The following is a 144179-nucleotide window of genomic DNA, read 5'->3' on the forward strand; positions in this document are numbered from 1 at the left end:
TGTGGGACTTAGTTTAACATAGGACCCTATGGGAAATACATACACATGTCTTCTTTTAGAGAACCACTGAATGGAATGAAGCCAAACATGGCATAAATGTTCCTTATGAGGTGCTGACCAAGTGTTGTTACTTTAAAGCCGATTCGTAATCCAAGATGGCTCCCAGCGTGGGACTTAGTTTAACATAGGACCCCATGGGAAATACATACAAATGTCTTCTTTTAGAGAACCACTGAATGGAATGAAACCAAACATGGCATGAATGTTCCTTATGAGGTGCGGACCAAGTGTTGTTACTTTGAAGCCGATCCATCATCCAAGATGGCCGCCAGCGGGGGACTTGGTTTAGCATAGGACCCTACTGACAATACATACAAATGTCTTCTTGTAGAGAACTACTGAATGGATTGAAACCAAACATGGCATGAATGTTCCTTATGAGGTGCTGACTAAGTGTTGTTACTTTGAAGCTTATCCATCATCCATGATGGCCGCAAGCGGGGGTGATTTCCTTTAACATAAGACCCTATGAGAAATATATACATATGCTTCTTCTAGAGGTGCACTGAATGGAATGGAACCAAACATGTCATAAATGTTTCTTATGAGGTGCTGATGAAGTGTTGCTACTTTGTTGCCGATTTACTGTTCAAGATGGCCACCAGGATTTTTTATTAAATTACAGGGCCAATATTAAACCAAATTTGGTCCACTCATTATTAGGTATCTGTTATGATTTTAATCTATTTTTACATGATTTCTAAAACCAAAGTAGAATCACGTGAGCGACACAGGCTCTTGAGAGCCTCTAGTTTATATAACTTGCAAGTCTTAGAGCTTTAATTGTAAGTAGTTTACTGGTAGCAATCGGTAAACTAGCAAACTAGTATTAGTTTAAAAAATAAATCCTGCAAGATAAGAAGCTATGGAAGGGGTTTACAGAATACGGAATAATGGGTCAATACAATAAAAATTAAATAAAAATAGCCTAAAATAATGAATACAGAAATGAGGACCCCCACACCCAGACCCTCATAGAAAATGCTTGGTTAAGCGATACCAATAAAACCTCTTTTGTCAAATAACTCGACATAACAACACATCTATTTACTGAAATATCTATCATGATACTTCAAAGAAACTGACCCTTTTATAGTTCGTTACGCGAGGAACTCACGAAATAAATGAATACATAAACGACATTTTTATCAGTTAAAGTAAGCGTTTAAATGTACCCTTTGTCTGTCACCATGTGCTGCAGGATTTTATGCTCCAATTCCAGATAATTTCGGATCAAAAAGACAGTTGGTGACTTACAGGCCGTTTTACTTGCCAGCCAAAATTTGATATTTAATGTGCTATTGATCTAATATGTATCTTTATTCATCATACAATTTGTCCAAGTTTGATATGTTTCACCAAATATATGTATGAACAGGATAACACTTTTACCTAAAGTATCTACATGAAGGTTGCAGTAAATAAAAAATGGTTCAGAAACATTTTGTACAGTAACTTTTTTAAGCAGTTTATACAGTAACTTCCTGTCAGTTTGTACAGTTCCTCTTCAGACAGTTTGTACAGTAACTTTTCAGACAAATTGTACAGTAACTTTTCAGACAGTTACTACAGAAACTTTTCAGACAAATTGTATAGTAAATTTTCAGACAGTTTTTTCATTAACTTTTCAGATAGTTTGTTCATTAACATTTCAGACAGTTTGTACAGTAACTTTTCACGCAGTTTCTACAGTAACTTTTCTGACAATTTGTACAATAACTTTTCGGACAGTTTGTACAGTAACTTGTCAGACAGTTTCTACAGTAACTTTTCGGATAGTTTTTACAATACCTTTTGGGACAGTCTGTACAGTAACTTGTCAGACAGTTTGTACAGTAACTTTTCTGACAATTTGTAAAGTAACTTTTCGGACAGTTTGTATAGTAACATGCCAGACAGTTTGCACAGTAACTTATCAGACAGTTTGTACAGTAACTTTTCAGACATTTTTTACAATATTTTTTCTGACAGTGTGTACAGTAACTTTTCAGACAGTTTGTAAGGTAACTTTTCAGACAGTTTGCACAGTAACTATTCAGACAGTTTGTACAATAGCTTTTCTGCCATCTTGTACAGTAACTTTTCAGACACGTTGTACAGTAACTTTTCAGTCAGTTTGTACAGTAACTTTTCAGACAGTTTTCACAGTAACTTTTCAGACAATGTGTAGAATAACTTTTTTTAATCTGTATCTTTTCTGATAGTTCCGTATTTATAATTGTTCCGCACAATAACTAACAACCTCTAAACCTTAATAGACTGAACAAGATTTTTAATTCACTTTGCCGGTCTTAGAATTGCCCTTACGGTTATGCATTAGTTAAGAACTTTCAATTCGGTTATCTTTAAGTTAACATGGTGGCATAAACAACACGTGACAGATTTATTTTCAACTTTAAAATTTATAATTATCATGGTATTTCCAAAAAAATATAAAAATAGCAGGTCAACGAGCTGAATTTTGAAATAAAATATGAGAGGATAGCTTTATCATATTTATGAGATTTGAACACCGTTACAGCGCTATTGCCTTAATTGATTTGCTTTCTTTGTGGTTAACGTTATCCGTGCACATTGTTGTTTATATTCTGTATGATCTAGTCGGTCGATTGACTAAATTGAGTGAATTCACCGAAGTTAGAATTTACCAAAGCTCTTTTTGGAGACAAGTTCATTGCGCCTCGATTTCCTAACATTTTTTGCCTTCGGAACAACCTATTTCAATTTTTTGTTCATGGGGAAACAAAACATTCGTATTCTGAAAGGAGACACCATTTGTTAAGAACTTGTTAATTACATGTCATAAAATTGAGAATGGAAATGGGGAATGTGTCAAAGAGACATACCTAGCTGACAGTCTTTTGAAATTATATACATAACATTATCATTCTCATTATGTTTTACATTGTATTATATCCTTTTATTGATTCAATACCATAGTCGCTGAAACAAGATAGTATATCAATTAGCACATCGTAGTGAACACGAATTGTAATTGTCTGGATTTCATTACGGTTTTTCTTATCATTTACACTTTTATGACGTTTATATTTTGTTATCACGATTAATATCTATGCAATTATGGGAAATACTTATAAGCACAAAGCTGCACTAATGTTTGTTTATTTGACATTATTACTTTACTTATTATGATACCACATTTATACGTTTTATAGCCATATATAAACCTCCGTTCGCTTCAGGAAAGTGTAAACTGATCCTATTGATAACTTTCAAACTGAATAAAATTTCGTAGGGCTTTTATGTAAAGTTTTTGAGTCAACGGTTCAGCTTTCACATCAATATTCTCTAGAAAATGTTTGTTTTTTCCCATTCAACTTCAACGCTTATAGAACCCAAGTATTCTTCTGCGCATGAATATATTAATGTGAAATCGACAAAGTGTTTACACGTAGTTTGGCAAGATGGTTTATCGAAGTACATACATGTAAAAGAAGGGAAATCTAACGGACTAATCAAATTCAACAGATTCAAAGTTTTGTAAATGATTAATTTATAAATATGGCCATATCAACGATGTTTCATGTCTACACGGAAGTGCTGACTACTGGGCTGGTTATACCCTCAGGGAGAAAACCTCCACCAGCAGTTGTTTGTAGTATTTCTGTTGTTTACCAGAGGAACTAATGACAGCATTTGTTTGATTCCTGTGTCGGTGATAGACATCTTTGTTCTTCAATAATCATTAAATCTATTGTGCTGTATTGAGGCCGTAGAAAGCTAGAATGTTTGATGTTAATTTAATGTTATATATGATATATATATTTTTAGATGACATTTCTTTTTCGCGGTATGACTGACCATTTTGAATTTGTAGTAAGGTGTGAGTTTTTGTTCCTTGTAAAAACTTCAAGTCATAAATATAATTTCAGAAGCACAGCAATAACAGTGCTTTGATGCATTTGAACAAGGATAAAACTGTTCTAGAGTAGAACTGTTCTACAGTAATTTAGAACAGTTTTATGACATATGACTTTGCCCGCTCGGATAAGTGGTTAATCATATCTAAACGTATTAATATCTAACTGCACCTTTAATCACATTTTTTTGTTAAATATATTTTGAATATAAAAAAAAACTATTTAATACATTTTAGCATTTTTTGTATTGATTTAATACAAATGATTCAATATGATATACCAACTAACACTTAAAAACAACTGTATTTTTTTTTTGTTTTATAGTTGTAATGATCATTTATTCTGGTAATAATTGCTGCGGTTATAAAAGCCAGACCATGTTAATTTCTCGTTTGTCTATGCAATTACAGGAACAACAGTCCATGAAGCAGCAGCTTATTGCGTTTAATGTTAAAACAAATCTCTAATGACTGCGAATATTTTTATTTTATTTTGTGCAATAACCCATGATATTGTTTAAAACCATGTGTGATTTTCTAGTATTAATTCCGTCTGATAGAAACCATTGAAGTAAGAACAGTTATATTAACTTATTTCTATTTAAATCAAAAGCCGAACAAGAGATTTGGTGCATTAAACAATGCAATAAACGGAATGAACAAAAATTTAAAACAAAGACTTCAAAGCACTGTAAATTTTGCCTTTTTTGAAGCAAAAAAATAAATATCATTGTAATTGTATTCCTTATTTGATTTATACCAATAACACTGAAAAAGACGGTATCATTAAATATTGATAACGTCCTGCAATCATTTGCTCTTATTAGTAATACAGGTTACATACACCGATCATTGCATCACTAGTCTGTGATCCTTTGTAAAGTCTGAAATACAGGTTCTACACTGAAAGCACATCCTGACTGATTGATTGATTGTTGATGTTCAACGTCACATTCAGCACAATTATCTATATCGTGGCGGTCCGTTATATTTGGTGATGGAAGCCGGAATACCCGAAGAGAACCATGCATCGCTCTTCGGTAGGAAAACTGGTAATCCTAGTCAATTAAGATAAGAGTCGAACGCACCTGACACGTAGGTTCGAACTCGAAACAGAAACCCAACGCCACGAACACCAAACTATAACTAGAGATAAACATACTGCCAACAAGAAATTTAGTTTCAATTAAAGATGTCAAGTACAAGATCTTGCAGAGTCTAGAAGAACTGTGAATTAATTTAACTAAGACATGCATCTTCAATTAACACCGAACCAAAAGGACAAAGAATGTTAGGACATAACTAACGACATCCACTGACGAAGTTTCTGATTCGGGACCGGCACACGAACAGGTTAAAAACTAAATAATCTACAGAAATGGTCAGTGTTCCGACTAATGGCATGTCTAGACTGTGTCGAAAGATATTAATTATTAGTTCTAGTCTTAAGATAAATGAAAATGATGATCAAATTGATTTTTGTTGATCTCAGGTTCAATAAAATGCAAAGTGTCATAAATGCAATAAAACGTCATTTATCAATACGTATCTTGCGAGCATTTGCATGAAGATGTTGACAGGGTAATAGAATTTTTTATCACCCTTAATTTATCGGCATCGGTAGATGTCATCCAAGATCTCTGTGTATTCAGATTAACTTATTAGATTGTAAAGTTGTTGACAGGAATCAATGTAAATTGTTCTATATTGAAAAATTTCATTGATCGATTACTTAATCAAGCATTGAATAATAATTGATCATGGTCTTCGAAAGGGCGGGTCTGTGAAAGTATTATACTTAAAAGAAAACACACGCAAGAGGGTATTTTCTATAATTAGAAAATGTATTACTTGTTATTCGTGACAGCTCACGCAAAACGGTATTTTTTAGTTTTAAATTTCTAGTTCCAACCGCCTCAGGAAAAATTAACATTACAGCAGAATGCATTGAGTGTGTAGGTAAAGGTAATATCTTTGGCTAGCTTGCTTGCTAGCTGAACCGTGAAGTCATTATTAGGTTAGGTAAACTACCCTCCTTTAAGAGTAGACTAGTCCGACAAATAACCAATCTATCTGTCTGTAGGACTAGACTATACCGGAAGGAGGTAGTATACATAACCTAATAATGACTTCACGGTTCAGCTAACAAGCAAACTAACCAAAGATTCTACCTTTACCTACACACTCAATGCATTCTGCTTTAAATGGATTTGGCTATTCTTTTTAGATCAATTATGGTTATATAGCTCCCCGCGTAACCAAGAACTTATACAATATTCAATTTTGGATTTCAAATGTAATTACGGTTTCCTAATAACGGTTATGGTTTTAAGTAATAAAAAAACACACAGTTCTGACGCATCGAATTTTTAAAGTGGTATTTTCATTATTGAGAGTTTTCACAAACCGTATTTGGCCTTATATGCTACTGTTTGTGTTAAACCATGTTTACTAGTCCCTTTATGGCTAACTGAGTTGCCATGAACAAGTGAAGGTAGTGTCATCTTTTACCAACAGTTTTCCTGTAAACTAGGACTGTTTATAATTATTTAGGTAAAGTCTGTAAGTTTTTTTTGTTATTAACAAATAAGGAAGAACAGTAAAAGAAATAGATATTCTCATGCTTCAATATTTACTTTGTGGTCTTATTACACGTGCTAAGCTAGTCAGACAAAGACCAGTTCACGAATCACAGTTTTTTAAGATCTCAGACTGTCGATTATAAAAACTATCGAAGGGTCAAATTACATATAGGAGAATCAGAACACGCTTCATCATCGATTCACATACAAAGTGAATTCATTGATGTCAAGAATATCGTTTTGTCTTACAATGAACCTTGGTTTCTGTTTTTCATATTTGTTTTTGATTTATTGTTTTTCATAGAAATCAGGCCTTTGATTTTCTCGTCGGATTTGTTTTTACATTTTGTAACGTCAAGGCCTTTTATAGCTTACTATACGATAGGCGATTTTCTCATAGTTGAATGCCATACGACAGTTGGTCTCTGGTGGATAGCTGTCTTATTGGCAATAACACCACATCTATTTATTCTAATAGTCAGGTTCTCTCCTTAAAGTTCAAGAAACTTGGTAACATGATTCTTAATATAATTTCATCAAATCATAATACATTCTAAGCATGCATGTGTTTGTCATGAAAACATATGAATTATCAAGTATAATATGACAATTTATAAAAATGTAAAATGGTAAAACGTCATTATCTCACATAAAGTTGACTACATTTGTATATCAAGGACATTGACACTGTTAAATATATACCGACCAATGACTTTATATTAGACAAAAAAGTGATGTGTACCAGGTCTTGAATTTCCACTTCACGTTTTACGATATGAGAAATTGAAATCAGATTTTATTTCATTTCTAAGTATTCCCTTTGTATTGGTTAATAAAATTTATGTCTTAAATCTAAATCACGGAATCTTTAAGACTTTTCGTAAATAGAATTGTGTTTTTGTATAAGAATTCTAAATGTTATTAAACGTATTAATCAACTGTTTTGGATCTTTTTTTTCTATTTTGTTTTAAATGATTGGAGACTAAGAGAACTTTTACTTTTGATTAAGCTTGAAGAGTCTCTTAGACTAGACTGTCTCAAATACAATAATTATACAGAAAAAAATTATAAAAGCCTTTTATCTTTTGATAATATGTATGCTCATTTGATTATCTGTGCAAATTAAATTTTTTGCCAAAACGTTATTAAGATAAAACGAAACCCCACTTTCAGTTGTACAGGTATTTCATTGTCAGTTTGGTTTTCTATGATTTTCTAAGTTATATGATATGGTGTATTTTTAACTTCTCATGGGTCTACTTCAACGCTTAAGTTGTCAGTGGAAATTCCGAATGTAAAGTTTACAGATACTGAACATATCTTTCAAATTTATTTTGAGCTAGTAAGACTTTGCCTCTTTTATTGTTTCTGTTTGATAATTCCCCCTAGAATTGTCTGTAATATATTAAAGGCTTTTAATGAATATTGATTAACAGAGTCAATTATGTTAATGTTCTTCTCTTTTGTACGTACAACAGTTCCACATTTTCTTAGCTTTCAAACATTTTGCTATTACGCTTTTGGTCTTACTTCTATAGACTATTTTCATATTACCGACTTTTGACTCCGGATTATATAATTTGTCGACTGGTTACCTTGGACATCATGGTACTCAGTCAAGTAAGAGCAACCAAAAAAAGTAAAATCAAACATATAATCGGTGTAATTTGAGGGGAAAGTTTATTGTTTTACGATGATTTTGTAGTGAAAAAAAAAATGTTAAGCAGGTAATTTTCCCCAAAAATTGTACCGATAACGCTTGGTTTTACTTCTTTAGCTTGCTCTTACCTGACTTGGTACCATGATGTCCAAGGTAACCAGTCGACAAATTATATAATCCGGAGTCAAAAGTAGGTAATATGAAAATAGTCTATTAGGAGACATGTAAGTCGTGATATATTGTTTTGATTCCTATTTGTTTTAAAGTTACTGTCAAATATAAGCACAATAATGAAATGGATGAATGTTTGAAAACCCATAGAATGTGGAATACAACAACTACACAAAAATATAATTTACAATGACTACAAAAAAGAAATGGTTAAGTTTACTTTTTAACAAATCTTTTAAGCGCAAAACATCTCTATCATACAAATAAATAGTAACTGTTACAAATTACAATTTTTTTCTACGAAAATAATTAACGAGTAGCTATCTAGACACCTAAGAGTATATCACAAATTAATTTGTCTAATCTTATTTAAGCACTAATTGTATACTTTTTATCGTGCACTTTAAAGTCTACAGTATTATTATTTATGCACAAATCTTGATATGTAACGCTGTAAAAATCTGAAAAGACTTTTGGTCGCACAGCAAATATTTGGAATAATATTTTACAATTTTCTTTCTGTTTTTCGTTTTGTCAGTGCTGGAAATAGCAAATGAGGATGAATGATAAGGTTCACTCGTTGGTCACTTGAATTTAAAAATCTAAAAGTATTATTAATCAACCTAATACATTATTCAAATGTTTCTAAAACTTTAGAATGGTCAAATAGAGTTGTAGGTCCTCAATTCTCCCCAACACATCGTTCTTTATTTGGCCTTTTAACTTTTTGGACTCAAGCGTCAATGATGAGTCTTTTGTTGACGAAACGCGCGTCTGGCGTACAACATTATACATAATAAAAATAAAATTGAGAATGGAAATGGGGAATATGTCAAAGATACAACAACCCGACCAAAGAGCAGACAACAGCCGAAGGCCACCAATGGGTCTTCAACGCAGCGAGAAAATCCCGCACCCTGAGGTAGTCCTCAGCTGGCCCCTAAATAAAATTGTGTACTAGTTCAGTGAAAATGGACGCCACACTAAACTCCAAAACATGTAAATGAACTAAAATTAAAAAAAACATACAAGACTATAACAAAGGCCAGAGGCTCCTGACTTGGAACAGGTGCAAAAATGCGGCGGGGTTAAATATGTTTTGTGAGATCTCAACCCTCCCCCTATACCTCTAGCCAATGTAGAAAAAAGAAACACATAGCAATACGCACAGTAAAACTCAGTTTAAAAGAAGTCCGAGTCCGATGTTAGAATAGGTAACAAAAGAAAATAAGCAAAATGACAATGATACATAAATTAACAAAGGACTACTAGCAGTTACGGACATGCCTGCTCCAGACCTCAATTAAACTGATTAAAAGATTATGTCTTCATCGTATGAAAATCTAGTACAATCCTTCCCGTTAGTGGTTTATGAGTATCATACCATCATAAGATATATTAGAAGAACATAACTCGTATCATGCCAACAACTGGTTTTAGAACAAAAATGTTTATTTCCGATGCAAAGACCCTATGAGTGAATCAATATTAATACCAAAATATTCAATCTTTAATGACCGGACAACAGTATCGTAACTATATCCCTTCCGAATAAGTCTGTTTAAAGGTTTGGTTAGCTTTTGAGGCGAATGCCGACATTTTTGTGCTTTGGATAGAATATTACCATAAAATATTGGACGTGAAATACCTGAACGTATAAGATGTCTGCATGTTGATTTATATTTACGAATGATGTCCTTGTACCGATGATAAAATTTATTAAATGTTTTGACTAGTTTGTAATATCGAAAACCCTGGTGTAATAATTTTCCAGTAATAAGCCTGGTATCATTGATGAATATTTTTGTTAGTACATGTACATGTATCAGTATTTATATTTTAGAATTTTGTCTTACAAAATTATATTACGGTTTCCAAATTCTTGTATTTGGTTCAAAACTGCAAAAAAAAAAAAATGTGCACGTTATATCAATCGGTTCGTTTATCAACAAGATAAACACAAATACGAAAAGCTGAAATCATTTAACAGGGGCCTATTACACAATAAAATACATTTAGCTCTTTCCATGTCTCCTTCTTTCTGTTGTAAATACCCATCAAACATCACAAATTATTATACATAATGAAGATCATATTCCTCGCGTATTGCAGATGCTTATTAAGAAATGGAAATATAATGCCCAGCTTACTAGATCAATATCCACTGATAAACTATACAATAATATAATAATGTTTGTCTCGGATAGTTATGGACACGTTTTTTTGTACGGGTTTAATATATTTAATATATATTAGTTCTTTCCTTGATTTTATACTTTGTTTTTTAAAAATAAAATACGTGTACCTATGTAGTTGTATAAAAATAAGGAGATGTGGTATGATTGTACCTGTTAACTGTGCTCTATGTACAAATAAAGAAGGCATGAAAATAATAATAATAGTGTTTTGTCGAAAGTTGATGGGGTAAACATAACGAAGCACAATACTAATTTCACTATTTCACCAAATGAACCAGGTGGGTAAATTCAAAAAGGCCCTATAACTTAGGTCCAATGTTGGGGTCTAGCATGGCTACCCCTTCCTAACTTTAATTCGTAAAAACATCTCTACGGCAAAACTGTTTTCTGCAATGACAAAAAGATCCATGTGGGTAAATTCACGAAAGGCCAACAACATAGGGCCAAAGTTGGGGTCTGGCATGATTATCCTCCTACAAGATTTAATTTAAAATTAAACTGTCCAGAAGTGACGTATATTTGTGAGCGCAGGTGGTGTATGCGACGTTTCCTAATGCATCAGGCTTACTTTACCAATGACACAGCACTGATAAGAGTAAAGAGGATTTTGTCTAAAAGTAGATCATTTGACTTAACATCTCAAGAACATTCCCAAATAAATTCAATTAACGACAATGATTTACAGAATATATAAAACGAAAAGCTTTCAGCAGTGAAGACTCAAATTACAAAATTATAGAAATTTACGTCTGTTTAGTGTATCGTGTTACGTTCCCTTAAATCCTCGTAATCGAGTTTGTTTTACTTCATTGTGTTTGTTGACACGTCAATATTGAACTCAAAGTGCAGTTACGTTTATAAGTATTTTACATCCCAGATTTTTAAATGTAAAGGTTTGAGCTTTCCGGATGAAGATACATTGTTAATGCAGAGAAGCCCTTTGTTAGCACCAAATGTATAAAGTGTTATGTTCAGAACTTGCAGCAGAGATGTACATTTATGTACGTATAAGGAGTTCGGATCCCGCACGTGACAGGCGCTTTTGACTCCAATCTTAATTGAATAACATTGCCAGTTGTCCTGTCGAATGTCGGTGGTTCTCTCCGGAAATTCCAGCCTCCTCCACCTATGAAACCCGGCTAACATGTTACAGCCCGGATGTACTGAAAGTGGCGTTAAACACTAACAAATTGTTCTCAACTGTCGCTAGGGGGAAGTACCGGTAATGGGCGAAAATACTCATACCTAGATTCCTAATACTAATCTGATTACCGTTACATGTAGGTCGCATACATGGATATTGACAAACAAAGAGGCGTTTAGGAATGAAATATTAGCACTGGAACATAAAAAGTTACATTTTTGTAGTTAGTTACATATTATATGAAAAATCAGGAGATGTGGTATGATTGCCAATGAGACAACTATCCACCAAAGTTCAAATGAAGTGGATGTTAGCAATTATAGGCAACCTTACGGCTTTCAACAATTAGAAAAACCCATACCGTATAGTCAGCTATAAAAGGCCCCAACATGAAAAATATGAATGTTTCTTTAAGACTACTGCTACTGTGGCTATAATACATTTAATAGAAGTATTTAGGCATATATAAGCCATCATCAAAATTTCAAAATTAACTGAATTATTTGCGCAATAGATTACATTTAAGGGTAAGACAAATATAAATCTTTTCATGCAGATGGTTGAATGAGACAGCAGTTATAAAATAAATGCTTGATAGTCATTTGGAACAACATTAATATATCGTAATTCCCTTTGCATAAGTAACCTTATCGCATTCATTTGACGATGCATATACATGTACATTGTACCAATTCCATAAATCATTCAATTTTATTTGAACTTAGACTGCTGCTCGTTATCAAATCAGAATCATTATAACATGTGTTTGGTAGATCATCCGAATATGCCAATAGGCAAATTTTCATTGGTTATTATAAAAACTAATATTTCAATATCCATGCTTACAGTCTAGAGTTTTCTGTTTGTAGTCACATATGAGAAATTGATATTTTACCAGTTGGATTACTCATCAGTTAAATAAATGTTTCTTTCTGGGTATTTAAACACAAACAACCTTTACAGTTATCATCGTCTAATCGTTCCAAAACCAACTTTATTTTATAAAAAAAATGGAGTTTTAGTATCAAAATAAGCAAAATATATACATAATTCATATTTGTGTCACGGATGTAAACGGATTTTTTTTTATCTTTTTTTTGGTTTTGTTTCTTCATTTTCAAAATGGACGTATAATGTTTAGATCAGTTTTCCAGCTTCACAATATTTGTAAACTCATCAACATCACACTGAAGATGTTGCTTAAATCAGTAAGGTTGTAAGTAGACAAATCAGATTTTCCTTTCTTCAGACAGAAATGTCTGACACCATTTGCCTGCGGTATGATGGTATATTACAAGTTATTGATAACATACAGCAATTTCCTACAGGGAAAGTGCAATTCAAAGCTTTGTGATTTATTAAATGAACAATATGTCGACATTTAATTCTTTATATCTTCATCGGCTTAGAAAATTAGTTTTCTGTCCACAGTATATCACGATTTTCTTCAAATAATGCTTTTCTATATTACTTGCCTAAAGTACAATAAAAATACAACAGAAACGATTAATGCACGTTTTATTTTATAATAGAAAAACAAAGGATATGGGGTATCCATCCATGACACAAAATCAGTAAATGCACAACAAAAAAAAACATACAAAATAGCTAGGTAACAAATTTAATACCTGACACGTTTAACAAATTTAATACCTGACACGTTTAAATGTTTTATAGCGGTACCGTGTTTCGTGTCTTTTCTGTATTTTGAGTTGAATTAGCAAATACAGCTACAATGTAAAAGTTCAGTGGATGTATTTCGTTGCTCTCTGTCATATTTGTTTTTCATTAATTTTATTGTTTTGAGCATCAAATAGACCGTTAGTTTTCTCTTTTACTTTATATTTTTTCATGCCAGGGCCTTTCAAAGCTGTATATATGGTATTGGTTTTGCTCATTGTTGAACACCGTGCTGTGACCTGTAGTTGTTTACATCTCGTCCTTTGGTCTCTGGTGAATAGTTGTCTCATTAAAAGTAATTGGCAATCATAACGCCAACACATCTCCTTATTTATATACATGCATATATATTAATGAAGTTTATCGATTTGTAAAATACTTTAGTGGATCATTTGTAAATGCAGATTAAAGATAAATTTCTCGTTTGAATTGTTTTACATTTTTTCATGTTGGGGCCCTCTATAGCTTGTGAGGGTTTTTCCTTGTTGATGGCCGTTCGGTTACCATAGTTGCTAACATCTACGTCATTTGGTCTCGTGTTGATAGCTGTCTCATTGGCGATCATACCACTCCCTTTATTTTATACTATATCTTTTGTTATTTGTAACTTCTGTTATATCCACACTAACATAGGCAATATTATTTGGTTATGTTGTACTTGTACTGTTACACCACTGTCCCATGTTAGAGGAAGGTTGGCGCCTTCAAACTAGTTTAACCCCGCCACATTCTGTATGTTCCTGTCCCAAGTCAGGAGCCTGTAATTCAGTGGTTGTCGTTTGTTGCTGTGTTACATATTTGTTATTCGTTCATTATTTTGTACATAAATCAGGCCGTTAGCTTTCTCGTTTGAATTGTTTTACATTTGTCATTTCGGGCCCTTTATAGCTTGTTTTGCAATGAGGGTTTTGTTCATTGTTGAAGTACGTACGGTGACCTACAGTTGCTAACATCTACGTCATTTGGACTCGGGTTGATAGCAGTCTCATTGGCAATCATATCACTCCCTTTATTTCATATTGTATTTTTTGTTATTTGTAACCTCTTTTATATCAACACTGACATAGGCAATATTATTTGCATGGTTCAATCTGATTGAAAACCAGATAGAAGCTAAGCGTAGGAATATAATCTGTATTACAATCAAATTGTATTTCAATTGGTTCAACCACATTTTCCGAATGGGATATTAATTAATTAAATATCAAACGTTATACGTGTATCAGTGCATAGCACTGTAGGCCTGTATTGAATAATTAAAATTAAAAAAAAAAAAACAAACAAACACAAACAAATACAAACAAACACAAACACACAAACAAAAAAAGTAATCTAGATAAATCACTTCGTAAAGATTATAGTTTGGTTTATGTTGATAGTTGTCTTATTGCCATTCATACCGCATTTTCATATTTTACTTTGGAATCATGGATCTCCCTAAAAACAAAAACAAAAACTAACATACAAAAAACACGGAATTCAATGACTGAATAATGTCTTTGGAAGTAGTCACATGACAAAAACTTCATACATGTATATTTTATGACCGTACAACTTTCAGCATTGCGAAAACAGTGTTTCTTTTTCCCTTTTACTCTCCTTTGCCATGCTTTTGTATATTTTTCTAAAAAAATAGACCAATTGATATGAGCAAGATATAACAGTCACACTCTGTAGTTAAATAGAAACTAAGTTATTTTTACGTACATAAACAGTGTTGTGGGCTATACATTAGCCACGATACAGCAACCGAACGACAATTGAAGAAGATCAACATAGACAAGTGTCTAAACAATATAAAGTATTAATTTTAATCAACAAGAGTATAGAAGAGGGTTTGGATCGGGGTCTTCATTTCTGTATTCTATAACTTGTTAGGTAATTTATCTTTAATTTTATCCATTATTCTCTATTCTGTATATTTTAAAACCTCAGGTTTATCTATTCTGTATCTGTTCTACCTATTGTCCTCTATTCTTTATCGTTTGGCCTAAGTCTATATCCTCTTATTTTACCAATCATTACATATTATGTAAATTCAATCCAGAAACCCATAGACAAGATGTGAACAAAGTAAACAGATGCATGTACAAACGCTTTTCCGAAAAAAATTTTTTTCCGTCAACTGCTTGTTATTCCAGTTTTGCAATGAGAATGTTTTTCTTATCATTTATCGGTGTAAAATAAGCAAAACGAATACATTATCACTTATGCATTGAAGAATCTGAACCGTATTTTAAATTAACCCAATTGGAAACTACCTGACTGAGTTTCAACTATATATCTAACCAAGTCTAAACCGTGTTATATCAAGTTGGAACCCTATTTGAAAGTCTCTTAGATGAGATTTGTCAGGAAATATTCAACTCGGTCTTATATGTTTCAAGTATTATACGGATAAGATTAAATTAAAGTGAAAAACTGTAAGGTATTTTTCATTACAATAACGACATACGTTAACATAGAAATCAAGTAATATGTAGACTTTTTGTGACAGATTGAAATTCAGTACTGTCACGTATAAAAACTTTACCCCTGTGTTACATATCATGACTGAAATTTTATTCGTCTACATAGCCAATTGGCAATCCAAATTGAATGACATACATGTACACATAAATAAAAACACGAACATTAATTTACTGGTTGTTTCTCTTGCTTAACGTCCAGAGGCACATATATTCCCTTCATATTCAGGACGAGAACATACTGAATTTAATACAAAAAGTAGGTCCAGGAAGGTTGATCGACTGGGAAGAAGGGAGAAAAATATGGATGGTGTTGGATAAGGGGCATTTTTTTTTACGCAAAAGGCCACATACCCATGCTTCGGAGAGTTGTTGCAGGGGTTTTGTTACGTTGAAGCAGAAAGCATGACTAAGTTCCGGAGTTAACACGTCTAGAGGAAGTTAAAAATTGCGTTGGTACAATTTTCTGTTAAAGCAAACATACGGTCTATCAAATTTAATTAAACTTAAATTTATCACATTGTCACAACATGTAACCTACCGATTTTCAACAAATCTTCAGATTGAAATGAATTTACCGTGTACGCCCATTTCTTAATGTATTTTGTAATTAAAAGTCTATTTAGACTATGTTGTATTACAATTTATGCACTAAACCAGTAACGTCGATATAAAATAAGGAGATGCAGTATGATTGCAATGAGAAAACTATTCAACATCGTCCAAATTACGATTCAAGCAATTATAGGTTACCGTACGGCCTTCAACAATGAACAAAACTCATACCTTACAGTCAGCTTCTGACATGACAAAATGTGAAACAATTAAAACGAGTAATAAAACCAACGACCTAATTTATGACAAAATAATAACCGAAAAAACACATATAACAGAGAGGAACCACTGATAACCACTAAATTACAGGTACTGGATAACGGGATAAGCACATACAAAATGCGACAGGATTGAATATGTTTGTGAGCGTACAACCCTCCCTTATCCTAGGACTATGGGATAACAGCAAACCATAAGAACAAACTGTAAAAATCAGTTGGAAATGGCTTAACTCGTCAAATCGGCACAAAGCAGAAAAAAAAAAACAACTAACATAACGACAAAAGACACAAAGTCCATGCAGTATCAAATTCAGAGTACTCGCAGTTATCTTAAGCTATTTCAAAGCCAATAACAACTACATGTCATGAATAAATCGTGTTCTCCCAGACTAAAGTATCAATGTTAACAGTAACTGTAACGGAAGAAGGATATTTCGTTCACGAAAGTATACACTGACAGATAGCACATTAGCCAAATTTCTTTAAAACACAAACTGCTTCATCTAAAATACTTTGAGTTTATCTACAGTTAGGACCACAATACAACAGAAGGTTGAATTTTGGTGCGGTTGACTGGATATTAATGTAATAAAGTTGTTTTGACCAGAAAAAAAACAATGATAAATACTCTTGAATTGTCTTAAAACCTCTTGTGCATTAGAACTGGAAATAAGGTTTAGTGCTTTCTTTCATAATTACAAGTAAATAATGTTGTTTTTACAGAGTTCATCGATGTTTTACCTCAGCCTTTCTAAACATAAAGGTATAGAACCACTAATTCAGGCCCAGTCGGAAAGAACATACAGAAAGTAGTACATATTTCTAAACATAATAGTTCCTACGCATAGCTGTATCTTTGTCAATAGGTGAAATATTGGTATTAAATGAAAGCTTGGGGACTTGGGATCACCCTTGTTGAAAATTTCTTTTGAATAATAAAGTAGTATATAAAATTTTAATAGGAGGGCACATTTGCCCTGTTGTTCAGGTCAGAAGTTTTTGTACTATCAAACTTCCGGGAACCAGTACGCTCTAATATGCAATTAAAGGTACATGTTGATTTTTTCAACACAAGTCAGCATAAGGTACAGTTTTGACATGAAATAACTGCCACTTTATTTGAACTTAAGACAAAGTAGCCATTAATGCTTGAAATTGCAGAATTAAACATAGAAAGCAATGGGGCTATGAATTAGTGGTTTTATACCTAAAGTCATCCACTTCTTCAAAGTAACTTATATCATTTGTTACTTAACATTAAATCTCATATGTTTAATATAATTTTAAATAATCCTGCATAAGAGGTTTTCAACACTTACATGTGAAGCAGGATCTGCTTACCATTCCGGAGCACCTGGGAACACGTTTTTGGTTGGATTCGTGTTGGTTAGTCCTTAATTTTCTACGTAGTGTTTTTTTATACTGTCGTTTGTCTTTTGGTCTTTTTCTTTTTTTGCCACGACGTTATCGGTTTATTTTCGACTTATGAGTTTGAATGTCCCTTTGGTATCTTTCGCCTCTCTTTTACACAATTATTTGCAATTGTAGGAATTCATTCAATAGGTTTGTGGTTGCCATGACGCAAACTAATGAAATAAGACTTAACATATATCATTGGAATAAGTACTCTTTAACGGTTAAAGGAAGAAACCCTTATGTGAAAACATGATAAATTACAAGTTAAATCTACATCATTCTTTATATTAATACTTAAATGCTTAACCATGTTAACTAATGTGTTACTTGGGACATCTCCTCTATGTTTCATTGTGTTTCGTGTCTTCTGTTTTCTATTAACTTAAGATTAGGGAAAACGGATCCATCAGAATTAAGCATTGGCTATGACGGCCTAATAGTTTCGGTAAAAGGCATTCAATATATCATTCATATAAATAAATATCCCGGTTCTGACCACTGCGTTTTCAGATATAGAGTCAGTTTCAAGACAAAAAACTTCAGACTGATGGAAAATGAATAGCATGCATTACTTTACCTTCAGTGACAAATTTGATGTATACAATGTTGTATCTAATTTTTAACTCTTATTTCATTTTTAATAATAAATATTTTCATTTCAAAACGTTTTTGAAAGGGTGAAAAAAGGAGGGGGGGGGGGGGGGGGGGGGTAGTAAGAAAAAACCAACGCAAAGGACAAGGTTGCCTGTGTTACAAAATCATTAACATATTTAGCATATTTATACATGATTTTTCTTTAACATTATGTTTGAAAAATAAGAAAGCATAACATTCTATTCATTTTCTTTGAAAAACGTAACGCTATTACATGAATTGGTTGAACATGTTCTAAAGTACAAACTTCAAATTGCTTTAAAAAAAAAAGTTAACAACACATTAGATTAATCACATTATCAGCTCATTAAACATCCCGAATGGATTTCCTTCGGAACATCATTACATCAAAGAGTCATCAATCTCAATCGGCATTGCATATGGTCATGATCATGTTTATCGTTTTTGATCATTGTTGATGTCAACGTGAGCCCATTCAAAGACTTTTTTCAGTTGATTTATTAGTTCAAAACGACCAAGGAGACTATTTTCAGAGAGTACTTTTGAGTTCGTTATCACGTTACTTTTAATTTGTCTCATTTGGTTTTTATTATTATAGATTACTCACGGTTCCCTTCGCTACGTCTTCATTAGTATTTGTTATCAATGGTAACTGATTTTAATCAGAGACCACCGTAAAAGTCTTCGCTAGTGTATGTCGTTATTATGCTAAAAGTTATATGCACTACAGTCTATTGTGATTGCTGCTGCTTTAATACAACATTCAAAATTCATATATATGCCCCAATAAAAGCCCTTTACCAGTACAATGCATGGTTATTCTAGGCATTTCAGGCAACTGCTGTCTATTGGTCGTGAATTAAAATAATAATCAAAAATGAATAAAAAACTTTTTCCAACTTTTCATTAGAGGAGTCAGAAGTTATTGGCTGGTGTGATCTGTTGAACTATTCAATATTTTAAGGGATTCATGTCATCTTTTGATTTTTAAACGTATAAACATAAGATATAAACGATTATTGATACATGAACGTTAAAATACATTTTTTTTATCAAATTGTTTTACCATTATCCCTATAATCGGATTTCTTGAAATCGTATATAATCAGATAGAAAGAATTTAAAACAAATCATTATTGATTTCTAAACTTGTCCTTGGGATTATATGATTTTACATGTTTAAACAATATGTATCTAATTTCAGTACAGTAATTTTGACATTTAGATTTCTCTGCTGCAAATCGTAGCTCATCAAGTCACTGACTGTAACGGTCATTAGCACATAAGAACCTATAGGGTAGCAGGGTAATATCAATATATCAATTATTAAGCGCAGAGATACATTTACTTTCGTCTTGCGATAACGTGACCCTTGTTTGAAGGAATATAGATATTAATTACACAAAAATGTGTGTGAAACCATATTCATCGTAGTTTTCCCTAATGTATTTATCAGACGAGAAATGTGATTTTACAATTCTTGATATTCCAGTCAATTTAATTAATATTCCAATATCAATATACAATGTATATATACATATATATAATTACTTTAGTCTGTGATTTGTAGAACTTTTTCATTTGTGTTTCAATTTTTGTTAAAAAAATACATAATTCTTCAGTTCATTGCCATGATTTGCTGTTATTCATAGAAAGACATTCAAAATATTGTGCATCAAGAAACAACACGCGTTCGCTTACCAAAAAACAAACAAAACAACGTTCAAGATTGCTTATTTACATTTTTATATCTATTTGTAGCTGTAAACTGCCTATTTAGAATCCATTACTTGTTCGAATTCTGTTCAAAAGTACAATATTTGGCTCATTTAACAAGAGAACAGAGAAAGAAACTACTTCATTATCACATTTAAGTTTGCTTGACTTTCCCTTACTGACTTATTTCGTATTTTCATCACTTTAAAAAGCCATTAATCATGATGCCAATTAAGTATGACAACATCCGCAAGTATTCTAATTTAATTTACCATTTACTGAATTGAGAATTCCTAAAAGACGATTTCTGTTGGAAATAATAACTCTCCTTGATATTTTATGTTTTCGTGCAAAACAACTAGTTCAGAAATATTCTTTTATTAAATCAGAATAAAACATTGTCGCTCATTCATTCAGACTTCTTTGGTGAAAAAGCCAATAAATCCGATGGTTTAAACAATCATGTAAATGTACATTGTGTTTAAATGTCTTTTTGATCGAGTTAAGCAATTCAAATTGATATTTTATAGTGTGTCTTTTTATGTTGTAATGTTACACTACTGTCTCAGGTTAGGGTGAAGGTTGGCGCCTGTTAAAACGTTTAAACCCACTGCATTTTTATGCACCTGTCCTAAGTCAGGAGCCTGTTATTCAGTGGTTGTCGTTTGTTGGTATGGTTCATAGGTGTTTCTCGTTTCTCGTTTTTTATATAGATTAAACCGTTGGTTTTCCTACACTAGTCATTTTGGGGCCCTTTATAGCTTGTTGTTCGGTGTGAGCCAAGTCTCCGTGTAGAAGTCCGTACTTTGACCTAGACCTATAATTGTTAACTTTTTATACATTGTGACTTGGATGCAGAGTTGTCTCATTTGCACTCATACCACATCTTCTTATGTATACATAACCCTTGTCACCTATGTTTTATATTATGTACATGTATAACTTGTATTTTGAGGATTTGTTGTGGACTGCAGATCTTTTATATACATTAATAGTTTCTGTTCATTTTTTTTTATTGAGAACTTATTGTCTATTGATTGATTGATTGATTGATTTATTGATTGACGGTTGGTGTTTAACCCCACTTTCAGCACACTTGGCTAGTAAAATAACCATTTTGCGTTATAAGGTGACTTATCGATTATTGCTTGCTTAACGTCCAATGGCAAATGTCTTATACAAATACATGACGAGACCAAAGTTATCAATCAATAAATAATAAAGTAAGCTAACTTTCATATATTTGGGATGAGGTGCTATCCCTCCCGTCGAGTTAAATAAAAGCAACAGTAGTATACCGCTGTTCGAAACTCATAAATCGATAGAGATAAAAACAAATCCGGGTTACAAACTAAAACTGAGGGAAACGCATCAAATATAAGAGGAGAACAACGACACAACAAAAACACAACATTAAAATGTAACACACACAGAAACGAACTATAATATAACAATGGCCATTTTCCTGACTTGGTACAGAACATTTTAAGAAAAAAAAATGGTGGGTTAAAGCCAGAATTGGTACCTTCGACGAAACGAAACAGATGCAGATACAGATTAACAGCTTGAAATATTGTTTAGACACCTGTCTATTGGTGAAGACTGTATGGTGCCCTCTAAACGTCTTTACGATACTGTAGTCAGGTCATTAAAGATGGTATATTTTTGTTTTAATATTGATTCGCTCATAGGGTCTTTGCATCGAAAATAAACACATTTATTCTAAAACCAGTTGTTGGCATGATACGGGTTATGTTCGTCTCATATATTTTATGATGGTATTATACTAAATCCCTATTGGGAGTGATTGTGCTTGATTTTCATATGATGAAGACATAATCAATCAATCAGTTTAATTGAGATCTGGAGCTAGTATGTCAGTAACTGCTAGTAGTCCTTTGTTAATTTATGTATAATTGTCATTTTGCTTAGCTTCTTTTGTTACCTATTCTGAAATCGGACTCGGACTTCTATTAAACTGAGTTTTACTGTGCGTATTGCTGTGTGTTTGTTTTTTCTACATAGACTAGATATATAAGGGGGGGGGGGTTGAGATCTCACAAAACATGTTTAACCCCGCCGCATTTTTGCGCCTGTCCTAAGTCAGGAGCCTCTGGCCTTTGTTAGTCTTGTGTGATTTTTAATTTTAGTTCATTTATATGTTTTGGAGTTTAGTATAACGTCCATTATCACTGAACTAGTACACATTTTTGTTTAGGGGCCAGCTGAAGCACGCCTCCGGGTGCGGGATTTCCTCGCTGTGTTGAAGACCAATTGGTGGCCTTCAGCTGTTTTCTGCTCTTTGGTCGGGTTGTTGTCTCTTTGACACATTCTCCATTTCCATTCTCAATTTTATTTGGTTACTTTTGTTGTTGGCTTACAGTCGCGTTGACATATCCGACTAATTTCCTTTTATTCGTCTTCGTAAAGTACATGTAGATCGACCTGACGGACGAGTTTGGACTGCCACTGGAAAATGACATGCCGTTAAATAGGACAATAAAATTTCCTAGCATGAGGAAAAGACCAACGACGGATACCTGTAAAGTTGCAAAGAACATGGCATCCTCTATACAAAAGAGTCAGAATTACGTCTCTTTTTTTCAAAACTGACGTGTCTGCGTCTTTACACACTCGCATGGCAGAGCAGAAATCCTTTTTTTAAGAAAGGACTTTACTGCCGAATTGAAGAAAGTTCAGATCACAGTGTTTCTTTGTCCCAAGTGAACCGTATTGCCTTATGGAGTGAGTTAACTCAAGTCTTACACAACAATGTGCTACAAGGTTATCGAGTTGTTTAGTTACAAAGATATGTAAACCGGTAGTACTACATAGATCTTACTTTAAATTTTTCATTTTCTGAAACTACTTCATAAAACTATGTAAACTACACCTTTTTATACTCATATATTCTTTTTACAATGTACAGTTGAACTTTTATGACTTGTACCATCATATGTTCTAAAATGACGTATTTTATTCTTAGTTTAATATTATATATTTTGTATATGTCTGCAATACACAAAAATAGTTTGAACAATTGTTACTGAATGTCATGTAGTTTGACAAATTGATTTCCATTAGTATAATAACCTTCCCTGTAGCTACATTTAGTAAAGTTTCTTTGCTTGGTATGCCACAGCAATTATAGTCAAACATTTCACTACATTTTTATGTTAAAGCACAAGAAACCTTATGACTCTGACAGCGCACTTTATGGAAATATACTTTACAGAATTTTCATAATTCGTTCCATATAATTGATATTTCCTATGAACTTGGATATGACCTTGCATTCGAAACAAACTTTAGAAAATAACTACATGTGTGTAGAAATAAGACAGTGTGGTATGAGTGCCAATGAGACAACTTTCTATCCATGTGTGTAGGTATTCCTCCCATGAAGCACCGTTTGCATGATTTTAAGTGGAGTGGTACTTAAAACATGCAAGACACAGTTACATGTACATATGATACACGACTAAATGTTATCATTGTTTTTCTAAATCAGACAAATAAAAGGCCCTTATCTACCCTACCTAGAACACGTCATCCGAAAGTTTGAAAAGTACAAAAAAATATGAGAATGCATTTGAGTATTACAGAAATATAAAGATGACTCGCACTATATGATTTATACGTCAATGTAACAGCATCTCTAACGACAAGAAAAACACAAACCATTGTATTGTGCATTCTCTTAGACAAAGGTCTTCAATATCATATACCTTTATAAAGCTCTATGTTTGAACATGGAAGTACAAAATAATAATAAATACCTCCATGACTTCAATCATATATAGTATTGAACATTAGAAAATGCTATAAAAAGGAAAGACAAAAAAATATGTATTAATTACTATTATAAGAATATTTACAAGGAACAAGTTATAAAAACAACAATAAACAAAAGCCCGCGTAGTATACAGTTCTCTTTTGTGTTCATTTGTCAAATTAAAGTGACTTATATCTGTTTAGTTTGAGTGTATTAAGGTGGTACCTAATACTACAGGGAGATAACTCTGTAAAAATCAGCTAAACGTTTTAATTACGTTGTATTGTTAAGGAAATATTAAGCTTCTCAATGATCAAAATTAGTGTTTGTCAAACTGCTATATAACCAATGAAATTTTTCTGATAAAGTGGTTGGTTCAAATTTTTTGAAATTTTTATATTTTTGTCAAAGGGTCAAAGTAAACATTTTGTCAAATTTTTATGAAAATTAAACGAGCCAAATTAATATTAGTCAAGGTGTTGGGTACCACCTTAAACAAATAAATCATTTGTTATTACTTTAATCTTTTTTGAACACGCAGAGCCAATCATTGTATCACGGTAGGAATAACTCGATGTCGATAATGAAATGAAGACTTGAAGTCATCTTGCGGTTATTGGACATCAACAAAAAGCCATATCATAAACGCTTTATGATATACATGTACTTAGAAAACTGATGTTTTTGGTTGGGTTTGATAAAGCCGAAACTTTATAGCGATATCATCACAGATGGCTGATAAATAGAACGATTAGTTGCCATTGATTGTATTACACATACATTGAGTCGATTTTCAACTCAAAGTAAACATTGCAATTAATTAAATTGAATGTGATAATAAACGAACCATTTGCATTTTTGTTTTCTCTCTCTTTTGAAAAATTAATTTCGAACCTATTTCTTTATGTTCAAGATTTCTGTATGCATCTTATTTTGTTGTTACGCGTCATCAGCTAAGTAGCTCTTTTCTGAATGTCCTGGTACATGGTTGATCGAGTAAATGGCCAAGGGATTTAATAATGAACAATTAACAAATGTACCAGTACATGTACTTGTACATAAAAAAAAAACCTTTTAAATAGATATAAGAAGATGTGGTATGAGTGCGAATGAGACAACTCTCCATCCAAGTCACAATTTGTAAAAGTAAACCATTATAGGTCAAAGTACGGCCTTCAACACGGAGCCTTTGCTCACACCGAAAAGAAAGCTACAAAGGGCCCCAAAATGACTAGACTTAGTGTAAAACCATTCAAACAGGAAAACTAACGTCTAATCTATATAAAAAACGAGAAACACTTATGAACCACATCAACAAACGACAACCACTGAACATCAGGTTCCTGACTTAGGACAGGTGCAAACAAATGCAACGGGTTTAAAGCCTCGATGCCGGGATAGTCTACGTACATTTGTAGTTCGTTCGTCTATAGCTATATATAGTGAGTGACCAATAGCCTGTCAACACTGAGGTTGTGATGAAGAACCCCGCTCGTGGTATGATGTGTTCGACTACGTTCTTAATTGGATAGGATTGCTAGTTTGTCGCTTGTTTTCTCCTGTTACTCTGGCTTCCTCCACCAATGATAAAATGGCCCGCAATCCATGATCACTAAGACAGCAACTAATACATAGGATATCTATAACAGATAGGAGTACAGTCTTCAAAATATGCATATATTAAAACATGTCTAACTTAACCTGGACGGGTTAACTTTTAACTTAGTTATTTACTTTTTAATCATAAATAAACTCATCATAGATACCAGGCCACGGAATTTTTTTTACACTTTACTTTGAATTTGCGATATGATTTTGCCATTTGAAGATTGGAACAGATCCACCTACTACTTTATATGAACTGTCAGAAGTGTCTTATATATTTCGTGTTTGTGCACCGCTTAATCACAAATTTCATATAATAGAGAATTTGAATTTTCTTCAGTCACTGAAAAATGAATGGTCACGTCATGGAATAATGGGAACTTCTTGTAAATAAAGAAAATAATTGCTTGATTTGAAAGAAGTTATTTGCATCTTAAAACAAAACTGAATTTCTAGTGTATTGACTAAAAAGACAACGTTAATCGACCATTCTGTCAAAACATTCAAGTTGTTTTGTAGACACGCGTCACAGGAAAAGATTGTATTGACTCAGCATATTTCATTTTTCTATTTGATGTCTTTGATTTAAGAGCGATTCTTTCTGGTAAGGACTTTTTTTTATCTTTAGCTTGCTTGACGTTTGAAAATGCAATTGATATTTCATCGTATGCTGCTCTAGTTTCGTCACTTGTTTTGAGAGTACATAAGCGGTTAAAAGAGTTTCGATCTGAATTGTCTATGTTCAAATCTGCTTTTAAGTGGCAAATTTTTGCGAGGGGTTTGTTTTTGCTTATATCTCGATTCAGAAAAAAATCGTGCAGAAGGACACCTTGCTTAAATAAGATCTGTATGGAAGACCAAAACCAGGGACCTCGTGTACAGATTAAATATTAGAAAAATGAAAACAACACTTTATAAATTTAAAGGTTAGGGCTTTTCTTGATTTACCATTATCAGAAAGGCTCAATGCCGAATGCTTTAAAGCCAAGGATGTATAAGAACCGAAATAGTTGAAGAGCTATATGGGGAAAAAAAGGACCTAAAAATAATAGCCAAATCCATCTAAGGTCAGCTTTGCCTGAGGGAGCTGAAACCTTAGTTTCTTATCGCATTCTAAATTCATAAAGATTAACAGTCAATTTTTAAAAGGTTTGTTATTCATCATATCAGTAGAAATTGCGAAATTTAAAATCCACAAAAATAAACCGCTTTTAGGTACAAATGTATCGATTTCATTTTCAACTGGCTTGTATATTAAATCACGGAAAACTTGTTTATTCTCACAAAACACAAATAAATTGTTATGCATATAACTAACGATTAAAAAGGAGGGAAAACATGAAATGTGGGTAGCATTTCAAAGCCTGAATATGGAGGACAATCAGGGTCATATCGGAAAGTCTATTTTCTCTAAATTTATAATGGGAATGACATTTTCAAATAAATAAATTCTCTTATAAATTTTGTGATTGTATTATGATTTTGTATACTTTTGTATCCTGTGTAGACTTTCTATCAATATTATCTCATTCACGCCTCAGACTAGTTAGTCTAGAGCATGTCTTTAATTCTGTAGTCAATTTAGAATGGCTGTTAACTTCACCATTTGAAACAAACTGCAATTTGATAGATAAGTAAATTGCTGACCTGAATTGAACAATTTTATCTATAAATGAAACAAGATTGACTTTTTATTATAGTGTCTGAGAAAATGGTGATCTATCAGTTGAGCAAATGCTTTCGGTTCGTAGACATGCTTATCCAGTAAAAGTAATTATCTAAAACGTTTTTATGACAAACATATGAGAAAAAACTGCATCCTATTGCAACTATTTGTAATTCCATTTTTTTAAAGATTGAAGATAAAATTTGGTAATCGACAGTATTTAATCAATTGAGGTCTCAGATGAGTCTATAAGAAACATATATATTGTGTCCGGGTATCGTTACCTATCTTCCTGCTGATATATTGCGAGCAGCTAGCAATTGTCTGCCTCAGTGTGTATGTTGTGTAGTACAAACCAGGCCACGTGATTATTTCACATTGAAGTTTTAACATTCTGAATATTCTTCAAACGTTTGCACCTGTTCTTTTTACCCGAACAATCATAATAGCTTAAAAGGACAAACCAGGCCACGTGATCATTTAACATTGACGTTTTAAAGCTCTGAATACGCATAAAACGTTTGAACCTGCTTTATTTACCCGACCAATCATAATAGCTTAAAAGGACAAACCAGGCCACGTGATCTTTTCACATTGACGTTTTAACGCTCTGAATATGTTTAAAACGTTTGAACCTGCTCTATTTTACCCGATCAATCATAATAGCTTAAAAGGACAAACCAGGCCACGTGATCATTTCACATTGACGTTTTAACGCTCTGAATATGCATAAAACGTTTGAACCTGCTCTATTTACCCGACCAATCATAATAGCTTAAAAGGACAAACCAGGCCACGTGATCATTCCACATTGACGTTTTAACGCTCTGAATATGCATAAAACGTTTGAACCTGCTCTATTTTACCCGACCAATCATAATAGCTTAAAAGGACAAACCAGGTCACGTAATCATTTCACATTTCACATTAACGCTCTGAATATGCATAAAACGTTTGAACCTGCTCTATTTTACCCGTCCAATCATAATAGCTTAAAAGGAAGGAGAAGAAACTAAGGACGACAATCAAAAACAGAAGACTATACCATGACTAAATAAAAAGCAAAAAAAAAAAAAAAGAACACACAACAGTCCTCAAAACAACCCTAACAGGAAATAAAAATAAACATGGTAACTTAGATTTTTTCTGTCTTGCACTGTAAGCTTATTTGCTTTAACAGCGGTTGTATTATACTGAAAGAACGATGGTGGATGTAGTAGCATGTCTATCGTCAATACCCGCCTCGGTGATCTTATGGTTTCATGCTCGTCCCGATTGCTGGATGTCGAATGGCCAGGTCAAACCATTATTCTTTCATTTTCCATTCCTATATCTCTGATTGTCATGTTGGATAAAGTTAAATGATACGCATGTAATACTCAAACAACTACCTTTCCGGAGAAACTCAGTTCAGTCCCATTGGTGGTTGGGTTTGTGTTGCTCGATTTTTGTGTTTCCGTTATTTTGTTATTGTTGTTTGCCTTTCGGTCGTTTGTCTGTTTTACCATGGTGTTGGCTGATTTTATTTAACTTAAATGTTATTTATTGTCCCCTTGGTTTCTTCTCTATCTCTTGTTTCATCTTCCAGGTGTTTCTATCCTTGAAATCTACATAATCTACATCGAACTCCTTCCGTGTTTCTTGGACTTTCGTTACAAAATGTTTCCAAAACAAAGAAGTAAGTTCGGTAGGGGCCATATTTGGCCCGATTATAAAGTTCAATGTTACAAGATAAAAACTGTTTTAAGTTGACTTAAAAACATGTGCGAAAGTTAAACAGAACAATTTGTGTCAAAGTGTTACTCTAAAGCATTGATTTTTACATCCCAAATAGGTCAAGATAAGAGATTTTGGCGAAATTTGACAAAAATCGGCCGGGTTTCAACCAAATTAAGGACCAGGAAACATAGAGCGCAGGCGTCGACAAACTAAATATCTAAGTTAGACATGTAAAATGTCTTTACAAACATTGTTTTAAAAGATCTTTTTTGTCGACGTATGCGCTCTATGTTTTCATTGATTTTTTTCGTGGAAAATCAAAACGAGTACTATATGTGACGTCATGAATAAAACGCAGGTACGTAAATTTTCAATAAAAAGGCTTATGTCCTATCTAGTCACTGTATTAGCTATGTTTCATTGTGATATTGGTCAATAAATCCTAATTTGAAATTTAAGCTAAGAAAAGGGTCATTTTAGGGCCTTATGGAACCTGCTCCTTTTCCTTGTTTACGAACAATTTTTCAAATGTGTGTTGCTATTTTCATAAGTTTTAAATTTCAGACATCGATCTAATGTGGAGGACTATTAAAATCATTATTCTAAAAGGCACTTCATTGTAATTTAAAACTATTAAGAACGTTTGATGCAAACTGAGAGAATACCAATAATGTCCTTGATTGAATGAATATTTCGAGCGAATCGTTTCGCTAAATCCCAAACTACTTTGTACTTTTTCATCTGAAGAAATTCGATTTAGGAATTATCATTTGCTTCGGAGATAAATTCATCGTGTGAACAGTTTATAACAAGAACAAAATTGAAAATGATCATTTTGAAATTGGATTTTGGGATTTAATGCAGAGATAATTGATGTTTCCATCAAATTGGTAATACGATATTGTTCAATGTATGCATAGATCACAGTTTCAAGATCTGTTTATCTACTTTTTTTAATCGATTCTATCATAACTAAATTTGACATTGGAAAAATTACAAAATTATACTGAAGGGTAGTTTTATGATTAAGATTAACAGGGAGAGGGTTTGGATACGAAAACATAACCCTGTATTTGTTATTCCTAGTATACATGGTTCCGTTATCTTATCCAAAAGTGAAGCACTCCTTAGCTGTTCCACTGTGAGTAATGACTGGATTTCAACCCTATACTGACAGAGAGATGGACACATGGTTACGTTATCGTATCTAGATTGGTTCGTGGCTGTTACGTGTCAAGTAGACAATCAAATGAGTATTCAGGACGACAACATGTTAGTGCAATATGATAAAGAATTCTGCTTTGACGGTCTAGACCGACACGCTGAGCCAGATTTTTAACGTGCTTGTTTATTAAGACATGTTGATCTACCTGGACATTCTATTTCCGGTCTGACTAGTTCTAATTTTGCTCAAATCCTTAATGCCGCGTGCCTAACGGAGAAGCAGCTTTTTTTTACGTTTTTGACTGAACCAGGCGTGGGATTGAATCCAATATCTCGAGGCGAGTACATTACCACGGAGATGGTTAAATACGAAACGCGTTTAGAAGATTTAGCCGTCACAAACTACCCCACCGCATTTTTAATGTGGTTGTACCTTGCTAGAAACGTGATCCTACCTCTTTGGAATCATGACAGAACTCAGTCAAGCAAAAATATCGATGCATTTATCAATTATTATAACGTTTTACATGAATAAATGAATATTCGAGGTAAACGATAAACCAACGAAACCAAAAACCCGAAAATTATTTTGAGGTCAACATAGCAATATGGATCCAAACAATAGACAGATGTCTATGCAATATGTCGATCTCTCAGCGACTTGAATCAATAAAAAGGAAATTATTGACATTAAACACATTTTTCTCGTTGCTATTGATATGTAAACTGGGCCGATGCAGTCACAAAATTTACATACAAGTCCTTTGTATTTAGGTTGTGAGAGAGTGTGAGCGCATCGGCCTAGTTCACGCCTCAATAACTATTTCAGTTTTGGTATTAATATTAGTAGTTATTTATTCAGTCTACATTGTAACAATATATCATATAATGCAAGCAGGAAATATATTTACATAATACAATATTTTGGAAACAATGCATTATCGTTGTAAATAATGAATTGCATTGTCATGCTATGGATGTGTTCTAGATTTTATTTTTTACAAATTCAAGACAATTTACCGATATGTATTCTTAATGCATAGCTCCTTCTGGGTTTTTTAAATTACACAATTCATTTTCATCCCGAGAAATTCAATTTAGAAATTGATATTGAATTCGGATAAAGCATTTAACATGTGAATCTGTATATTAATAGGAACAAAATTGGTTTCTGTGGTTTCGGAAGAAACCAAAATCAATATACATGCTTTAATTTAACCCATTTAAAGTCCAATGTAAAATTAGACTAGTAACTTGCGGAAAATATATCAGCATAGGAATGAATGCCGAATAACTGTTTTAGTGTTGAGTTTATACGAGGCTTAATGTCAATTTTCATTGTTCCTATTTAGCATAAGTTTAATTGCCGGATGGGAAAGGTCCTGTTTACCATTGATATTTTAGTGCCCCAGTCTACATGTTAGGCCAACAACCTGCTTGCGCGAAACTCCTTAGTAGTTATTCCATATAACGTGCACTATGAGATAAACATGCTATATTTCGTTAATACAACTTTGTTGTAGGTGTATAGCGAGAATGGTCGAGTAGTTACGATTGACATTTTTTATGAATGCAATAATAATGGAGAGCTTCATTTGTGTTAATCCTGCTCTTATAGACATAATTCCCATCGTATTAGTAATGCCTACGCAACTGTGTAAAGTAAACATAAGTAATTATAAATGTACAAATACAGACATTTTATATGGTAATTTAATTTTCTCGATTTCGGCCAGTTTGTTTATTGAATTTGTTCTGCAGTACATCCGAATTGTTTGTCCTATGTAACTTTATTTCCTGCTAAGTTATCTAACGTATATTCTGAAGTGTTGTCTAAATGTTTGTACTTTTGCTGTATTTTACAGTTACATTGTATGAATATTTTTAAAGTATTCATTTACTGTTACATTTCTCTGGCAGATATTATAATAATTATATATAATTTGGTGATATTACGTACATCCGGCAACTGTGCTTTTTTCAATGCACAGATGTTGCGCGATCTTCATCGAGCACACGTTTATTAATTTGCTCAACCCAGTTATAGAGGCCCTTTAAACCTACATTTTGCCCCATGTTGAAGTCCATATTTTAACTTTAAGACGGTGAACTGTATAAATAAAGGCAACCGTAGTATACCGCTGTTCAAAAGTCACAAATCGATTGAAAGAAAACAAATCCGGGTTACAAACTAAAACCTAGGGAAACACATCAATTATAAGTGGAAAACAACGGAACAACAGAAACACTGAAGTGCAACAAAAAACAAACGCCAACATATATAGAAACGAACTATTAAAAGCGCTGTTCCTTTTGTTTTTTTTTTTCTTCTTGTGCGTGTAATTTTTTTTTTATAAGGACTTGATATACCATATCCTTTCTATTCAATTCCAAAAAGGACACTTGTATGAAAATGCTTTTCTATTTATTGACCGTTTCCCGCTTAAAAATATTGCATTAAAATACTATGCTACTTACCATTAGTAAAGTTTTTTTCTCCAGAAACGGTCAACAATACTTCGAAATGGGTCTAAATACGTATTTAAATAAAAAAAACAAATTCACATTGTGAAGGCTGTACGCTGACGTATAGTTGCTCACTTCTACGGCATTTTATTTCTGATGGAGAGTTGTCTCATTGACAATCATACCACAACTTTATTTTTATACAAGTTCTTTATTGTAAAAAGAATGACCATAATCTTGTACAGTATGTATTATTTAGTTTATGCTGAATCCTTACTGATTTCAGCGCAGCAATTTACATAGCAATTTGTTTATTGGACAATCATAATATATCAGATCTTATCTGTGTCCCTTTTTGTCACAGCTAGACGGATGAGCATTTTAATCGTTACTGAATAGAAGATAGGTTCTCGACAATCAATACTTAATGACCTGAAGTAGAAGAAATTGCTAGATAAGACAGATCCTGCTTTTAACGTGATTCAAAAAGTAATCATTAAATGGAATAATGTTTGATATTGAATTGTATTGTCTGCACCATGTTTAATTGTCCGTATACTTTCATATAGGTTTGTATTTAAACACAATTGCTGGTCTATAAACGCACACTAAAAGGAGAAAGATGAATCAGTTGATAACTGAAGGTATTATACTTAGAAGAACAATTCCTTCTTAACTGTTAAAATAAACTCATCATAGATACCAGGATTAACATTTTGCACGCCAGACGCGCGTTTCGTCTACAAAAGATTTATCAGTAATGTTCGAATGAAGAAAAATTAAAAGGCCAAATAAAGTACGAAGTTGGTATCATTGATGATCTAAATATCCGAGAGATTTTGCTAAACACAGCAAAAGCAATCTATGTCTGGTTATAAAATCAGAGTTTTACGAAAAATTCAAAGCTTTGTTTACATTTAATTTATAATTATGACCATATCAATGATAATTCATGTCAACACAATATTGCTGTCCTCTGGGCTGGTGATACTCTCTGGGTGGAAACCTCTACAGGAAGTGCCATCGACCCAGTGGTTGTAAATAAACTCATCATAGATAACAGAGGCAGGTTCATTTGTTTAATAAGGTTTGTTTGTTGCTGATAAATGCCACTTTTAGTGCTCTTAGCTATCATTTCAAAAGAGAAAGTAAACCAACTCCTGATTAAGGTTTACAACATTACACAATAACAATTATGACTTAAACGGATACGAATGACATCTTTAGGAGCATATGAAAATGAGAGATAAACAAGTGATTGTTTATGATAAAAAAAAAAGAACAATTCTTGTTTAAAGTTTCCGGATCGGATTACTATATTAAGATTGCATGTTAAAGTAAATAGTTTACGATCAAAATAATACATTTCTTTTATCACAATACACACAATACACTTGGATTAAGTACTACAGCTGTACGTCTCCGGAAATTTTGGTTATTATAACCAAAGAAGTATTATATTGATTATATTGACGTCAATACAACACTTCCATGTTATAACCTATTATATAAAAGTTTGTCAGCCGTAAATCATTTACACTTATGGTCTAGTAAATTATACGGAACTTATCCAATGCCAAAACAGACCCGTTTTTTTTTCCTATCATTAGTTTTGTCTGATAAATATAAAGCCATATATATTTAAATGAAGTTTGGGCTCGTATTACATATGATTTTAGTTTGAATAAATAAGGAAGGTACATAGACAACGGTCCGGAAAGTACAATAGAAGTATCGGATTTGTCGTTGCCATAAAAAAAATGTAATCATATTTTACATTTTTGAATACAAGAAATTAGATAAACGTCCTCACAGAGAAATAATCAGATCAATAAACATTATACATAAACAAAAAGAAATATAGAGGCATCAATACACATGTATCTTTTTATAATTTACCAAGCTTTAAATCGTCATACTACGCCATACACTTGAATGATATCTTAGAGTTATAGACTGTCATCGGAAACTTTGGTCATGATTTCAACAGATGCACATCAAGGATTTTGAAAAAGGAGGGCTCCCTGGCAAGACAACGTTTTGGTGTGAGTCTTTGCATTTTTCATATATAAAGCTCCATCAGTGGGCCCTGCCTCCTCCTTAAATCCGTTTCTGATTTTTGTTTTTAGATATATATATTGTTGGCTAATGTCTCACTGATGTATACCCCACATCACCTTTTTGCCACCAAGTAGCAAAAACTCTTTTGTTTATTCGAAATGTACATATGTGTCTGCGCATTGTTGTTGTTATTTTGTTACCCTGACTACGTCGATTTCACTGTGGATTTTGTGCTTGTTCCTTGACGTTGATCCAATTTTGTAAACAACGATTTCAAACTAAGATGATGCTCCACTGATATAATCAATTGTAAAACTAAACTGATGAACAGATTTAATATCTGCTTAATTGTAAGGTTAAGAATATCCTTCAAATACCCGGATGTTCTTTTTCTTGTTTTATCTTCCTCGTGGTAATCATTTTGGATTTTTGATCTCAAATGTAGTATGCTGATCGTTTTCCAATATTCTATGTCGAGCTTTATGTACTCATTGAATAAAACTTGCTCTAGTCACATTAAAATGACAGATAGCGCGAGTTTGATAAAGTTGTTATTGACGTTTTTCAAGTCCACAATTCAGACATCATAAAACCTAAATGCATTTTTTTCTGTAGCCTAAAAGAGTTGAAATCCTGTCAACTTCCGTGTATGTATTTGACAGGTTTGAATCCCTTTTTTTAAACTGCCAAAAGTAGTATCTCAAAATTGTAAATTACATAACATTTCTGTCAGTTCAAAGATGTCATTGTAAAATTGATGTTAATGTGTCTTTCATAGTCTAATGATTTTATAAAAAGATGCTAGGAATTTCTTCAAATTCTCATAATGTTTAAGCTATAAAAGAAAGAGAGGAACTTTTATGCAATAAATCGTTTGGAAAAGAATTGACAATTATTGGAGTCGAACACTGCCACGTGCGGAGTTCGAAATTTCAACGTCAGTGCTAACAGGCTAGGTATACAGTAGATTAACTACATACACCCTTCTTACCGACTTGTTCCGTTATTCATATGAGCCTGACATCATACATGAACTTCTTAGAAAGAACGGAAACAAGATAGCAACTCCACTTTCCGCTTTACAGATGATGTACTCTCACTAGATAATTACAAATTTTGTGACTATGTTGAACGCATCTATCCAATTGAACTTGAGATAATCAAACTCATCAGAGATACTAGGATTACAATTTTATACGCGAGACGCGCGTTTTGTCTACAAAAGACCCATCAAGGGTACAACAGACACATTTAAGCCTACCTCATATCTTGACTTACATCTAGAAATTAACAATGAGGGTCCGACGAAACTAAACTAAACGACAAGAGATATGATTTGCTTCCAAATTGCGAATTTTCCATTTCTATGTAGTAACATTCAAGCAGCGCCAGTATTCGGAGTATATATATATCCCGGTTGATACAATATTTCCTTTTAGGATTTCCTTGATAGAGGGTTGCTGCTCACAGGAAAGCTATTAAACCAAGAGTTGAAAACATCCATTCGTAAATTTTACGGACGCCATCAGGAGTTGGTTGACCGTTACGGAATATATATTTCAAAGATGACGACGGATATGTTCCAATTGTCGTAACTACATTCCCGTCCCCTTTACCCCAAATGTGACCTACCGAATAAGACTTATCACCGGGTTTGTTCTCAGATGAGCAACACGACGGGTGCCAAATGTGGATCAGGATCTTCTTACCCTTCAGGAGCACATGAGGTCACCCCCATTTTTTAGTGGAGTTCGTGGTGCGCAGTAGTTAGTTTTCGATGTTGTTTTTTATGTACTGTTACTTATCTGTTGGTCTTTTTCTTTTTTAGACATGGCGTTGTCAGTTTATTTTCGACTTATGAGTTTGAATTTCCTTTTGGTATCTTTTGTCTCTCTTTTACACCACTCAACCACAGAAGCCCCATATTCTTATTCATAACAATAGTACAGCAGTTGTTTTATTATTAGGCTATTTTTCGTTATGTAATATATGCTGTTCAATACTCAAATATCCCTTTCCTATATCCGTTACAGTATTGTGTTTAACAATTTAGATACATGACAATGGTATATTGTAGTAATCGATAAATTACATATACAGATTTGTAACTTTCCCGGAACTGATTTCACTCCATACAGACAAGTTTACCAATTAAAAGGGACTCCATCATTATGTCTGTTAGATGTATTTCCGTTTACTTGAATAAAGTGTTCGGAAGCCTAACTGACATTGTTCCGGCTATTACCATATTAGTTTTGTATTGAATAGTCTCATCGGCATTGGAAATAGCGTTAGAATAAAGTCCAGGATGTTTCTCAGTTAGATGTCGCTTATTTCTTTTTATTAATAATGCATTATAATAACTTGAGTGCATTGGCTTGTAATATTAAAGATATGCATATAAACACACATTAGTGAGTCTGATTTTGATTATATCAAGATGCAACTGAAAGAATCAAATTATGATATTTGACAATGAAATTGGCGGCCGAAAATGTTTATCGTTTGAGAAAAAAAATGGATGAAAAAAATTTCACATTCATCTTTTCTCTGTCTTCTTACATTTAAATTAGACTACGTTTTATATTCCATTCAGGTTTTTTTAAAACCAGTATTATATTAGCCTGCATTTATTGTATATGGGATTTTTCATACACACGTCCGTACAATATTGTCGGACAATAATGACAATGCATTAGAAGACTTAACCAATTGTTTATACAGTTCATTACCTGCTCTCCCGTGTGTTCATGTATCAATATGTTATATGAAGTGGTTATCGATGGATATTAAAAAATAAGTTGTATATAGCATGTATAGGCATCAGTAGTTTAACGGTGTTCAAGAGGGCATCTCGACCTTATCGGTACGTTTGCAAAATTAATGAATATTTAATGCGACTACTTAAATGAATAGTGAATGAACTAAAACATATTAAAATTGAATAGTGAATGAACTAAAACATATTAAAAATAGTGTTTGATTCGTTAGTATTTTGTTTGTTCCCCCTCTCGTATACAACTACTCCAAACCAAATTAAACCTACATTTGAAGAGACATTTATTGTGAAATTGAGCATCTGGTGCAGTAAAATTGGTACCGTTAATGTTATTAGACTTGGAGCATATATGTGTAATGCTATCTATGTCTAAGACTTATAATTGTAGATTTGTCTAGACATTAAGTGTGCAATTGCTGGTGTCTCATGTTAATTTGGTAATTTCGTTCATTCCTTCTACATTTTGTTTGATATATACATGTACATATATACTAAATAAAGCTGTCATAGGCCGAATATTACATGAGATGTATATTAAGATTCAATAGCAATGTAAATGCATACAAAATGTAACGGGTCGTAACTTATTTATGGCTCTTTATCTGACACGAAAATTGACATTCACTCAAAATGGGTACACATGATCTAATACACCAGTCCCGACAGGAAATAAATATGAATTTATACTATGTATTCCATGCCGGGCCAAGCAAAAATTCACACAGCAAAGTTAATCATGGTTTATCTATTTGTTATTTCGGCTTTGAACTAGCTCTTATTTAATGTGATTACTCTTAGATCGGTTATTTGTGTATTTTTGGTCAGTTGTTTCTTCTGCGTTCAGCCGTTTTACTGTGTGGCGAGTCAAGGCCATCATTGGTTTTAATTGTGTTCTTTTATTTTGTCAGTTACCTGCACACCACTGTTACATGTTATGAGAAGGGTATAGAGCGCTCACAAACATACTTAACCCAACCACTTTCGCCATATGTGACAGTCCCAAGTCAGGAATATGTGATTCAGTGGTTGTTGTTGGTTGCTGTCTGTCATATTAGTATATTGTTTTATCATACACTAGACCATTGGTCTTCTCCTTTTAATTACTTCAACATTTCCAATGCCAGGACGTATTATATAGCGTACACTATGGTATTGGTTTTACTCATTTTTGAAGGTATTACGGTAATCTTTAGTTGTTTACTTCCTCGTCCTTCTGTCATTGGTGAATAATTGTATCATTTTCAATCATTCCAAAGCTTTTAATTTTATTGGTATTGTGAATAAGCGTCGCCTCTGATTTCATTTTTTTTTTTAAATTATACAAAGGTTGAACACATCGGAGTAAATATATGTCAACGAAAATATAAAAGTAAGGAAAACGCAAGATTAATGTACATGTAAAACCATCGACTGTATTTTTTAAGTCGCTGCTCAATTCCAATTAATCCACACGACTGAAATTAATCACGTGATCTTTATTTCAAAGTATGTCATTAAGTCGACTTGAAGTGTTTCTGAAGCTTTCATCAGGTACACATGTTCTTTGATAAACATGAATTAGAGAAGCCAAATAAAAAAATCTCATCAGTTTGGGATTTTCAAACCTTTTATAGGACATTAACAATCTTTTTAATTTTTCAAAGATTGAAGTTCAAACATTTAGTAATATTCATGACAAAGATACATATAATTATTATTAATAACACAAATAAACTTATAATGATAGTATATGAAACCCCTACGTATTCCTTTTGGCATGTCATGGTCAGATGTGATAAAAATAGACACATTGATTAACGTTATCTCCATATCACTTCAATAATTATTCATTTATGCCGTGCTGATGGACTATTAGTCCCCGAGGGTATCAACAGTACATGGATAGTTGTCAGTATAAGCAGTCACTGCTTCGTTACTGACAAGATGTATGATATACATTTCTTAAAAATTCAGTTCCGTTGATTAGTTCTAGATGAATGTTTCAAACAAACTGAAAGTTCAATTAAATTCCTCCCACAAAATTGACCTTATATGGTTTTGGTTATTCGTTTTAGGTCTCTATTGAGCAAATTGCTTCTCCTGTATAAATACAGTCCTGGCGTTACATTTTGTGGTGTAGAGCGTTTCAGATGGAGGTAAATCTCCAAAGCACAAATTTATAAAGTATTGATTTCATTTTAAAGGGTCAATTATTGATAATTATTGAAGTAGTCTTTGCTGAAACTAAACAAATTTCTAGAATTTCACATTGAAACGCCTATTTTAATTTTTTTTTCTTTCAAATATGCGTTTTATGTGTCCGTCCGAAGTGAGAATCTTGTATTTCAGTGGTTGTCGTTAGTCGCAGTATTCATATTTGTTTTTCGTTTTAATTGTTTTTTTTTCATTTAAGGACCTTTTACATGTTTTATTGCTGACTTTACGGTATGGGTTTTGCTCATTGTCCAAGGCCCTACTTATAGTTGCTAATATATACGTCATAGGTATCTAGTGGATAATTGTCTCATTGGCAACCACACCACATCTTCTTGAACTTATGTTTTATATAATCATCCTTCTCTTTTTGTCTTTTTATGGACATATGTCTCATTGACAATCATAACACATCTCCTTATCTTTAAATATAAAGCTCTCTGCATGTTAAAGACGAAAGATTCCTGATAACACATTCATTTAAGTGTCCTTTTCTATGCTTTTTCGAAAGTGTGTCATATCAATCAATATGCAATATGTATATGTCTAAAGATAAATACAGATAATACTAATTCAACATTTTATTTGAATTACATACTGTGAAGTTATGATTTTTGTTTTGAGCATAACTCCTCGATTGAAGAATATTTGCGTTCGTTTCATTGATTTTAGTGTTGTAGAGAAATTGATTTCATTCGTTCATAATTTTGATGATTGTTTACAGAGAATAATGAAATTATCAATGTTCATGTCAAACGCCATTTTTAGTATCTGTTTGATATTATTCGGACTCATTTGTTACCACTGGAGTTGCCTATCGAATCGTTTTTACATTACCGAAATTGGCAAGAATCGACTTTTTAAAAATCATTAGTTCAATCAAAACGGTATATTGTAAATTATTTTTGACAACAAATTAAGACTCACTTTACGGGACAGCTTGTTCTGGGAAATTAATTAAAGAAACATATGATTTTACTTCATATGTCACTCTGTGTGTACTTTATTTATCAGAATATGTCAAGTTGACTAAATTTATTGTGTATATATCAAGTAATATTTTGAGTATTTTGTTCAGTCATATTGGATATTTGGCGTATCTTGGAAAGTGATAAATTTTAAATTCCTCCAGACTTGAAACTTGTTTCGTTGCTTAACGTCCAATGGCAAGTATTTCCTATATATTAAGAACGATAACAAATTAATAATAAAGATATTAAGCAAATATTCGAATTGGGTCGATCAAGAATTGCCGGAAAACGGGAAAGGCCACCCACGGACCTTTCAAAGAGAAGTGGTTAGGGTTCAAACACGATGCATCTGAATTTATGTTCCCATGGCAGCCGGAAGAGTCTGTGTATGTATACATCCCGTAGTCAAAGGACGCCACTGTTTGTCGTTACACTCCCATTTCTCGTAATGTAGGAATGATGTGGCGTGTACGTCAATGAGACCGCAACCAAACAACAAAATTAATCAAAAGACAACTAAAGTTCAACACACTGTCTTTAATAAAAATCTATATAAGCTCTATTGATGAAAGCATCTACATGATTATTTATTTTGTCGAATATGGACTTCTGTTTCAATAAGCGTTGGTATGCAACTTTCTATATTATCATAGCTGCTTTTTCTGGTGTCTTGAATTGCTGTATTATGTTGTTTGGTTTCTATCTGTTTTATTGATGTATTCCTTATGCCTCCCTTTATTATTTTCTTTGGGCGCATCTGCCTTGCAGACTCTTTACCATCTTGTTGTTTTAATGGATATCCTTTTCTAGCTACACATCATATCAATCGCCGATTTACAATAATCACCAAGTAGTTCAGTATTTATTACTATCGGACCGTTTAATGGCTAGAATAAGCAAGTATCGATTTTCGAAAATCCCTTTGCTTATCAGAAATATCAGAACAATTGATTTTACCAATTCATGATTTTTGTACATTGTTACAGAAATAATTGGATCCACAAAGGCTATGTCAGAAGCTATTTCCATATTCATATTATCCAGGATGTACCAGAAAAATATTCTAGTTTTGATGGTTTTACTCCCACGAATTCCAACGGAGCGAAATTGGGCGCTTCGACATGGTAATCCACCATACGAATCTACATTCGGTTTCAAAAACAAACAATGCGGAAGCCAAATACGAAAACGACAAAAAAAAAAAAGAAAAGAAAAACCGTCCACAAAACACGACACATATTAAGCAATCCAATCAAAACCAAGGATGAACTAAGGTCCTCCGAATGAGTAGCAGTTCCTACCCGACTAGTTTCACCCGTCGAGTTGCTTATTGCATATGCACAGATTGGATATTGTCGTTTTCGGGGATGTCACAATCGAGAACAATAGGACAGGATTGTGGCTACGACAAGTAGAACATATCCTGGGTCAATTGATACAAAGATATTCTATAACGGTCAATCAAATCATGATGGCGTCGTAAATCTTTCGAAGGAATAACTCTGTTCAATCAGGATCCTTAGTTTAATACTTTCTTGTCAGCAGCACCGACTATAAAGGAAATCATGATAGAAAACACAAGCATAAAATTGCACAAATACAAATATACAAAATTATATACTTACAAAAAAAAAAAAAAAAAAAAAATCGTAATTTCAGGTGCTTCGGAACAATTTCATGCGTGTTGATTATATAGTCCTGAATATGACAGATTGTTTTCTTTATATTTTAACTTGGCTTTTCCCTAGCACTAATAATGAAATGATTTCAAAGAATTCAAGTCGATGTTATGGGTATTTGCAACAATAAAGTTACCATTTATTGTCAATCAAAATTATTTCAAGTTTATTTAAGTATCTCTATCTTTACTATGTGAAACAATCGACTCTGGCCAATGGCATGTACTTCCGAAATCACTCTCTAAATGCGGAAAAGTGTACACTATTACAGGAAATTCAACAAGTACGTTTAAAGTTAACAGATGATCAATTGATTCATAATACTTAATACACCCTTTAATAATAAATCACCGGAATTAAAAAAAAAACAAAGTTATTGACAGTTTTCCCTCGTTTTCATTTCTTGTTTCCTAATTTATACAGGAGTTTATTTGATTTGACAGAATACAGAAGAGATAAACAGACGTTGTTCCGATATTTACTATAATTGGAATACGGTTTAACGGATCAGCATTGACGTTTTGTGCTATTGATGGATTAATCAGAATATAAGTCACATCACTGGAAATAAACGTAAGTAATCAACAAGTTAATAGCTGCTTTTTCTTTTTATTTACATTTGAACATTTGAATATTATTTATGCTATATGTGTTAATTCTTTGCTTTGCTTTGAATTGGAAATGCGAACATGGTTAACAAAAGGTATTTATAATGAATAATTCAGGACTTACTCTGGAAGATGTGTTGAAGCTAAGAACATTTTATGGTAAATATTTGAAGTATAAGGACATGTCTTAAGGATGTTCGCTACTCTGTTTCAAAATAACAAGCTTTTTAAAAGACTGTTATAAATTGATAGTATACAAATAAAGGAACTGAAAAAGCAGAAAAAAATGAAGGGTCCGTGTGCTTGTTTTCGAGATATAAGCCATTGAAAATTTGGCGGGAAATAATTCTCTCTAGACTTTTCATATATATTTAACAATGGCACCCTTTTTCTTTAAACAAATATGAAAAAATAATAAGGATTTTATAGCATTTTCAAATATAGCTTTTTAAACTATATGTAATAAAATTATGAAAAGAAAAGTAGGGGTTAGCGGGGAAATTTTTTTAATGGCAGTACATGGATAAAAACAGAGGATTCCGAATATCTGGCAAAAATTCAGAAACAAGAGGAGCGAACATCCTTAACGACGAGTAAGAGTTTGACATATTTCTGTTATTGCTGAATAAATAAAAGCAACAGTAGTATACCGGTGTTTAAAAGTCATAAATCGATTGAGAAAAAACAAATCCGGGTTACAAACCAAAACCGAGGGAAACACATCAACTATAAGAGGAAAACAAATGAACAACAGGAACACCGAATTGCAACACGCATAGAAACGAACTATTTGATAATAACTGCCATATTCCTGACTTTTAAGTACAGGACATTTTAAGAAAAAATAGTGGGTTGAACCTGGTTTCATGGCATTCCAAACCTCCCACTTTATGACAATGTTAAAAAATATCGCTAAAACACTACGTGACAGGAATACAGCACAAACACACGCAAGAACATTCATAACAGAGAAACGCACAAACAAATAATATAAAAGTCGACACAACATGCATACCACAGAACAACAACGGACATATTCCAGCAAATAAAAACACCATAGGATATCAAAAACAATGACGCGCTTACGTAACTAACATGCAATCTCGAACATTATACAATTATTTTCACAATGAGACATGTCTATTTTGTTTCTACTTTTCTGGCTGGCGAAAATAAGTTGTTTTACTGTAAACAGATGAAATTTGATATTAAAATCATGCTGTTTGTAAATAGATTAACAGTATGGATATGGATGCAATTAAAAGCAAACATTAATAGCATGACATGACATACTAACGCGCGAAATACAAAGGGCCTGTCAACACAATACTGCATTAGTAATACTATTCACGTGGACATGTCAGGTACTAGTATCGAAGCAAATCGGATAATATTCAAGTTTCAATTATTATTAAATATCGCACAGACACAAATGTGTAATATTCTGTTGTTGAATATTTCAATAGCACTATGTAAAGACAGAACAACCCAGGAAAGAAAACGTTTCACTTGTTTCATCTCATTTGAATAAAAATAAATACAATGGGTTGGCTTACTCTTTATCACACTCTCCTCTTAACTATTAGAAAGATTGTGGAGTTATATCTTATATATTTCCTATGCACCTCTTCTTCATTTATACGTCAATGTATCTCGAATGGTGGAGGGGGATTCAATTATATACCTTAAAAATATTGATATGCTTATTATAATTATGTTTTGTTATTGCTAGTAACTGTTTTTTCGTTTCATTTTTTTGGGGGGAGGTGGGGGGGGGGGGGGGGTTAAAATGCTGTTCCTGTAGCGATGGTGTCAAATGGCTAAGATTTGTTTTACTGCTGGGTATCCCGTCTAGTTTTTTTGGGGACTGATTCTTGGCAGGGTCAGTTGTTGTTTAAACTGTTTTATTTATGTGATCTTAATAAGGACCTATCAGAAACATTCCTTAAAAGTAAAATTTGATAATGCAATATGACGTATGCGTACTCGATACGTTAATTTGCAAGGATGTCAAAGTAAACCGTTCAATTGTAGATGACATGTGATCTTAATAAGGACTAATCAGAAACATTCCTTGAAAGCAGAATTTAATAATGCAATATGACGTATGAATTTGTTTGTATCATAGTTTAAATGATCAATATATCATTTTCATGCTGGACTTTTTTTTAAATAATATATTGCGCCTTATCATATAATATTTAGTTTCGTACACTTTGTTTTCTTGTGTGACTTTGCTATACTTGTTCATTTGACGTCATTGCTATTTTATTTATTGGTGCTAATCGTCTAAAACTACCCTCGGGCAAATTTCCTGGTGTGTTAAAGAGTCACTTTGCGTCTAGACAAATGAAAGCTAAGATCATTATCAGTGACAATGTTTGAATTAATGATAGTCCAAACTGTGAATATATAAAGTAGTTAGTATAAAAAAAACCTCTGTATGTAGGAAAACTATCACGTATAAAATTTGACTAGACATAATTGGCTATTCTATTAACATTTTTCTTTCAAGGGACACGTATTAAGTTAATTAGTTTCTGTTCCAATAAAGTATAGGCGTATCATTGACATTTTGTACTGTTTAATTGAAAATCATGTTATTTAAAACATTCTTTTTGTAATTCTTTAAATATAGGAGTAACTACACATTTAAACCTCTTTCGTTGTTTGCATTTGAGTGCTTCAAAACATTAATTTAAAATGGGTGATTTGAAAAACACCAACTTCATATGACTCAATTCGCTTGGTTGTATGCCATACACATGTAGTGATGACTCATTTTCCACAACCCTTAACAATTCGCACGAGATCAATTGCAATTTCATGTTTGTATCTAACCGTCTTTTTCTCTGATAGAGAATGATTTGTGTATTTATAAATCCCGTACAGGCGTACGGAAACCCATATTCAATGACTTGAGTTATTCTAATATTTGGCCTATCATTTTTTTTTTAATGTCATGAATCCGTATTTTACTCCTTCCTTTAAGCTGAACGTGAAGATGTGTTATTTTATAATTAATTTTTGAGCTTTTGTACCAAACGAATGTAGAGGATATTAGCTTTTCATTAATGTTCACAGCATCTTCTTTTTATTTAATTTAAAATCAAGAAAATTGATATAACCAACTGTTGTATTCGTTGTCGGTTTTTCACAATTTGCATAAATTGATTTTAAATACAAGTTCATAGTCGGTATCTGGAACACCATGAACGGCATAAAACATCAAGAGCAAACACAAAGCAGGACCAATCACAAGTTCATGGGTCAAATTTTTGTATACAGCAGTAGTAGGCTTTTTTGACAACTTTTGTTTTATAACTTTAAGTATCTCATGAAAAGTTGATAATCATAGACATGTTCATTAAAAATGTTACACATATCAGTAAGTAAAAACGCTATGTTCAATTTTTATTGTTGTTGTCAGTTTTATATACGTTATGTGCTGTGAAACAAGAAATGTTATTATGGTGGGAAAATGGAATCTCTAAATTGGTTTTGTATGTCTGTTTAAAATGAGAGGTATTGACATTTGTCAATCGCCTTCATTTGACTAAATTAATTGTATAATCAATCTAATAAAGAAACATAAAGTAGGCATACGCACTTTAATAAAAATAAGTAGTCAGCCTCAGTTAGATGTGCATATATGGAAACACAAATACTTGAATTTTTATTTATGATTACTTACACATCATCGAAAGTTTACATCTGCAAACTACTCAAAAACCTGGTACAGATTTGTCTCTACTGATATGTAACCTTTCTAACCTATTCAGACTGAATATTTTTAACATAACCAACAAGACATTTAGTCATCGATGGTGAAATTGCCTCTATGAGGAGCTCTAGGTTTCAATATATCTTCCCGTTGATCGTTTGGGTCATGTTATTTAAGATTATGCTGACTGGCTGTCTAACGTCTAGTAGCAAATATTCTATACATTTTCAAGAACATTTACTCAAAAAGAGAATGATGTTTATATATATAAAATACTTTAACTTTGTTTTAAGGTTGACATCGAATAATTTTACCCTCAAGCCCTCTCATAGTTGTACTGAATTCTTAAAATGAAATATAAGTTCATAATTTTTTCGCGTCGGAAACGATTTTCTGGATTTATATTCACAAAAAAGGCTCTTACCTAAATATTTTAAAGTCAGTGATGTACATAAACGTAGAAATGTTAGGAGCTTAATGACAAAAGTGACCGAAAAAATGGCCAAATTCATCTAAGTTCAACTTTAACCGAGGGAGTAAGAACCTTGGGTTCTTAGCAATTTCTTTATTTATCAACGGTTACGGGGAATTTTAGAAATTAATTGATATAAATCATGTCAGTCCCGAAGCACTGACTAAAACTAAAACTAATGTTGCTGTCAATTTTTTTTCCATGATATTATCGTTTTTTATGCATTTGAATTCATTTTGTAGTTATTTATCATATTACAAAGTATGTAATAATCATTTACATAAAGCATTTACTTTGGAAGAAACTCTATAACTCAATCTTAAATGATGTTAAAGCTAATTGGAAAAAAGAGATATTTTGTGACGTAAATGCTGACTACAATGAATATAATAAGAGGGATATTCGGTGAGTTTAATCATGAAATTATATGACATGACTTATCAGTTGATGAATGATACGATACAGGCATATAAGAAATAGGAATTCGACAATATTTAATAAATCAGTCGAACAGTAGTGATTGCAGTATTTTTTATCCCCAAGGAAAAATAATTTGGCTGCCTCATTTTGCCATCAAAGAATCTGGAACAAATTTATTTGTTTGAAAGACGAGCTTGTGTTGTAAAATCTTCCCAAGTGCTTCATATTCGTTTACATATCTACTTGAATTTAATAATTTTCAAATTCCCTTAAAATATGTATTTCGAACAGCATGATTGAAAATTTATTATTTATCTCTCAGTTGTTTCGTAAGTATTTAAAGAAAATAGAGTTTTAAAAAAGGTAATTCATAATTATGGCATATGAATTATAATTCATGGCAATACAAAAGTGCTGACTACTGGGTTGGAATGTTTTGGGGACGACCATTTGACATTCGATGGAAGCGGGATCTTGAAAAGAATAATCTGGCCTGGTACAAACTAAAAATATACAAATTTGTCCAAAACAGACTGAAAATGAATAGTTCAACACGAAGGATAAAAATGTATACAAAAGTGAAAATAAATTTCTTGCACTGCCAATGCCTTGCAAAAAAAATAAGGGAGACTCGAAAGAGATAACCCATGTCAGCCCCGAAGCACTGACTTAAATTGTACATTCCTGTCAAACTTTTCCAAGATCGTATTATTCTTTATGCATTTGGTTTGATTTTGCACTGTCAGTATATGAAATAAGAAGGTGTGTTATGATTGCCAATACGACAAATCTCCACCATAGACCAAATGACATACTATGTTTATTCGATATAACTATTACAATGTATGTAATAACAATATACATAAAACATTTATTTTGGAAGTTACTCGATAACTCAATTTCAAATAAACTTTAAGCCAAACGGGAACATATGGCTATATTGTGAGGTAAATGTTGACCACAATGCATAAAAGAGGGACGAAAGATACCAGAGGGACAGTCAAACTCATAGATCGAAAACAAACTGACAACTCCATGGCCAAAAATAAAAAGACGAACAGACAAATAATAGTACAGATGACACAACATAGAAAACTAAACACTAAGCAACACGAACCCCACCAAAAACTGGGATGATCTCAGGTGCTCCGGAAGGGTAAGCAGATCCTGCTCCACATGTGGCACCCGTCGTCTTGCTTATGTTATTACAAATCCGGTTAATAGTCTAATTCGGTAGATCACATTCGTGAAAAAACTCTTGATTTAATAGCATAAGAGGGAAATGCAGTTAGTTTGATTATGAGATTATAGCACATGACTTATCGGTTGATGAATAATACGATAAAGGCAGATAAGAAAATGGAAATTCACAAGATTTAATAATTCATTATCAGTAGTGACTGCAGTTTTTGATCGGCATTGTATTAATCATATGTAATTTTATGTACATAAAGTTTTTAGTACAGTATGTACAAAATGTATATCTATTGAAATCGCAGAACGTTTGAGTTAAACAATGGGGTGTCTCATTTTGCCGTCAATGATTCTTGAAGAAATGTTTTGTCCATATGTTGAGTTTTTGTTGTGTTGTGATTGTGTACAGAGTGAACACATAGTAATCGGCGTGATAACATATAGTTTGGTAATAGAAAAACATGTTCCATACGTCTAGATTTGGTTAGATTAAAGTTTTGAGTAAGACTAATGTATGTTAACGTCCTGCAGCTCATTTTGACATTTCTATTCAGACAATTACATGTCCATTCGATATGATTTTATTCTGCTTGTTACAAAACGGAAACGATTAACATGATGTTTATCGTTCATAACATAAGATATCTGTTGAAAGAATACAAATCGTTCTTGTTTAACGTATTAATCTGGCTACAAACTGATAATCATTGCAATTTTTCCTTACTACTTCGTACTATGCAGGCAATCATCCAACACAAATGATTTAGATTTTTGTTTGACCTGACCTAGGATCAGCTTTCAACTGCCCAATTCAGGGTTGCAGATAACAAAGACACCACTCTGGCATTGAAGACTTTTTATGTTAATATTTATATCACGAAGAACAAAATTAGTTTCCGTCAGCATTCGTGTGTGTAGCATTTATATCAAAATATTTGAGATAAGTACATACTGACGAACACAAAACACATTTCAATTTAAAAAAACACTTTTATATTCTTTTTTTTAATGTATAAAACATGGTAATAGTTTCATGTTTTATAAAGAGAGTTGACATCCGGTGTTAATCTAATATCAAATGGCAGTGGTGAACTTTGCAGTTTTTCTGCTTCAATTATCTTATTTTTTCCAATGATTTGCTGCTATATGTACAATAAATGGAATTGTATTTTACGCTTCACTTTGACATTGGATTGAATTCTTGAATTTACGTCCATTAACTAGCGGTTGCGTACATAAAGAGTACTGCGTAACTACACACATTTTATGATATTGTTTTAAAATGTACATTTTTATAGCCTCAAATTCGTTATAAGGATTCTCATTATCAAAAATATTGAAAAATCTTTTAAACTTTAGATCTATACTTCATCAATGGGATGTATCAGGAATTTTGCTCGCAAAATACATATGAACTAAATGTAACATTTAGTTAACATACAAAGATTGATTGATTGAATATTAATCGGTGTCTGCTTTACGTCAAGGAGTAAACAAAAATGATCCATATTCAGGACGAGAACTAATTAACAATTAATACAATAGATATGTTCTTCCTGTGATGACCCAAGGAACCCTCACAGTTGTTGTTGCAAGAGTTCGTCAACGTACATGGAGCTTGACTTGCACTACACGAGGCATCGGATTGAAATTCTTCATTCCAACAAAACTTTGCTGCATATTTGTCCACCCACACAGCCAAATTGACGCCTAACTTTACCAATGGCTTTACTGCCGGACAAGAGAGCGTCAGGGATGACCATATTTCTATACCCCAGTTAACCCTTAGGTCACTAGACTAAGTGTAATATGCAGATCCAATTATCCATGTATTTTGTAACACTAGATGGATCAAAAGGTAAATAAAGTTGTCAAATCGTGCTGGAATATGAATTTTATAGCGTCTACATCATAAACATAAAATACAATGTAAAAATGTAGTTACCTTATTCATGTTATATAACACAAGTCATGTTGATCATGTGTTCATGAATTCATTCAATATCATTTTTCACTCGTGATCATAGCAAGAACCATCGCCAGGATTATGCAGCGCTGAATATCATTTTGCTTTGAACGCATTTTTCAACCATTTATATATTGCGTTCAAAGCAAAATGATATTCAGCGCTGCATAATGCTGGCGATGATACTTGCTATAATCACGAATGAAAAATGATATTGAATGAATTTACAAACACATGATCAACATGACTTGTGTTATATAACATGAATAAAGTAACTACATTTTTACACCAAGAAAGAACATGTCGTTGCATGAAAACGGAATGAACTATAAACAGCGTTCAATAATAAAGTATTAACAGAAAGTAAAAAAGATCGTGCTGCATATAGCTTTGGGTTTGGCTTTGAATTTTATCAATTAGTAACCTTTCATATCCCGTTAGCTCTTTTAATTTTTAATACTGAAAATATTTCAATGTTTCACGTAATAACGACATTATATGTTGCAGTTATTCATAGTAAATAATCATGTAAATCATGCGGTTAAGTAAATATGATAAATATTTGATTAGTTTTTATAATAATATTATTTGTTGTGTAACATTCACAATACGCTACATTGCATTTGACGTCATTTGAATCGGACGCGACTGTGTATTTATACATTCTGCAATGAAATCATCAAATGCAACCACGCATTTTTATCTTAAGCTTCTGTTTTGTACTCTTTGTTGTGACAACTCTGTAGAAACAATAACTTATTTAGCTGTAATTACTTAGCGCCATGATTGACAAATTCCTTTTCTATCTCGTTAAAGTGACAATAAAGAGCGATAATTTGTTTTGAACATCACCATTCCATATAGGTCTCTGGAGGATAAGATCTTTTTACATATTCATTGATGAACCTTCATTTGTAATAGCTTTGGTTTTAGCTCACTGCTTTTATTTTGTTTCCAATCAAGTAATAATACCCACGGTATTATGTGATGAGCTGTCGATTTATCGGAGTGCTTACTAGTAAAGTTGTGGCTTTCACTCATATCTTGCTAACGTTTCTATGTATTTGTACATCTCTGGCTTTAGACTGTTTGGGTTTGAGTGAAGATGATCCAAGAAAAATGTTTCGGACGCGCTAAAGTTATAACGTGTTATTTTCATTTGGTAGCAATAACAAAAGAAATTAAGAACTAGTCGATTAATTTATTGGTAGTAAGTTCGAGACGTAAATCGGAATTCAAAATATATTTATATTGAGAGTCAGCAGCACAACAATTAAGATCCTTAAACGTTCTCTTGTTGAAACAGTACATCAATTTCAACACGACAAAACGTACCCCACATACCTTCAGAACATATAATTAATTCTAGTCTTGAATATGCATCAAATATTTACCACTGACATATGACATGATCCTAGGGACATGTTTGATTTAAGTTGTGTACTAAAATGTATTTTGATTCATTTTGTAAATCACTTAACATTCATTTGTTTGTCAAGTATATAAATGCACTAATTGCTGGTTGTTGTTTAGCTATTTGAAAACCTTATCTTCTTGTTGACTTGCATTATCATTGATATGGTCATAATTATAAATGAACTGTTAAATAACATTTGAATTTATCGAAATACTTAGGATTTTATACCAGATGAATCTATTACCTTCGATGTATTTGGCATAACATTTAGGCATTTTCGGTCCTCATTGCTCTTCAACTTCGTATTTTATTTGTCCTTTTTAAAATTTTTTTATACGAGCGTCAATGATGAGTCTTCTGTAGACAATGGTAGACGAAGCGCGAGTCTGGCTTTCTAAATTTTAGTCTTGGTATCTTTGATGAGTTTATATATTTATATATTTATTCTCTCTATATCATATTATTATTATAAACGAGTTTAAATTGAAAACAACGTTCAAACCTGTGATTGCGTTGGATAAAAATCGCAATTTTTATACGTGTGCATGTAAAACAAATTTCTCGGTAGAGGGGTCTAAATACAGCACAAACAACATTTTCCAAAAGACCAAAAAAAGTGAAAAGTATATTTTAACAAAACGCATTTGACTAACAGGTCGAACAACTGATGGTCCTAAACCCTGCTGACTGCCATTGACGATTGCCAAATAAATTGATCACCAGATGTAACATGGATCTTACTTTTAATTTAATACCAAACAGAAAACAATAAACTTGCGGAGAAGATGGTATACCGCAAACATGAGGTGCAAAAATTTGTACACCATATCCGGATTTCGACAATTAATTTCTCTTAAGTGATGTTAGGGATCGAAACGGTATTTGGAAGGCCATATAATTTACCTCAATTTAGGATAGACTCTTGACTTTTAAAGAGTCGAAATAGGATGAACGGATTATATTAACCCGAAGGAAAATATAATACAAGCCCAAACGAAAAAATATAAACGAGTCTAAATTGAAAGCAACGTTCAAACCTATGATTGCGTTGGATAAAAACCGCAATTTTTATTATTATTATAGTTATACATTTTGTGGTTCGTAGATTTGCAAGAAACGATGGCATGCTAAATAAATATTGTATAGAGATGACAAAAACTGAGATCGGAATATCAAAAGAAATGTAGTTGATATGTAATGCACACAGTTCTTGCAGCTCATATCTTTGGTAGCAATTCTAATGGAAAGCAGTGAAAAAATTAAAGCTTTTATTTTGTTCTCGAAACACTAATATGTATTTATCACGCTGCGTGAATGTCATTACGTAATTATTTTTGGTTATTACAATGAGTTAAATATCAAATAAAGAAAACGATGACTGTTATCAGAGGAAAAAAACAAGGCAAATTATTCAAGACTTCGTAGTTTATATATAAATAAAGTCTTATGAAGACTAAAGAGAACAGATTAATGTTCAAATTGCGTCACATGCTTCTCGTTTTTTTTCTTCATCATTGGATCAGTTGTTGATTGCTAATCGTTTACCTGCAAAAACTTCATAAATATATTTACTCAGAAAGAGTGTAAGTTGAATAATAAATCCACTAGGAAAATGGTCCCACTTTAATATAATAACGGATTCAAATTGTTACTAGAATTATAGCATTATCGGTACAATTAAGGTAGTATTTAGGTTTGGGAAGATCCTGTCGCTCAATTTTGTGTGGTACATTTAACAATGTTGCTTAGTTAGATAAGTATTGTATTATACTTCACAACAGATGGTTTTGATGTTATGGTTATTTTACTTTTTACAGTAATTGCAGTGTGAAATCATCCCCGGTGTTTGGAGGGGTGTTGCTCGATCTACAGTTTTTTATGTTGTGTTTTGTGTAATGTTTCGTCGTTTTTCATTTTTGACATTGTATTGTCAGTTTGTTTTCAACTTATGAGTTTAAATATCCTTTTGGTATCTTTCGCTTCTATCTTATATGTCTCATATAACAAAACAACTGGTATATGAGACATATATAACACTTAAGTAACTAAAAAATCATTAAAACAAACCTTTGCGACTATATAACAAGTTTACTTAATACGTATTCTACACAATTTATAGTCAACAAGTTGCACACAAGAAACAATTTGCTATATGCCATAGGATAGCGTAGTTATGCAAAGCCTACTATATCTATCCTTTTTATCTGACAGATTTATCAAAATTTTAGTGTTTAAGCATTTCATACCACAGATGAAAACCATAATGAATCTATTTGTAATCAATTTGCATGCTATACCTTTATTAGTGGAAATAAAAAAAGAATAACAAAAATTAAAAACAGGGAAGTCCATAAAAAACTGACAAAATTCAATCCAATCTACATATCTCGTTATGGTAGTCTTTTATAATAAATTGTATTAAGACATCTCTAAAACCATTTCTAATATTATTGCGATAAGAGGTAAATTATGAGTTACAAAACATCCTAAAGATGCATTGCATATTGAAAACTTCTTTATAAACTTCTTTAAAGGTTAAAGGAATTGGATCAATTCTTCCACGGCAAATATATGGCAATATCTACGTAATGTTTCCGAGTACAAGAGTATACAAATAAGAAGGTGTTGCGTGATTGCCAATGAGACAACGCCAAGCTCACTATATGCTTTACTTATCTTTTTTTCTATAATTTGCTTTGAAACCAAAGCATACAAATACTGCAAGCTTTAATTATCTTTAATTGTACAAATGAATATCACATTGAAATTATGATTTAAAAACTAAGTTTCGTTTAAGAAAATATTGGTAATTAAACTGAAAGCTCAAATAATTAATTTACAAATATTAAAAAAAGACAACAAACATGTATACATATGTGTATATGGGGTTCTAAAAGGGGTAAATATGCTAATTTAAAGGGTTAATTAATGTAAATTACATTGTCTGATTAATGTAATTGTTCTCGCTATTACATTGTACTAGGGAAGTGCACCCCCAACAAGTCAGTTTAAGCGGTGTTTTTTTTTTTTTATGGTAATATGAATTGGGGTTATATTGCATTTAGGGCTTCATACTGGTATACAATTATCTAGTACCTAGTCTAATGTAATTAGATTATTAGTTCTCAGAACAGATGAATAAGACTGGAATACAAAACGCACCAATGATGCTAGGCTTATAATTTTGAACGTTTCGTCTGCATAAGACTCACCAGTGACGCTCGAATGAAAATAGTTGAAAGGCCAAAATAAGCCTCCTTAATTTAAAGAGTGCAAAAAAAATTTTTATGTTGTCAGTATATATACTGTCAGATGTTCCGTCTTCGTCTGGGTCAAGGTATCTAACGATCAACACTTTTGAATTGGGATAGACAAAAAAGGGTTCGATTGGATATTTAGAAGCCAATACATGTAACATAAAAAAGGCGAACGATACCAAAGGGATATTTAAAACCCATAAGTTGGAAATAAACTGACAACGCCATGGCTACAACTGCAATGTACAACTGAACTTAACCCCAAGGACTATTTGGATAAGGCTGGATCAGGGGAAATCTGTCAAAATCATTTTGATATCAACCAGATTATTTCAAATCTTAGTAAACTCTCTGCGACAGAGACGACAAAAATGTCATTTTCTAAAATAGTCCGATATAGAATGAACAATATACAAAAGTATCATTTACCTATCATAACCACTATTTACATAATGTGGATCAAAATTAGAGAAAAACAGCTTCTGCATGCATTTGATCTGATATGCAATATATTTATTATGTATAATCTTGAATATTTTGCATTCGTACATGTGAGCTATACATGAAGCTAGTAGTATGTTTCATAAATCGGATGTTTTGGTTTATATTAATTATTAAGGCATATACCAATGAAGCGCTCCTATCCTGATGCATTGTTGTTGTAAATGTTCAATATGTGACCTCTACTCTCGGATGCGATGCGACATCCAGTGTTATTTGACAGAATGTAGTTCAAATATGTACAGTGGGCTTTATTCACTTTTAGCTCGCCTGGCCCAAAGTGCCAAGTGAGCTTTTCTCATCACATGGCTCAGTCGTCGTCTGTTAACTTTTGCAAAAATCTTCTCTTCTGAAACTACTGGGCCAAATTTAACCAAACTTAGCCACAATCATCATTGTGGTAGCTAGTTTTAAACATGTGTCCAATGACCCCGCTTGCCAACCAAGATGGCCGACATGGCTCAAAATAGGACATAGGGGTAAAATGCAAGTTTTGTCTGTTATTTTGAAAACCGTTATAAATAGGGAAAATCTGAAAAGAGCAAAAATGTTCAGAATGTTGAGTTCTTCTAATTGTCAATATACGTCAAAACTGTCAGACGACTTCTTATAGGAGTTATTGCCCTTAAATCACAAATTTTACCATTTTTTTTATTTTTGCCTATTATCTCAAAAACTGTTATAGTTAGAGAGAAACCTTAAATTGCAAAAATGATTAGCAAGACAAGTTCTACAAATAAATTTTGCATGGTCGAAATCGTCAGTCGACTCCGTATCGTATTAGAGTTATTGCCCTTTGATGACGATTTTTAACAATTTTGTACGTTTTTGCCTTATATCTTTGAAAATAATAATAGATAGAAAGAAACTTAAATAAGCAAAAAAAACCAGCAAGACAAAATCTACGAGGAAAACAAATGGAGGAAATCGTCCCACGATTCCTTATTTGAATTATTGCCCTACAATGTCGATATTTGCCTATTATCTTAAAAACTATTATAGATAGGGAGAAACTTTAAAGCACAAAAATGATCAGCAAGACAAGTTCTACAAATAATTTCAGTGGTCGAAATCGTCAGTCGACTCCTTATTAGAGTTATTGCCCTTTGATGACGATTTTTACGAATTTTTTTGTGTTTTTGCCTTGATCTTAAAAAATATAATAGATAGATAGAAACTTAAATAAGCAAAAATGAACAGCAAGACACGATCTACAATTGAGACAAATGGAGGAATTCGTCCGACGACTCCTTATTGGAGTTATTTCCCTTTAATGACGATTTTTACCATTTTTTTATTGCCTTTTGCCTTATATGATAATAATCATAATAGATGAATAGACACTTTAAATCACAAAATTTATCAGCAAGACAAGATTTACTAAGAAGTCAAATGTTCCCGATAAAGTTAGTAGACTGTCTCTCTTTATAGGACTGATTGCCCTTAAATGAGGATTTATTTAGCCTCTTTTGTGTTTTGAGCTAAAAACTAGAGAAGTCAGAGAGCATTACAAAATCAACAAAACAGAGAATTTTGTCAACAATTCTATTCTCGTCTATAATGTTGGAGATGTCCTTTGTTGAATATGCACATATACCAAGGTTAGCGACACAGGCTCTTTAGAGCTTCTGGTTAAGTCCTTCTTTTTAAGTTTAATTATGTTGGTATGGGTCTCAATTTTCTTTCAATGGTTACTATTTCCATTTTGATAAAAAAAAAATGGTTATTTTAGCCTCATATGATGTTTATTTCTAATAATTAGAGGCTTATTAAATACATGGTAAGGTATTGCATATTCAATAAGTCCTTGGTGTTTTTTTTCAGTGTTTAAATTGAACCTTTTTGAGGTTTTCTACATTTGTGGTTCTTAGTGGGGTATAGGCGAAAAAGAGGTCCCTCAGAATATAATCCACATCTTCGCGTTACTTAAATATAATAAACTACAGTCATACGTGCATAAGAATAATTCATTTGGGGGTCATTATATATAATGATTAGATTGTAGTCATGACTTTATAGCTGACCACGTATTGATTGAATTTTTTCACACATGGAATTAGGAAAACCATACTGTAGAGAGTAATTTTTGTTTCTGGTTAAGATTTTGTAATTCTATATATATCATCACAGCTGAAAATGCTTTGTCTAACATATTTTGCATATCAAAATTGTAATTTGTCTTTTGCGAAGTAGAAACAGTATCAACATGTCTCTCATATTCCAGTGTCTTTTTTTAAATTTTTTTCCTCTAGTTCTGTGATTAGCTTCAAACATTTAATTTAAGTAATCCATTACGTTTGGCGAGAATCTTGGTGCATTTGTCTTGCATTATTTTTGTCTTTTGGCACATTGCATACAATCTGTTAAGTATCAGATGGCATAGTTGACAAATATAAATTAAGGGATTTTTTTAGTGTTTCACTTTTGTAGCTGTGTTCAAAACAAATGCCGTAACTTTAAATCTCTACGGCAAGGTTGACTTTCGACTATTTTGGTTGCTTCAAGGTAGAACGGCTTCTAATTATTATCTAATGACTTTTTTAACATTTTGTTAAAATATAGTTTATATCATACATTTTCAAGCTACAGATTGTGAAAAATTGTAAAATTTTGTAAAGATTATACATGTAAAACCCAAATTTGTGTGACAGAAAGAAAACTAAACGATAGAATTTGATGATCAAATATGAGAAGATAGCTCTCTTAGTGTGCTTTAAACAAAACCAGATCCCGGGACCCGTTTTCTTGCTACAAAACAAAATTGGTTCATATTTTACAATCCAAGACGGTAGATGACACCCAATCTACCTTAATAAGTTCCCTTTGTTTGATGGTTTCATACGATTAATTTTTTTGGCTATCCAAATATTTGATCACGAGCGTACCTAATAATAACAGTGTTTTGTCCACGAAAAATATATCATATTTTCTTCAAGTCGTATACTTTTCTTCCTACTTAAAGATGGTTGTCTATAATAATTCCATTACCTGTCTTCGTTCCACTGCAAACTTTTTAAACTACCTTGACAATAATTGTATCATTTGAAATAGTGAAGTTGTGGAAAATACTATAACATGTTACCGAATTCTAATCGTGAGTTCCCAAATTGTTGATCAATTGAAATAGTAAAAGCGTCTGAACCTCTTACGCCTCAATGGCGTTCCAGTATTGGTTTCGTTTCGTTTTACTACAATGAAAATGTTATATCATTCATGCTATAGAATCAAATTAAAGAATCCTTTTCAATTCAATTCCATGTCTTTGCCTCGTACCATAATTTTTGGACGGCATTGTCTGAATTAAGTCAAAAAGTCTTAACTGTTTATTCAGATGTTGAAATAGATCGGCCTAATGACAACAAATGTTAACGGCATATCAGGAGTTTTGAACAATTGACCGAATATTACTTTCAGTTATCCAAAAGAGATGAACTTATTATAGATCCTGATCTATGAAAGACATATATTACGTCCGACTACGAATGAATATAATGTATAAATATAGAGTGAAATATTATAAATAATAAAACAAATTGAATTACTGATATATTGTTCATAACAAAAGTATGACAGAGAAACGGATTATATAACTAGACACCTTATTCTGACCCCGAGCCTACCAGTCTTTGCTCTGACTCTTTAATGCCGCGTGAATAGCGGAGAAGTAGCAAATATGAATGCTTAAGTTTTTGGTTTGATCCGTCCTTGGTTAGAACCTACGACCTCCCGCACTCGAGGCGAACACGCTACCACGAGACATCCGACTCGGTTTATAACCTTTGAAATGGGAATGTTTTAAAGGGGTAGTGTGTGCATAGCAGAATATGCTTACACTGTTTCCCTCCTTTTGGATGTTATGCGATTCCATCAGGTTTTGTTGGCAATATTGATTTGTCTCTTCTGGATCGATTTGATATATTTAAACATCAATACATTACTGTCACTTTAATCAAAGATAAAAAGTACTTTTTTTAAACATGATATTCATATGCTGCTATAGCATATTTTTTTTTTGGTGACTAATTGCGCCAAAATTGTAATTTCTCCTCTTTGATATTCATTACTTTGTGCATCAAGTTCCCCTTCTTGGCCGTGTTTGTCCTAAATTGATACCTGATATATTTAAATGTCCCAATTTTTAACTAGATAAACTATCTGTTAGAATTACTTCATGGCAAATTGTATTAACCGGATGAATTACAGTAATCTATAGACTGACTAATTATACGTGTAATACTCTGTAAAAGTGCAAATCTTTCATTATTAGAAAAATCTATGTTTATGATGTATCGTGATATGTAATGAATATTATTGATATCAATATAATATTCACCTGATGTTACGTGTTAATGTGATTACTTTTGATCAGGAATATTCTCTTTGAAGCCAACAATCTCGCTTATGTATCATAGTTAATCATTAAAGCATACAAAATATTAGATGTAGTATGATTGCAAATGAGACACCTACATGTGTGTCCACCATAAATCAGGTCATTTTGTTTATAATATTAATTCTATATACAAACGGGCCACAAAGCTTTGATTGGCAGTATTGTGGTCAAATATGGATCATATAGATCTCTATAATTTTCAAAATGATTTGGTAGCAGATGTCTAATTACTAGGCTGATAAAACGTTTTAATTGAGTTTCAGTGTTCCGGTTCCAATTGTAATGCTTTGTAAGCGACATTATTGTTTTTTTTTCATACTGTACGATGTCATTGAATTAATTCAGTGATTTACATTCAAGCTGCTATTATTTACATAATAGCTATTTATACATAAGTAACAAATATTTCTCTCAAGAATCAATTAGATTTTTGTCAAAACATGACTTTGTTTCAGGAAACACGTTCATTCATACCAAACAACACATCCCATTTTTATGTTGGAAATCTATACTACTAGAAGTATATGATGACCTTACAAGAGATATTAACTTTTATGATAACGGATATAACCTATTTAAAAGAAACGTGCATCTGATGTACCAAATTGTATTCTTTGTTTCAACAAGATTACTTGAATGCGATAAGTACTATATCCATATGGTTTCCTCAGACGGATATAAACATTTCTGTTACCAAGGCTATAATCGGTTTTATATATGGCGTACACAATTATGAGTCTTGTATCTGTGATGTGTTTTTACAACCGCTGGGTCGATGTCTCTGCTGCTGGACGTTTTCTCCTTAAAAGTATCATAAGCTCAGTAGTCAGCACTTTTGTTTTGACATGAAATATCATTGAGATGTTCATTTTCTATAAATGTACTGTATATACAATGTTTAATTATTCGTAACACTTTTGTTTGTACCCCAAGCTATAGATTGCCTTATCTTTATTTGGCTCACCTTTACCTTTAAGACTGATGAGTCTTATATAGACGAAACGCGTATCTGCTATATACCATCATAAGCCTGATGAGGTTTTTGCTCTTACGACTTTGACTTTGAACTTTTTGTGTCGAATACTTTTTACGAAGGTCATTTCAGAAATACTAAAATTGGTAACATGCATTTACCTTGTATATGCTTCAATGTCGTTTTACTTGCTTTGCGAATTTCATTAATAGGAAAAGAAAACATTTTTAATAAAATGCAAAAGTAGTTACTTGATGTTCACATCTCCGAAATCGATTAAAAGTACAAATAATGATAACATACAAAAACGAAGGAAATTGTAGGAACTCACTTAGAATCGAGATCAGGTGTGTCGACAATAGAATGTTTACTCAAATGGTACGAATATTTTGTTTTAATTTTTTGCAGCACTTTGTCGATACCACTTCTGATGGACAATCTGTCATCAAGGGTATCATTAGCTCAGTAATCAGTACTTCGGTACTGACATGATTTATAATAAAACATTTAAATTAATAACTAAGGTTTAATCTCTCTCAGACAAAAGTTGACCTGAGATGGATTTGGTTATTTGTTTAGGTTCTTTTTTGTCATATAGCTCTTCAACTGTTTCGGTCCTTATACATCCTTGGCTTTCAAATATTTCAGCTTTGAATGTTCATGATGTAGGTAAATCCTGAAAAGCGCTTCCAACGCATCAAAATTATAAAGTGATTTTTTTCTAGTTGAGTAAAATATTGATATACATACTATCGGTAATGATCTTTAGACAAAATGTAAGATCACAATATTGTGTGTGATTTTTTAAAACTTGAAACGATCGATTATCTATTCACGTGTCTAGACTTATCCATTTATGCTTTATTTACTTGGTAAACAAATCCATGTCGTAAATTCAACTGTTATCAATAAATCCTGCGGATAAACAATTTTTCTTACTGAATATATACCAATTTTATGTTGCATGTTTGTCCTGTCATAATTGGATTTACATACACTTTAACTTGATTGTATCACAGAGAGTCATAGAAGTGAACATTTTACACAGAATCTATACATGTGAAATAGGCTTATGTTTAGCTGTAAATAAATTAATTCTAACAAACCAACGTTTCAATTGTTGTGATATATGATCTAAAAGGAAGAACAGCTTTAAACCCTCTTGCGTTGCTATTTGATATTGTGATGTGACAAAGACTCATTGTCATCGAACTATAAGTGATGTTAATTTTGAGTCTCATATGGAAATAAACAAAGATAATTTAAAAGATAACAATGTTTAACCGTGTTAACATTATTTAACGATCGGAAGTCATAAAGCTTCTATCATCCCACCTATGAGAAAAATCCCCTAAATGTCCGAATAGAGAGTTGTTCAATGACGTACTGGTTATATAATAATTGATCAATATATTGTGAAAACAATGCTACAAGAGTTGTGTTACATAGTCTTACTAACGAAACATGTGAACGTCTAAAAAAACTGTGTATTTATGCTTCGCCTACGATATCAACAAGTATTGTGTTATCCGGTCGCTGCGTTCGTTCGTGCGTCCTACTCGTATTAGGTTTATGTTGTTGTTGAAGTCTACCGAGCAGTTTTGGTTACACTAACGTGTATCTTAGTACACGTGTTTAATGTGTGATTTTGCCTTTTTAAGATGTATGCCAAATTAGCGTTTTTACACACTTTCGGTTCAGTGATCATTGAAAACTGAAAGTGTGAGCAGAGCATTATTGTTGAAAATGTGTTTAAACACCCTGCATACGTAATCAAAATGAATTGTCCTTCTTTTTGTTCACTTTCTCGTGCAATTTTCTGATAGACACGTGTATAAAATGTCTTTTTAACGGCCAAGCCAACTCCTTTCTTACATGAATACTAAATTTTCCCTGCCATACTTTGAATGAATAAATGCAAATACACATACAAAGCAGAAGCTTTGCAGCATATAGAAATGCATATGTAGAACAACAAATTTGAAGATGTAATATGTGTATGCACAACATATCAATCTAATGACCAGCATTTGAAACACTATTCTTAGAAAAAAATATATCATTATTTTATCTACTTCAATTTTTTTTTGGTATTTGCCTTTTTAGTTTCGAGTGTCACTGCTGAGTCTTTTGCAGACGAAACGCGCGTCTAAAGTTAAATAAATAATTCATGGTATCTTTGATGAGTTTTTTTTTATATTAATATTATTTCAGTTGTTTACTTGTAACATGAGATCTTCAGTGACATCAACGTCTACATATAATGTTTAATGTCAACAAAAATTGACCTTAACATTTAACTTCTCTGTTTACTTATGTCTTCTACACCGACACAAGACCTTGTTTTTATGGTTCATAATGCGTTTTGTGCTTCATTCTTTGATATATTGCTTATCTTATTTTGACTTATTTGTTCTTATGTGTGTTTTTGTATCTTTGTTCATTCTGAGATGAATATTCCCGTAATGTTGAAGACTGATATAGCTTTTCGTGTCAATCTGACATTTTATACTTTTTTTTTAATTAATGATTTCATAATTTTTATTGTTTATTTTTGCAAAACAAAATAGTATTGAATTTACTTAATCAACAATTGCAAAGCATCAATACTACATAAAACATATTCAAAATTTCATCGATTATTGGGAATAGTGTAAAATTGATATTGCTTTGTCCATATGATATGATTGCTCATCAAGAACAGCTGTATGATAACTGTCAATATACCTGGGATTATAATGACGTATTAATATATAAAGATCTCAAAACAGGTGCATGATTCTTGGGAGCGGCAGGTAGGTTTATTATTATTTTCATAACGATTATTTCTGATATATATAATGTCATGTTATTCATAGAAGTTATTTAAAATTTGAATTATTCGTATAGAAGAGTAAATCGAAGTGTCCTTTGGTGATGTATTTTTATGAAACCATAAACCACAGACCTAATATTAAAAAAAAATATATATCCTTATCACAAGAAGGTGAGAACTTTTGAGATAGGTATAATTTATCTTTCTGAACATTAGATTTTCTCATTTTTACGCGTTTAATAACAATCTTAGAATGTTTGATGTATCTGAAAACGGAAAGGCTTGATGATAAATTTCAAAATCAGTTTCATTTCCTTGAAAGAAAAGAGAGAATAACGTTGTTTTAAAAGTAAAATATGTATGGACAATATTAACATACGTAACCTTATCCATTACTAGATGATCATACAGTGGTTTGCATTGTATATACTACGTTGTTATCATTTATAAGAATGATTTTACACGTGAGAAAATATTGATTTTTTTAAAGTCATCAATATTGCTGATCTTAAATTATTGTGATCGTTTGTTTTATAATGTCACTAATTCTGGCGACAGTATGCACCTTTCAACAACATAACTGACTTATGCCATGTGTTTCGTTAAAAAGAAATATGATTATATGAGGATGTTATTGTTATATCAATATCACATGCTCACCTTAAACAGCTGTTCTTTACTAAGTTTATCAAGAAAAATGCACGGTAACAAAATATTTGATTGTATATATTGTAATATATATTTATGAATTGAAATATGGGTCAACTATTGATCAATCTAAAAGTGTGATGCCGAATTCAGTGGAAAATATTTGATTACTCATGTTGTAATAAATATAAATGAACAGTCTAAAAAGTCTGTCAGTTACTTATAAATGTTTGTGCAAATTAATGATTCAAAATTTAGACGAAGACACGCACATCGAATCGTATTTACCCCTGGTGCATTTATTTTATTAGTAATTGCTTTTTAAAGTTTTTGGATTGATTTCAAGGCGTCAAATTATGTTTATGACGCTGTGATACTTGCGATGCTTTCAATACTTGGAATTTTACGTACTCATGACCATTTGTCTTAATATTTAAAAAATAAACACTTTTACAGTCGACAAGCATTGTTTAGAATACCCCAAAGTTTTTTTTATTTGTGTAAAAAATTTATACAATCGTAGTAATGTATACGTAAAGGATAGGACGACGTGATTTCAAATTAACAGGTAACGAATGTTGAGCTTGATTTCGTAAATTGATATAATTTTTAGTTAAATCTTTTCTACTATTGTGTTGCTTCTAATTGTGTTATTGTTATCTATTTAGCTAGTATAATACAGTTAAGGGCTTTCCTGTCCTTTTATGTAACGATTGTTCCCCTTGTCGACATTAAAAGGGGAATTTAGATCTAAAATATAATTTACAAACTCATGGTAAAGAGGTATGATAACTCATCAAATTATTTATAAAAAAATTAAGTTCATGTATGTTAGTTTTTCACATTTAAGCTAAAGTTTTAGTTAAATGGGAATCGATCAACATACAAACAGACTGTAATTAAGAAGAATGCATTTAACTCCTTCGAATTAAATTAAGGACTATAATAATACTATTTTGATATCATTTTAGACGAGAAACGTTACCTAAACAACCGTTCTCGTTAGTTAATAATTGGAACTACTCTTTATAGTTAACGTTGAAATATAAGGGGGGAATAAATCAAGGGCCATTTAAAACTCATAATTTGATTTATCAATATCAGTGTTTTTGAAATCTAACAAGATGTTTCAACGTTATGCACATAAGTACAATCTGGTATTTCGTCTCTTAGTTGGATACTTATTTAAAAGTGTTGTAACACCAAATTTTCCAAACGATGCCATAAATGAAATTTTAACTGCTTTCATGTGGTTCCTGCTGAACAACATGATGTTTATGACGATAACACCTACCAATACTGCCAAGTGCTTCGATAATGGAAATGTTTTTGTTAAATTTTGAACTATGTTGTAGTACTAAAATAACCATTGTTTCAACTCCCTTGGGAACATATTAAGATTCTTTTGGTTGTAATGTTAGGCGTTTTTGTTGTTTATTCGGACTTATACCCTCAGCTTTTTACAAATCATATAATTTGTGTTTCAAACTTTTTACTTCAAACGTTAAGGATAAAGAATTTTCCTAAAATATATTCCAAATACACAGAAAACGATATAAATTACTTGTATATTAAACATATTGCTTTATCCATTTTTAGAATTGTGAATATATCCGACATCTTGAGAAAATCAATAAAATATTACACATCTTCACCTTCGTAAATATGAGATCTTAATTCTTTGTAATCTTACACAATCTGTCAATGATAGATGGGCTATATCAGCACATTCTTTAAAAACCAGCAACATGCTTCCTAATCTGTCTGAATGTTGCACGGTACTGTAAAATTTGAACAAAAAACTCATTTTAAATTTTTATATGATTTATCTATTCAGATAAAATTGAGAATGGAAACGGGGAATGTGTCAAAGAGACTACAACCCGACCAAAGAGCAGAAAACACCCCAAGGCCACCAATAGGTCTTCAACATAGCGAGAAAATCCCACACCCAAAGGCGGGCTTCAGCTGACCCATAAACAATGTATACTAGTCAAGCGAATACCAGATATTCATGTTGGCAATACCTATATTCCAAAACTAATGATTGAGTACAATTGATCACACAGTTTGGTATGAACAGATGTGTTCTGTTACGATCAAAGTATATTTGCACTGCGCAATGTTACACGGAATACTGAGGGGAAACAGTGTTATTCAGTAGTACATGCACGACTAAATGATATCTGGTAATCCCGTCAAATTTAAAACGGATAGTTCCTTCAAATGGCAAAATCAAAAGCTCATACACATTAAACGAATGGAATACAACTGTCATATTCCTGACTTGGTAAAGGCATTTCCTTATGTAGAAAATGGTGGATTAAGATACACATGCACATTTGTGTAAACATGGAACTGCTTTCATTTCCGATTGCTCCATGTATGATCACAGAGGACTTAATGTTTAATCTACCATATTGTCAATTGTGTTCCTCGTATAGTTCAGTTCTTCTTTTTTATTTGTGTTATTTCGCCACATTTCTCTTATCAACCAAATATTATTTGGATATTAATTGTGTTTTTGTGTTCACTAATGTAATAAACATATTTTTGTATAACTTTGTAATTTTGTGAATGATTTATGGTGGTTTAAAATACATTCTAACTGGAAATATATACTATATGAAAGTATCATCATTCTCAAAGTATTCAATCTTTTCTGAAATGTAATCTATGCTTTTTAGACTGTGTATTTCTGAAACCCGAGCAACATTATCTTACTTTCATTTGCACACATTCATTGGTTTTTCTGCACTCAGGTTCGGTATTTGTACTCACTCTTGTTAACTGTAATGTCAACTCTTATTTCTATTATTGTCAGGACGAAATTGATAAAACTATTTAAACCAACAACTCTTTAATTATCCAAACAAATTCAATTACAAAATAATTATTTTTGAATGAATTTATTGATTATCATTGTTCAGAATTGTTCGTTAAATCTCCAAAGCCTTAATAGTATTAGAGAAAATTATCATATAACATTTTAAATCCATTCAACACATTGTACATCATCACGTGACATATATAAGTTAAGTTTATGTGTATTTATAATCGTAATCCATCGACGGACAAATTCTAACAGCAAAAATGTATTATCGCTGTACTTTTACTTCCCTGTTTTTTTGTCTCGTGTCTTAGGCACAGTTATTTTGCTGGAAAATTCAATGCTATTTTTTCGACTTGTGATAGTAGACCATTAATACAGTTTATGCACAGATCATACAACTACTTTGGTATCAAAATACCAAATATGAATAGAGCGAACAATCAAAAAAGCATGGTCGGAATTATTTCTGTCTTACTCAAACACACTACCAAGCATACTTGAACTAATCTACATTGTGAAATGTTGTACGATAAGTTATTTTTCAAGCTTTTCTAAACAAATATTTGATCAACTTATATACATCAATCCTATTGTTAGCAAGCTTCGATTGACCATTGTTGTTGTCATATCTGATGGAAATCATCGTGCGTTCAATATTTCTGTAAAATTACTCGTGTTTTTCGTTTATCACTGACAACCATATTTTCCGATTAGATTCTATGTAAATATTCCTATTTTCATAACGTTTATTGCCTTTTATTGCAAATATTTATCGGTAGAAAAATCCATAAAGTTTGCGGATACCCATTGAAAGGATAGATAAATCTTCGACTCATTAATAATTGACCGAATTCGTTCTTCCACTTGTTTGAGAAGATAGTTTTTGATAACATAACATTTTTCATGAAGCTTTTTATTGATGTTTGAATAATTTATTACCTAGACAAACCACATGAAAAAAGCATAGGATAACGAAGGGGTGTCTGCCAATTGGGACAACACCAAAACCATGCGAAACATGTAGGGACCTTTATTTCATCGTCTGATACAAACCTTATACAGAACTGAAAATTCCTTATTATAGGTGAAGTACTAAATTGTCTCAATTATGAGCAGGCTGCGAATAAATTTAACAAAGATACTTTTAATGGACCAGAAAATAAAACCCAGCAAAAACCCTTCACAACTAGATCCATACAGTTGATATATAGATTGTCTAACGAGGGAGTTATTATAGATTTTGATATGATCTTTTCTCCCGCTATTATACCCATTGCTAGAGTACCTAAGGCTCAATGAATGGTTTAAAAGTAAACTTTCATTTATATTGGGGTTACAGATGACCATAAACTTACGTTTACGAATATTCACATCATTGGTTGGAGAAACATATATGACACCTCTTCTAAATTAACTATAAACTAGTCTTAAAAATAAATTGTATTGGAAAACCATTTGTTAGCATTTGAGTATATCTAACAAATGGTGACAATCTTTTGATTTTTTTTCAAATCTTTGAACCATCGTTAAAACCGTAGAAGGCAAACTAAATTTGTAAACAAATCCATTTTTATAGTACATTGCTAATTTGTTTCTTATCATATTGGTTTTAATACATCTTTTGTCAGGCTGCATATATGGAAATCAAATCACGAGATTTTTCACAAATATCGACAGACTCAATTATAAAAAAAAACATTATTTCTAAAACTTCAACATGAGGTTCGAGTGCTTTATTATATAAATTTAACAATCTAAATTTGTGGTAATTATTCCAAGCTAATTATGTCTATGAATCAATGCTTCGATACTTACATGATTTCAGTGTCATTTTTAGACAAGACATTTTTTGTATTAAAACTATGGTGTTAACTTAACCCTTTCAAACAAATTTGGCCACATATGATGGTTTTTGTTGCTCTATTTAGCTACTTTTTTAGTGGGTATTTTTTGTTTTTGTTGTTGTTGTTGATTTTTTTTTCTTTTATGAGATATTGATACTCTTGAACTTTTATGGTGTGTGCTTTGAGAGTTCCGAGATTTTAATTCCATATTAAAAAAAAAAGAGAGGTAATACAAAGGGGACATTTGAGGATGAAGGTTATTCTAAAACAAGTATCGTGTGTCAAAGTTAACTTTACTTTGTTTTTAATTATTGCTTAATCCATTTTTAGAATTATAAATATATCCGTCAATGGCTTATAGTTTACACTTAATATGGCAATACAATCTTCTTACACAGCGCTCCGAAGGAAATATTGAGATCATAATTCTTTACAATCTTACACGAACTGGCAATGACAGATGAGACTATAGCAGCATTTTATTTGAAGACTACATTTTATCTTCTGCAATTGCTGCTGCTTTATCTATATATTAAACCTCCTTGTTATCCTTTGTGTTTGTAGTACACAGTTAAGCTCGAAAAATTATTTGGATAAGTACATTCATATATATATGTGTGTACACTTGGTACTGATCCAATCTCAGATTGCCCCTTTGGAGTTACAGAATATGGTGTCATATTACCGCAAAATGGTTATGATGTTCCGTTCACCAAGATAGTGCAATTTTGTCCAAATAATAGTCAGTACTTAATATGTTTTACTTGCGTCTTATTTCACCAGAATTATCATCAAATATATATTACTAAATAATATAAACAAGTCTAAATTGAAAACAACGTTCCAACCTATGATTGCGTTGGATAAAAACCGCAATTTTTATACGTGTGCATGTAAAACAAATTTCTTGGCAGAGGGGTCTAAATACAGCACTAACAAAACTTTCCAAATGACCAAAAAAGTGAAAAGTATATTTTAACAAAAGGCATTTGACTAACAGGTCGAACAACTGATGTTCTTAAACCCTGCTGACTGCCATTGACGATTGCCAAATAAATTGATCATGAGATGTAACATGGATCTTAATTATTGATTTAGTACGAAACAGAAAACAATAAACTAGCGGAGAAGATGGTATACCGCAAACATGAGGTGCAAAAATTTGTACACCATATCCGGATTTCGACAATTAATATCTCTTCAGTGATGTAAGGGATCGAAACGGTATTTGGAAGGCCATATAATTTACCTCAATTTAGGGTAGACTCTTGAATTTTAAAGAGACGAAATAGGATGAACGGATCATATAAACCCAAAGGCAAATATAATACAAGCCCAAACGAAAAAATATAAACAAGTCTAAATTGAAAACAACGTTTCAAACCTATGATTGCGTTGGATAAAAACCGCAATTTTTTTTACGTGTGCATATAAAACAAATTTCTTGGTAGAGGGGTCTAAATACAGCACAAACAACATTTTCCAAAGACCAAAAAAGTGAAAAGTATATTTTAACAAAACGCATTAATATATATATATATATGGATAATGATTGTGCATTGTTTTATAAGATGCAAATAACTGATGTTTTGTATAACCTTGTATTTATGTTAGGTCTTTACGATAAATTCTAACTAAAACGATATTTTAAGTTTTATGGTTTGCTACTGACCCATAGAGGGTTAATAAAATGCATAGGAGGTGAGGCCAAATGCCGATTCCGCTATGGGTTTTACAAGCCCTCTTTGAATCCGTAGGGGTCAGTAGTAAATCGTTTAACGATTTATTGCACATAAAACTCTTCCTGCCAAATTCTGTATTTAAAATAAAGAATGAAATACAATAACCTTATTAGATGACGTCACCGTTAATTGTAGACGTGACATCATGATACCCATATGAAATTTACTAGTGCCCTACATCTCCATCAACCAATCACAACGTCACTAATTTACCAGAGGTGCGATAAAATATATCAAAATAAAAGCGTTCTCAAAGTTTGTGCTGTCTTCGTGCTGTTGATTAAGTTTGGCATATAATGGTCAGTGTATTCATGAATCCTTCGCAATATTCATTTACCTTCCCTCTTTGCAAATAATAATTTCTTTATAGCTGTTCCCACTTTCATATTAAGTTCATTACCCTCAATATATTATAGAATCAGAAAATAAGTTGACCAAATCTTGTAAACTACAATGTAGATCAACTATTATTTTTATTTTTCTCATATCGAAATTGATAAAACTATTTTCTCTAATGCTTAGATTTATCCTTTTCCAGACCTGTTGATTTTTTTGTGCAGCTCGTTTGATTTCAGTTTTTCATTGGTCAAAATTCAAATATGACTTAAGATTGTCTTGCTTTCCTCTTTCTTATGGTGACGTCACGAAAAACGGCGACAATTCCTGATGACGTTACAAAGAAAGAACACATCTTTTTGCAAATCATTGGAAACAAATGATGTATATCGCATGAAAAACATTAGAAAAACAGCTTCTACCACCCAATCTCGTGTAATACAATATTTCTCTACTCTCGACAATTAAATTTCTAATATTTAAAACGCTTGGCGTGCCTCGCATTTTGAATTTGAAAATGTGACTGTCTCGAGTGGAAAAATATCGTATCACACTCGATTCAGTGGTAGAATCTATAGTTATCAAACTAACAAATGTTTAGTTATATAGTCAAATTTAATTACAAAATATTTAAATGAATGACTTCTTTGGTTATCATTGATCGGTAAATGCAAAGTTTCGTTGATATCGAAATCCTTAATATGATGATAGTTATGCAAATAAACATATTTAATATAATCACGTTTCGTAAGTAAGACGGTGTGTAATTTTAACTTAACTCACTGCAAAACCTTATGGAATTTGGGTCATCAGTGCTCTTGAACTTCCTACTTTACTTGGCCTTTTTTTTTTAACATTTTTGATTCGAGCTTCACTGATGAGTCTTTTTTAGACGAGATTCGCGTCTGGTGTACACAATTTTAAGTCTCTTCTATGATGAGTTTATTTCCCTTCCACAGACGATATATACCTGTAATAGCATACAAGTATCAATACAACTGATTTGTTTCCTTTCTAGTTCCTTTAATGTTCAATGTTCAATGTTATTAGTTTTATGTTTACTTTTTTGTTTAAAAATGGAGAATGTATTGTCTGTTGATTTGAAATTTTTCAATACTTAGAAGGTGACCTTTCACAAACATATATGCATGTGCATGAGAAGAAAAGCACTGTAAAAAGAAACTACAATTTTGAATTATATGAATTAAGTTAAATTGCCTAATTTGTGATGTGCAATAGTGCAATCATTGTCTTTGGAAAAAAATACCGAAATCCAAGGAAAATTCAAAACGGAAAGTCCTTTATCAGATAGCAAAATCAAAATTTCAAAAGATTTCAAAAAATTGATTTGACGCAAAACTATTATAATTAAACAAATGAAACAGACACGATATATTCTAGATTGTAGGACAAACTAGTTTGTGAGCTTCTGTAAACAAATATTTGATCTACTATTAGATATAAATGCCATTGTTAGCAAACTTTCATTGCATATTGTTGTTGAAGTCCTGTCTGATTGGAATCATTTCTGCGTTTAATATTGCTGTAAAATTACACCAGAATTTTTTTTTCACTGACAACCATATCATCCGATAAGCTTCTATGTAAATATTACAATTTTCATAAGTTTATTACCTTTTATTGCAAATGTATATTGGTAGAAAATCCAGAGTTTGTTGAAAACCTTTACAAAGATATATAATTCTCCGACTCATTAATAATTGACCAAACTTTGTTCCTACAGTTGTTTGAGAGTATACTCATAACATAAATCTTTACTCTCGAAGCTTTTTCGTCGATGTATGGTTAATGTATCAATATCGAATGTAATTTATTTATCAATATCAATCACTTGGAAAAAATGAACAGGGTTTTGGATATACTTAAAGTCTTCAAAGATACCAGGCAAATAATTGTGTACGCTAAACGGACGTTTCTTTTACAAAAGACTCATCAGAATAAAAACAGTTAAAAGGCCAAGTAAAGTAGACGTTGGAGAGCATTAGGGGCCAAACGTTCGGAAATGTTTGCCAAATACATCTAAGGTTATCTATTCCTGGGATAGAAATCATTAGTATTTAAGACAATTCAAAGTTTTGTAAACAGTTAATCTAACAATATGACAATATCAATCACAATGCATGTCAACACAGAAGTTCTAATTGGTGGGCTTGTGATTAACTACACAACCAAAAAGACATGCATAAGCAATAATACATGCTATTATAGATAGATATGTCCTATTCCAATGAAAAGCACAACACATCTTTTGGTTTGAAGGAATCGCAACATTAATGTCCTTACACTAACAGGAACGTTTCTTTTTAATCTATTCAATATAATCTTTTTTTATTAATTGAACACTAATCTAATGTTATATGTTTTTATAAACTAAGATTAATGCATGACTTTTTCTATTGTTTTTTTTTTTTGTGTTTTTTATTGAAAATAATCATTATGACAGCAGTTTCTAGATTCTTAAAGTCAACCATGCGTTTTATTTGGCATAAGGAATTATAGAACACAGACATGTATAACCTAATCTGAATGTTCACTAAGTAAAATAGTAAAACCTAGAAATGTAATTCACAACCATTTGAAAACTTCGTTAAAATTTATTCCTAACGGTTTTTTTATAGTTCAGGCAAATACGAGAACGTAGCTACAGCTTTGGTTAAACACTCGAAATATTTATTATTGAAGTAAAACTATCTTCTCAAATTTCAAAGGGATTCATATTGATTTTAATAGATGTTATGATAGTTTTCAAATTGAAATTGTTATTAAACTGGGATTGTCATTTATTGGTCATTATATTATCATGTTCACTCTGTTTCAAGGAAGATTTAATCTAGAATACAATATTTTATTACTTGACATGTATGGCAACCATTTTTTTTATATTGACAAACAGTTCCCGATCATTTTACCTCAACCTCATAGTAAGCTCTCTTAACAAAAACCTTCAACGTGATACGGGATGGATGGATTATCAATTATTGAAGTATGGACAATGTACATATACTCTTTCTTGGCTTTCACCTTTTGAAGTTTAAGGTTCCTTGATGCATCCAATTAGTAAACATTAATTTTCACTTTCATTGGACAACATAATGACCCTTTTAATATGTTGAACCAATGATAGAATATGTCGATGCATTAAGACGAAGCAACATGCGATTTGCCATATAAACAATGCAGCACCTTTTTTTCACTGGTTTATTTAGCAATCTTCAGAATCGAAATAAAGATGTAAATAACAAAGTAAAACTACATGTATGTATTGGTCATTTAAGAAATACTCTTCATTTGATGATGGTTGCCCAATTCAAACCGTTAACATATAATAGATCAGAAGTGTGTTCCGTATACACAAGACTTGTCAGTGGCATCCGAAAAAGGTGGGTAAGCTTAAACAATAATAAAGTTAAAGAGCGTTTAAACACCTCAAAGTTCCGCAAATGTATGGCAATTTTGGCAGAGGATATACATCTGACTCGAGGTTAACAAATCTTTAGTGTTCGAAGGATTTTAACATTGTATGAACAGTAAGGTAAAACATTTGTAGAGATATACCTGTTTAGGTTGAATACACATGTAGCACTCAACACGCTTTTCAAATAAGTGACAGTGAGAGCACTCTTTTGAATACACAACTTTACTAAAAACAAGATCTGCAGTAGTGAACCAACATTGCACAACCTAGAATGAAATATTACAACTGACAAAACCACACATGAAACGTGACATTTGACTAATGTGAATTATGTTTCTTTTGTGCAACGTTTACCTTTCATTAAATCAAGTCAGCGTTCTACCCAAATGAGCGTTTCTATCGCAAACCCTAATTGCACTGTTCAATTGGAAAAACCTTTTAGACATTTGACAGACGAAAACTTGACACTCAGCAGTAAATAATTCACTAATAATGCCGAATGATCAATAAACTAGTTTGTTACACGTTTTTCCATTTTATATCACATTTATAAATAGTATTTGAAATATTGTATTTGAAATTATCTTCTGGACTATAAACACAACGGTTCGGATAATTTCGACATAGCACTAATTACTTCACTTTGTTCTTTTCAATTGTGAACAAATTACTAGTATGAAGCATACTGTAGTGATTTTTAAATAATGTTATAAAAGAAACAATGAGTAGACATAAAATTGTAGAATGTTTGAAAGGTTCTCTCGCATATTTAAGAAAACCTGATTGTGATTACAGTTAGTGTATAGATGAAAATTCTAATGGGCTATTTATATGTTCATTATTGGTTATACATTGCTAGTTATGCTACCAATAAACTCCTCAATGATACCAGGATATTATCAGTATGACAATGCTGTCTTTGTGGCTTCTTTGTAGATGAACACGATCATATTATCGTTTTTAATAACATTAAGCCTATTTCTTTTGATATCTGTAATACCAGACAAATTAAGCGAATTCAACAGAAAGCTTCATTTTCATAACACTATAAAAATGAGTAAAATAAAATCAAGAAAAACCAAGAAGAAATATTCTCAATAAAACGCTGTTCCGTGTATATACTTCAAAGACTATTTTATACATGCCATTTTTTCTCCTGGTTTTATGTCCAGTGACAAATATTTCATGCGCATGCAGGACGAGAACAGGTAGAATTTGTTTTTCGTAAATGTTTTGTTACAAATATAGCCGTTAGTTTTCTCTTTTCAGTTGTTTTAATTTGTCTCTTCTGTACCTTTTATAGCTGACTATGCGGTATGGGTTTTGCTCATTGTTGAAGGCCGCAAGGTGACCTATAGTTGTTAACTTCTATGTCATTGGCAATCATACCACATCTTCTTATTTGCATATCCATGTCCATTTGACGTGTCTGCTATTCCTTCATGACCAACAACCAAACGTAGGATTCCTCATCACTGCTGGTACTGTCGGAAGGCAGAACTCCAGGTAACCACATTTATGTTTCTAATTTAACCATTGGGGTATAAACACGGATGAAATAAATGCGTACTTGTGAATATTTCGACAAAGTATTCTATAACTAAAAACTTCTTCGCTTGTTATTCATTCCCGTCCACAAGTATCTTTTTCTCTTCTTAATGATAAAAAAAATGATATTTGTCACGAAAGGATGACCAATATGAACTTCAATATTTTTCTAGCGTGGTGTCGAACGTTTTATGTATAGTGGATGAAGATGTATTTGATTGTATTATTATGGATTCTCAGACTCCATACGTCAATAACGACGGTTGAAATGATTCATACAGAAAATATAGGTTATTTGATGAGTTTACTGATATTCCTGCTCAAGGATGTTTTAATAATTGGGAAAACAATGGACACATTTTCTTTCATATATATTAATAACGAATAAGTTTTTAATTATAGAATACTTTGTCGAATTACGTTTGATATCACGAAGATATTGTAATGTTAGGAGGTTCCTGTCACAGCTTTCTCGGCGTTACTTTCGTGGGTCTTCAGTGTAACTCCCGTTGGTCCTCGATATAAGGAAATAATAAAAAAACAATAAAAGCAGGTTATCTCGATAGTAACGCCGATAAAGCTGTGAGAGAAACCTCCTAACGTTACAATATCTTCATTCGTGCGAATACACACGTTATAAGTAGATCTGTTGTTGGGAGGAGCGACTTTATTTCTGAATTGTTTTTGTGGGCCATTTTTTTCTTCTAATTCTTTATTTTTTTGACTTCGCATATCACTATTCTCTATCATGTTTGTTGTATAATTTGGGCGCCAATTTTTCTCCTTTTTTTACCCATTATTCTCTATTCTTTAAACCCATCCAAAAACCGTGTATAACGCGGTACGTGTCTAAACAGCAATGTTTCGTACATTGTACTGTTAATTATCTGTTAACAGGAAAAAGCCCAATAAAGTTGGGGCTTAAGAAACTTTGGCTTTATCACTCAAATGCAACATTTAAATGGAATTTTCTGTCAAGATTCCTACTTACCATAAACATTCAAAAAGCAATTAGTATTGAAGACGTTATTTCTATTGACTTGAAACCGTTTTGAGATTATATAATGCAGTTTCAATAAATGTAAAAGTAAAAGTATGAAATTAATATTCTAACAAACAATTGTGTTGTTATTCAGTTCGGAACACTCGCATGTTTGCATCATGTTGAAAGCATTTTATCCCCCTTTTCTTTCCTACAGAATTCCATTTGACATTTAAAATGGTTTCGATTTGTACTATGCTGCACTGCTTTGTAAGAAGATAGTAAAAAAAAAAACAACTACATTTATTCATTAGCTGCAGCTGTCTAGTTTTATTGGTTCTTAAAACTACTTTTTCCAACTAAAATTATTCGTACCATCTTACTTTTACATCGTCATTTTTATAAGTTTCGCCCACTTCAACAATGGATGGGTGTGAATGGCAAAATCCACGTGACCAGTTGTGTGTGGAACAGATTTCAATGCGCACGCACGTGTTTCTGAAATAAGCACCTATTTCTTAAAAAAAACACGCGTTACTGGAATAAGTATGTGTTTCTGGAAAAGACACGTGTTACTGGAATAAGTATGCGTTTCTGGAAAAGACACGTGTTACTTAAATAAGTATGTGTTTCTGGAAAAGACACGTGTTACTGGAATAAGTATGTGTTTCTGGAAAAGACACGTGTTACTGGAATATGCTGCTGGAATAACCTATCTTTAAATTCCTTCTCATTCAATTTACATCATTCTATATCCTTATCAATATTGCAATTGCTAACATGCAATGAAACTTCTGAAATTTATGTTTATTCCTACTATTTGCAAAGATTTTAATATAATTAATTTAGAGATATCTCTTAATGCAGTTTCTTGTTACCCATCAATGTTGGAATTTCAATTTCCTAAAAGAAATCCATTAAATAAATTCAGGAATGTGCTTCTGACATTATTAGATTGTTTGTATTACTCCTGGAAGGCATAAAATTCAATCAATGACAATCATTCGGGTCTTCTTACGACTATTCAATAGTATTTACGTTCTGGTTTTGGTCATTATTAGGTTATTTCATTGAAAACTGAAAAGTTTAGAAAACCTCAAATTGTTAATGATTGGAATCTAATTTACGTTTTAGTACCATTTATATCCCACAGACTGTTATCTCAAACGATTTTTTTTTCTTTTTGATGAAAATGTACTTTCTTTTTTTAATAGTTATATAAAACTCCATTCCTTAGCCGCGATATCTATTTTAGGACCTCATTTTAATATATACGTACACTCGTAAGTTGTCAATGAATTCAAAAATGTTAACGTAACTGATCACTATGCATGGAAACTGTTTTATGAACATTTGAATTGAAAGTAATCCGTTACCAACCGAATAATGTACCTGAACGACAAAACAGCTTAAACTTCATCAATAATTTTAGTTTTGGCTAAATATGTTCTTTTTTATTTTCTCATTAGTTACACAAAATCTGCCAAAATCTTGACAGTCTAAGGTTTTAACCTTCCTCGGACACTTACAATCTGGTTATACATGTGTGTTCAAAATAAGCCTTAATGTGGTTTGAACTTCAATACAAAATATTTTAATACTGAGGATTTTGAGGAAGACTGGAAGACGTTTTGAATATGACCTTGAATGAAAGAAATAAGGAGTATTGTTTCTAAATAAGTTATCTGCAATGACTGTATCTCATATCATTATACATGTATAATTATGCTGACTCGTTGCCCTAAAGAAAACATTACCAATACCAAAATTCTATTTTGAAAGTACAAAAAAGATTCAATTGAAAAAGTCTATTTTCAAACCACTTTGACAAATAGTTTGCCGTAGTACTCGTTGCCGACTGTAATCTAATCATTCCAAATTCTATACGTGACATGTTGTAGCAAATGATATAATTTAGGATAATGAACATAAGAACATAACATGTTCAAAGTAAGCTTTCCTTTATTCTTTCGACTTAAGTAATTTAATACTTCTCATTAGAATAATTTGGTCTGTTTACTGCAATGCATAACAAGAAAGAATAACCATGGCAACTAAATTGTTGATTAACTTACATTTATCAAAGGATATTTATCCAGTTCGATGATAAATGCGAAGAAAGCAAAGGTCATGTGTACAATTACTAAGCCATGCCAACAGAGCTGTAAGAATTGAACATCTATAGTGATTAACGTGAAATTAATTTAATATTCTCATCTGATCTTTTAGTTTTTCGTCAAGATGTGTATTAAAAGCAGAATCTTTGTCCTTTTCTTGTCATTGAGTATTTGTCATGTAAATTTTGTATTCTTTTTTTTTCTAAGAAAATAGTCCTTGACATGAAACTATTCTTTTTTTCCAATATTAAATTTTCATGAGACTAGACATTAGAAACGTTAGTGGCTTTCTCGGGTAGAATAGCTGATCACTAACCAGACATTAGAAACGTTCGTGGCTTTCACGGGTAGAATAACTGATCACTAACCAGACATTAGAAACGTTCATGGCTTTCACGAGCTGATCAGCTAAATTAAATCTTCAAATTACAGCCGGTCTCTCAATATTAATGACAGCGGCGTTACAAGATGACAAGCCCTATAACTATTTAAACACAATACTTATTTATTTGGTTATTTGTGTTGTTGGTTGCTGTCTCATTTACAAGTTGCGCACACCTATCATTGTCACATATTTTAACAAATCTTCTTATTTTACCCATAATGCACATCGCGTTTTGCTCTAGGTACTTAAAACAAAATTGACTTTATCTACATTGCATCTGAATTGAAAAGGACAATTTTTCCAGTAGAAGAACGCCGTTTTTTCTATGAATATTCCGGTTGCCTTCACAGAATAAAAATGGTCGCCATGATATAGCCAAGGTCGCTGATGGTGGTTTTATACACCAACACACAAACAAACAAACCGTTTTCCTATTTTTTCATTGCCAAATGAAAAAAATCATTGCTATTTAATTAGTACCGTCGAAATGTGATCACTTTACAACCAGCGAAGCTCAATTCTTTCTAAAATTTGAGTGTAGACCATAATATTGCTAGTTTGTGTTAAACAGTGTTTTTGTTCAAATTCCGTACATCTGTACTGAAATAATGCCGCTATAAAGACTCGTTCACTTTTAATTTGAAAACCCTGAGTGTAATAATATCGGCCGTATAAGTACAACATGACTCCACCATATGTTGGTTGATTAGATATTTCAATTATTTCAAGAACATCAATGTATTATTTATGTACCTATATTTTTGCACCAACCGATCATATTTCCAATCTGTTTTGATAAGGACTATTGATCATAACTGCTTCTACTCGCGGCAACCTTCCATTCTCTATTGTTCCATAATCTGTACGTTATTTGTATAAATGTGTTTTAAATATACTTTAGGACAATTTGAACCTAAGGGAAAGATCATTTGATTCTGAGGGGGTTCTGGCAAATATATATGGTTATCGTCTAAACTTACTACTTTTATCCTCTGCACATTTATTGCCGCTATCAAGTTTTATTTATTTAGTATATTCTATAAGAATTTCTATATTTCATTATAAATGTTTCTTTCCCTATTGTTATTAGCGTGTTTGACATTTTGAAATTATACATGTACATATATTGCACAAGACTACCTATTTTGCAAATACAATAGTTTATGTGAATGCCTAGAGACTGAGATCAAAAGTAAGATAGTTCAGATATGTCTCCAAAAGGCAATTTACATGGAAATGGATTGATTAATTTGAAGGTAATTCCAATCGTTTCCTGTTCTAATAATCATTTCAACATTATTGCTTAATGTTGTCGTCTTATCATTGTTGTAATTTGCTAACTTAAAGGGTCTTTTCTTGATTTTTTGTCTGTTCTTCGTGAATATGTTTACCTCCACAAACCATACATAGTATTAATGCTTTAGTCTTGTATATTACATACAAGATTATTAAGTTTGTAGACAATAGTTCAATTGCTCATTTTCTGACAATATTGACATATTGCTACAATTTCATTACAAATTACCGCCAGAATTGTAAATAATTATTCAGCTTTTACATGGAATTGTATAATTTTTTATACTTTTACGTGATAAAAGTAAAATGAGAATAAATAATAAATTAACGTATCACATGACGAAATTACTCTGTTATCAAAATGAAATTGAACATTATGATTTTTCTATCGTTTGAATAAGAAAAAAAATAGATAGTAGTTACTTTAATTAATTCTTCCAACCCATAGGAATCACATATTCTTTTGGTTGTATTCGATGTTGAATGTAAATTTCTAAAATAACACTGTTCATACATATACATGTAGCCGACTATCCTGTATGGGTCTTGCTCATTGTTGAAGGCCGTGTGGTGACCAAGGTTGCTTACATTTACGTGTACGTCATTTTGAACTCTGGGGCCTGGTTTTCGAAAGTATTCTAAGATATGTCATAAGATATATCTTAGGACAAATTTTATGACCATCTTATGACTATCATATGATATGTCATAGAATGTAAATCAAAACTGTCCTAAGATAGCCTTACCTGTGATGCCCTTATGATTGTCATAACTTGTAGACAATATATATATATATATATAGTTCAATTGCTCATTTTCTGACAATATTGACATATTGTTACAATTTCATTACAAATTACGGCCAGAATTGTAAATAATTATTCAGCTTTTACATGGAATTGTATATACTTTTACGTGATAAAAGTAAAATGAGAATAAATAATAAATTAACGTATATATCACATTACGACATTAGTCTATTATTTTAAATAATGATTGAAAAATGATAAAAATAAATATAAAAATTATAAGTATGAACATAATAATTATTACCATTCTTATTCTTTCCGATTATTTTACTTTTGTCATTAAAATGAACATGAAATTATATTTGAAAAGGAATTAAAATCTGAGTTGATAATTTATTTATATACAGTTTTTATATATAATGAATAATAAAATAATACACGAATTGTTATTTGATCGTGAATACTTTTAAGATTCGGTACATCGAGTACCCGCTTAACAAAATGCTCGTGGAAATACGTAAATAAAGTACTACATATTAAAGAAAAATATAATATGTATAGTTATTATACAAAATCGTGAGTAAGAAAAGGAGTCAACATTTTACGTAGCAGAAGATTCAAAATTTAATTGACGAAGTGGAGAAGAACAAATATTTACTATTGAGCCGGCTGAGCAACTCGACTATTATTTTTATTATAATTAGCATGAAATTATACATGGAAAGTAATTAAAATCTTAGTTGATAATCATAAGACCATAAGTCATGTTGCGAGGAGTCTTAAATGTACGACAAAAGTTATGACATATCGTAACGTGGAACTCTTTCAAAAACATATCTTACGACTATGACATGTCCTAAGACCATCATAATACATGTCTTAGTCATAAGATACTTTCGAAAACCAGACCCCTAGTTGATAGTTGTTTCATTGGCAATTATACGACATCTCCTTATTTTTATATTCATTTGATACGCTAGAGCCATTTTGAAAGCTACATACAAAAGCATTTTAAAGGAATCAAAATTTTTTGCATTTGAATCGCATTGTATTATTCATAAATAAAGGGCATATAGTATCCATTCTTGGTGATAACAATGCCATGCTTTATAAGATCTGAACAGATGCAACGGCATTAACGGTCTTTTTATAAGATAATAATGTTGGTTTTTTTTGCTTCAGCTGGAAGCAAAAGGGCTCATTAAAACGTATGTATAGTTACATTGTCTTACACAAAAGGTTCTTTCTTATTTGATCACGGACTGTATGTGGAAGTTGAAACAAGTCTGACAAAATCATACCTCATAACCATATCGTAAATGTTTTAATATAATGTATACATAATATCCGTAAACATATAATGGAGAAAGAGAAAAAACACTGAAGAAAGTTACTATCGGTTGCATAAAACAGCTTTAAGTAGTTTCTTAGTTCGTTGTGTGAAAGATCATAATTGTAATGAATAGTTTATTAAGTAAAGAGTTATGCCTATAATTTGTACTTTAAATACCATGTAAATTATCACGTTTTAATTACCGTTTTCATATTTTATGATGTTTCTGAAGTTGTATCCTTGATCGTTAAGTTGGAGAAGTATACAAATCGAATAATTTCGATTATGCTTGTTAAAGTGATTAACCTTTACATCCTAGGACATGTCGCGGGGAAAGTGGTTGTTCTTTGATCTCAGTTTTAAGGAATAATATAACCTACTTAAATGTAAACAATTACCAGACTAAGTAGTCGGTTTGAAATGTCTGTTTAAACTGAACGATGTGTATTCAGTTTAAAAGTGTGGAGTGGATTGCTTAGTTTGTAAACTTTATGTCTAGATCATGTTATGTGTGCTGTTCACCAATCCGATTAAAATAGAGATCCCGTGTCCATGCTTTGCTTACAGGGATCTGAACACGCCCCATTCTACTTTCTGTTTTAAAGACCTTTCGATATCCTCTGGTTTTGACGGATTTATACACACCTTCACAAATTTGAAGGCTGAAATTTCAATGGTTGATGTAATAATAACCAGAAAAGAAAGACAAACGGAGTGTTGTCAGATACTTGTCAGCAAAGCTTAAACACGGGATCTGTATTTCAATCAGATTGGCTGTTGTTTACTAACAAGCAAAATATTTCAAAATTTTCCTGCAAGCATATCATGCTGATTTTGTTCAATTTCAGGTTATTGCGATCGGATATTCAACAGAGCATCAGAAATGGACTTCAAATTCAAATTGTTTGTTACCAATAATCACTGGATATTCTTAGTCGTAGTTGGATGTATTCAATTTGTGGTCACGGCATCTTCCAATTGTCCGACATTTTTCAAACACACAGGACGAAAGGACGAGGAAGTGAACGTTACAAAATCGGATTTACAAAAATGTGCACTATTTAACGATCTTGTCGATAAACTAGAGGCGCTCAATATTCTGATACCACGTGATACCTCTTGCTATACATTATTGAAAGTAGGGCAGACATATGGACCAAAAGATCCAAACTCAAATTCTCAGACTTTCAGTGTTACATTCCATTTTCAGGAAAATTTTAAAACCGGAAATACACTAGATAAAACGTCGATAGACACAACAATGTGCACCACCGGAACTGTAACCTATCATGCTCAAGGGAGACAATCACAAAATGAAAATGATACCAAGAATGGAAATGATACTGTTGCCCTAGCAACGAGCATAAATGATGGAGATTCATCAGGTATGCAAATTTAATCAAAATCTATGTATTTTTTTTGTCATTTAGTATTTGAAGTGGTAAAGGAAAATGAGGTCTAGACTTACATATTTTTTGTTCATAATGATATAGTTTTGATACTAGAAATAACAAATATTGGTCCTACCTGCATACATGTTGTTTCTTACTAGGGACAATTCTCGTTAATTAGACCTAGTACCTAATTTAAGGTCCCACGATAGACTAGCAAAGCAGATAAGCTAGCTGTTTTAATGAGATACAAACATTAAGGGTATAAATAACTAAAATTTGATTTAAAAAAAAAGAAGATATAGAAAGTTTGAGTGACCAATTAAAATAAACGTTCAAAAACAATAAAATAACAATGTCGTTGTTTTGACTATGTTCTAAAAACTTAGCTCTTATTTTTTTCTAGCACCATGACTCTTACGAAAAGCATACCATGACTACGGATTATGACTTCAAGAAAAATTAGAGGACTTTTTCGCTTTCATAGTTATCAGATATTAATATACAAATGAAAACTAAAGGTATTTTATTTCTTTTTTAGGTTTGAGCCATACACAGGTTGTTGTGATAGCTACCTGTTCTGCAGTCGTGGGAACATTTTTTATATTAGCAGCTGCACTAAGAATAAGGTATTTAATTTTTCACATTTTTAGCTGAAAAGAGTGTAAGAAATGATACATTTTGTAACTAAAGAAAAACAACAAGCAAACATCTTACAAGCACAAAACTAACGATGGTCTCCACTGATAGGCAAGTAATTTTTAATTGTTTGCTTTTTTCTATAACCGTTAACGTTGAAACAAATGTTTGGCCTTGGTAGTCTCTGTTAGGTGTAGAGCTTGACATATAATGTCAAGTGCTGTTATCTTATTGATGTATTGTACCCAAAATATCTTTTCATCTATAATCATGGGGGAGTGAGAGAGTTTTTTGTCACTTGTAAGAATACTTAATGATTAAATTACTAAGCAATAAGAATAAATGTCACTTTTTTTCTATGACTATACAACTAGTAAGTAATACGACATCTTTACAGACACAATTTATAGAATAATGTTATTTAGTAATCAGGCATTGAATCGCAATTTCCATTCTCAGACTGTTTTAAACGATTGTAAGGTTAATGTATAGCGTGACATAATATGCTAATCATAACTTTCGAGGCGTTAATTAAACACTGCAGTAAAACAGCTAGGCGTTTTATCGTGACGAGAAACTAATTTCAGCAATCAATGATGTTAATTCTCTCTATACTAATTAAGATAGACAAACACAAAAAAATGATTTGGAAAAAAGACTGAATAATTTTGTTTTGGTTTAAGTTCAACACTGAATTTATACTGCAATACAAAATGGTACTTTTCATAGAACAGCGTTGATTAAATATTGAAATAATGTAATTTTTTGTAATCAACTGAGGATAGCTCCTTTAGAAGTTACTAATTCGTTGACAATAAATCATAAAAGAGACAATGTAAAACATGATGTTTGTATAAGATTAGCTCGCAGGCAAAAGATTTGTAAACATTGTTTAAGTGTATCAGAAATTTCAAAAATACTGATAGGATTTAAAGTTGCTGCATGTTTCCAGTTTCTACAATTGGTGCAGTTTTTGTATTTACATATATGTATTTCCAAATTTAAAGATTAAGCAAGTCAAATGTAAAAAAACGCAGTTGTCTATTTAAAAGATTACTATCTTCGCTGGATTAAAGCACAAGTTTCTTATATAAAAATAAGGAGATGTGTTATGATTGCCAATGAGACAACTCTCCACTAGTGTTCTACTGAAGTGGATGTAAGCAACTATAGTACGGCTTTCAACAATGAGAAAACCCATACCATAAAGTCGGCTATAAAAAGCCCGACATGAAAAATGTGAAAAAAATCAATTGAGAAAACTAACGATTTAATTCATAACAAAACAATTTACGAAAAACAAATATGACAGACATGAACCAACGACAACCACTGAACTACAGGCTCCTGACTTGGGACAGGCACATAAAGAATGTGGTGGTGTTTAACATGTTTGTGAGCACTCAACCCTCCCCTAACCTGGGACAGTGGTTTAACTGAACAAACTGTAAAAATCAGTTCCAATTGGCTTAACTCAAAAGATTAGTACAAGGCACAATAACAACTAACATAAAACAATAGACACAAAGCAAGGAAATAAAAGTACTCGTACATGTAGTATGATTCAATGCTGGAACAGTTTATATTATTAAAAAAATAAGATAAATAACATGATATAAACAATGAATGTAAATACATTAAAAATTATAAAATTCTTGCGAGATGCAAACTTTTCTTTCAACCTTTTCTTATATAGTTTCATAAGCTCCTTTAAGTAGACGATATGTAGAAGTCTTCATATTGTTTCTTTTAGAAATTGTATGAAACGAATTCGAGAAGACCAGCAAACCACTAGACGTTCTAACAATTATCGACTTCCTTTATCAAAGGGCCCTAATTCTCTTGAAGGACATTCTCGAAAGACTTCTTCAACACATAGTCAACAGGTAATTATAGTTTGGTTTTTAGTAGAAATGATAAATTTTAATCATAATTAGTAGCTATTTTTATGATTTTTAGTGTAGTGTGCCACTAAAGTTATGTTAATTTGTTGCAATTTGTAAATCTGAACTATTGTTGGTATGTCTAAATGAATCTATATGAATCGAAATTTTCTGTTGAAATGACTATAATGAATAATATTTTCAAACCTTTCAAACTCAATACTTTTTCATGGTACATGTATGTTACGAAGTGCACTCGTTTCTATCTTAGTCAAAGTTCATCAAATTTATTGGTTTCCATCGATAATTATCAATGCGAATGAATATAAACGTCTTCTACGGCGAAGATTCAGAAAAAAAACAAAAGAATTAAAGAAAAGAAAAAAGTAGTAAAAAGGGCACTTACGTACGTTCGCGTTTACTAGGAAAACATAAAGAAGCACTGCATGCAGTCTTGTTCAACAATTAAGGATAACCGCCAATAATTTGTACAAACCACTTGCATTATGTATTTGACAACTGTGATATGAATTGTCCTATTTTCTAGAACAGCCTTCTCGACAAAGATGGTAGCACATTTCCAAACAGTAATTCACCAAGTGCCTGTCGTGAGCCACTATTACTTGATACAACACCACGCCTTATAGTGACAGCGCCATCAACAGCCGCCAGTACTCCTGCGGACTCTCGCAGCTTTATACAATTTATTGATGAGGAGTCAGACAACACTAGTCATGTAAAATTTTTTTTTTATAATTGATGCCTTATTCATAATTCCTTGTGACGAAAATGACTGACAATGATTTGAACTGACCTAACCCTAACCCTAACCCTAACCTAACCAACTGACATTATAAAGATTAATAACGAATGGTAATTAAGCAAAAGGGAATTATTCTGTCCAATATTATGACAAAGTATACAAAAACACGGAACGTATTCTCTTCTCTGTCTATATTCCGGTAATATTTTCAAGCCTAAAAGGCGAAACAATGGCCATTTCCATTTATTTATTTTTGTTTACAGTTTTCATTTTTTTCCCGATAAATGAATAAGAATCCGGCATTCTTGCAATAATATAAAAGAAAGGATATGGGGTATCAATATCATCGTCATGATCCATGAAACAAAATCATAAAATATACAGCAAAAAACACAAATGCAAAGAAACAACGCTGTTATTCATCTCAAAGTCACAGTAAGGCCTTCAACACGGATAAAAAACTCTGCTCTCACTTCGAGTTCAAGACGTCCCTTAGCAATGGTTTGAGCGGAATTCTTTGCAAACTGACGATCACGCCACAATTTTGAAGTGAAGAACAAAACCATTGAGTAATTTCAATAAAATATATTAATTCAATTAAACTCTCATCCAATAAGTCATGCAATGGTCATTAAAGTCTTTTTAACGCTTCCCATTTCTTTGATCAGGTAATTTGTACTATCTTGTCAATCTTGAACTGATAGACTCGTCAACGCTTAAATTGTAAGTTGACAAAACTTTAAAGTATTATATATATGTTACAGTGATATTCATTAGGTGGTTTCGACGTTTTGGTTTTTTTTTGCTTTTCAATGTTTGATACTAAAGATTTCCAGTGTTTTGTTTAGAGTACCTTAACAGGAAAAAATCGAAATCCATCAAACTGAATTTAGAATCTTTTAATTTTATAATTGTTTTGTTATCTATAAATGATAATGTTGCAACATGTTTCATCTTGTCTCTATTGCACATAATCTTTTTATCAAGAATAAAATTCAGAAAATCAATTTCAGAAAAGCGAAATCCATACCTCATTTGACCTTTTCAAAGTATCACCATCGGTTCGAATTAATTGCAAAAAATTGATATTTTGATATTTGATTTTGATATTTTTTACACTATCCTCGCAGGTGTTCTGTTATGTTTTAAGTCCAAGGGAAAAAACTTACAACACTGGATAATCATTTTGTTAAGATGGGACTGGTATAATTGTTGTTCTTTTAGCATTATACCTAGGGTGTTCTTAAAAGGTTGTGAGTTTGAACCCTGCTCATGGCGAGGTGTGTTCGATACCGATCTTAATTGACAAGGGTTGCTAGTTTGTCTGTCGAAGGCCGGTAATTGTTTCTAGGTACTCCAACTTCCTTTACCAATAAAAACTTCCTGCAATGATATGTCGCTGCAAGTGACGTTTAACACCAAAAACAAACAAACTTTTACATAGACGAAACAAAGAACTATAAGATAATAAGCAAACAATGAAAGCTATTTATCACTACAATTAATCGTAAACATTTTGCCAATGTAAATTCAATAACCGTCATAAGGGAGCTACCATTTGATTTTTATGAGGGAATGGGGGGGGTGGGGGGGGGGGGGGGGGGGGGGTGCTAGGATGAAAAATGTTGTCTTGCATTTTTTTTTTAGTCGTAATCTCTGTCCTGCCTTTTTTATTTTTCACTCTATTCGGTCCTGCTTTTTTTATTGGTTTATCCTGACTATTTTTACATAAATTGTCATCCTGCCTTTTTTCAAATTTCTTCCTAGCCCCCCCCTAAAAATCAAATGGTAGCTCCCCAAATACAGCATACATTTTTAATTTTACATTAAAACACAACTGTTTTACGTGTATATGACTAGGCAGATTTTTTAATACCAATACAGTTATGGAAATTTCCAAAGGACAGTCTGAGATTAAGATCATACAATAAAAGAAATAAAAAAAAAGTAAATAAAATTCTGACCATGACACAAATTAACGGTGACCGATGCAAACACAAGTTTCAATACATTTTGTTATCCAATTTTCCAGCACGTGCATTTAACTTCTTCGATTTTTGGATACAGTTTCGCGCCATTAGTGATTGTTGTTTGCTTTCTTTATTTACGTTTATTTTTTTTTTTAGAAAACTGAGGAAAAGAATGAAGATTCTGAGGATCCAACAAAGGAGGAAAGTGAAAAATTATCAGATATTGTAAAACCTTTAGCTGAAAAGTCGACTGAAGAGGTTTCCACATTCGATACTAAGGACAAAGAAGGACATTCTGTTGGAGTTATAAATGTTCAAGATGAAAATGAAATTGAACGCAATCATATTGGAGAAGACGATTTAAAGTTTAGTTGTGCAAGTCAGGAGGAGACAAGCGACATTTCACCAGTTTCTATAGCGGAATCACATTCTATTACTGTTGGACTAACCCAATCAGACGATAGTTTATCTTCCCATAATCCATCATACTGTTATGGTAACCAGGTTGAATACTCGGATAATGGAGGATATGGAAATGTCGGCTATTGCCCACAAGGACAAAACGAGGAAATTTTCGAACACGACACTATATTAGAAAACGATCCCATTAACGGGGATACAAATGGAAAAACATTGAATTTTAACACACATTTTAGTGAAAATAATGCAACGTCATTTGAGAGAGATGAAATGAGAAATGCTTTTAATGATAAGATGCAAGCAGATAAAAATGAACATGGTGCTCGGCCATCTTTAAAAGACACACACAACGTGATTAGTCTAGACCAATATGAACAACGCCATAAGTTGCAAAGACAAGGTAGAACTTTGCAACATACTAATTCAATTGACAGTGATGCATATTGACCAAGAACATTTAAAACTTACTCATACACCGTCCGTGTACTCATCTATGTATAAAGCCTCCTTTTACAGTAACTGAAAAAGGCACTCCATGCTTTTTACATGTAATACATAATGATTGTTGTTTTTAAAACTGTTCAATTTTTCTACAGTGATAACATTTTTTTGGGTTAAAATAATGAGTGATAATGCTCTTTGTTCGAGAGCCACTGATGAGTCTTTTAATTTGTAGATGAATTGCGACTTTGGCGTACCAAATTTTTAAGCTGGTATCTTTGTCGCATTTTTTTTTCATCAATAAAACTTACTGTATGTTGTTTCTATTTCATTCTTATGGTCATTTTGTTTTAGTTTGGTCGGGTATCAATAATAGTAATGAACCACAATTATAAATTAGTTTTCCATGTTATTAATGGAACTTGAAGGTCAAATCTAGCAACTTAAAAGGACGTGTCATTCTGAACTTTTTTTTAAAGATTCAACTCTCTTTTACGATCACATAAATGTGCGCTTCGTAACAGACATATGTGTTAGTCACAACAAACATCCAGTAAGTGATTCTTCTAAAGTATATATTTACTTGTAACTTTTGATTAGATCTAAAATTGACTTACTCAAAACATTCCATTGCATTATTTGTATTGGTTTATTAATGTTAACTTATTTTCCTATTTTATTATTATGTAAAAACCATATGTTATGATTTCCGCCTAATGTTGTTAATTTTTGTAACATCCGGTTTAAGTGATTTTTTAAAATCCGGTTTCCATGATTTTGTAACATTTGGTTTCAATAATTTTGTTACATCCGGTTTAAGTAATTTTTTAACATCCGGTTTTAGTGATTTTGTGAACGCGTGTGTAATCTTTGATCATGCTCAACGAATCTTCATTACAACATTCGTGGGTGTGTACATCTTGTCCATGTTGTTATGAATTTAAAAGGTCTCCACTTGAATTGTTTGTATTAAATATGTGTTTAAAATCATTTACTTCGTCTTATTCCCATTTCAATGTTTAACCCGAAACAAAGCTGCTTGCTGGTGTCCTAAAACTAAATGAAGAAAAACGACTCCGATCAAGTGGCAGCAATTTTATTTGGAACTTTAAGACCAGTTGCGGGTTTTTTTCATTTATTATAAAAACAAGTTTATTAAATCAACGGTTTGAATCTGTAAATATGAAAGCTCTTTTCCGATGTCAGCTAAAATATGAATCCAGAAAGATATTATAGCCTTTTTCAATTTGTAAACATATATAGATATAAGAAGATGTGGTATGAGTGCCAATGAGACAACTCTCCATCCAAGTCAAAATTTATAAAAGTAAACCATTATAGGTCACAGTACGGTCTTCAACACGGAGTCTTGGCTCACACCGAACAGTAAGCTATAAAGGGCCCCAAAAATTACTAGTGTAAAACCATTCAAACGGGAAAACCAACGGTCTAATCTATATAAAAAACGAGAAACGAGAAACACTTATGAACCACATCAACAAACGACAACTACTAGCATCAGATTCCTGACTTAGGACAGGTGCAAACAAATGCAGCGGGTTTAAACGTTTTAATGGTACCAAACCTTCACCCTTTTTCTGAAACAATAGTGTAACATCACAACATATAGTCATTTTACAAATACTTTTCATCTTTATAAAATATAAATGAACACAATCCAAATTGCTTGAAAGGTAAAAGGAGAAGGACCAAATGCTTTGACATGTTAAAATCTCCTGATATGCATGCATGATCTGATAAGCGATTCACAAGTCATATTCAGTGTCACTTCCAAATTCACGACACATATTTACCAAGCCCGATGCATGATAATGGACGTGGTATCTATAAAATATATTGAACAAATAGTTAATTTAGACGCTGTCTTTTGACAATTTTGTATTTTTGTTGTTGTTCAAAGGTATATACAGATTGAATAATGTCGGGTGTACCTGATTTTTAAAGGAATCCCGTCAAGACAACCAATTGTGTTTTATTTACATACAATGTAAACATGTCATTTGATAATGTGCAAATAAACAGTAGTATCAACAATTTAATTATCCTTTAGTTTGTATTAAAAATATTAAAGACAATTCTCAGCAAATATTTTAGATACTTATCTTAGCAGAAACTGCTGGCTCTTCTGGAGCACATGGGTTCACCCCTGTTTTTTTGTTTGATTTACGTTGGTCGATTGCTGGTTGCGTGTGTTGTGTTTTGTGGACTGTCATTTGTCTTTTCGCACTTTTTCTTTTTGTCTGTCTTTATTCGACTACAAAATGGACTGCCGACTTAGTACATATTTCTTCTCTTTCATTTTATACAGATAACAACAAGTATACCTTAGATTATCGCATTTTTCATTTGTTTTTATAAATGGAAAGTATTATCAATGAGTGGCCTGATGGAGGGGGGGGGGGGGTCTCATCACGATTCACGAGTTGATTTTTTTGTCAATCAGGATTTACAGAAAATAAATTTCCATGATCACGGATCACGAAAGTATAAAAAAAAAAAAAAATCTGTAGAAAAACGGATCACGATAGCGAAAATGCGCCGATCACGAAGAACGAAAATAACCAATCAGGCCCCTCATAGATCTAACCCCATGTTGAGGAAAGTCAAACAAACGAAATGCATAAGATATTGCACAGACAAGAAATTAATAATCATAATGTACCAGGTAAAACTCGGACATCATTCTGAATCTTAACGACAGGGTTTACATGTAGAGCAGAAACTGGCTACCTTCCAAAGCTCCCGAGACGACCCTCGGTTTTTTGGTGGGGTTCGTGTTGCTCAATCTTCCATATAGTGTTTATTGGACTGGTTCTTTTTTATTCGTTTCTTTTGCCATTGAGTTGTGAGATTTTTCTTCAATTTATGAATTTTGAATGTCGCATTGGTTCTTCTGCCTTTATTTTTACCAATATGAAAATACCTTCAGTTTTTGATTTTACGTCTTAACCAGTGTTGTTTAGTCCCTAATGTATCCGATTATAGTTTCTGAAATGACTATTTGTATAGTAGCATCTGTCATCTGTTAAATGCACCAAAGCTAAATCTAATACACATATACAATCTTTTGACCCATGCATAAACTCATTTGTATACGCAGTATGTTACATGGAAGTTTAACAAAGTCCTTCAATAGTATAGTTATATTTTAAAACTTCAGATATTATGTAATCTTTAGAAGGCATTTGGAGTATTAATAATTCTGATTTGAATGAAATCGACATTGTCATCAGTGCATAATTTTCATACACTTGTCTTAATTATGGAAATGTGTGAAGTTTTAAAACTGGTTTTCAGCAATGGTAACCTTAAATGACTGCAATGGAAAAACAAGAACATGTCAGCACGTGTTGCCTTAACGAGTTAAACACGTTATGTCCTATTTCTTGGTAAGTTTTATATTTACCTAATATGTTTAAAGAGTAAAAATAACTAGTCCAGTATACGCGAATTGCTCATTAAAAAGTTACGTTTGCTGTGCAAAGCTGTCAGAACATGTATGAGAGTCTGGATTGGGGATGCCTTTTATTTCTGTATTCTTGAATTTTGAGGCCATTTTTTCTATTTGTTTGTCTATTCTCCTCGGTTTATAAACCCCATACAGGACCTCATGTAAATATAAAGAAATTGGTTTCTTTAATGGCTTTTACGCTGTAAAAATTCTATGTCTGTCTTAAGAAAATGGAATTTTCTATAGTATTACTGTTATCTGTACATTCAATACTTATTTCATTTTAAATATCAGTGAGTTTTTTTTTAAATAAAATATATACCAGTAATGTACTCTCCGACACTAGTGTATGTAGTTTTGGAAGATGTATTACATGCAATCCTAGACGTAATTGGTGTTTCCTGTATTCGAAAAGTGTTAAGTTCAAAATTAATCCGTATATGGGACTATCTATGAGGCTTAATTTTTAACATACCCAACTCCTTAGACATTTCACGAGGCACTCAAACTTATTAAAACCTTTGATTTTAAACTGGTTTGATATCTTTTTTTTTATAGTGAAGTGAATTATATAAACATATTAATTATTGAATTGTTTTATGTTTGTCAGATAGTTTAATTAAAAAAAATGAAGAATTCATATGTATTATTTTGTAAATCATGTCAAATGCTTAGCCAAGAGTAGTGTAACACAGAATTAAGAATGGGTAATACGTTCCTGATATCATTATATTTAGAAAATAGTGACATAGTAAGAAAGCAAGTATAAACAACTTGCTGTCTAGTTGCAGTTTCTATTTCACTTCTTACTATCTTGAATAACTGATAGGATACCGTACAAAGGGAAGTAATCCAAAACTAACAAGACATACAGAGACAGTACTTATCCATAAAGTTAACAGTTTTGCAACAGTAATCCCTTTAGGGCTGAATTAGTTAAGCTATTAGGAAGTTAAAAAGAAGCAGCGATTGTATCTATGGTAGTGCTACTGAATCAGTTCAGTTTTAGATGAGTTCGTTTAAGCACTTTAATTACTCTCGAATTCGTCTTGTATTAATAGCCATGATTGAGTATCTGTTGTAAAGATAGAATTATATGATTAACATGATTTATTTTGTGCATTCCACTTTCTGTTGAGGAGGTGTTATTGTTTGTTCTCCTGTTTTCGTATCCCCGTTGAAAACGGATTTATTGTTGGTACCGTTACTCACCTTTCTATCCATCCATACGATACGTTCGTCTCGGCACGTCTCGTGATAATTATAGTATAGAAATGTGATGCAACACGTATGGGTATTCTATAATCACGAAGAAAGTTTAATGGCAAAAATAAGTGAGGTATGCAATCCCAATCACATACTATCTCAACTTACTAAAGGCATGGTTAATCAATCATAGTTCGGACATAGAACTGTCGTTCCTGTTTCACGTTTACAAGATCTGGTATGTTCCTGGCCATAACAGCGTAAGTAAGGCAGTGGATCTAAATTTTGAATCGTATATCGTGTACAAACCTGGTTCCTTCCAAGTTAATGTGTCTGGTTTAAAAACTAGGTGTGTCTGTTTGTGCCTGTATTTTTTTTATTGACGTCGGTGCACTGTCGTCCTGCTTCAATTTACGATGTAACAATTACCAAACTCAATTAAAAAAATGGTGAAGAAGAGGGGCGAAAGATACCAAAGGGACATTCAAACTCATAAGTCGAAAATAGACTGACAACGCCACGGCTAAAAAAAAAAAAGACAAACAGACAAACAACAGTACAAAAAACAACAACATAGAAAACTAAAGACTGAACTTATCCTTATTGACCATATGTCAAGTTTCCGGTGCGTGTTCATTATCCTTCTATATGATTGTTGGATTGAAAATATTGAAAGTATAATGATGATTCCCCGTCCAAGAACAGCAATTTTCACCAAAAGAAATTGTATCTAGCATCAATAGATTTATTAGTTTGGCCATCTAGAAACTGTTGTCTAAGAAGCGGGTAGACATAAAATCATACTCCAAGCATAAGAAAAAGACATCCAGAAAAGCGCCATACAACAAAACACTACACAAAAAGTTAAACATTGAACAACACGTATCCTACAAAGCAGCTAGAGTTAACTCGGGACACCAGAACTGTTTACAGCACTTTCAGTTCCACTAATGACACACGTTTTTTTTTCAGGGATAAATAAAAATCGGCGATTCATTAAATTCGATTATATCATAACTAAAAAAAAAAAGGTGATTGTGCCTACAATTTGAACATACCAGCAGTCATTTGTGACACAGATATACCACAAAAATTACTATTCGCTAAATCATGAAGACGTCAATAAAACTTCTGATGATATGCCTTAGTTTACTACCAAACAACCTTGGTTTAAAAAAAAATTGCTACTTTGATAATTATAAACGATGAATAAAATTAGATTTCGGGTTTATGAGACAAAAAAAAAAGAACGACAAAAAAAAAGTACTGAAAATAACAATACCTTAAATAATGTATCTTATTATAAGGGCGCTACCATTTGATTTTTATGGGGGGGGGGGGGGGGGGGGGGCTAGGATGAAATTTGAAAAAAATAGGCAGGACAGGAGTTTTGAGTAAAAAAAAGGCAGGATGAGCAACTTGGTAAAAAAAAAAAGGCAGGATGACAATTTGTGTAAACAAATTCAGGATAAACTAATAAAAAAAAAGGCAGGACCGAATAGAGTAAAAAATAAAAAGGCAGGACAGAGATTACAACTAAAAAAAAAAAGCAGGACAAAATTTTTCATCCTAGCCCCCCATAAAAATCAAATGGTACATGTAGCTCCCTAATCTGGAGATCATTATTTTTAATGTAAAATTTGAATGACTAGGGTTATCTGGCCATATCAGAAAATTATATTTGTTCGTAATATGAAATCCAGTAGATGAAAAGACGATGATTATTTGATGAATATATATTCTGGGTTATGGTTGAGTTTTGTTACAGCCAGCATTTAACTTATACGTTGGTACCCCTATTAAGCTTGTTATTTTTTATATTTATTTTATCATCATCTATATGTAAAGACAGAGTCTTATTGCATTTAACATTTATTAAAAGGACAATAAAACTCATAAGTAAAAAAAATGTCATGACAAAAAACCAACTACAACAAACAACAGTCTACAAACACACAACATAGAAAACTAACGACTGATCAACAGGAACACAACCAAAAACTGGGGGTTATCGCAGGTGCTCTGGGAGAGTTAGCAGATCCTGCTCCACATGTGGCACCCGTCGTGTTGCTCATGTAAGTGCAAATCCGGTGATAAGTCAAATTCCGTAGGTCACATTCGAGAAAAAGAGGACAGGATTGTGGTAAATACAATTGGAACACGTCCGTCGTCATTTTCGAAACAGATATTCCATAACGGTCAACCAAACCGAGATCTTCGATTAGACGTTGCTTATCTCCCTTGACATTGCAGCCAGCTTTGTTTATTTTATTTTCAATTATGCATTTAAATCATGCAATTCTGTGGGTGTATACATATATATTTGCTCTATTTAATTACACTACGTTTCATTGTTGCATATAAGATATGATTAGTTCCAACTGCAGTCAAGATACAAATCTTCTTTTGCACAGTCTTATTTCACATATATGTATTAGAATAACCGTCAGTTTCAGATGAGGTATCAACATTATTTGTGTACGAAACAACATCTGCATAATTTGGAGGACTCTGTTGGTCATCGTCCTCTTTTGAAATAACGTGAACACCAAGGCCCTGCTGTTCAATTTTCATATCATCTGCTTCGTTCCCTTTTACGTCCATTTCGTTATCGTAGTCATTTGCTCCTTTTGTTTCAAATCGTCCACCATGTCGCATACCAACTATTGTCAAGAGAATTGTAAAAAATACTACAATGCCACCATACCCTACCATTTGATGGAGAAACATATCGTAACCTTGATATTCATAGAGATATCCAATTACCCATAAGTAAGACATTCCACCTAAAGCACCTCCCATGAGAACGAATGTTATAGCAGAGCCAGTAAATTCAACATGAAAATCACCCCACCCAATGCCTGATGGAAAAAGAGGAGCCACGAAAAATCCCATAGGTGCTGTTAAAATCCATAAAGCAAGGTCACTTTCCCTGGCAAATATTTCCAGAAGAACCGCCGTTACTAAGGCACCGAAAACCTCAATCAGTATAAGTACTCGTATTGGAATAAATCTACCGGTGAATAAACCCACAAATCTGCCTATGGCAAAACAAATCCAAAATTCTGTGTTGATTAATGAACCATCATCTCCAGAAAACTTATGTTTGTCAATTGCATAACTTCGTATAAATTTCCCATATAACCGTTCGCCCCCTACAGCATTGAAAAAATACAAAAATAAGAGAACAAAGACCTGAACTCCAAACCAACGGTCCCCATTTGCACAGGTTGCTGGGTCAACAACTTTTACTACTTTTCTTACCATTGTTTCTTTTTCATTCGATTCTTTTTCTTCCTCCGAAATTTGTCGACAACAAAACTGGTAAATATAAAAGACTATTGATAATGAGGCAACTATTATGCCAACAATTAGATAAGCTGATTCAATCCGCGATTCTTTCAGATAAATGTCTGTTTCTGCCGATGATGCTATCGTTGATGATATAAGCGGCGGTGTAACGGATGGAGCAATGGTTGTATTTGTGCTATTGCCTCCAGATGGCGCCAAAACTGCCAAGAACGGATTAGCAATCTGAGGAACAATAAATGAACCCATTCCGAATCCGAAGTGTAATACATGTAACGGTCCTGTAGCTTTCTCTTTCCAAAGATTAAGTATTATTTTCTGTCCAGCTGTAAAACAATATTTAACATTGTGTAATAAACGATAGATTTGATAAATAAAAAAAAAAAACGAAATTATCATGAAAAAGATTATATAAAAAACGATTTGCAAACAGCACTTATATAAATCGACCTAATGCAAGCGCACGAATACATGTACATGTATAAGACTGTGATTCATTTTGGAAATAAAAGACGAATTTTAGTCTGTTATATAGGGTTCTTATAATACTCAGTTTTCAAATAGTTACGTGAACTTAAATAGTTGTGTCCCTAGGCAACGTCAATGACGTAGGTTTATGACTTTATGCAAATTTTCGTTTTTCTTTTTCTTCTTCTGTTTTTGGTGTTTATTTTTTTGGTGAATTTGATCGAATATTTCAATTTATCAAAGTTAGAAACTGCCAAAGCAGATAAAATATTTAATTAAAAAACAAGGAGCAGTTAACTATATTGAATAATATTAGAAAATAAGAGAAGGATAAAAAGTCATATGATGAAACAATTGTTGACTCTCAAATTCAGTTGATACAATATGATTTATCAACCCCAGAGATATGACATTTACCATCGGCCGTTGGCCTCAGTGAATATTATATCTCTGGGGTTGATAAATCATTGTTTCAACCTCATCAAAAGTCAATAATTGTACAGTATCATTGACAATCTCATGAAAAGTCAATAATTGTATATTAGCCTGACGTTGAGTCAAAAAAGCATTAAACAATGAGATCACATTTCTATCACCTATTTTGTTACAGTCACAGAAACACATCGAATTCTACAAACGTAACTTCGAATGTTAGACAATATAGTCAGTGATGAACATACTTATTCCTAAAAACCGCACGTGACTACTAAGCATGAAATTGACGTCAATTAGATTAACAAAATTGCTTTCATAAAAATTTTAAAAATGATATTTATTATCCATACCTATATTTATTACGCCTTCAAAAGTACCAGCGAGGACAAAAAGAAACCATAGTAAGGAGATGTCTGTACAATAGGGTGCTATTATTGTAGCTATTGCCCCTCCATCTAAACAAACAGCAATCATCAAATCACAGTATTTTCCTAATTTGTCAACAAGAGGTCCACCAATTACTGCTCCTATAAAATACCCAACACTCCTACCGGAAATTGCACGCGATACTAGTTCATAATCTGAATCTGTTTTAATTATCAGATCTTTCTGAGTGGGTCCAGTTATTTCTGTAAACAATCCCTGAAATAGTGTTATTTATGACATTGTTTGAAATTTAATGCCAAAACAAATTACACTTAGAAACTAAAGTACAACAACTGTGTTGAAATGCCGCTTTACAATATATCGGATGCTTATAAATGAGTAACACAAATACATAAAACAAGCTGTGGTTTAACGGTCCAATTCATGATAATTTGGTTGATTATGACATGTATAATTGACGGTTGAGCGCCTGCTAAAATATTTAACCCCGAATTATATATGTGCATTTCCCAAGTAAGGAGCATGTAAATCAGTGGTGGTATCTAGTTACATGTACTATATTTCATACTTGTTTTTCCGTTTATTGTTTTGTACATATATCAGGTCGTTAAATTTTTCGTTTCAATTGTTTAACATTTGTCATTTCTCAACCTATTACAGCTTGCGATATTGGTTTTTTCATATAGTTAAAAGCTGTAAAGGGAAGAACTTTAATTGATAACTTCTACGTTATTGGATCTCTGATTGAGAGCTGTCTTAATGGAAATCATAAAACATCTTCTTATTCTAATATTCTCCATTTTTGTCTTTTCAAACATATCATCAAACTAGGCATCACATAAAGACTGGAATACATGTTAAAAATGATCAATATTTTAATAATTCAAAAGGCAGAACAATTGAGGAAAACGGATATCAACTAATTCTTAAAGTTTCCTCTATGTTGTTTGTTTAACATCCAGTGGCAATTATTGCATGCATAGTCAGTACAGATTTTAATTGGCGAATTCAGCTTAACAGATACTGAAACATTACTGTGCTGTACAATAAACAACATTTAAATAACAGTGTTTTAACAAAATTTTGCAGGTTTATAAATGTATATATTTAGACAAAGTATTACTGTAGCCTGTTATCTTGGTATTTTTAAAAAAAAATTCTATGAAGTCGTTAACATGGTTAAGCTGATTCATTTGGTCATAACTTTATAAGAAAAAAATAGTGTCAAACAATTGAACTGTGTAATGCAGTATTCAATAATATTAAACACTTACTGACTGCTTATGTGGGTAAAAGTATGTATACATCAAGATACCAGGTATTGCCCGAGGCGAATGCGAGGGAAATATTTGGCCTCGACAGATCAGCCCTCATTACCAAGCTTTAAGTTTTTTTATTAAACAAACAAAGAAAGGCGACAACAGACCCATGCAAAGCAGTAGTTGTGGTTTGTCTAAATAATGTCCTTTTTCGTGTATAGATTGTTCTCGTTTTTTAACGTTGCTCCTTGTGAGTAATTTATTCATTTAAAAACTGACGTAGATGATTATGAACTTACAGCTTGGTCAATATCCCTTACGCGTCTCGAATAAAGGAACTCAAACGTAGTGCGAAAAGAAAACACCTCTGTGCAGTGATATTGGACATGTTTTAATTGTTAACAAGTGACTGAGCTTAACTATTTGGATGTGCTGATTTTGGAGAGTAAAGGACTATAATATAAAGGTGTAAAACTATGGATATATTAAATGTATGAAAAGAACTTATTGTCTTTTGTGTCTTTTTTTCTCCATTAGCTTTTTTTTCAGTAAGTCATTTGTTTTCGTTAACGGGTTTTTGTTATTGTTTCATTCTTTCATCAGCCTGTGTTTTCGGTCTCTTAGAATTAAAATGCTTCTTATAAGGCAATTTAAATTCACATTTAACGAATAATGATAACATACATGTATTTTGTTGTAAATGCTCGTCGCAATTTAAATAATTTTTGGTTAAGACATGTATGTAACTAACACATGCCGTGTTTACAAGAAAACAAGTCATATAAACATCATTATTGATGAATTGGATTTCCATGCAAATGAGAACAAGTATGTTAGGTATACAAAAGAAAAAAACTAATACGTTAAGTGATAAATGTTTTCTATGTTGAAACTATATATTTATTTTATGCGACTATCATACAAGTGAGAGGTTAAGCTAGCTATAAAACCAGGTTTAATCCACCATTTTCTACATAAGGATATGCCTGTACCAAGTCAGGAATACGACAATTGTTATTCATTCGTTTGATGTATTTGAGCATTTGATTTTGCCATTTGATAAGGGACTTTCCGTTTTTAATTTTCCTTGGCGTTCGGTATTTTATTATTTTACTTTTTTTATATTTTGTAATTTCATAGTTTTTGGTGTGTCTTATTTAACAGAAAATTTCGACTATTCAAACTTCCTAGCTGATTAACTTTACAGTGTAGACCTCATCTTGATATGCTAGTGAAAGGCGGAAGCAACTAGATGATCACGGAGCCTGAATCGCTCACCTGGATCTATTTTTCCCAAATAGTAGAAATAGACCTTTCATCAGAACCAAAGCAATGCTAAAGAATAGTTCTCGTTTGTCGTTTTCATTCATTTCTTATAATTACCTTAGGATGCTAAGACCATGAAAAAAAGTTTTATACTGCACTCGTTCTATTTGAGCAGTCAAAATGCGTTGACCGTATATTTCTATGTCATATACAGTCACTGACCTGATATCACTTTTCCTCATGAATATTTAAATAGAAATAGCCGAAATTATAATTAATTATTCATACGACCTATTCAACCTGTTCTTGTTTCCAATGTATACAACGACTCAAACTTATTTCTTTTGCAATTTTTAGAAAAAAAAACATATTTTACTAGTTAATATTTTTGGTTTGCAAACTATAAATCATTATGTTTTATGCTTATTGTTGATATTTTAGTTCATTCTCAAACAAATTCGTTCACCATCGATTGCGGGTTTCAACAGGTAATGTACATTTCATTGTGTTGTATACTTCTCTGCCTGCATGATATGAGGCCTTTTTATAAAAGGGGGAAGTTTCCAATATTTAAATCAAATAATAACATTAACACATTAAACAACAATTGAAAATGTTTTTTTTTAGATTGCAGTATAAAGACAATAATAGTGCATTGACTTGACATATCAACGATATAAGGATTCGGCACGAAACGGGGAAAAAGCTCGGCAGAGCCTCGCATTTCCCCGTTTCTAAGCCTCATCCTTATATCGTTGATATGTCAAGTCAATGCACTATTATTGTCTATTTATCAAGTTTTTCTCTTATTTACCAGTGCACTTTTTTTGTGGAAGCACGTGTCAATTACGAATGTACATGTAACATTTCATTTTGATATGAAGGTTAAATTTTGATTGACGCGCGATTGTTGTTAGCCAATCAAACTAACGGATTCACGTGAAACATACATGTTATGTAATTATGTAGCTATATCCTCTCCTTCTAAGTACAAAAAAACATATATTATACTTACAATCATCACCCATGTTAAAACCAAAACTACAGTTTTGATAATTTTTTCAGACGTAGAATACGTTGTTGGTTTTATCTCGTCCTCCTCTTTCATTCTGGTAATTTTGATGGCACTAATTGAAATTGACATAAAATTAATGTATAATGCATATAACATACATCGTTACTAATTTGTACATGTGCATTGCATTTACGACAATTTACATGTGATCCGTCAACTGTTGATATTTTTAAGATGTTCTTCATATGCGAGGCTAATTATTAATGACTGAAGACAGAATACTTTGTATTTAAAATTAATGAGATGTGGTTAGATTTGCATAGAGACAAATATCCATCAAAGACCAAAGGACAAGAATTTTGAACAGCTACATGTATATCGCACAGAAAATAATAAAATTAAATTTCTTATAATTGTAGATATTTGATTCGGAAATCGCAAACATCTATTTGTTGTGAGAACAGTTAGAAAATGCATGCATTTTTTTTTTGTCGCATTAGATACAAAAATCCAGTTCCATTACTTATAGAAATAAAAAGTAACGATTCAACAAGTCCCTATCACTACAACCAAATGATTGACCAGGATACATATACAATGGATCACCTAAACTTGCCTATCGATAATACAAACCATGCTTCAGAGGGTATAACGGTTTGGTTGTGCAAGATATATATAGATTCTTACATTGATACCAGTGGATTATCGGATTTATCCAATCGAGATAGTTAAAATTTATAATTTAACTATCGAGATTGGATAAATCCGATAATTCACGAGTAACTATGTAAGAATCTGTTTCTCTAATGATTAAAAAATAAATTTTCCTTTTTTTGTTAAACGAAAATCCCCTTCGAGTGCCTTTCACATTCCACGAAGTTGTCAATTTCATTAACACCTGTTAGCATATTTTGATTCATCCAGTTAGCTAAAAAGGTTCCCTTAAAATCATCCAATGATCTTTTGAGATCACCAGCAACCACACGTTGATTAAATTTTTTTATACAATGGGTTCGGAAAGGGATAAATTTCCATAGAATTAGAGAAATATATGTATATACTCAACTTTAATTGCGTCTTATCTGAAAATTGACGTTAAATTTGATTCCTTGGTTTGTAGGAATGTTCTGTTCTCTGCACATTAAACAATCCTTTCAACCCTTATTTAAGAAGTTTGTAGCTGCGTGTTGCAAATTTGTCCCTATCATAAATATCCTAAATTTCCAGTGCAAGTCGAGATTTCTCCTACTTAACAGAACCTACCTACTGAATAAAATGTTGATTTTTTCCTGAAAATGCGTGAAATGTTTGCAAATAAATTTTAAACAAAAAGCAATTAATCGTTCAAAAACACATTAATCTCTATACAGACTGACGGGCGTAATTAAAGGCATAAATTTTTTAAATTTCGTTTTTTTTTTCTGAGCCATAACTAAAAAACATCTTTTCCTTGTTATATGTATACACTGTGTGTACATGTTGCGTTGCAGCCACTCGCTAGCAGCCACTCCGCTAGCAGCCAGTTTTCAGATATGTCTATAAACCCAAAAGTTGCATAAGATTCAAACTTACTAAAACGTTTTTGTTTTATATAACCACAACAATACATGTTTTAACTTGAATTTAGCAGTCGAAAACATAATTCAATGAATTTTGAAATTTCATTTCCTGTTCAATATTTCAAAAACAATATTACGTGCTTTCAACATCGTGCTGCACGCTTTAAGACTTCAACTGTCAACACTGACAAACTGAAATTATTTAAATATCGGCCAAATTTTCTTACTTTTCCATCAGAAAATTTTTGTTCGATATTGTGTGAAATAGCTTTCCATATTCTCTAAAATAGTTCCTAAAAAGTAACAATATTTCTACGCTACAAGAATTCATAGTTGCGTTCGTACTTTAATACTTTCATGTCAGCCAAATCTGTTTTAGCGAATCATTCTCTTTCTATAACAATGGGTTTCGCGCAGTTTTGATGACACACAGGGTTTATTTTTAGTAATCAAAGTATGGTGTGCAGGGATATTACTAATTAGCTATATTACCAATATAAAAAAAAATCCGTGCTATACCCCACCTGGATTTTTTAGTCAAGCATGCCTAAGGGTCCCAACTTTCATTTGCACCTAGTTTGGAAAAAAGTATTGCCGTAGGAAATTTTTTATTAACTTTTAAAGTTAGGGTGGGGTAGGGGGTCGGACCCCAACTTTGGACCAATTTAAAAAAAAATCCGTGCTATACCCCACCTGGATTTTTTAGTCAAGCATGCCTAAGGGTCCCAACTTTCATTTGCACCTAGTGTGGAAAAAGTAAAGTTAGTATGGGGTAGGGGGTCGGACCCCAACTTTGGACCAATTTTTAAAAAAAATCCGTGCTATACCCCACCTGGATTTTTTAGTCAAGCATGCCTAAGGGTCCCAACTTTCATTTGCACCTAGTGTGGAAAAAAGTATTGCCTCAGAATTTTTTTTATAAACTTTGAAAGTTAGGGTAGGGTAGGGTGCCGGATCAAGGAGCCTACCAAGATTTTAAAAACCATATGAGATAAATGAAAGTTCCAATCATAGTGTACGGAAAGTGTTTAGAGAAATTTTCCCTTGATCCGGATGAATTCCAACTTAGGGCTTGCTATATCAAATGAATTACAGTAGACACGACTACCCAGTAAACATGAATACGCGACTACCTAGCCAGCCTCAATGATAAATGTGTATTGCGTTACTTGCAGGAGAAGGGTTTTCCTTATGATACTGGACTGCGGTAAAACTCGGATTGCAAAATATAAGCTGGAAAAATAAGACACACACTTTAATTTGCTAAGACCACATGTATGAGATTTACACGAAGAATGGTCACCAAATTTTACTGGCCTTCACTTTGTCGAAAACTACATACCTCGGCTGAGGTTAAGATAAATGTACCATCTTTTGTGTTCGATGGATTAATTTTTTCGCAAAGAATATATATCACGCAACAGACTGCCTTGACTAATCAATGGTGTTCCCAGAAAGTAAAAAGTAATTGATTGTGACATCACGTTTCCTGTTAAGGAAATCGATGGAGATATGAGAGCAAAAGAAGGGTTACCTAATGATTGTCCACTGGCTCCACAATCTTTGTACATGAACGGAGTCAAATCAAGAACCAGTAGCTAATCTTCAGAACAAGACAACATATGTGGTGCATCATGTGCACTTAAAGAGATATCTGGCCACGGGGTTGAAACTTAGGAATCTTCATAAAGTTATCATGTTCAACCAAAGCCCACGGTTGAAACCTTACATTGACAAGAAAACGAAACTCCGAGCCGAACATATGGCAACATTTAAAAAAGAATTCAATAGGATGATGAAAGTGTTTGCAAAAGCATTGAATATATCCGGAACCGTGTTGGTATCCGTAACAACACGAAAGTTTTAAAACTAGCAATCATCCCCAAATTCAAGAAACTGACTATATTGAATGATTTATTGGCTGTAATCCACAGGACACGAACCAAGCTGGTATTTGACAAACCAATCTACCTACGTTTGGAGATTTTGGACCTGCTAAAATCACTGATGACTGATTATGAATAATCAAATACGGAACGCGAACCACGATCTGCTTCACACACAATACTAAGTCTCGTTTGCAATATTCAGACCACAGACATTTACAAATACATATATAAACATGTGCCCAGTGGTACGAGATCTCCAATTACCCGACTGACCATAAATCCAAAGTTTAGACTAAGGTCAACAAGAAAGTTCTTGGAATCTTTAACGAGCCGGCTGGCCAATCTAAGATATTCTCCACGTTTCCCATTGTACCGGAGATAAAGGTAGATATTGCCTCTAAAATGGCTAATAGCACTTACGAACTTGTCACATTAGTGTGAGGGGTACCTGGTGTGTCACATACTAGTAGTCCAATAACTATTGCCGATTGTCCAATCTTAGATATTCTCCTTGTTGGCCATAGTACCAGAGGTAGAGGGAGACATTACCTCTAAATGGACTTTAGCACTTATACTCTAGACCCGTTGCTTATTCTCCTTCGATATATCATTGGATTTTTTATATTTATCTTTCTGGTACAGCGCTCAAAAATCTTATTCTTGTTTATTCACAAAGATCTTGGCCACTGCATTGTACAATGTGTATAGCAAAGTGGTTCTCTAGTTAACACCCTGTCGTCATAGCACTTAAATATATAGCAAATTCCGAGCGGTGTGTGCTTCTGGTAGGTTTTGATGTCTGGTTTGCAGTCATTCGTTCGGCACCAGTGACTCATGATTTCTGCGGCCGAGATCCCTTTCTGTTCATTGATTTATTTTACAAAGTCTTTGACTTGATTTCTTTTCAATCCCTCACAATTTTTGGCGATGAAGACATATAAAATATACAGCCGTTCAAGTCAATCATTTAATAACATCTTATTTTGACTTCCGCCCAAAGACGACGTACCGACGTCGACAAACGAAAGTACAATAAAAAAGGAACGTAGTTCGCGCTATATTCGCGACATTATCCGGGCAAGCAAAGAAAATAAATACAATTATATAATAAAAAAAATGTTTTCCAGTTACCAATTAATGACTTTAAATCAAATAATTCTCAAAACATGTCCATGGTTACGGCAGAAAGTGAAATTAACTTTAAACTGTCAATATTAGATTTCACTGAATTTAACTTTAACTTTCACAAATTATTGTCTGTGTATCCACTTGTGAATTCTTTCATCCGCTCGTACTGATGCTTCTGTGAATCTGATTTTCGGCAATGGTGGCGATTCAGTTTTTCTGTGTGGTTTTCCGCTAACATTTATGAAAGTTATACGTTTGTGTAGAACCTTCTTCGCGTACTGGCGAATGCTTGGATCCCAACATGTTTGTCTTATCTGAGTTACTGTAGCTAGTACTCCAGAATGTTTCAATGTTTCATGTACATCCAGTACAACCAATGGAGTAAGTGGGGGATCTATAGGTAATAAATAAAGGAATCTAGCAGTTTCTGTCAGTGATTCGTTGTGAATCCTCCCACCGCAACGAATAGTTCCATTTAAATCAAACCATAATCTTAACTGTTTCACGAGTGACAATCATTTGCTGGTCTGTGACTTCAAGTTATTGTAGTTCACTAGTATCAAGCTGGTCGGTTTTTCTCTGTGATTTTGGAATTTTACAGTTGTCTACAAATCTCAGAATAAAAGCGGTCACTCGGATCATTTTGTATAAGGTGCTATACCGAGTAATGTCCATAATAATATCAATTCCTGTTTCTTTTAGACTGTTCCTTTCTTCTGTTGGTGTGTTGACCTTGTTGTCGTGTTCTACGAAGGATGATTATACGCTACTATTTGTGAGTTCCATGTCGGCAATTTTTTCTCATCTGTTAGCCATTCGGGTCCGTTAAACAAGAATGTGTTCTATAAAAACTGTTCCACAGTCAGTCCTCGAGTCAGTAAGTCTGCTGGATTCTCTTTAGTTGGACAATATCTCCATTTATCCTGTACAGTCAAATTTTTTATCTCATCAATTCTGTTCTGAACGAATCGTTTTAACGGTCTTGACGTATTCAACCAGTGAAGAACAATTTGGCTGTCTGACCAAAATACCACTTTGTTGCTAGGTAGGGTAGTCCTAATGTGGCAAGCGAGGCGAGTGCCGATAAGTGCTTTCATTAGTTCTAGTTGTGGAAGAGTCAACTTCTTAAGTGGTGCTACACGATTCTTCGCCATTACTACTGCTAAATTACTTCCATTACCAATATATGCTACTGCTCCATATGCGCCCATACTTGCATCGACGAAAACGTGTAGTTCATTGTGGTCCATGTTGACTGACGAGCTTGTGAAATAGTGTCTCAGTTCTGCAGTTGTTGTGATCTTTAAATATTTAGCAAGTTTTATCAATATATGTTGTAGTTCCGACGGTAGAGGTTTGTCCCAGTCCATTTTCTGTCTCCATAAATCTTGCATTACTAGTTTGGCTCTCACAGTAATAGGACTTAACGGATCGTAAAATCCCTGAAGACTGGCTAAGAATCTCCCGCTTTGTGATATTCCCGATTTCTTGGTTCAATTTTTACTTCCGGACTAGTTTATCTGTTGTTGTATCCCAACGTAGTCCAAGTATTTTCGTTTTGGTGTCTTTGTCCAGTACATTTTCAGCTTGTGCAAGTTTTCGGGAGATGATTACTACTTGATGTCCATGAACGAAGATTAAACCCAGCTTCTGACATTAACGATCTTGCTTCACGGAAGTATTTAAGAGCTTTCATCTCATTTTCAAGGCTTGACAAAATGTTATCAACATACAAATCCTTCTTCATGGTGAACGCAGTTTCCGTTTTGTATTCATCTAAGTGCATCAGTAATGCTGCATTTAAGATAAATGGAGAGCATTTGGTGCCAAATAATACAGATTTAAACCTGTAAGTAGTCAGCTGGCTAGTTTGATTATTCAGATCCATATGAAGCGTGTTACATCTCTGTCATTGTTGTCTTGACAAACATGTAGAAAGGCGTTCTCAATATCTGTGCTCACTCCAATTTTGTTGAGTCGAAATCTCATCAGAATTTTTGTTAAATCATTAAGTACTGGTGGTATCCAGTGGTATAACAGTCGTTTAAGCTGGCATGGTTTTGCGATTGTTTCCAGCTTCAATTGTATACTATTCTAATGGTTGTGGTAGCTGGGTCCTTTCTAACAGCATGGTGTGGAATGTAATGAGTTTTGACTGGAATTGTGTCTTAATCCTTTTCGATGAATCCTCTTTTCTCCTGCTCTTTAATAAAATCCCAATATCTGTGAAGTAACTCTAGTTCCCGACAAAGTCTTCTGATTGGGCTCTCTGTTCCCGATTTAGTGATATAAAAGTTTGACGTTAAGTCAAGTTGTTCATGTTTCCATGGCAATTTGGCCTGGTACTGTCCGTTTTCAAATCATTTAAGTCTGTTTTCAATGATTTTCTCCTCCATATGATGACTTGATGATGTTCAAAAGGACGGGAGAAATTGATGATGTCCTATTATCGCTAACTGGTCCTTAAAATAAAAAGCCAATTTTGGAGCTAACTGCTGTGAGTCAATCACCTCGTATTACCTTATCCTATACTATCTTACAGTAAAAGTCTGCTCCTATCAGCAACAAAATTTCAAACTGTTCATGTGAAGTCAGTGGATGCGCAAGTTTAAGACTTCTCAAATACGGCAGATTTCTCACGTTACGTGTCATGTTGGTCTGCATAGGAATGTATATGGTTGGAACAATCAGTGCGTGAATTGGTATATTCTCTCCATAATCGGTCTGTATATCAATGGTTGCAGATTCAAGTTGACGTACATTGTTACTCACATCTCCAAATGCAGCAAGTTGAACTGTTTCTTTTCCTGTGGCGTTAACACTCACTTTTCTGGCTAAACTCTCGGTTATGAAGGAACGATGAGCGCCCTCGTGAAATAAAATATTTGTTTCTGCGTAATTGTGTTCAAAATGTGCTGGTGCTATTGCGGTTTTCAACAAAACATTCGAGTGTTGTTTAACCTTAGATGACGTGTGCATTACAACTGGTACGGCTTTCTCTCCGCTTTGACCTTCCGTCTTTACTGACTGTGACTTCTGTCCAGCTACAAATCGACCTTCACTCAGGATTGTATGCTTCTTGCTGCATTTTCGGCATTTATTCTGTGAATTACATTCTTTGGCGAGAAGCGATCCAAGGCAATTAAAACATAGCTTCTTACGTTTTACTACGGCAACTCTGGCGCTGGGGTCTTTTACCTTTATACAATCATTAGAATAATTAGAATGGTGTGTTCCGTCACGAAATACGTAAACATGTGTCTCCTTTGGCATTTTTGTCTGTTTATGGTCATAATGAGATTGTTGTCTCGACTTCGCTCCAGCAAAACAAGTAGCTGTCATGCTATTAACTCTGTAATCTGTAGTCTGGCCTACTTCTAGAATGCTGATTTCTTTTACAATCGATTTGCGTAATTCAATCAAAGAAATATTGTCGCTGCCGTGTTCTCGTGCGATATTTTTGCGAATTTCAGTTGGAAGTTTTCCATGTACAGGGCTCCGTACATCTCTTGTGCCTGGCCCCTGAACATATGCTTCAAGATTGTCTCCATAACTTCTCAGGCTTTGTAAACTGTTGCTAGGAATCGGCATTTCCATTAACGCTATCATTTAGGTATGAATTATCTTATGGGGCTGTCCAAAACTCTCTTTGAGTAAATTGACGGCGGCTGTGGTGTAATTTGCATTTGTCAGTGCGAAACCTTCAGTTGTTTAGGCCACGTGACCATGGAGTTGGGCCTTCTGGTAACTAAATGTCTGTATCTCGGTCAAATTACTGTTGTAATAGATAGTTGATTCATACGAATCCTAAAAGGTTTGCCATTGTAAAATGTCCCCATCAAAGTGCGGTAAATCTAGTTTCGATAATCTGTGGTTTTGACTGCTATTTGATACCGAAGAAAAGCCTTTGTTGTACAAATAACTTGTAGACTGCAAGTCACAAGAGGTATTTAGCATGGAGCGGAAATCATCAAAATGTGTTTGCTGTACATTTATTCCATTTCCATTGCTGTGTATGACATTGTCATTGGTAAGCGATGAATTCGTCTGGTAAGATAGCTTAAAACTGTTTGCATTTGGATCTAAAGACGTTGATGCGACTCTTACATTTTTAGACAGGGAATCAGCGTGTGACAGTTTTTTTCGAATTTTCTGAAGCTTAAACTCTTGATTAAACATATACTCATCAGACTCTTGTATTTCCTCCGCTACATCCTCCTCCGACGTTGAATCCAGTATCTTTTCATTTAATTCTACGATAGTCCTCTGTTTCTGTTCAATGGCATCTGCTATCAATTTCACTTCGTCTTTGTCTAAGTCCGAATTCTTTTCATTGTCCTCGAATTTCTTTAGTAACCGTGTCACTTGTCCTCTGTGTCCTGCCCGTATTGCTTTCAACTTCGAATCCATTATTTCCAACAGTCACGGCACCAAAATACAGTGGCGATGGAGACATGTAAAATATACAGTCGTTCAAGTTAAACACTTGATAACATCTTATTTCGACTTCTGACCAAGCCGACGTCATTGACGTACCGACATCGACAAACGAAAGTACAATAAAAGAGGAACGTAGTTTGCGCTATTTTCACGAAACTCAGTAAAGCAGTCAAATTCTGCGTACACTACGAAATGAACCTTCATTGATCTCATGTGGTTTTTAAAATCTTCTTAAGCCCCTTGATCCGGCATCTTTACATTCACAGTTATCTTGTTATTATCTTACTCTTTTTGCTGGGATAGGGTCACTTTGGAAGTGATTAATAGAGAGGCGAAAGTTACCAAAGAGACATTTAAACTCACAAGTCGAAAACATACTGTCAATGCAATGGCAAAAAAACAAAAACTAGACTACTATTTGTAATGGTTAAGGGTTTATGTTTCGGGTTTATATTTTAAAAGCCAGTGCTATGTTTTTGTGCAGCCACACTGTCAATTCTATAGTACTGACCTAATGTTTTCTGGAACAAAATACCCAGGAGGAAACACCCTCGACAGATCTCACCACAGATCCAATATCGAGGTCTGATAATACTTACCTCCTTCCTATGGTCTAAATCTAATTCGAAAGAGATCCCAACTACAGTACTTTTATCCTGACTATAGCATATGACAGATATACTATAAGGTTTTACCGATCAAAAGGCCAAGATGTGTTTACTAACAGAAGATCAACATCATAGGCTACAAATCGGGGTCTGAGATTACTGACCCCTTACCATCACTTAGTTAAAAAGATTCTTACGACAATATTTTGATCCGAAGATGATGCAAATTAAAGATGTCAGACCTCCAATTCAAAATCCCCATCTATTCAACCAATTTTTTCCATTTTCACAACTTTCTAAATATTTTACCTTAAGATTAACTTCATGGAAACCAGTTATATCTTGAATTGTACATGTATCACCTTTCTACATGCTAATTTTCAACCCATGTTCAACTCATCCAGCAGCGCCTGCATACGGAGTATATATCTCCAAGTTGATACGATATTCCCGGGCTTGTATTTCCTGTCATGATTTCCTTGATAGAGGGTTGCTACTCACAAGGAAACTTCTAAACCAAGAGTTCCAAGTGGTGAAGTTGAAGTAATCCCTTCGTAAATTTTACGGACGCAATCACGTGTTGGTTGACCGTTATGGAATATCCGATTCACAGATGATAACCGATAACAGATATGTTCCGATTGTCGTAACTACAATCCCGTCCTCCTTTTCCCCGAATATGACCTACCGAATTAGACTTATTACTGGGTACCAACATGAGCAACACGACGGGTGCCACATATGGAGCAGTATCTGCTTACCCTTCCGGAGCTCCTCAGATCACCCCCAGTTTTTGGTGGAGTTCGTGTTGGTTAGTCTTTAGTTTTCTATTTTGTGTTTTGTGTACTGTTGTTTTCTGTTTGTTTGTTTTTTCTTTTTTAACCATGGCGTTGTCAGTTTATCTTGAGTTTGAATATCCCTTTCGCCTCTTTTTTAAGTCTTGTAGTAAAATACCAACGTTGCGAAGGTAACTACTACTGTCAATGACCCCTGGTTTTCTGGAAATCTTGAATAAGTATACTATGAAGCGTATTAATCCTCAATTTTTAATGCAAACTTATGGACAAGTAAATTTTGGCTCAATATATATTTTTCTTTCATCAACAGTTTCATTTCTGCAAATTTTTTGGTCAGCTTAAGTAAACAATGACATCAAAAGCACTATTTTTAGTCAAGAAATGGGCTACCTTTACGTTCTAGAGTGAATTTTAGGTCTGACACCTAAAGGCAATGACTTCAGGTTTCCTAGACTAAAATGTTCCGGTATGAGGACTCACGCAAGGACTACCTTATATGTTGAATATGGGGGTTTGATATAACAGACCCCTAAGCTACTCTAAATCTAACTCCGTACGTCAATGCTTTTATCCACACTAGTAACAAAATCAAACCAGTGACCAACTGTTTCTTGAGTCAAATTGCACATTTTGACACAACTCTTGGAAGGTCAACAACACATTTCTATTATCGAGTTCTGACGTTACTGACCTCTGTGCGTTGATATGAATTATCATTGATAACTATGGTCATAATAATAAATTAACAAAACTTTAAACTTTCATAAAAAAGGATTTTTTACCTCAGGAATAGGCTACCTTATAAATCAGCTGTATTTGCAAAACCTTTCGGAATTGTTTGGCCCTCAATGCTCTTCAACTTTGTTCTTTAATTTACCATTTTAAACTTTTTGATTTTGAGCGTCAATAACGAGTCTTTTGTAGACGAAACGCGGGTCTGGCGTACAAAACTTTAATCATGGTAACTATGATAAGTTTCTTTTCACAGCCTGAATTTAATCTGTGAAAAGATTCCTACGTCGATAATTTTATTTGCACTAGGCGCATATCAAAGGCAGAGGCCAAATATTTATTGGACTAAAAGGCCCAGGCGAGACAACTCAAGGAAGGTCTACAGCATTGGTTGAAAATCGTGGTATGAAATACCTGACCCCATACCTTCCCTAATTTCAACCGCTACCCCCCTCCCCCAAATAAAAATCGATTCTATAAGGCTTTTTATTCACAAAAGGTACAAATAAAAGCTTGTGGCCTACAGTTTTCTAGATCAAATTGTCTAGTGGGATACCTTTTACGCCCTAGATGCAAATAAAAGGCAGTGGTTTATGGATTATTTAATCAAGAAGCCCAGATAGTATACTTCACGGAATGTCTAAACTATATATAATATATAGAACATAGAATATCGGAATTACATAACTGACCCTATCAACCATATTTCCATTCGTAAAAGAAGAATCAATACGGCAATGCTTTTATCTGCACTATAATGTTCAAATACAATCCAATAGCCCTATATTTCCTGGACCAAAAGGCTCAAGGGTGACAATTCACAGAAGGTCTATACCATGGGTCCAATATCAAGGTATGACTTATCCAACCTAAATCTAACTCATAAACAAATCCTTATGACCATAGTTTTATTTGATCTCCACAAGGTATAAATGCAAACGAGAGGCATACGGTTTCCTGGACAAAGGCCCAGGTAAGAAAACCCACCGAAGGTCTTCACCACATGCCCAATATCGGGGTCTTACATTACTGACCCCCGTCACTCGCCCTAAATTTAATTCGGAAAAACCTATTTGATATTATTTTATATGCACTAGATTCAAATCAAAGGCAGTGAACTTTTATTTCCTGGATCAAAATGCCCAAACAACTCACGGAAGGTCTACACCATACATAGGCCTAGTTGGGACAATCCAGGAATGTTCAATATCGGGGTCTGACATTACAGACAAACTGCACTTGGCCTAAATTTAAATCGTTCCCTTTAGCAATTCTTGTTTCGCACTATGTACAAATAAAAGTCAGTGACCTAATGAGGTCCTATATCGGGATCTGACATTGTGCTTCTTCCCTTTTATTTCTCTACGGCAATTCATTATCTGCACGAGGCCAAAGGCTTCCTTGACGAAAAATCCCTGGTGGTACAACCAACGGAAAGTCTTCTACATAGGTCAATGTCTGACATAAATAACCCCCTAACCACCCTAAATTTACCTCGTAAAAAAAAGTCACAGTCCTTAATGGTCGGGTTGCAATTTTTTTACTAAATGTTGCTGAAAAATGAATGATTTCCAATGTCTTGAAAAATGAGATAAAAATCCCCAAATAAATCAATAATAGCTTCAATAAATTAACAAACGTCCTGCAAAGTTTCAGGAGACTAGCTTGAAAACTGTAGGACAAGGTAATTACACAAAACTTGTAACCTCTTTCAATTTGCTGGAAAATTACTAAGTTCCTAAGTCTGGAAAAAATGAGGTGGCTGGCCAATCTAAGACATTCTCCACGATGCCCATGGTACCAGAAATAGAGGTAGGCAATGCCTCTAAAATGGCTAATAGCACTTCTGTCCTAGATCCGTACGAATTTGTCACCATAGGGTGAGGAGTACCTGGTGTGTCACATATTCCAAATAACTATTGCGACTGGCCGAACTTAGACATTCGTCACGTTGGCAATGGTAGCAGAGGTAGAATTAGACATTGCCTCTAAAATCGTCTTTAGCACGTATGATCTAGTCCCGTACGAGTTTGTCAGCATAGGGTTGTGGGTACCTAATATGTCACATAGTTAAGATTAACTATTGTCAGTATGCCAAACTAAGAGATTCAGTATGTTGGCCATGATACCAAAGGAAGTGGAAGAGGTAAAGGTAGACATTGCCTCTAAAATGTCTTTAAGCACTTATTCCCTAATCCCATACAAGTTTGTCGGCATCAGGTAAAAGGAAGGTACAAGGAATGTCACATAGTCTAACTTAAGTATTGCAAGAAGGCAAAACTAAAAGATTCTTCACGTTGGCCATTGTATCATTCAATACTGTTTCATCTAAAACTCAATACTACAAGAGGTAAAGGGTGACATTGCTTCTTAGATGGTCTATAGCATTTATGTCTTAGACCCGTACAAGTTTGTCAGCATAGGGTTGGGGGTACCTGGTATGTCACATAGTCTGACTTGTCTATGACCGGCTGGCCAAACTAAGATATTCTCTAAGTTGGTAATGATACCAGAGGTAGAAGAAGACATTGCCTCAAAAATGGCTCATAGCACTGATGCCCTATACCCGTACACTTTTATCAGCATATGGTGAAAAAGAGGGGGTACCTGCTATATAACACATAGTCAATCTTGACTATCGAAGGCCGACCAAACTAAGAAATTCTACAAGTTGGCCTTTGTACCAGAGGTACAGGTAGACATTGCCTCTAAAATGGCCCTTCGCACTTATGTCTTAGACTCGTATGAGTTTGTCTAAATAATAACCCATACGAGCCTGTCAGCATAAGGTGAGGGATGGGGTGAATTAGGGTACCATGTATGTCACATATTCCGAGTTAACTATTGCCGGGTGGCCAAACTAAGAAATTCATTTCGTTGGCCATGATATCAGAGGAAGAAGATGACATTGCCTCTTAAATGGCTCATAGCACTGAAACACAATAACCGTACAAATTGCAAGCATATCGTGAAAAAGGGGGTGGCGGGGGTTACCTGCCATATATCACATAGACCAACTTAACTATTGCCGGCTGGCCAAAAGAAGAAATTCTCCACGTTGGCCATGGTACTAGAGATATAGGTAGACATTGCCTCTAAAATGGTTCAGAGCACTAATGCCCTAAACCTGTATGAGTTTGTTTGCATCGGATGGGGCAAACTTTTTATATCTCATAGTCCGATTTAACTATTGGCGGATGGCCAATCTAAAAGATACTCCACGTTGGCCATGGTACCATACAATCTTTTTTTCTCTAAAATCAGTACTACCAGAGGTAGATGGTGACATTGCCTCAAACATGATCTTTAACACTTATGCCCTAGAACCATACAAGTTTGTCAGCATAGGGTGGGGGGTAGCTGGTATGTCACATAGTCTAACTTAGCTATTGCCTGCTGGCCAAACTAAGAGATTCTCCACGTTGGCCGTGATACAAGAGGTAGAAGACATTGCCTCTAAAATGTCCTTTACTACTTATGCCCTTGACCCGTACAAGTTTGTAAGCATCGGGTGGGGGAACTTGATATGTAACATAGTCCGACTTAACTATTGCCGGATGGCCAAACTAAAAGATTTTACATGTTGGCCATGATACGAAAGGAAGAAGCATTGCCTCTAAAATGGCCTTTAGCACTTATGTCCTCGACCTAAACGAGCTTGTCAGCATTTGGTGAACAGGGGGAGGCGTTGTACCTAGTATGTCACATAGTGTGACTTAACTATTGCCTGCTAGCCAAACTAAGGGATTATCCACTTTAGCCATTGTACCAAAGGAAGAGGTAGATATTGCCTCTAAAATGGCTCTTAGCACTTACGCCCTAGACCCGTATAAGTTTGTCAGAATAGGGTTTGGGGTTCTTGCATTTCACATATTCCGACTTAACTATTACCGTCTGGGCATACTAAGAGATTCTCCACAGTGGCCATGATACAAGAGGTAGACGAAGATATTGCCTCTAAAATGGCTCTGAGCACTTATGCCCTTCACCCATACGAGCTTGTCAGCATGGGGTGAAGGGTGAGGGGGTGTACCTGGTATGTTAACTTGCGAACTTGTTATATCTCATAGTCAGACTTAACTATTGCCGCCTGGCCAAACAGAGATTCTCCAAGTTAGTCATGGTACCATAGGTAGTGGTAGATCTTTCTTAAATGGCTTGTTGCACTCATGTCCTAGATTTGTTCGAGTTTGTCAGCATAAAGTAAAACGGGGGGAACCTGGAATATCACATAGTCCAATTCAACTATCAAAATAAGAGATTGTTCACGTCAACCATTATACCAGAGGTGGAGGTATACATTGCCTCTAAAGGGGCTCGTAGCAATGATGCTCTAGACCCGTACGCGTACGAGTTTTCAGCATAGGATTTGGGGTACCTGGTATGTCTCATTGTCGAACTTTACTACTATCTGTTGGCCAAACTAAGAGATCACAATGTTTGCCATGATACCAGATGTAGAAGAAGACATTGCCTCTAAAGTCGCTCAGAGCACTAGTTCTTATGCCCTAGACCCGTGCGAGCTTGTCAGCATTTTGAATTTGGGGTGGTGGGTGGTTGGGTTGTATCCTGGTTTATTACATAGTTCACTTAACAATTGCCGGCTTGCCAAACTAAGAAATTCTACACGTTAGCCATGGTACCACAGGTATAGATACGCACTGCATCTTAAATGGCTCTGAGCACTTGTGCCCTAGACAATTATAAGTTTGTCAGCATATTTCAGTGAGCCGGCTGCCCAAACTTAAAGGTTATCAACTTTGGGCCATGATACCAGAAGTAGAGACAGACATTACGTCTAAAATAGCACTTAACAATTATGCCCTAGATCTGTAGCTTATTGTCAGCATAGGGTTAAATGGGGTATACCTAGGATGTCACATAGTCCAACTTCACTACTGTCGGCTGGCCAAACCTAGATATTATTCGCGTTGGCCATAAAACAAGAGGTAGAAGAAGAAATTGCCTCTAAAATGGCCATTATGACTTATGCCCTTGACCCGTAAGACCTTGTCAGCATTGGGTGAAGGATGGGTCGGGGGTACCTGGTACATGTATGTCATACTCTCACTTAACTATTGCCGGCAAGCCCAACTAATTGTGTCAGCATAGGGAGATGGAGTCGGGGTACCGGGTATGTCACATAGTCCGACTTGATTATTGCCGGCTGGCCACACTAAGAGATTCACCACGTTGGCCATGATACATGTACAAGAGGACATTGCCTATAACATGGCTCTGAGCGCTTATGCCCTTGACCCATACGAGCTTGTCAATATTGGGCGAAGGGTGGGTTGTACCTGGAATGTCACATAGTCTGACTTTACTATTTCCGCCTGGCCAAACTAAGATATTCTCCATATTGGCCATGATACCAGAGGTAGTGGTAGATATTGCCTCTGAAATGAATCATAGTACTAATGTCGTAGACTCGTACGAGTTCGTCAGCATGGGATAAAAAGGGGGCACCTAATATGTAACATAGTCCAATTAAACTATTACCGGCTGGTCAAACTAAAAGATTATTCACGTTGACTATGATACCAGAAGTAGAGGTATGAATGGCCTCAAAAATGGCCTATAGCACTTATGGCCTAGAGCCGTACGAGTTTTCAGAATAGCGTTAGGGGGACCTGGTATGTCTTATTGTCCAACTTAACTATTGCCGGCTGACCAAACTAACACATTCTTCACGTTGGCCATGGTACCAGAGGTAGAGGTAGATATTGCCTCTGAAATGAATCATAGTACTTATGTCGTAGACTCGTACGAGTTCGTCATCATGGGATAAAAAGGGGCACCTAATATGTAACATAGTTCAATTTAACTATTACCGGCTGGTCAAACTAAAAGATTATTCACGTTTACCATGATACCAGAAGTAGATGTATGCATTGCCTCTAAAATGGCCTATAGCACTGATGGCCTAGAGCCGTACGAGTTTTCAGTATTGGGTAAGGGGGACCTCTCATTGTCCAACTATAAAATGGTCCATAGCACGTATGCTTTAGACCCGTACGTATTCGTTAGCATGTGTGGTGGCGGAGGGTGGGGGGCTTATATCCTGATATGTCACATAGTCCAACTTCACTACTGTCGGCTGGCCAAACCTAGATATTATTCACGTTGGCCATGATACAAGAGGTAGAAGAAGACATTGCCTCTAAAATGGTCATTATGACTTATTCCCTTGACCCTTAAGACCTTGGCAGCATTGGGCGAAGGATGGGGTGGGGGTACCTGGTATGTCATACTCTCACTTAACTATTGCCGGCAAGTCAAACTAATTCTGTCAGCATAGGGCGAGGGAGTCGGAGTACCGGGTATGTCACATAGTTCGACTTAACTATTGCCGGCTGGCCACACTAAGAGATTCACCACGTTGGCCATGAAACAAGAAGAAGATGAAGACATTGCCGCTAACATGGCTCTGAGTACTTATGCCCGTGTCACTATTATACGAGAGGTGTGTTGCTTTAGACCCGTATGAGTTTGTGAGCATGTGTGGTGGTGGTGGTGGGGGGGGGTCCTTGTATCCTGATATGTCACATAGTCCAGCTTCACTTCTGTCGGCTGGCCAAACCTAGATATTATTCACGTTGGTACCAGTTGTTGCCTCTAAAGTGGCTCATAGAACCTGTGCCCTAAATCCGTACTAGTTTGTCAGCATAGGGTAGGGGAACCTGGTCTTATCTTTTAGTCTGAGCTGTTAAATATGGTTGAAAACGATTGTATATAATAGTACTGTATAATTATGAAAGTGATTTAAAACCAGTAAAAAATGTCACGTCGGCATGCAAGAGAATTTAATAACAACCATTTTGTAATTCTATATGGAACGTGTCTTTACCGAGAAGCATCTGTAGATTGTATTTATGGTTCAGCTTAATGTTTTTATATAAAAGGCTATTCATTGATGTTTCAATTGGCATTTTATATAATTTACCGAAAAAAATATTTGTAATTATCGGTTCTCCGTAAGCGTTCCCCTTTTATAATTGATTAAGTAAACGCAGACCTCGAAGAAGACACCCATAGTTTTCAGATTTTATTGTTATTTATAGCAATATCAAATATAAACAGCAAACATGATTTTATCCTAATAAACGATATTTCCTTACAACGCTTAATCGAACCCAGGTCATCTCATGTATATTATCGCAGGCTGATGAATATTATTGCAGATTGGATAGTAAGTTGCCGACTGTTATCGCCGGTAGCTTCACAATAGTCATTTTGGGGCCGGCAAAGCTGCGCGAAAATTTACTTTCGATTTCGTACACAATAATTCTTTATTTTGGATAGAATATTCATTTCATCCTGTTTTCGACAAGATGGGTTATGTTTAGTTTTCACTTTTTCTATGACAGCTTATTCATTTCATTGCTTATATTCAGTTCTAATTAGCTAAAATTCACCAACCGAATTAAAAATAAATAGTAGTCCCTTCCTTCTGATATGATTTGTCGATAAATGCTGATTGTGTTTCCGTAGCTGTAAAATTGTTATTCGAACTTCATGAATATTCACAATGAGTCTCATGAAATAGGCTAAAAATGAAACTGAAATTAGCTTAATTATATATAATTTCTGTAACTGTTTGTTACATGATCATTAATATTTAATGAATACATGCTTGACACCTTATGATACAAGTATTTGTAGTTTTACGCATTAAAATAGACTTCATATTTTAATTATTCTAAAGTAGTAAGTTTTAAAGGGAGGTAAATCATATTTTTAAAAGATTTTTAATAAAAATTGTATTCCACATTCCCATGCTTTTGAGGGTTACAATTTAAATTGTTAAAAAAAATACTGTTTAACATTGTGTTTTAAAAAAGTATTTCCTTATTTCTCCACTCTTGAAGTGTACTATATATGTTTTTTATCAATGTCTCACCCTTTCAACGCGAGCAGCGCGGTGTGCTGATAAAATATACAAATGTCTTTTAATTCTTGATCAAGAAATGAAAATGTAAAAGTCAGTGGTGGATTCGGATTAGGCGTGGAGGGCGTACGCCACCCTCCTCTTCCAACGGAAAAATATCTTCTTATTTTTTGCATAAAATCGTCCAACAATTTTTTGTATCCCTCCATTCGGCGGTATATATATATATATATCGTTTTTGGCAATACCCCCCCCCCCCTCCTCCCTCCTTTTTTCCCCTTCAAAATTCTTGGATCCACCCCTAAAACGCATTCATAGTGTCTTCGATTGTTAAACTAAAAAGCGTTATACATGTATATAATGTAGAAAAACATTTGAGTCTTATGCAACTTTTGGGTTTATAGACATATCTGAAAACTGGCTGCTAGCGGAGTGGCTGCTAGCGAGTGGCTGCTAGCTTGAGCCTAGCCTCACAGGGTCACAGTTCATGATGTAGAGTTTAATTGAGATGGTGGTTTATGCAATTTATCTTAGATTCAATATATTTTGAATTATTGTTATGTAGCTTGAACATTTTACTTGCGACGACCATCCGAATTAATTTCTCTGTACAGGGCTTTTACTCTGTATAAATGTTAAGCTTTCTAGTAAGTCATGTAAGGTATTTTGTTGTCGGCTTTGTCTAGGGTACTAAGTTTCTTTCAGCCGCTTAATTTTGACTCTGTTGGATAGCTGTCTCATTGGCAATCATACCACATCTCCTTATTTTATATTAGTTCTAAGGAATTACACGATGTTTTACGGCAAAACTATGGTATATATGTGTAGTCCGTTTTATGCTTATTGGTTTTTTTTGTTGTACATTGATGAATCGAGGACAATGCTACAGTCAGGTGTTCACTATTACAATCAAATCAAAACAATAATGTCGACAACAGATTTGGTGTGTTTTTTTTTGTACTTACGTGTAGATATGAATTTTTTTAAATATATTTCCAAAACAATGAATAAAAAATAGAATAAATGCAAAACTGAGCTATATTGAATATAAGATGACGAACACACATAAAGGCGCTGTCCCCACTTCTTTGGCCCAGTGTTTGAGGCAAATTTTGTGGCCGCGAAGTCATCAATCATATCTTTTATTTTTTCAGTCACAAGAGTATTTGTAGTTCCTTAAACTACGTTTAGTTTTCCAAAATGCTTTAATTCAGTGCAAGCTACTAAAATGGAACTGTGATTAAATGATCGATACACAGAAAAAATATTTTTTGCATGTTATTAAGAAAACTTACCTAGCTCCTATATGAAGATGATATTTATATTTACTACACAATCTAGAACATACTTTTGTTACTTGGTATCTTTAAAATGGAAGATATACATTTATCTTATACTATTATGCACTTGTTTACATAGAAAAATGTATTGTCAACAAATTCACCTAACATTTGATTTATATAGTGTGATTATATAGAATGAATCAATTGTTACTCGTAACTTATACTATTAACACTACAAAAGTCTAAAAGTCTGAAAAGACCAGTTTTTGTCTTAATTTTAATGAACTTTTACTCGACATTCTCCAAAAGTATGACTTGTGTCTTAATTTTTCTTGACAAATTCTCATTTATATTTAATTTGTATGAAATTTTCTCGACATATTCTCGACATTCTGAATATGGTCTTAAAATTTCTTGACATTTGAATACTGTCTTGAAATATCTCGACATATTCTCGTCATTCTTATTTTTTCTCAGTATGGCTTGACATATTCTGAACATTTTGAATCATGTCTTAAATTATCTTGACAGTTCTGAGTTTTACAAATCATGATCAATATTCATGATATAACTTTAATCTTTATTTCTCTTTGTATGATATACTGTTGTTTCAAGTTACACTTCTTTACAACAAAAATAAAAGTTGGGCATGTAAAATAATTGAAAATTTGGGTATATAAATATTTTCACAAATATAAATATGGCTATGAAATCTAAAGTATAAAATAATTCAAATGTGGGTGTGTTGATATAAAACAATTTCAATGTGGGTTTTTAAATAATTACAAATTTTGATTCCTAAATCTTATAAATTAAATGATTCAAACCAATCATACTGTAGACATATTTCATTCTACATTCATAATATTCAATGTTGATATGGTAAATAATTATCATACCAAAATGTGGTTTATATAAATAGCAAATTATGATGATATACAAATCATTCATTTAACAGAAGAAAAATTTGTGTAATGTCATCTGTTGGAATATATTAAGTATAACACATGGACAGGATGTTCCCCATAAAATTAAGGTATTCCACACCCCAGAGTACACGCAACTGTCAAATAGAAGTTATTGCTTTACCTGTAATCAGCCATACAACTTATCAGTTGACCGACCATGCCACTACAATTTAAAAAGTTTGTTGATAGATGAAAATGAAAATCATCATTTTGATGAAAAAAAAATGAATTGAAATGGATATTCTTCATCAAAATTATGAACTTCAAGTGAATTATTTTAACATAAAAACAAATTGAATAATTCCCAAAGATTAAAAGAAAATTATTATCTACTCCAGGAATAATAAAAAAAATGTATTTATAATGGGTCCCATCAATGATTTCTATAGAAATCATCGGTCTTATGAAATGGTTCTCAAACAGAAATGCATAATATAGATCTAAACATTTTTTTCTTTTCAGGAAGGAGTTATCACAAATATTTATTTTTGCTAAAAAATTATAAAATTCAACACTCAAATTTAAAAAAAAAATGTTTTTGGGTTGTTCTAAAAAATGAATAAGGTTTTTGAATCAAAATGGGAACAAATTCTTTGACCTAAACGAAAGCCCCCCCCCCCCCCCTCTTTTAGCCACACAAACCCAAAAGATGAATTGTGGGGTCCAAAAGAGATACAAGACACCTATTTTAGTAAAGCAAACTTGACTGGCAGTTTTGCGAACGGCAAAAATCTAAATGCTGTTTGTCAATACCTTCGACTTATATTCCAAGTGAAAACAATTACTTAAATGTTTAATAAAAATAAATCAAAATTAAACTACATGGGGGATTATTCAGGGTATTCCAACTTAGTTGCACCAAAAGGGTATCTTACTACATGCACTATACCAAATTGATCCTTGATTCTTCAAAGTTTAGTTTAGCCTTAATAAAAAGGAGTATATAATAGCAATAGAATGTCATAAACAGTGCAGAATAAGTCTGTTCACATTTCAGGCGAAATTTATACTGTTGAAATAGTGTCAAGACATATTTAAGACTGTCAAGAATGTGTCGAGACATATTTAGACATTATTAAGAATGTCAAGAATATGTCGAGAATTTTATAATTTTTTATCAAAAATAAATATTTGTGATAACTCCTTCCTGAAAAGAAAAAAGTGTGCGCTTTATTAAATACGGATGGTTGTTATGTACAAGACGCCGTAATTTATTACTTTGAATTTGAAATTTAATCGACAGTAATAACAGAACATTTAGTATAATAAATTAAATAACACATATCTGAGAGAGTGATAGAGCAGATTGTTACTCCTCGAAAAGACATTGTCAACCTTGGCTTCGCCTCAGTTGACAATGTTTTCTCGGGGTAACAATCTGCTCTATCACCCTCTCAGCTATGTGTTATTTATATATTGTCTGGAAAGGGGCTCTTTGTTTGTTATCGCCCTCGAGTGCCATATATGGAGCAGGATCACCAGGGCACCTGAGACCATCCCCGGTTTCTGGTGGGTTTCATGTTGCTCTGTCTTTAGTTTTCTATGTTGTGTTTTGTATACTGTTGTTTGTCTTTTGGGTGTTTTGTTTGCTTTTTTGCCATGGTGTTGTTAGTTAGTTTTTCATCTTATATGAGTCTGAATATTCCTTATGTATCTTTCGCCTCTCTTTCATTGTAACATGTTGTTTGGACACATGTTTTGTTGCTTTTGACTGACTCGTAATTGTATTGTCCTCTGGTCATCGAATTTAGATATCAAAAGTCACCATTATTGGATCTTTTTCTTCACATATACACAAGCAAGTCGTTTTTCATAAATACAAGTAGATCTGACGAAATGTCTGGAGTGATTATAATAATAACGAATTTTGCACTACAAAGGTTACATAGTCATCTTAGGAATCATTTGTACAGTAAGATTAGAGGTTTTTATAATTCCCGGAAGACATCTTTTAGTTCAAGACAAATAAGTCTGATCTGGAAATTTATCGATTTTGTCTTTTTTCCAAATGTAACCTTTAAAAATGTTTTGCTTCGATAACGACAACTATCCACCCACGTTCAAATGAAGTAGATGTAAGCAACTATAGGCAACCGTACGGCCTTCAACAATGAGAAAAACCCGTACTGTATAGTCGGCTATAAAAAGCCCCGACATGAAAATATGACAGATATGAACCAACGACAACCACTGAACCACAGGCTCCTGACTCGGTACCAAGCTTTTACCATGCTTTTACCAACACGAAAGTCATGGTAAATTCAAAAAGATAAATTCCATAAAAACTGACAAAATAAAACGTTATAGTTTATCAACTATCGGAACGAATGGAAAACGACTCATATTACCGACTAGGTACAGGCATTTTCCGAAAAAAAATGGTGGGTTTAACATGGATTTATTACGGAAGCGTATTAGCGCCGCACAAATTTTTTTTATATTTCTTCCTATGCAAACATTTGTTTTATCTTATTTCTTATTTAAGATTCAAAGGAAGCAGCAGTTATTAATGGAGGATCCGGAGGCTGCATATATTAAAATTTATCTTCTTTGTACTTATTGCAAAGTAAAATGCTTTACTATTTAACTAATAATGAGCAGGATATTAGATATAAGAAGATGTGGTATGAGTGCCGATGAGACAACTCTCCATCTAATTCATAACTGGTAAAAGTAAACCATTATAGTTCAAAGTACGGTCTTCAACACGGAGCATTGGCTCACACCGAACATCAAGCTATAAAGTGCCCCCAAAATGATATACATGATAATATATGTGCATATATTTACAATGAAAATTGAGTAAATTAAAGAAATACCGAAGAAAAAACAACCCTGCTAATATAGCTATAGCCGAATATAAATATACTTCCAAAGTAAGCTCTCGTTTGAGGATTGTGTAAGGTTGGTTAACTACCCTTTTGCAATAAATGAATAAAATGAAGATGTTTAATAATAAAATTATGTTCTCTCCATTTAAATTGCTACCAAGTTACCACACTAGATTGAAAATTTCATGACTTTTTATCAAAGAACCTTTATCATATTCTGAGATTTTAAAAAACGATTTCTTACATCAAAATTTTAAAAAAAAATCTTTCTTAATAATTCATTTTACAGCAGACAGATCATTTTGTCTATTTGACTTGACAGTTTTACAATTGTATGACATTATTTTTGCTCTTATCTACTTTATCAAAATTTTTAAAATGTTGGCCTTTCAAATAAAATATGCCTATAACATATCTATTTTCTTGTTAAATTATATACTTTTCTGATTCCTATGCATATTTATCATAACGACTTTGCCTTGTATTTATGGTTCTTTTCCTAGCTTAATCACAACAGAAATTTAATGACAGAAGGACATATAATACAAAACTCAATGAAAAATTGAAATCAAGATGTTTGCGTTATAACGCAAAGTTTGGATTATTTCGCAAAGGTTTGCGTTATATAACGCAAGTTTGCGTTATTTCGCAAATGTTTGCGTTATAACGCAAAAGGTTTGCGTTATAACGCAAAGGTTTGCGTTGTTTCGCAAAGGTTTGCGTTATATCGCAAATGTTTGCGTTATAACGCAAACATTTGCGATATAACGCAAACCTTTGCGAAATAATCCAAACCTTTGCGTTATACCGCAAACATCTTGATTTCAATTATTCATTAAGTTTTGTATATATGTCCTTCTGTCATTAAATTAAAAGGTTTGCGTTATTTCGCAAAGGTTTGCGTTATATCGCAAAAGGTTTGCGTTATAACGCAAAGGTTTGCGTTATTTCGCAAAGATTTGCGTTATATCGCAAAGATAGGAAGAAAATTATGAAAAAAAAATTGTGTGGCGCTAATACGCTTCCGTAATTTATAGCTAACTAAACATCCCACTCGTAAAAAAATAATTCATACAAGCCATAGATTTGTTGGAAATTGTAAATTATATCAAATCTATAGCGTGAATGAATCATTTCTACGCAAATGTTTGCGTTATAACGCAAAGGTTTGCGTTATATCGCAAAAGGTGTGCGTTCTTTATAACGCAAAGGTTTGCGTTATTGTGCAAAGGTTTGCGTTATATCGCAAAGATAGGAAGAAAATTATGAAAAAAAAAAAATTGTGTGGCGCTAATACGCTTCCGTAATTTATAGCTAACTAAACCTCCCACTCGTAAAAAAATAATTCATACAAATGCAAGCCATTGATTTGTTGGAAATTGTAAATTATATCAAATCTATGGCGTGCATGAATCATTTCGAATCTAATAGGACAAATACGGTAATTTGAATAACTGAATCGAAGGTAAGATTGCCGTGTGTATTGCTGTAAGATAAAAGCTACACATTTTAAATAAATCTTTCGATTGCATTATTTTTTTCTTAAATAACCACTAGAAGAAATGTGTTCAATCCTTATAATTCACAACCAAAATATTTTTTTTTTTCGCTGGCTCCTATTTACTGTCAAATCCACAGTTGACATGTTGTAACTAAGGAGTGGGCCGCCATGTTGACTTGCTGAAATCCATGAATGTGTGAATGATGCAATAGAATAGAAAATGAAACAACACCTACCTCAAAACTCCATTTTAATGCGATATCATCCGAATTTAGAGCGTACACGTAACGGAATAATCTTCAGCTTATAAGAGTTTTCATTCGTATGACGTCATGTCTTGACATTGTGAATGCGCCAAGATCATTCATTAAATTTCGCTGAATTTTATTTTATTTTGGTTTTATACATTTTTTAAGATCTTATGCATTAATTTTTTTTGTTATGCATTAGAATAGGAATAACGGTTTTGTAGTTTCTTTTTTCAATTTCAATTTTAACACAACGAAATCCGCATAGTGTTTGCACATAGGTTACGATACATGTGAATTTACGTGGGAGGTAAATAGTAATAACCATTAATATGTACATTTCTGAGTCTGTGCTAAGTATAGATATATCGATAATTTTATCACGCTGTTGTTTACAAAGCGAAAGAAGCACGACATATTAGAACTGTTGATAGTTCCGTTATATTGACAAAATTTGATGAGCAACCAAAGCAGACATAAAAGCTTAACGTGACAATAATTGGGATCCAACAGCCAAAACTGTGAAGCATGCATCACAGACATACAACACAACTGACTAAAAAATTCAAACAAACATACAAATAAATCTAATCAATTTAACTTAAACTTTTACAGAAAATAAACTAAAATATCAAAACGCAAATCTTCACCTCTTATGGCATGGTATTGGTTGCAAAAATTTGATATTTTTCATTTAAATGCAATATTTCTTATTTAATTGGTATATTTCTTCATTTAATGCAATATTTTTTTATTTGAATGGTATATTTTTTCATTTAAATGCAATATGTTTTATTCAAATGGTATAATTTTTCATTCAAATGGTATAATTTTTCATTCAAATGGTATAATTTTCATTCAAATGCAATAGTTTTTATTCAATTGGTATAAAATGTCATTTGAATGCAATATTTTTTATTCAATTGGTATAGTAGTTTTTTTTATTTATATGCAATAATTGCATTATAGGAAATTCTTTGACGTCATAAGGTCAAATTTGCAACAACGTTTGTGATTGGTCGGAAATTGTTTGGATTTCTCCCCTTTCTTTCTAAACATGGGTGACCAAGAATTAAAAAACGCGTCAGAATATCGCCCCTCTAACTAAATCTAACGTTCGTGCGAGTCCTGCACTGGCTGTTAAAATCTTGTGGTCATAACTAGTATTTCTATTGCAAAATTTCGATGGTCAAAACGTTCGGTCCACTTTTCAAAAACCGTTTCATTGTAAATGGATTTATATGCAAGTATATGGTTTTTTTTTAAAATAGATTAGACACCGTTGGTTTTCCCGTTTGAATGGTTTTACACTACAAATTTTTGGGGGCCCTTTATAGCTTGCTGTTCGGTTTGAGCCAAGGCTCCGTGTTGAAGACCGTACGTTGACCTTTAATGGTTTACATTTACAAATTATGACTTGGATGGAGAGTTGTCTCATCGGCACTCATACCACATCTTCTTATATCTATATACAACGTAAACCAGACGTTTCTCAGACTGTTTTCTTTTTTTAATAAATCCTTTGCCGCGCGTTGTGTACTGATTGATAACTCAGTCTGGGAGAACAAGATTTATTTCAGTACCAGTTGTAATTAGGTTTGAGCAAACTTCCAGTAATTGCAAATACTCTTATGTCGGTGCTTTGTGTCTATTGTCTTAATATTAGTTTTTTTGTGTGTCTCGTACCGATCTTTTGAGTTAATTTGCTGATTTGTGCAGGTTGTTATTTTATTGTACTGTTACACCACTGTCCCAGCTTCGGGATGGGTTGCTCACAAACATGTTGTTGTACTATTACACCGCTGTCCCAGATTAGGTGGAGGATTGGGATCCCGCTAACATGTTTAACCCCGCCACATTCTGTATGTATGTGCTTGTCCCAAGTCAGGAGCCTGTTATTCAATGGTTGCCTTTGTTGCTTTGTTATACATATTTGTGTTTCGTTCATTTTTTTGTACATTAATTCGGCCGTTAGTTTTCTCGATTGATTTGTTTTACATTTTTGATTTCGGGGCCTTTTATAGCTGACTATGCGGTGTAGGCTTTGCTTATTGTCGAAGGCCGTACGGTGACTTATAGCTGTTGATTTCTGTGTCATTTGATCTCTTGTGGAGAGTTGTCTCATTTGCAATCATACCACATCTTCGTTTTTATATCCACCCTGCCATATTCTTTATTTGCCTGTCCCAGGGATGGAGCCTGTAGTTTAGTGGTTGTCGTTGGTTCCTGTCTCGACTCATATTTGATATTTTGTAAATTGTTTTGTTATGTATAATTAGGCTGTTATTTTTTTCGTTTGAATTCTTCACACTTTTCATGTCGGGCCTTTTATAGACGACTTTACAGTATCAGGTTTTTGTCATTGTTGAAGGCCTTACGATTGTCTACAAAAAGCATTTGTCTACATGACGGCAAAAAGCTCTGCAGAGCTTATGTTTGTAGTATTTCATGTAACCCGACTTAAAATAAATGTTTCTTATCTTATCTTATCTTATCTATAATTGCTTACATCCACTTCATATTTGAACTCCGGTGGATAGTTGCCTTATTAGCAATCATATTCCATCTCTTCATTTTTATATTATATACGTGACTTCTAAACTCGTGTTTTCCTGAACAAGCATGAAATAATTTTCACTGGGCGTTAAAATTAGCAACAAACAATCAACCAATTTAAACTTGTGTTAAATAAGAGGAAAACCATTTGATATTTATTTATTTGTTGGGGTGGGGGACAGAAGGATTTCATATATGAATATGGTTGCCTGGTAAGATCTGAAAAATAGGCATGATTAGCGACAGATTGAAATGAATAATAATGCCCTCTCTTCCCTTCCCCATACTTTATCTATAAATTTAAACTGACCACCACGGAATAGCCCAATAGTGTTGAAAGTAGCGTTAAACACAAATCAATCAAAATCCCTTCCCATAGAATATCAAATAATCGTCCCTTAACTGTTATTGTCCGTGTAGTTCTTATATTTATCCAGCTTATCGTCCTACAGGGATGTCCTACTAAGGCTGTCATACCATAAAAACGTTTATAAAACAGCTCACATTCTAATATATCTGCATTCATAAATTTATTAATTTCATTTAGACTAAGCGACGCCATATTTGTTATGTGCCTCTGCCGTCAACCTTTCAAAAAAGAAGAGGTGGAAGAGAGCCAGAAGATCTTCCCAATGCAAAAAAAAAAAAAACAGAAATGGACTTCTTCTGGCTCACTTCCGAAGAACAAAAAAAAAAAAAAAAAAAACGCGCTCCATTGATATGTTTTTAAAACGCCTTGCCCCTACCCTTTTTTCCAAAAAAATGGCATTATTAAATATATAAACATATATATAATCATCAAAATTAAAATGCTATTGTATTTTTATAAGACCTACTTTATTACATGACCTGGGACTAACGACATCTATCTATAAGTCCTAGCATACATTAATTATTATAATATGAAAATGTTTCTTGTTTTGATAACCACATATGATGCTTTGCATGAGTCCCCATTTATCAGGACATGAATTGGGTTTACATAGAGAGGATAAGGGACGACATCAGAAAATCAATGAAGGATAAAAAACTTAATTCAAATAGTTTGGGGGGGGGAGTCAAAATTGCTGTAAGTTTTGTTTAATTAACATCGATTTTATATATATCTTTATTGGTCAATCAATTTTTCCCAAATTAAGTTAAGAGGGGGGGGGGGGGTGGGGGGGGGGGGGAGGGGGGTAGGGAGTCAGTGAAAAAAACTATATGAATTAAGTTTTTTTTATCCTACATTGAACTTTTGATGTCGTCCCTAATGTGCAAAAAATATATAGGGGGCGGGACCAAACCTATAGATAACATAATAAAGAAATGATGAAATATACAGAATACGTTGATTGACTTTTGGTTGCCTTATGTCCAGTGGCAAATATGTCACGCATGTTTAGGACAAATATAATAGAGATCAAAGGATAAAGAATAGAGTGAAATGGTAAAAACTAAAAGATATAGAATTATAGAAACGATCTTTGATCTGAAACCCCTAACCTCAAACACACACACACCATAACCATTACTGCCAATACTCGCATATATACATCTCTATATAAATATCTAAATTTGAACCTACTCCCCCCTCCCTATAGACACCGAGGTTTTGGATCCGCCCCGGTTAAATGTGTCTAATTATATACATTTTGTACGGGTCTAGATAATAGCTAAACATACAATCATATAATTTGTTGGATACCTATTATATTATATAATGTGTTACAAAATAAACTTGTATACCCCCTTCCCAATGCAGTATTGAAAAGTAAATCGTTTAAAAGTCCTGAAGATAAAATATTTTTTGAAATATGCCCTGCATACTTATTTATGCAAAGACATATAGTAATTATTGAACTACTGTGGGGCTTGAAAAAAAATCTATTTAAGGGATTCGGAGACGAGAACAGTAAAAAAAAGCTCAGCAACGAATCCTAAATGTAAAATAATTTGCAGCATAAGACATGAGAGCACATATTATAGATAGTATTAAATATGAAGTGCACGCCTCATATAGTGAAGTCCTATGTAATAGGACTATTGTTGTAACATGGGTTAGTAACTGGTTCCAATTCATCCTGAATTGTCTTTATTAAAGAATTAGTTCCGGAGTATAACAGCTTATGTCTCTACTTGTGGGTTTCTGGTTCTGCTGTCGTAATTAGGTGATTTTTTTTGTACATGTAGTAAAAAAGAGGGGGCTTAGTCCAAATAATTGTAACGTCCTGGATGCTTTTTATTCTTTTTTCATGTATGCCTTCCTGAGGATCAAGAAAAGTAAAATAAATTATATAGCACTAAAGAACGTTATGATTACATGTATCTGGACTTAGAAGGGGGAGGGGGGCTAGCTATGTATTTTTTTTTATTTCAATGTGTAGACTGTAGGAGAGTTTCTTCAGAAAAGGTTTTCATTGGAGGTGTTTTTGCCATGCACGCAGGCATCTGTTTCTATCCATGAACAAGTTGTGTGTCAAATTAATTGTTATTACTTGTCACTCGCATTTTTTGCTCGTCCTGGCCATTATTGGCATTAACAGCCAGTGCACGAACTCGCACGAACGCCAAATTTAGTTAGAGGGCGATATTCTGACGCGTTTTTTAATTCTTGGTCACTCAAGTTTAGAAAGAAAGGGGAGAAATCCAAACAATTACCGACCAATCACAAACGTTGTTGCAAATTTGACCTTATGACGTCAAAGAATTTCCCATAATGCAATTATTGCATATAAATAAAAAAACTACTATACCAATTGAATAAACAATATTGCATTCAAATGACATTTTATACCAATTGAGTAAACAATATAGCATTTGAACGAAAATTATACCATTTGAATGAAAAATTATACCATTTGAATGAAAAATTATACCATCTGAATGAAAAGTTATACCATTTGAATGAAAAATTATACCATCTGAATAAAAAATATTGCATTTGAACGAAAATTATACCATTTGAATGAAAAATTATACCATTTCAATGAACAATTATACCATTTGAATGAAAAATTATACCATCTGAATGGAAAATTATACCATTTGAATGAAAAATTATACCATCTGAATAAAAAATATTGCATTTGAACGAAAATTATACCATTTGAATGACAAATTATACCATTTGAATGAAAAATTATACCATTTGAATGAAAAATTATACCATCTGAATAAAACATATTGCATTTAAATGAAAAAATATACCATTCAAATAAAAAAATATTGCATTTAAATGAAGATATATACCAATTAAATAAGAAATATTGCATTTAAATGAAAAATATCAAATTTTTGCAACCAATACCATGCCATAACCTCTTGCCCAAAGGAGCTAATGGGAGATGATAAAGTTGCTTCCAATTAATGACTAAAAAATGACTGAAAGAAGTTACGCTCAGCAATACTACGCATAACCACTTGGAAACTTTCAAAATGTTCATATTCGGATATTTTCGGAACAAAATGAATGGAAAAGAACAGTCGAAGTGTGTAATTAGTTATGTTGGGAAAGGACATTTTGTTGGTGGCCACTTCTATTAAATGCATCAAAACAATTGTAAATGTTATTAAAACGTAACTAACAGTCTCCGGGACAAGTTTGCACTTCCGCTGAGTGCAAAAGTTGTCACCTTAATTTTTGGAGTTAAGTCAAAATAAAGTTGATAACTTAGTTGGTATTGGTTCCCTGATATTTGTCCTAAAAAATTTTGGCTCTAGCACCACTGTTGAAAAAGTTATGCCCCTTTTTTCAACAATTTCCTCAGAGGAAAAGTAGTTTTCCTCAAGGGAAATCAAATTTCCCTATAGGAAAAAGATTTTTCCTTAAGGGAAATTGTATTTTCCTCAAGGGAAAAAGATTTCCCTTAGGGAATTTGCTGCATTAATATTTCCTCTGAGGAAATTCTATTTCCTCTGAGGAAATTTGCGGCTTCAAATTTTCCTTTGAGGAAATTCTATTTCCTCTGAGGAAATTTGCGGCTTCAAATTTTCCTCTGAGGAAATTTGCAGCTTCAAATTTTCCTTTGAGGAAATACTTTTTCCTGTGAGGAAATTTTGTCAACTGCAATTTCCTTTGAGGAAATTTTTAACAAACACTTTTCCTTGAGGGAAAATTCAATACCACAAATTTCTTCTAAGGAAAACATTGTTCTCCAAATTTCCTCTAAGGAAATTTCTGTACATCAACTTTCCCTGTAGGAAATGTTTTCCCCTATTTTTACTCATTGTAAACTTCTTCACTACACAAACAGTATGAACATAATGTTTACAAGACTTAATAAATGATACGAATGATATTTAAAACTTTAATAAATTTTTGACTCAAAATTACCATGACATACAAAAACAATACAGTGAGTCTGACTGTTTAGGTCAAGGTATTGTACATACTTTATATGACTTTAACTTTGATTTATAAAATATTTTTTGTAGCACAGTATTCTGTTTTCTGTTTTCTTTGTTATTGTTTCAATTGTATACATTAATAAGCAACCAATTTGAATGTCATACCATTTGTGGTGTTCTTAAGAATGCGTTCATATTTGCAAATTAAATAATAAAATAAACACTTTTCTTGTGAATTTTAATTTTCCTCTGTTTCAGCTGCTGTGTACAGTTATTCAATCCACTACGTAAAAGTTTAATGCATAAATTATTCCATTCACTAAACAGTTTCCTTCAATTCTTAGAGAAAACATTTTTGCAATTTGTTCTTCGAAGATGTTCTTCAGTATATTTGATATGAGGGAGCGATGTAAATGAGTGGATAAAGCTGGTGTTCCTTTCAACAACAAAATACTATTTTTTTCTTCATTTCTCCCTTCTTTCGACAAATATATATAATATGTTGTTGCATTTATACAATTGTGTTTTCTGCATCTATGATAGAACGCCATTTTGTTTATAGCCATTATCATGTGATTTTGATGAAATTTCCTATTTCTTTTTTGCAGGAAAGCACACATTCCATTTCACATTAATCCAATTAGCGCACCATGTAGATAGATATCAACTTTCAGTTTCCTCTTCAGTATTGACCTATTGATCATGAAAACCAAGATGTCTGATCACCTATAAATACACAAAATAAACAAATAAAATGTTATAAATGGAGAGAGAAACAGCAATAAAAAAGCTTATTTTGTCATGTTTATGAACATTTTAAGAATATTTCCTTTCTTACTTGTGAGTTCTCTTAATTCTGTGCTTTTTGTCTATGGGTTTTTATATTAGTTATTTTTGTGCATTTTATCAATATTTCGAGTTGAGGCAATTGCAACGGTTATTTTACAGTTTGTTCTTTATATGTTGAGCTGTTAAACCACTGTCCAAAGTTAAGGTAGGGTTGAGTGCTCACAAACCTGATTTTTTGTATTACATGTATTAGTTTTTATTGATTTTTAACTATAGCTGTCAGTAACTGTGAGTACTAACAGATCTTTGTGGCTTTTCGATAAAAGGAAAGGTATAAATTTCCTGCCTAGTCCGATCCAGACTGATTATTTTTTTGCAGGAAATCTACCGGTATGTCATTTGTTGTCTGGTGAAGAGTTGTCTTATTGGCAATCATGCCACATCTTCTTATTTTTATATAACCTTGCCATATTCTGATTGTGCCTGTCCCAAGTTCGGCGCCTGCAGTTTATTCTGACACTAAAATTTAGTGGTTGTTGTTGTTTCATATCTGTCATATTTATTTATTTTTAATTTGTTTTGTTATAAACTAGGCAATTAGTTCTACAGTTGGGATTATTTCAATTTTTCATCTGAGGGCCTTTTATAGCTGACTACTTTGACAATAGGGCATGGATTTTCTCATTATTGAAGGCCATCACTGGCCTATAATTGCTTTGTTAGAGCCATGATCAATAGTTTTCATATTTAATATACCACATCTTTTTATTTTTAGAATAATCATGATAATCATCTTTCAAGGGCAATAACTTTTATAAAAGTGGCCTTCTGAGTCTTATCGAGCATCACTGATGAATGTTTTGTAGACGAAACCACGTCTGCCGTAAATACAAAATTTAATCCTGGTATCTATGATGAGTTTACTTACCATTTAGGATTTGTTGACTTCTGCAAATTTGAAATTGCCTATCATTTCTGCTGTTTATAATTTCTCTGTATCTTCTATAGTTCTTGTCCTACACATAAAAAGAGTAAAAATTATTATTTAATGACATCTTGCATCAATAATTATTTTGCTGTTTAATGTATATATCAATGCGTGTTTAATAAAAAGCTGTACCTTGAGTGGTTGATAAGCTTGTTGCCCTTTTAGCTTGGGTTTATGCTTTAAATGAATTTTAATGATCAACTACATTATAGAAAAACTGTGAGCACTGCGTAACTAAAAAAAACAAAACTACAGGCCCTTAAAGCCTGTGTCGCTCACCTGACTCTATTTGGGTTTTTGAAATCATATAAAAAAGATAAAAATCATAACAGATACTTTTATAATGATTGAGGCCGTATTTGGTTTAATATTGTCCTACTTCGCTGGCGGCCATCTTGGATGATGGATCAGCTACAGAGTAACAACACTTGGTCAACACCTCATAAGGAACATTCATGCTATGTTTGGTTTCATTCCATTCAGTGGTTCTCTAAAAGAAGACATTTGTATGTATTTCCTATAGGGTCCTATCTTAAACTAAGTCCCCCGCTGCCGGCCATCTTGGATGATAGATCGGTTACAAAGTAACAACTCTTGGTCAGCACCTCATAAGGAACATTCATGCCATGTTTGATTCCATTCCATTCAGTGGTTCTCTAGAAGAAGTTCAAAATGTAAAAAGTTAACAAAGGCGACAGACGACGACGGACGACAAGTGATGAGAAAAGCTCACTTGGCCTTTCTAGCCAGGTGAACTAAAAAAGGACATGCACACAGAGTGGTATTCATTGAAACAAAACATGAAAATAATTTGGCTCCATTTAGGGATATCGCAAGTGTATATAAGTTTAAGGCCGTGATTTTTGAACAAATACAATTCTAAAACCTTCCAAAGTGTGAAAATGGACAATTTTAAACAATTTTCCAACAACTAAAATTCCATAACTCTGCATCTTATATAAAAATAAATAGGGGATGATACTCCGGCTTGCATATCATATAAAGTTATAAAGGAAGATAACTGAAGAACGGTAAAATTTATACTACTAAAATTTGAACTTGATCTGATTTTGTGGTTAAAAGTATTGCGTTAAATATGTTAAAGTTTTATAAAATTCGGTTGAGGCAAACTTAATTTAGAGGACGGAAACGAAAAATTCATCATTTTTTCCATTTGTAATGGACATAACTCTAGAACAGTAAAAGTGACACCACCAAAATTCAAACTGTTTTTTGTGGTAATAAGCATTGTGCGCAAATTTCATAACATTTGGTTGAGGCAAACTACAGTTAAAGTTAGAGAGCGGGAAACCAAAAATTCAGCAATTTTTCCATTTGTAAAGGGGCACAACTCTAGAACGGTAACACTGACACCACCAAAATTCACACTTGATCTGAGTATTGTGGTAATAAGCTTTTGTAAAAGTTTTATAACATTTGGTTGAGGAAAACTAAATTAGAGAACAAAAACCAATGACTTTTGGACAGACGGACAGACGGTCAAGGGTTGACCCACTATGGGTCATAAAAATGAAAAGGGAGTTTATGTCAATATATAAAATCAATTCACCAAAGTTTCATAAATTTTTTTAAAAATTGAAAGGGAAATTATCATGATTATGTTAATTGGCAATATTAATAAATGCATGCAATAATTTCTGAAATTTACAGTATATAAGCTTTTAACCCCACCATATTTTTGCACCTGTCCCAAGTCAGGAGCCTATATAGCATTTGTCAATTTTGTATGATTTTTAATTTTAGTTTCTTTTATATATTTCGGAGTTTAGTATGACGTCCATTATCACTGAACTAGTATACATTTTAGTTTAGGAGCCAGCTGAAGCATGGCTCAGGTTGTGGGATTCTCGCTGCATTGAAGTCACATTGGTGACCTTCGACTGTTATTTGCTCGTTGGACGGGTTGTTGTCTCTCTGACACATTCCCCATTTCTATTTTCAATTTTATTTTAAATTTTATTATAAATGTTAGGCTTCTTGTTGATTTGTTTTACATTTGTCATTTCGAGGCCTTTTATTATATTTACAGCTTTCTATATGCATAGGTGCTTGAGGACAGGATCCTGTTTTGAGCCCCCCAGTCCCTCCCCCTTATTATCATAAATCTTAGATTTTTCAATATATATCACTTATTTGTACCATATATATACAATATACCATATTTTTCTCTTAATATGCATGTTTACTATCAACGTGAATCTCAACTCCTGTCCTCAAGCACCTATGTCTATATGGTGTGAATTTTGCTCATTGTTGATGGTCGTACAGTTATCTCTAGCTCAGCGAAGCAACATCACAACTGTTTCCAAGTTTGTGAAGTCAGAGGACTATATTCATCTTTCCGACTTTTGGATCATTTGTTGATTTTTCATGAATATGTGCCATTCCAATATGAAATAGCTATATCATGTCAGGTTAGATATACTGTTCCCAGATCATGTATATATTAAAAAAACCTTTAAACTAGGATACTCATTTGGGGAACTAATGATTTCTTGGGTTTTCCCTAGTCCAAAAAGTTATGACGTCTGGCAAGGCTATTTTAATTTTTTTTCTGGGACGCCTAAATAGCCTTGCAAGACGTCATAATTATTTGGACTGTTTTCCCCACCATCGACATCGTCCTGTGGAAGAAACGAGTTTGGCGCATTAACAAAAAGATCATGTCTGTAGTGACAAGTTAGTGTGTGTGCTTACCAATATTTGAATTTTATGAGCCTTCTTTCTGAATATTTTTTTCATTTTTTGGTACAAAACTGACGTCGAGTGCTGTTGTTGTTGTGCTGTTTATTTTTTTACAAAAGCGATCAAGTAATGCGGGGGAAGGAAACTTACTTAAAAGACCAACATGAGCCGCAACTAATAGATACATAAATATTTTACTATGCAGTCAGTACCCCGATATACATGTATATACTCTTAGACTCATTTCACTGAAAAATCGTACAAGTGAAAATACTCGTTAGTCATGAACATTTTAGATCACTTCAAATTTAGATTTTATAACTTAAATTACGAAAGATGATAATTTGTCAAATAAGCCCCTGTAACCAGGTGCTGCATTTTCTAGCACGCGTAAAAAAAACAGTTAAAAGTGCCGGGATCTGACAGAGCTTTCAAGAGTTATTTCTGTTACTGTGAGTTTATTATATATTTATCACAAAAAACTAATGCTAATTTCTTTTCTTTTAATATGAAGTCCCCACCCCTCCTCCAGCTTATCTGATTAATTTACGATCACTCTGAGTAAAGAAAGTAAGTCACAATTGCTTATATCAGGTATTTTAAATTCTGGTTGATAGTTGTCTCATCACCAATCATACTACATCTCCTTATTTTTTTTTTACAATAAAGCTATATTTAGATGCGGTATAGTGATGAATGTGTAAACATGCAGCATGCTTGTAAATAATTGTTAAAATACAGCACAAAAGATGCTTAATATATCAAACTCGAGTCAACGCCATGTCAAAAACTAAAAAAAAAAACCAAAAAAAAAACCCGACCAAATGACAAATAGTCTATAAAAACAAACTATAGCATACCAAAATATATAATTTGTAAAGACTTGCATGCAACTAGGCCTATACAGTAGCTCTATGTTCTTATAGATCTCACTAACATCAAGATTAAAAGTCAGATTATGTGTGTGTAAGTTTATTAGAAAATTCAACGAGACACGTCCTAATCAGGTAAAATCCAAAATAACAATTTACAAATTCAGATCTACTGCCTGTTGTATATTGCTTACATGATTGTATATTGCCAAACGAATAGATATGTTTGGTAATCGGGATGGCGGCTTCGAAGCGGAGACAAAAAGACCCAGATAAATGAAAGTGTAGAATTTTGTTGTTGAGATTTTTTTTTTAAAGAACTAGATTTATATCTCAGAATTTGAATATAGCTTCTCGTTTTCTTTAGATAAATTGTAAGCTATTACTGGCTATAATAATTACCCCCTTATAAGTATTCGCAAAACATGAAGTTAATGATCAATGAATATGAAAACACTTTATAAAGTATAAATATTGGTTAACGGACAGCAAGTCATAGGACTATTATAGTTCGAATAAATTAGTTTACAATAACTGTTGAAAGGTTATGAGAGAAAAATCTGGATGAATTTATTTTATTATAATGATTTATTTTACAGTAAAGGCTTCATATTTTTAATCAGTTATTTGTAAAAGAAAGGTGACATGTTTAACACCATGGAGCCAGTAAATTAACAAACTACTATGATGGATTTTTTTCTTTACAATCATTGATCATAATTAATTCAATATTTAAGAATAACTTTTGTTTACAAAATTAATTCGTTTTAATAAATAATGGTTCAAGAAAAAAAATTTGAAAATTAGTCTGTTAGTTTCCAAAGAAAAAAATATCTTAAAAACTGAACTGTGAGTTTTCAATCGTTACGTTTTGTTATACTTTTTTAGTGTTAATCTCAGCAAAGACAAATTTGGTGATAAAAAACGATTTGTTGGTCTTTCGTAAAATTAAAAAAAAAACATACGTCATAATGTAATCTTATAAAAAAAGGGGGGGGGGCGATGGAAGGAATTCAATATTGATCCTTCAAGGGACAAGTGAACGTGGGAGATATTCATTCCCTATTGTAAAATATTGAGTTTTTGGTTGATTAATGTCGGGTGTGTCTGACGTACCGAATAATATATGATAGGTACATGTAGGTCTTGTAATTGAGACTGCCCGTGATACGGTCGGAAAATGGATCTTAATATTAATTTAATACCAAACAGAAAACAATAAATATATATATTTTTTTCTTGAACTACTATAAATAAGGTAGTTCATTTTAAAATGTATTCTTTAAAGGTTAAGAAAACAATAAGTTAAAATGGCTGGTACATACATGGCTGCATGGCTAATACCAAAAAGGTATAGCCAATTTCCCGTTTTTTTTTCGTTGTTTGGTTCACATGTTCAAATTTAATAAATTGATGAATTTAATAATTTATTGATATCCTAAATCCTTGTTAATATATTTACTTCGGTAGAAAAGAAAGTTAATCTTCTCATCTGGACTTTAATCTGCATATCTATTATCTATTTTGGGATTGAAAAAAATATCTTTAAAAAATGCGGTTTCGAGCCTATTTCTTCATTTGAATTTGGTTACACGTTCAGCAATAACTGATACAAATATGATATATTACCAATGATAAGGCCATATAATTGAAGCTGTTCAAAATTTTGTACATTATAGCAGAGACATATAAATAATCTTACTATCTTACTATAAGTTATCTCAGGTCTAAACAAAATGTTACTATGAGTGTTCTAATGAGTTTTGTTTGATAATTTTTTGTTTAATTCAGTTAAAAGTTTGGTTTTTTTTACACGAGAAGGTCTGCTAAATAGTTTATGATGATCTCTTTTTTTTTCAGCATAACAAACGGATACTCTTTAATGTACACTAGGTGGACTTTTCTCTGTTCCGATGAAGGCAGTGCACGTCTTTCATTTAAACGATTAAATCGTAGTTTTGCAACAGACGGCGGCACATCGGGCATTGACTTACCATTTTATAATTTGTAACAATTATGATTAACCATATATTTATGAGTTATAACAAAATTATTGTTTGTACATCTTTATTTAAGATGACCGAGATTTGAGAATGATATGAAAATAATAAAATATATATTACAAAAAAAGTTATCTCAGGTCTAGTTATCTAGTATGAAATATATCCACTGGAAATAAGCCCTTTAAAACACAAATCCCCGTTTACTCATTGCGAAGTTTATTTGCTATAGTTTTTTTAAATCTT

General features: G+C 33.0%; 2 protein-coding genes and 1 long non-coding RNA gene across 5 annotated transcripts; 1 reads left to right on the plus strand and 2 right to left on the minus strand.

The window, feature by feature from the left end:
• Positions 1–42879: 42879 nt before the first annotated feature.
• Positions 42880–93061, plus strand: LOC127720266 (uncharacterized). 3 transcript variants are annotated; one of them, XM_052226766.1, is made up of 6 exons: positions 42880–43078; positions 84343–84879; positions 85427–85514; positions 87278–87410; positions 87955–88143; positions 90297–93061. In XM_052226766.1, the coding sequence occupies exons 2-6, from the start codon at positions 84378–84380 to the stop codon at positions 91005–91007; spliced, it is 1623 nt and encodes a 540-aa protein (XP_052082726.1). In that variant the 5' UTR covers positions 42880–43078; positions 84343–84377; the 3' UTR covers positions 91008–93061. The 3 variants fall into 3 exon arrangements, with proteins under 3 accessions (XP_052082726.1, XP_052082725.1, XP_052082727.1); XM_052226765.1 differs by lacking the exon at positions 42880–43078 and adding an exon at positions 64048–64225; XM_052226767.1 differs by lacking the exon at positions 42880–43078 and adding an exon at positions 76477–76590.
• Positions 93062–97895: 4834 nt separating this feature from the next.
• LOC127720996 (sodium-dependent glucose transporter 1A-like) lies at positions 97896–104056 on the minus strand. The gene is made up of 3 exons (XM_052227710.1): positions 103819–104056; positions 100242–100533; positions 97896–99314 (listed from the first exon to the last, which is right to left on the minus strand). The coding sequence occupies exons 1-3, from the start codon at positions 103972–103974 to the stop codon at positions 98101–98103; spliced, it is 1662 nt and encodes a 553-aa protein (XP_052083670.1). The 5' UTR covers positions 103975–104056; the 3' UTR covers positions 97896–98100.
• A 33077-nt stretch (positions 104057–137133) lies between these two features.
• Positions 137134–141182, minus strand: LOC127720997 (uncharacterized). The gene is made up of 3 exons (XR_007991025.1): positions 141074–141182; positions 138296–138383; positions 137134–137304 (listed from the first exon to the last, which is right to left on the minus strand). It is a non-coding gene; the product is annotated as an uncharacterized LOC127720997 (long non-coding RNA).
• Positions 141183–144179: the final 2997 nt, after the last annotated feature.

This window comes from Mytilus californianus, unplaced genomic scaffold, assembly GCF_021869535.1.
Source record: "Mytilus californianus isolate M0D057914Y unplaced genomic scaffold, xbMytCali1.0.p SCAF_11, whole genome shotgun sequence".
NCBI classification, from domain to species: Eukaryota; Metazoa; Mollusca; class Bivalvia; order Mytilida; family Mytilidae; genus Mytilus; species Mytilus californianus.

Bases quoted from the DNA above. Each gene is read 5' to 3' on its own strand.
- LOC127720266 (XM_052226766.1), top strand. From the start codon at position 84,378: ATGGACTTCAAATTCAAATTGTTTGTTACCAATAATCACTGGATATTC. The intron at 85,515-87,277 runs GTATTTAATTTT...TGTTTCTTTTAG, and splicing joins GCAGCTGCACTAAGAATAAG to AAATTGTATGAAACGAATTC. The intron at 87,411-87,954 runs GTAATTATAGTT...CCTATTTTCTAG, and splicing joins CTTCAACACATAGTCAACAG to AACAGCCTTCTCGACAAAGA.
- LOC127720996 (XM_052227710.1), bottom strand. From the start codon at position 103,974: ATGTTATATGCATTATACATTAATTTTATGTCAATTTCAATTAGTGCC. The intron at 100,534-103,818 runs GTAAGTATAATA...ACACTATTTCAG, and splicing joins TTTTAACATGGGTGATGATT to GGATTGTTTACAGAAATAAC. The intron at 99,315-100,241 runs GTATGGATAATA...ATTGTTTTACAG, and splicing joins TGAAGGCGTAATAAATATAG to CTGGACAGAAAATAATACTT.